The 132,523-nt window shown below is 51.5% G+C and overlaps 5 protein-coding genes, 1 long non-coding RNA gene and 1 other non-coding gene across 21 annotated transcripts; 4 read left to right on the top strand and 3 right to left on the bottom strand.

Annotated features, from left to right (window-relative positions):
• Nucleotides 1-3,407: 3,407 nt before the first annotated feature.
• On the bottom strand, nucleotides 3,408-9,052 carry KLF8 (Kruppel like factor 8). Of its 5 annotated transcripts, XM_048319281.1 has the most exons (6): nucleotides 6,633-6,883; nucleotides 5,921-6,094; nucleotides 5,548-5,743; nucleotides 4,838-4,964; nucleotides 4,600-4,733; nucleotides 3,408-4,408 (listed from the first exon to the last, which is right to left on the bottom strand). In XM_048319281.1, exons 1-6 carry the CDS (start codon nucleotides 6,699-6,701, stop codon nucleotides 4,227-4,229), a joined length of 882 nt encoding a protein of 293 aa, XP_048175238.1. In that variant the 5' UTR covers nucleotides 6,702-6,883; the 3' UTR covers nucleotides 3,408-4,226. The 5 variants fall into 5 exon arrangements, with proteins under 5 accessions (XP_048175238.1, XP_048175235.1, XP_048175236.1 ...); XM_048319278.1 differs by lacking the exon at nucleotides 6,633-6,883 and adding an exon at nucleotides 9,014-9,052 and having other exon boundaries at nucleotides 5,548-6,094; XM_048319279.1 differs by lacking the exon at nucleotides 6,633-6,883 and adding an exon at nucleotides 7,032-7,095 and having other exon boundaries at nucleotides 5,548-6,094.
• A 3,456-nt stretch (nucleotides 9,053-12,508) lies between these two features.
• Nucleotides 12,509-25,324, bottom strand: LOC125333323 (ras-related GTP-binding protein A). 3 transcript variants are annotated; one of them, XM_048319184.1, is made up of 10 exons: nucleotides 25,120-25,318; nucleotides 24,658-24,691; nucleotides 21,276-21,375; nucleotides 20,224-20,290; nucleotides 19,145-19,367; nucleotides 18,424-18,519; nucleotides 17,546-17,668; nucleotides 15,111-15,202; nucleotides 14,171-14,286; nucleotides 12,509-12,983 (listed from the first exon to the last, which is right to left on the bottom strand). In XM_048319184.1, the coding sequence occupies exons 2-10, from the start codon at nucleotides 24,682-24,684 to the stop codon at nucleotides 12,886-12,888; spliced, it is 942 nt and encodes a 313-aa protein (XP_048175141.1). In that variant the 5' UTR covers nucleotides 24,685-24,691; nucleotides 25,120-25,318; the 3' UTR covers nucleotides 12,509-12,885. The 3 variants fall into 3 exon arrangements, with proteins under 3 accessions (XP_048175141.1, XP_048175142.1, XP_048175143.1); XM_048319185.1 differs by lacking the exons at nucleotides 24,658-24,691; nucleotides 25,120-25,318 and adding an exon at nucleotides 24,190-24,289; XM_048319186.1 differs by lacking the exons at nucleotides 12,509-12,983; nucleotides 14,171-14,286; nucleotides 15,111-15,202 and adding an exon at nucleotides 16,450-16,745 and having other exon boundaries at nucleotides 25,120-25,324.
• Nucleotides 25,325-25,737: 413 nt separating this feature from the next.
• On the top strand, nucleotides 25,738-25,809 carry TRNAE-UUC. The gene has a single exon. It is a non-coding gene; the product is annotated as a tRNA-Glu (tRNA).
• A 28,057-nt stretch (nucleotides 25,810-53,866) lies between these two features.
• C14H8orf48 (chromosome 14 C8orf48 homolog) lies at nucleotides 53,867-71,872 on the bottom strand. Of its 6 annotated transcripts, none has more exons than XR_007206748.1 (8): nucleotides 71,838-71,872; nucleotides 70,642-70,885; nucleotides 69,648-69,791; nucleotides 63,903-64,120; nucleotides 62,262-62,414; nucleotides 60,964-61,219; nucleotides 56,575-56,639; nucleotides 53,867-54,461 (listed from the first exon to the last, which is right to left on the bottom strand). XR_007206748.1 is itself a non-coding variant. In XM_048318659.1 (8 exons), the coding sequence occupies exons 2-7, from the start codon at nucleotides 70,874-70,876 to the stop codon at nucleotides 56,608-56,610; spliced, it is 909 nt and encodes a 302-aa protein (XP_048174616.1). In that variant the 5' UTR covers nucleotides 70,877-70,885; nucleotides 71,838-71,872; the 3' UTR covers nucleotides 53,867-54,461; nucleotides 56,575-56,607. The 6 variants fall into 6 exon arrangements, 5 of the variants coding, with proteins under 5 accessions (XP_048174616.1, XP_048174618.1, XP_048174619.1 ...); XM_048318659.1 differs by having other exon boundaries at nucleotides 61,093-61,219; XM_048318661.1 differs by lacking the exon at nucleotides 53,867-54,461 and adding an exon at nucleotides 54,468-54,694 and having other exon boundaries at nucleotides 61,093-61,219.
• An 81-nt stretch (nucleotides 71,873-71,953) lies between these two features.
• On the top strand, nucleotides 71,954-72,703 carry LOC125332982. The gene is made up of 3 exons (XR_007206706.1): nucleotides 71,954-72,227; nucleotides 72,315-72,424; nucleotides 72,533-72,703. It is a non-coding gene; the product is annotated as an uncharacterized LOC125332982 (long non-coding RNA).
• Nucleotides 72,704-101,307: 28,604 nt separating this feature from the next.
• On the top strand, nucleotides 101,308-119,154 carry MTMR8 (myotubularin related protein 8). Of its 3 annotated transcripts, XM_048318837.1 has the most exons (15): nucleotides 102,359-102,430; nucleotides 103,954-104,076; nucleotides 104,970-105,132; nucleotides 106,816-106,973; nucleotides 108,569-108,697; nucleotides 109,925-110,034; nucleotides 111,354-111,426; nucleotides 111,775-111,907; nucleotides 113,419-113,528; nucleotides 114,435-114,560; nucleotides 116,050-116,099; nucleotides 116,664-116,864; nucleotides 117,272-117,400; nucleotides 118,217-118,343; nucleotides 118,853-119,154. In XM_048318837.1, exons 1-15 carry the CDS (start codon nucleotides 102,407-102,409, stop codon nucleotides 119,078-119,080), a joined length of 1,884 nt encoding a protein of 627 aa, XP_048174794.1. In that variant the 5' UTR covers nucleotides 102,359-102,406; the 3' UTR covers nucleotides 119,081-119,154. The 3 variants fall into 3 exon arrangements, with proteins under 3 accessions (XP_048174795.1, XP_048174794.1, XP_048174796.1); XM_048318838.1 differs by lacking the exons at nucleotides 102,359-102,430; nucleotides 111,354-111,426 and adding an exon at nucleotides 101,308-101,370 and having other exon boundaries at nucleotides 109,925-110,059; XM_048318839.1 differs by lacking the exon at nucleotides 111,354-111,426 and having other exon boundaries at nucleotides 109,925-110,059.
• ASB12 (ankyrin repeat and SOCS box containing 12) lies at nucleotides 119,146-131,607 on the top strand. 2 transcript variants are annotated; one of them, XM_048318841.1, is made up of 3 exons: nucleotides 119,146-125,790; nucleotides 129,716-130,561; nucleotides 131,236-131,607. In XM_048318841.1, exons 2-3 carry the CDS (start codon nucleotides 129,751-129,753, stop codon nucleotides 131,367-131,369), a joined length of 945 nt encoding a protein of 314 aa, XP_048174798.1. In that variant the 5' UTR covers nucleotides 119,146-125,790; nucleotides 129,716-129,750; the 3' UTR covers nucleotides 131,370-131,607. The 2 variants fall into 2 exon arrangements, with proteins under 2 accessions (XP_048174798.1, XP_048174797.1); XM_048318840.1 differs by lacking the exon at nucleotides 119,146-125,790 and adding an exon at nucleotides 127,797-127,963.
• The last annotated feature ends 916 nt before the right edge of the window (nucleotides 131,608-132,523 follow it).

Raw genomic sequence — 132,523 nt, 5'->3', positions numbered from 1 at the left:
CCTGGGGAGAGGTTGGCACCTGCTGCCTGTGCAGCAGGACCTCGGCATCTCCAGCTGCAGGGTGATGCCCACACACCGATGCCCCCTTTGTCACGGGTACTTGACACAGGACCCTGTGTGACCCCCAAACCTCTGCAGCTCCTCCTGAGATCTGGGGGCTGCCCCCCTCTATTCCCACTGCCCAACCTGGCCTGTGCCAACAGTCCCTGCTGAGGGAAAGGGGGATGCTGAGCTCCAGCTCTGCAAAAGGTGTCCCAAAGGCAGGAAAAAAAGGGGTGGAATTGGAGCCAGACAGAGCACGGGGGTCCCACAAAAGGGGGTGGTTTGAGGCATCTGACATCTCCCGCTGGGACAGAGTGTGGGGATGGAGAGGGAATGGCCAACAGCTCCTCCACGGGGGCCATCACCCCCCTGCCCCTGTCCTTGCCACGGCTCCCAGATTTTGCCCACGGGCACTGGGAGGGGCAGGGCACCGGGAGCACACGAGGGGCAACGGGCGGGAGGCTGAAGAGCCTGAGGCAGCTGCTGGCTGAAGTCCAGGTGAGGAGTCAAGGAGCCTCCAGGTGAGGAGTCAAGGAGCCTCCAAGTGAGGAGTCAAGGAGCCTCCAGGCGAGGGCAAACTCAGGAATAAAAACAACCGGGGACAGGAGAGAAGGGGCAGCAGTCCCGAATCCATTGCTCGCCGTCCCGTGCCGGCGGGGCTCCTGCCGCGGGCACGGCTCGGCCCCGGCGCTCCCGCAGTCCCTGCCCCGCCCCGCAGGAGCGCCGGAGATGGATGGATGGAGGCAGGGAGGCAGGGAGGGAGGCGCTCCCGGCTCCCGGCGCGGCCCAGCCCAGCCCGGCGGGCACCGCTCACATCATGACGTGCCGCCGGCGGTGCAGGGCCAGGTGGTCGGAGCGGGAGAAGCTGCGGTCGCAGTCCGAGCAGCGGAAGGGTTTGATGCCCGTGTGCTTGCGGAAGTGCCGGGTGAGCTCGTCCGAGCGGGCGAACTTCCAGGTGCAGCCTTCCCACGTGCATTTGTAGGGCTTCTCGCCTGTGCCGGGGAGCACCGAGGGGTCAGCGCTGCCACGGCGGCCCCCACGCGCCCAGGGAAATTCCCAAAGAACGGGAATCCCCCGGCTCCTCCTCCAGCCCTCGCCCAGCGCGGGCCGCTGGCGCCACCGGGTGCCCGAGCGCGGCCAGCGGGGCGCAGCAGCGCGGCCCGGCGGCGTTTGGGGTGCGAGGGGCGACTGCAGCACCCCCGGAACCTGCCCCAGCCGCCCCCCCGGGGGTCCCAGCCCCGCACACGGGCCCCGGGGCGCTGGGGGTGGGGAGGAGGAGGGGGAGCCCCAGCAGGGCCGCCCCACAACCCGACTGGGGGATGGGCGGCCGGAGGGTGCCCCCGAGCATGGCTTTGGCTACCAGCACCCCCAAAATGGCGAGCACAGAGCCCAAGTGCCCCGAAGTACCGCTCTGAACCCTGACAGAGGGTGACAGCACCCCCAAAGAGCACCCTGTCCCCCCGAAAGGCACCTCCCAAGAGCCCCCCATTCCCCCAGAGGAAACTCCCTGGCCCTGACACACGGTGCCAGCACCCTGCGCCCCCCAGGGACCCCCAGTTTCTGATACACGGTGCCAGCACCCCCAATGACACCCCTGAAGGTGCCACAGGTACGTGCAGGAGAGCTCCAGGGGTGTGAGGCAGTCCTGGGGGTGACAAGGAGCTGCTTTGGGCAGGGGGTCCCCTGCACCAGGTACCCCAAGCGTGCCCCGGGACGCAGCGCGGGGTGCGGTGGATTTGGGGGTCCCGGTTGTCCCCCGGTTGTGTCGCGGTGCCGCGGGTGGGGCCGGGCCCTTTAAGAAGCTCCACCCCCAGCCGAGCCCAGGTGGAGCCGCAGGGCCCCTCAAAAGGTGACAGAATTCCCAAATCCTCCAAAAGTTTCATTTTTCATTTCTGTAAGGAGTATTTATATCTTTTCTTGTTTTCTCTCTGGAATAGGACATCTTTCATGCAAAATCCCCAAGAAGCTTCAACTGAAGAATTTAGAGTTTTTCCTTAGTATTCCTTTGAGTCCTGCATCCGGGTTGTTCATGAGGATGTTGAAGAGAACTGGGATAAGGCTGGAGCCATGTGAAACCCCACTAATGACAGGTGCCAGGCTGATGTCACCCCAGTCCCTGTCACACTCTGTGCCTGACCCATGAGCCAGTTGCTCGCCCATCCCATGATGTGTTTATCCAGCTGTGCCCTGGACAGTTTGTCCAGAAGGATCCTGGGAGAGACAGCATCAAAGGCTTTGCTGAAGTCCAAAAAAATTCCGTTTCCTGGTTTCCCTTGATCAGCTGTAGAGGGAAATCGGGCTGGACAAGCAGGACTTTCCCCTCACGGAGCTGTGCTGGCTGTGACCAATGACTGTGTTGTCCTCCCGATGTTTTTCAATACTTCCCAGAACGTTTTCCATGATTTTAGTGGCCACTGAAGTGAGACTGACAGGCCTGTGAGTTCCAGGGTCCTCCTTCTTGCCCTTCTGGAAAAATCAGGACAAATTTCACCAGTTTCCAGCCAGCTGGGATCTCTCAGATTCCCAAGACCTCACAAAATTATCAAGAGAGGCTTTATGATGGCATCAGCAGCTCTTGGAGAATTCTCGGATGAATCCCACCAGGTCCCATAGGGGTTTGCAGGGATCCAGCTGGAGCAGCAGAGCCCACACAAGTTCAGGGAGCTGACCATCGTTGCAGTCCTGCTCGTCCAGCTCAGGGCACTGGGACCCCCTTGGTCCACGCTCTGCGTTGAAGGTGGAGGCACAGAATGCCCTGAAGAGCTCTGCCTTGTCCCTGTCCCCTTTGGGAGGTGACATCCTCATCCTGAACGGGTCAATCCATGGTATTTCTACACTGCCTCTTGCCATTAATAGATCTGAGCAAACACTGCCCACCCGGCAGCTTCCCAGCCCCTCTGCCCCAGGCCTGCAGCTCGGGTGGGGTGGCTGGGGCCAAGTGCAGGTCCCACTTCACCTGTGGCCAACCAGACTCTCCCTCAGGCCGTGGTGGTCAGGGACCACCTCAGGCCGGGGACAAGCTCTGCCCATGGCACATCCTGGCTGAGGAAAAGCTCCTTCCCAAGCAGCTGAGAGTTGTTTTCAGGGGCCACAGGCCCCTGAAGTGCCCCCACAGACCCTCCTCGCACCAGTTCCCCCATGCCCACACAGCCAGGGCAAAAGCACCAGCTCAGAGGGAGTCTGGGAAGCTCCTCCTCCCAACCAGCCCCTGCAGGGACTGCCCTGAGCATGGGGATGGTCATTGTCCCCATCACCCTTCCCACCATCCGACAGCTCCGAGCATCCAACCCCAAATCCTGACACCCTCCCAGCAACCAGGAGGGTTGCCCGGGGTGGGAGATGGAAGAAACACTCCACAAAAACCATTATTAAAAAGCAAAGCGTGTGGCCACAGCCGCTGGTTTAACTTAGAAACACTTCAAGTGGCCCAGAGTCTTCCAAAAAACCCGAGAGCTGCTGGCCCTCATCCCTCCCCCCCCACCCTGTCCCACCCCCTCGTAGAATTCCATAAAATAAAAGTTCCATGTTCCACAAAGTTTCCCTTTTTGTGGTGGTGATGGTCTTGTTTGTGGGTCACTGTTGGGTTGGGTTTACCCCGCTTCTTGATTCCTCCTTTCCTCCTGGCTCTCCGTGCCCCCAGCACTTCCCATGAATCCCAGCACGTGCTGAGGGGCACACAGAGAGGTGACGTCCCTTCTCCCGCTGGGACAGAGTGTGGGGATGGAGAGGGAATGGCCAACAGCTCCTCCACGGGGGCCATCACCCCCTGCCCCTGTCCTTGCCACGGCTCCCAGATTTTGCCCACGGGCACTGGGAGGGGCAGGGCACCGGGAGCACACGAGGGGCAACGGGCAGGAGGCTGAAGAGCCTGAGGCAGCTGCTGGCTGAAGTCCAGGTGAGGAGTCAAGGAGCCTCCAGGTGAGGAGTCAAGGAGCCTCCAGGCGAGGGCAAACCCAGGAATAAAAACAACCGGGGACAGGAGAGAAGGGGCAGCAGTCCCGAATCCATTGCTCGCCGTCCCGTGCCGGCGGGGCTCCTGCCGCGGGCACGGCTCGGCCCCGGCGCTCCCGCAGTCCCTGCCCCGCCCCGCAGGAGCGCCGGGGATGGATGGATGGAGGCAGGGAGGCAGGGAGGGAGGCGCTCCCGGCTCCCGGCGCGGCCCAGCCCAGCCCGGCGGGCACCGCTCACATCATGACGTGCCGCCGGCGGTGCAGGGCCAGGTGGTCGGAGCGGGAGAAGCTGCGGTCGCAGTCCGAGCAGCGGAAGGGTTTGATGCCCGTGTGCTTGCGGAAGTGCCGGGTGAGCTCGTCCGAGCGGGCGAACTTCCAGGTGCAGCCTTCCCACGTGCATTTGTAGGGCTTCTCGCCTGTGCCGGGGAGCACCGAGGGGTCAGCGCTGCAACAACGAGCCCCCACACCCCGCCCAGAAATTCCAAAAGGGGAATCCCTTGGTACCTCCACCCAGCAGTCCCAAAGGGCCGCCCCTCTGCCCAGGGACACAGCACCATTGCTCCCCCAGCCCAGCTCCCCCACCCAGGGACACCAATGCCACCCCTACCTGTGTGTATCCTCCGGTGGGCTTTGAGGTGGGAGCTTTTGGTGTAGACCTTATTGCAGCCCTCGAAGTCGCACTGGTGGATGCGCCGCTTCTTCAGGTCCGGGGAATCGGCTCTGGGCCCCCGTGCTGCTGGCCTGCCGGGAGCAGGGAGAGCTGGAGTCATGACCCTGGAGCCCACGGAGCCGCTGGGGGGCTCAGGGGATAAAGGGTGGGGAGGCACAGGCAGGAGGGGACTCACTCTCTCTGCAGGTCCTGGAAAGGCGCTGGGCCGCTCTCGGAGGCGCTGTCCTCGCTGTCACTGTTCATGTCCATGGGGTACACGGAGCTGGGGTCCATTTTCACTGGAGGGGTCCGGGAAAGGAAAGCTTTGGGGCACAAAGAGGGAAGGGATGAGCACAGCACAGAGACGTCCCCCGAAACACCCACTGCACATCAGGGGGTCAGCCTTCCCCCTGCTCCTGCAGCGCTCTGAGCGCTGCCTGTTCTTCCAGAGAATCCAATCCAACTGGGCAGATGGAGAACCCCCAAAGGGAGGAAACAACTTGGGGGGCATCACTTTTGGCTGCCTGCTCCTGCCCAGAGCAGAGCAGATGCAGGCCCCCCACCCTGGATAAGGTGGGAAGCTGGGAATGTCCTGGGAAAGGGGATTGTGGGGGGCACAGGGAGCAGCTGAGCTGAAACCAGAGCTGCTGGCAGCAGGCAGCCAGTGGGAAGGGCAGGGCAGGCTGCCAGCAGCAGGATGGGTGGAGGACAGGCAGTGCCATGCCCTGCGTGTCCCTGCCCTCCCCATGTCCCCTGGGGGGCACAGGCTGGGGGCTGAGGGGCTTTGTATGAAAGTGGCATGTGGTGGTGGCAGGGACACTCCACAGGGAGAAATGAGATTCCTTTCAAGGCAGGACAGATACCCCCCACTCCCCAAATTGCAGGGTTCCCCCCCGGTGCCCTTACCAGACCCAGCGTTCTTGCCATCCCCCCCGATGAGGGGCACGGTAATGGCGGTGACGCCGTCCGTGGGCACGGTGGTGTAGACGACGGGGAGCGACTGCACCACCACGGGGATGGTCTGCAGGTTGCCCATCTTGCTGGGCAGGTTGACGGAGGGGATGGTGTGGATGACATGGAGGATCTGCTGCCCGCTGCTGCCCTGCGTGGAGGCCAGGATGGAGCCGGGTGAGAGGACAGCCGGGATGGCCGAGGTGGAGCTGAGGCCGGAGGGCGGGACGGACACGGTGGTGGGAGCGGGAAGCGGGGGAGCCACCAGCATGGGGGAAGACTGGACCGAGGTGGGGGGTGGAGGCGGCGGGGCCGAGGCCGGAGCCACCTTAGATTTGTTGAGGGAGAGATCGACGGGTTCAGCCTGGGGCTGGCTGCAGTCGCTGGCCAGCAGCTCCTCGGGGGGCTCCGTCTTGATGTCAGCCAGCAGCACCGGGGGGTCGAGGGGGCCCTCAGCCAGCAGCGCCGACGAGCTCATGGCGAGCGTCGCCTTCCCCTGGCCCTGCAAGAGACCCGCAGCCCGTGAGGAGCCAGGGAAACTGAGGCACGGGGCGGGGGCGAAGAAGTTTTTTTAACGGGCTCTCACTAACCAACCGACCGGGGCGGTGCCTCGGGGCGGCTCCGGCGGGGCGTGGGGCCACCCGGGGGTCGCCGGGCCGGGCATGGCGGGGCCCGCCCGTGCCCTGAGGCGGGGCCGGGCCCGCCCGTCCCTCACGGACCCGCCCAGGCCCTCACGGACCCGCCCAGGCCCTCACGGACCCGCCCAGGCCCTCACGGACCCGCCCGGCCCCTCACGGACCCGCCCGGCCCCTCACGGCGGCCGCGGCGCGCGCCGAGGGCGGGAACCGCCGGCCCCGCCCCCCCCGCCCGCGCTCGCCTTTGTGCCGGCCCGGCCCCGCCCCCCGCGGGCGGGGCGTGGCGGGGGCGTGTCCCGCGCGCGGGGCGGTGGCGGCCCCGCCCCGCTCCTTCCCCCCGCGCCTTAAAGGGGCCGCGCCCCCCCCCCCCCCCCGGCCCGCGCCCCCCCTCCCGGGGTCACTCACGCACTGACCCGCGGGGCTCCCACGCGCGTCCGCCGGGCTCGCAGCTACCCCCGCCGCCCGCAGCACCATCTCCCGGGCCGCGCCGGCCGAGGTGCGAAGGGCCCCCTCGGCTCCACCTGGGATCGGCCGCGGGTGGAGCTTCTTAAAGGGCCCGGCCCGGCCCTCGCGGGAGGCACCGGGCACGGCCCCACCCGCGGCACCCCCAGCGCTGCGCACACGCGGGACCGCGACACAACCGGGGGACAACCGGGACCCCCGCCTCCACCGCACCCCGCGCTGTGTCCCGGGGCACGCATGGGGGTGCCCGGCACGGAGGACCCCCTGCCCAAAGCAGCTCCTCGTCACCCCCCCGCGCTACCCCGCGGCCCCCCGACCCTGCCCCGGGCCTCCCGCACGTACCTGCCCACGCAGGGACCGTCCCCGCCCGCGGAGCCCCCACGCACCGGCCTCGCGCGGCGGCCCCGCCCCGCCACACCCAGCGCCGCGCCCCGCGCACACGGCCCGGCCCCGCCCGGGGGGGGGCGGCGGCTACAGCTCACCCCCGGCACGGAACCGAGCCCCCGGCACCGGCACAGGGCCCCCCCGGCACCGGCACGAAGCCGCGAATTCACCGTCCCCAAAAAGCCGGACCCCCCCCAAAGCACCTCCACACTCAAGGCAGGGACCCCCCGCGAATCTCCCCCCCCACACACACAGCCAGGGACCCCCCCAAGCACACGCACAGAGCCACGGAACCCCCGAACACGGCCCCCCACGTATTACCCAGACACAGCCGAGAGCCCCCCTAAACGCGCCCCAAAAAGAGCCAGAGACATCCCTCCCCAGAACCCACCTGTTCACCTGGGGACCCCCCAACACACAGAGCCGCGGACCCCCTCCAAACACACGTTTCACCCCAAAACAGAGACAGAGACCCCCCACCCCCAGTAGCCACATATTCAGCTGGGGACCCCCCCCCAAACACACACACGCAGCCAGGGATCCCCCCAAACACTCCCATAATCAGCCAAGGACCCCCAAAACACCCCCGTCACACACTCACAAGCTACCAGCACCTCCAAAACACCCCCAGCCTCAGGCAGGGACCCCCATAGAACCCCTCCCCCCAAATCCAGGGACCTCCAAAGCACCCCCCCAACAAGGAGAGACGCCCCTCCAACACCCCACGCTCAGCCAGGGACCCCTCCAACACATCCCCAGGTACCCAAAACACCCCGTCCAGCCACAGCCCCCCCCCAAAAACACACCAGGAGACACCCCCAGGCAGACACACAACAGCCCCCCGCACCTGGGCACCTCAACATGTCCCCCCAGACCCCCCAGGACCAGCCCCCCACACCCGGGGGGTCCCCACAAACAGACTCATTGAGGGGGGGGGCACAAAGGGGCACCCCGTCCTCCCCTGAGGGACCCTGCTCAACCCAAATTTGGGGGTCCCTTGCACCCCAAAGCCCCGCGGGGGTGGGGGGTGCGGGATGGGGCAGCCGAGTGGGCGGGGGGGGGGCTCGTTACCCCCCAAATTCCACCATTGCTGACCCCCCCCCCCCCTTCATGGGTGAACTGAATTCCTCCGTCCTCAGCCTGGCGCACCCCGAACCCAGCCAGGCGTGGGGATTAGGGGCTCGGGGGGGGGGGCCCCTTCAAACCCACATATCTGGGGGTGCTGTAACCCCCCCCCAAATACTTTATGTCCCCAACTCCCCGGGAATAATTAGTGCCCCCCCTTTTTAGCCCTAAACAGCTTAAGGAGGGATTTCGGGTGACCTTGGGCAAGGGGGGGGGGAGCGTGGGAAAACGCCTTCCACAACCCCCTCCCCCCCGCTTTGTCCCCTACGTGTCCCCACCGCCCTCCCCCCCCCCCCCCCCCGCGTGTCCCCCACCCGTGGGCGTGGGGGGGTCACACCCCGCCGCCGCCGCCACACCCCCCCGTGGAATTTCCTCCGCGCTCCACCCTCCGCCAGCGGCCGCTCGGGACACGGCGGGGGGGCGCACGGAGGGAATACAGAGGGGGGGGATCCCCTCTCGGGGTGGGGGGGGCTCGAGCCCAAGCAGGGTCTGGCCCTTTAAGAGCAAAGGGCGTGGGAGGGGGAGGGAAGGGCGGGGCCGCCGCCCGGTGTGACCTCCCAGCCGCGGGGGGGCGCCCTGCCCGGAAGCGCGCGCGGCGCATGGAGGGGGGACACCCCACGCGCGACCCCCGCGTGAGGGGGCGAGGGGGGAGGGGAGGCCTGAGGGGGCCGCGGGGGGGGGGGGGGGCGGGACCCTCCCCCTCCTTTTCCCTCCCCTCCCCTCCCCCCCGCCGGACCCCGCGCTACCACCCCCCCCCCCCCCCGCCCCCCTCAGCCCCCACGCGGGCCCCCCCCCGCGCCCCCGGCCCCACGCACCGTCCCCCGCGCCTCCTCCGAGCGCATCCCCGGCCGCCGCCGCCGCTGCCCCCGGGGCGGTGCCGGGTGGGGCGGGGTGGGGCCCCCCACGGGCGGGGAGGGGCCGCGTGGGGCGGAGCTCCCCTCCCCCACCCTCTTTTTTTTGGGGTGGGGGTGCCCCGCCCTTTGAGGTGACATCATCGGCAGCCAATGCGCGGCTCCCCTCGCATCCGGCGTTGCCATGGGAACGCGCAGGATTTGGGGGAGGGGAGGTGAACCCCAACTTGTTCCCACCACCCCCCCACGGAGGGCACCCCAAAATCGGGGTGGGGGGTGCTGCTGGAGGGCTCAGACCTGGGGAACTCGTGGCAGTGATGGGGGGAGCAGAGACACCCCCCCCCCCCCCCGTTTGGGGTCCTGTGTCCCCCTGCTCCCATGAGGGGGGGGGGGAGAATCCCCCTGCACCCCCATCCACAGGGACTTGGAGCATCCCCAAATCCGAGCACCCACGGGTGTCCTGGGGGGCACTGCCTGAACCCCCCACCCAGTCTCTGCCTCCCGAGCCCCCCCACCACACAGGTAAGGCCCCCAAATACGTGGGGTACCCGCTTTGTACCGCCAGTGGGGTCTCCTGGGGTGTCGGGGTCCTGGCAGGGTTGGGGGAGCCCCTCCAAGGGGCTGCAGCCACCGGGTGGTCTGGGGGTCCCCTGGCCCCTTCCGGGGGGGGTTGCGGGGGTCTCAGGGAGCCCCTGGCTGGGGTGGAGCTGCCAGGGGGAATCCACCCCCCTGCTCACCCCCCGCTCTCTGGACCCCACTGGTTTTCCAGCTTCTTGTCCCAAGGAGACCTGGCTGCTCCCAGCACTGTGTCCCCAACCTTGAGGTCTCCCCAGGTCCTCACCCTGCTCTGAGTTTTCCAGGGGCAGGCCCAGGCTGGGTTAATCACCCCATAACCCCCCAAAATGCAGGACACCCCCCCCCCAGCCCTGACCCAGCTCATCCCCAGGGATGGGATATCCTGGGGGTGGGGACTCACAACCAGGCGTCCCCTACTCACGATGTCCCTGCCAGGGGTGACTCAAGCCGGTCACGGCCACCAAGGTGGTGACCTTGGCTGAGGAGGAGAAGCTGCAGCTGCTCCAGGCACACACAGAGCTCACCCAGGGATGAGGAGGGCACCCCCTTGACCCCCTACTTCTGCCAAGCCACCATGCCTCACCGGGACCAAACCGACCCTTTTTTGGCAAAAACCCCTTCCCCTCCTCAGGAAACACCCCGGGAGGCAGCAGGATGAGCTCAGGTAGGGACCAACCTCCCCTGGGGAGCTTTTGGGGGATGAGTGGGCCCCGCACCCAAAGGGGCCCCCACCCCAATGTCACCGAGCTGAAGGACCAGCTGCAGGCCCTGGTGACCTCCCCAAAAACACAGAAGAAAAGGGGGAGCGGGGCAGGGGGTCCCCCAAGGTCCCTTCTCCACTCTCCCTGGCAGCTGCTCATCCCCCAGGATGGATTTGGGCAGGAGGGGTTGGACCCTGGGCAGGGAATGGTGCGGATGCTCCTCATGAGGTGCCCACAACTCAGCGGTGACAGTTCAGGGTGACTTTGGCGAATCCATGACCCCCTGGATGCATTGGAGGAGCTGGTTCCAGCTGGAGAGCAGCGTGTGGTCACCACAGCCCTGGGTCCACCCCCCCCAGCAGCTCCTGGGGACAATTCTGTGCCACTAAGGAGGGAAAACAAGTGGGAGCATCCCCAGGGAGACCCTACAGAGCTCATCCTGGGGGAAACAGCCTGGAGCTGACCCCAGCGGAGCCATCCATGCTCCAACACAAGAAAGAAATGGTCAAAAAACCTGGAATTAGCTCCAAGACGACCCCAGGGAGCACAGCCTGCCCCAGGGAACTCATCCCAGACCCCACAGCAGCTCCGAGGGGAAAGGAACAGGGCCAAGGGGGGATTTATTCAGGATCTCAGTGACACATGGCATCGAGTTTCTCCTCATTCCAAGGTCAAGTGCTGAAGGAAAAGGCCAGATCACAGCCACCTCGTCCAGGTTTGGGATGATGTTTGTGTGAGAAACATCTGGAGCAGACATCAATTTATTTTTTTGTTTTCTGATGGCAAGAGCTGCCAGAGAAAGTGGGGAGAGTCTTCCAGAAGGTGGAATGAGGGTGCTGAGCCTGATCTCCCAAACCTCCCTGCTTGGAATGGAAGGAGCCAGTGCAGTCACCAACCCCAGGCTCCCAAAAATGCCTGGGATGTGCTTTGGGAAGGGAGAAAGGACACAGCACAGTGCTATGGGAGCAGGCAGGGCAGGTGGCCTGACACAGCCCCCGTGTTTGTCACAGGCTGTCACTCAATGAGCACCTTGGCCACAGCAAAAGGACAAGGCTGATTCCCGAAGAGCCCCCAAATCCGTGCACTTCGGGAAAAGGGATTTGAAGCAGGAGAACGGCAGAACTTCACCCCAACCCCCCCACCGGGTCACTGCCCTGGGAGGCTCCGGCCAGGCCGGGATTTGGCTCCTGGCAGCTCCACCCCGCTCGTCCCTCCCAGCCCCTCGTCACCTGCCCCCCACCCCACGTTCCCTTTTGACATCATCCCACTTCCACTGCAGTTTGATCCCTAAGGAAACCCACTGGCACCTCGGCGTCACCATGGCAATGAGGCAGCGTTCCCACTGTCCTTCCTCCCCGCACCTCCGGCGGGAACAGCTCCCAGCAGAAGGGGCCTCAGTCTCCTGGAATTGCGACCAGGAGGCCTCTCCTGCTCTCCTGAAGCCTTTCCCTGTGGGAGGGGATATTCCAAAGGCTTCAACAGCCGGATCATCCTCTTGCTCCGAGGGCAGGATTGAGTGTGGGAAGCTGTGACATTCCCAGCAGGGTCTGCCCTGATCCCAGCCTGATCCCAACCATGGGGCAGCTCCACGGGGGAACCGAGGTTGTGTCGGGGCTCGTTCCACGATTCCCACTCCAGGTATTCCACACCTGCATCCCAGCGAGCACAAACTCCGCCACGTGCCCAGCCCATTCACAGCTCTCCAGAGGCTCCTGGTGGGAACAGCTCCTCTCCCACGGGGATGATTCCCATTGGAACTCTCCCAGGCCGAGGCACGGCAGCTGCCGGGTGGGCGGTGCGAGACGCGGGTGTTGAATTCCAGGAGGATGGAGCAGGGCTGGGAGCTTTTGTGCAGAGCCCCCTGGTTCTCCAGCCCTTTTAGCTTCCCGTTCTCACTCCCTGGACTCGCCCCGGTGGATTTCTCCCCTCCCAGTGGGTGTGTGGGCAGGGATACACAGAAGAGCCAGGCACGGAGCACCACACCCTTTTTTACAGAGTAACTTGATGCAGCAAGAGAGAAAAAAGGGAGGGAGATGCTGCCAAGCGATTCCCAGTGAAACTCTGGAATGGCTTTCAGCCAAATCCCCCCAAAAAACACGAAGGGAGCCATGCAGCTCCTACAGCTCTGCTTCCCAAAGCTGCCCCGGGATCTGGGAGAAAGCAAACCCACTTTGCAAAGCTCTTGGATCTGAAATCCCTGGTAGCAAAAATTTATTTCCATGACCGAAGACGAGGAGAAATTTATAAACTTATTCTAGCAACCATCCAAGGAAACAGTAAATATCCCATCACCCGGCAGCCACACATCCACGAGGGCTCTGCCACAGCCCTGCAGGGCACACATCACCTGTCCTGCCTCCTTCCCGACCCCTCCCGTGCCAGGGAATTCCGGGAAGTGGATCCAGCCGACCTCCAGCTCTAGTGTCCAACGTGATGAGGAGAAAAAACAAGCAGCACACTCATTTCAAAGCCCAACAAAGACACGGACAGTGTTAGATTCTCCTAAAAAGAAGTAGTCCCGATCCGTTCTTTCTCCCCCCAAAGCCCCAGTGCCTGGGATCAGCGCATGAGCAGGCTGTGCTTTGGTCCATCCACCCTCTCCAGCTTCTCAAAGTGTTTCCTGGCGTTCCGGATGTTGATCAGAGTGGCCGCGGAAGCTGCGACGGAAAAGGGACAGGGGAGATAAAAAGAAGTTAAAACGGGTGAGGATCACCACGTCCTCAGGGCTGCCTGTCTGCAAGGCCTGGGTGTGCCCTGCTGCTCCCCAGCCAGGCAAAATCCAGAGTGGGAGGGGCTGGCCAAAATTTAGTGGGCGAAGGTCTCGGAAAAATTTAATGGGGGATGGTCTGGGCAAGGTTTAATGTGAAATGCTCTGGGTAAAATTTAATGAGGGAAGACCTGGGCAAAATTTGATCTGGGATGGCCTGGGCAAAATTTAATGTAGGAAGGTCTGGGTAAAATTTGACCTGGGATAGTCTGGGCAAGATTTAATGTGGGATGGTCAGGGCTGTTGGCTGATCCCAGGAAAAAAGGAAAAGCCTCTCCCAGGGAGAACTGCTCATCCCACAGCTGCTCCCCAGCCCAGCAATGCCTCACTACCAGGGATCCCACACTGTCCCAAATTCCCTAAGTGAGGAGGGCAGAGCAACCACAGCAGCAGGCCCGAGGAGTCCTGGGCAGTGCCCCTGGAGCCCCTCAGCTCCCAGCAGGAATTCCAAGAGCTGCGTAAACAGGGAACTGCTCCCAGGGGCTGCGGGCTGGCACTGCTGCAGCTCCTCCTTGGGATAAATAGATGCTGCTAAAATTAGAGCCTGTCCACTAGAGACAGCCCAGGCAGCCAGAGCAACACCCAGACATGAGCCAGCCCTGCTTCCTCCCCAAAAATCACCGGGGCTGCCAGCTCCCAACTGCCCAAAATAGGTTTTAGGCACGACCTGCTCAGCCAGGTCTGCTTTGGTGGTTTCCTGGGACAGCAGCAGCAGCTCAGCTGTGCCACCACCTCTGCAGGGTCCTGCTCACCTCAATCCCTCTCTCTTCATTACAATCAGTTCTGTAATTAACAACTCAATTTCCAACAGTTTAAACTGGACTAATTTCACCTTTTTAAAGGTTTTTCTTGGGTTTTTTTTGTCCCAAACTGGTTTCTCTTGGCTCTGACATGACCACCATCACATGACCTCCCCACCCTGCTCGCACTCAATCCCTCTCTCTTAATTAAAATCACTTCTGAAATTAACAACTCATTTCCCAACGGTTTAAACTGGACTAATTTCACCTTTTTTTGATTTTTTTCTTTGTGGGTTTTTGGGATTGGTTTTGGCCCAAACAGGTTTCTCTGACTTACGTATGGAGGGGTCTGACATGACCACCATCACATATGTGTTGGATGTGAAGATGTCAATGAAAGCAGCAAAGTTGGAGTTCCTGACCTCCATGCTCTGGAAAGAAGCTGCCAGCTTACTGAAAAACAAGGAAATCAAAGGGAAAAAAAACAGTGAATGAAGAGCTTTTGTGCCCACATGGCCAAAATATCCCTGATCCGAGCTGCTGGGAACATGGAGGAGCTGGAATTCCCACTTGGCAAGGTGTGGTTACAGCAGGGCTTTGGCTGGGCTTGGTTTTAGAGACAAAATTCCTCAGTTTTGGGCCAAAATGAGAACAATATCAGCTGATTTGTGCATTGAATGAAGGAAATTCCAGACACAACCCCACTGACCAGGCCTGCTCCCCGTGGATACCAGGGCTCAGCCATTCCCAGCTGGACACTCTGGATGAGCAGCAGAAATAAGCGTAAAATGGGAATATCTGGAAACATCTGGACATCTCTAAACCACCCAGAAACTTCTCCATCCTCTCCAGCTCCACACAGCCCCAGTGTTAACCTGACTGTGGAGCCTGGGGGCTGTGCAAAGCCAAGCTTCCCACTTTTCCACTGGAAATAGGGATAACAGTGTCTGCAAACCCCGTCCTCCCCAGCCAGCCCTCAGGGACAGGGCTGGAGCAGAGCTCTCCAGCTGACATTCCCAGGTTCCAAGATCAGTTCAGCCCTAGAATTCTTCTGCCTTGATCTAGGAGAAGGAGGGCTGGAATAAAACAGCACCAAAGCTCTCCCACCATCAGCAAAGGGGGAAGTTAATGAAAGAATTAACATTTAATGATTTGTGTTGCAGCAATTCCACCCTGGCATTCCAGCTGCTGAAGAGTCAAACTGGGATTCTCTGGAGAGCCCTCTGGAAAAAGCTGGGATAGCCCTGATCTCCCCAGCGCTGATGAGAGCAGCTCACCTGCAGCTCAGCTTGAACTGTTTGATGATGTTGCTGATCTTCTCAAACCTGTGCACGTCCCGCTGCTCCTTGCACTGATAGTGGGAAATCACCTGCAGAAGGGGCACAGCCAGTCAGGGATCCCAGCACAGCCTTCCCAACAGCAGTTCTGGGAATGGCTGGGCACCAGGGCAGGGATTCCCTTTTTTGGCTGATTGGATCTTGGGAAGTGTTTACAGCAGTTCTTGCGGGGCTCTCGTGGAGAAAGGAGACTCAGTGACAGGATCAGCACACAAAGATCTGCCAGGTGACACCACTGTCCCCCTGAGGGCTGAGAGCTCCACCTCAGCAGCCATTTAATCTTGATCCAAAAACAGGTGGATACAGGGAAAAAAGGCATCCATCACCTCAGGAATGGGCCAAGTGCTGGGACAGCTTTTCCCTCCTAAGGTGCTGCTGGGACATTGCCCATCCTGCCCAGGCAGTGATCCCAAAGCCAAATCAAGCTGATCCTCCCTAAGAAAAGCAGCTCAAAGGCAGCTAGGTCCTTAGGAATTCCCTCTCCACGACTCCAGTCAGAGCAGAGGGAGCTCAGAGCAGTTCTCTCCTCTCCCTCCCCCCGAGATCCAGCAGCCAGGAGCGGCCCTGAGTGCCTGGATGCCAACACCCAGAGAATCTGAAGGTTTTTAGGAATCCTTGAGAACATCTCCAGAAACATTTCCACCGTGCTGGTGGCCCCAGCCCTTCCCTCCTCAGCCATGTCCAGTGAGAGCTGCGTTTCCTGCACCAACAGCTCCATCCCCACTGCAAACCTAACAGGAATCTCTTAAAAACCTCAGGCCAGCTGCTTTGAACTCTTCAGAATCCCAAAATCAGCTCCCACTGGATGTGTCCGGAGCCCTGGCACAGGGATGTGAAGCTCTGCTCTACCCAGGGAATCACATCTAACAGGTTTTTTAGGTTTCTTTTTCCCTTAACCACCTTAAACCCATCACTTTTAAACTTGCCCAATTATTCCCACAAGCACAGCTTTAGCCACATCCAAGGCTTGCAATTCCCAGTGTTCGATTTCCTTCCTGAACTTCCCAGATGAGGTTTTTTCACTACAATTTCAACATAATTTTGGAATGAGGTTTTCAGAGGAACATTTCCCAAAGAGAGTCACACAGGGAGATTTCCCTTCAAGAGAAGAGAATCCTGGGAATGTTTAAATATATGAAAAAAAGGGAGGAGTTTTTGAAGGAGTCACCACTGCACTTAAATTAAGCACAGAATTTTTGTAGCAACAGAATTTTTGTAGCAAAGATCATCCTTTTTCAGTTAAAAATGTCCTTGTAACAATCACACTGTCACACACCCCAAGGTGGAACTGTTTATTATCTCCAGAAGGTCAAAAAGCAGAACTTGCCAGGCATGGCAAGTGTTTGTTTCTGATAGTTGAAGGAGGAAGAAAAGTCGTGGCTCCTTTCCCAAATTCCCTCCATCATTTCCAAATCACCAGCAAGGAAAACACTCAGAAAAATTCAAATATTTCCTTCAGCTCAGCAGGAGTTTGGTGCCAAGTGTGAAGAGCCCAGCCCAGAAATCAGGAATATGGACAAGCACCAGGGGTGGTTTTATCCAGCACCTTTGCAGAGGGATTGGGAGCACAATACCCTGGAAAAGCATCACAATCCCATGGCTGATCCTCTATCCCTGCTCTGGATTTGCAGAACATCAAAAATCCAAAGAAATCAGGTGCAGCTCAAATGCCCCAGCAGGAGGAAGTGGAGAGGTTTGGTTTTGAAGCTACAAAAGGTTCCTGCCCTGCACAGAGAGGGATTCTCGGAGCAGTCCCACCACAATGGGGACATGAAACACAACCAGAGCCTGGAGGAGGAAACCCCAACCAAACCTCAGCTCAGCTGCTGCAGGGGGGGATTTTGGGATGGTCCCATGAGCCACGGGGTCCCAGCAGCTGCTTTCAGTGTCCCAAGGGCTGGATCAGGGCATTCTGCACCTCCCAACTTCCGTGGAATCCCACAGTGGGTTGGGGTGGAAGGACCTCAAAGCTCACCCAGGTCCAACCCTGAGACCTTCCACTGTCCCAGGCTGCTCCCAGCCCCAATGTCCAGCCTGGCCTTGGGCACTGCCAGGGATCCAGGGGCAGCCCCAGCTGCTCTGGGCACCCTGTGCCAGGGCCTGCCCACCCTCCCAGGGAACAATTCCTGCCCAATCTCCCATCCAGCCCTGCCCTCTGGCACTGGGAAGCCATTCCCTGGCTCCTGTCCCTCCATGCCTTGGCCCCAGTCCCTCTGCAGCTCTCCTGGAGCCACTTTAGGCCCTGGCAGGGGCTCTGAGCTCTCCCTGGAACCTTCCCTTCTCCAGGTGAACATTCCCAGCTCTCCCAGCCTGGCTCCAGAGTAGAGGGGAGGGAAAGGGAGGCTCCATCCAGGGAATCCATCCCAGGAACTCACCAGGAACGTGGCTCTCTCAAACAGCAGCACCTCGTCTGCCTCGATGATCTGAGCAAAGTTCCTCAGGTTCATCTCGAGCTGCTGCACGTTGGGGATCAGCTGATAGACAATGCTGGACCAGGCCTGCACGTGGAGACACAGAAAGGTCCCATTGACTCTTCCCTCCTCAGCCCCTCCTGATAAACATGCTCCCAAAGGGATTTTTGGCACTTCTGGCTGGCGACAGCCTGGGCAAGGCTGAGAAGCTTCTCCCCCCTCTGTGCCCAGGTCCCAGAGGGAGCCCAGAGCTGAGGAGACTCTTCCCTGCCTCAGGTTCTGCTCCACCAGGCAGAGAAACCCCAGTGCTGCTGAACAGGCTTAAATCATCCCTGGTTTTAGTTGGGAATGCTTCTGTCTCCTCCCGCTCGAGTTTCCAGAGAGTTTTAATCCTGAGCAAGGTCAGGGCGCAGATGGACACTTGGCAGCTCATCCCTGATCCAAACAAAGTTCCACCTTATCCCAACAGGCCAGGAACAAGCCCAGCAGGGACTGGGAGTGCTGGGATCAACATCTGCCCTCACCCAGACTCGGAGTTTCCAAGCTCAGCCTCCCCTCCCTGCCCAGCTGCTGCCCCAGGCGTGGAGCAGTGCACAAGCTCATCCTTCCCGAGAGCCAGGGGATATTTGGGATGCCTGTCTGCCAAGTTCCTGATAGCTACCACACACTCCTGACTTTTTTATATTAATTGATTAAACCCAGGATTAATTTGGGTTTAATTTACACCCTCCAGAAGAAGCTGAACGTGGCCAATCACTGACAGACCAGCAGCAGCTACAGGGATCCTCCTCCTGCTCCTGTTCCAAGTGGGAAGGCAGGTCTGGAGAGGAAGCTGCACCAACCTTGTAGAGTGTCTCATCCCAGATGGAAGTTCTAAAACAAACGCATTCCAAGGGCCGGGAAAGGCGCTTCAAGTCTTCCTCACGCTCCTTAAAAATCTGGGAAACAAAGAGAGTTTGGGGTTGAGTGTAAATATTCCTGCCTGTGCTGTGGTTGTAGGAACTCAGCATTTTCCCACCTCCCTGTGACCTTTCAAAAGGCACCAAACACCTCTGAAAGGTTGATCCCCAGCTCTCCCAGGATGTTCAAGGGCTTAAGAGGATTTCTGGAAAGGCAGAGCAGGATCAATCCACAGAAACCATCTCCTGATTAACTGGGGAAGTGTCACCTCTTGGATTTCGGGGGCGTTTTAGCACAAAGCCTGGGCTGGACTGAAAGAAGCAGCTGAGCTGAAAACAACTGTCACTGTCACCCCCATCCAAACTGTGAGCAGGGGGCTGAAGCAGCTGGATTCCCTCCAGTTCTGCTCCCTCCCGGAGCCAAGGTGTGCTGGGAGCTCTGGAAGCAGGCAGGGAAGGCTTTTTTTTATCCCTAAAAACCATCACTGCTGTTCTCCACTGGATTCTGGGATGCCACACTTTAAAAAAAGGCAGGAGAAGCTCTGAAAACATCTGAGAAAGCTTTCGAGGAACAGCCCTGAGGGGCTGCCTTTGAAGCGTGACCCACATGGCACAGGGGATGCTCCGTGTGGGAGCATTTCCATGGCAACTCCCAGCTCCTCACCAGATCCCGCTGGTCCTCCTGCACCAAGTCCATCTTGTGCACCAGGCAGAAGATCTTGGCATCGGGGGAGTTCTGGAGAATGGCCTCCAGGCAGGACTGGTAGTAGTGCATGTCCTTCTCCAGCTCCCTGCTCTCCACGTCGAACACGTAGATCAGCACCTCCACGTTGCGGAAGATGTTGTCCCTCTGGCTGGTGAAGTAGTTCTCCATGAAGGTGTCCTGGCTGAGGGAGCAGGGCAGGAAAACAGGGAGACACCCGTTAGAGCCCGTGAGGTTTTTTCACTACAGTTTAGACACAATTTCAGGATGAGGTTTTCAGAGGAACATTTCCCAAAGAGAGTCCGACCGGGAGATTTCCCTTCAAGAGAAGAGAGTCCTGGGAATGTTTAACGAGATGAAAAAAAAAAAAGGGAGGAGTTTTTGAAGGAGTCACTATTGCACTTAAATCGAGCACAGAATTTTTGTAGCAAAGATCATCTTTAGAGCAGCTCTTGCCTGGCACGCTGGGTTTGTGGGAAACTCCTCCTGCCGGGAAGGCAAGGCTGGGATTTGGAGCTGCACTCAGGAGGCCAGGCTGGACCTGCATCCCCTGAGCATTCCCAAGGAAAGCTGGATGCTCCTGGAAAGCATCAGCCCCCCAATGAAGCTGAAGCTTCCCTCGTGTCCTGCTGCTCCTGGCCCCAGGCTGGCTTTAGGAGCTGTTTGTGAAACCCCACAGCAACAGGTGAAATGTGACCTAAAGCATCAGCTCAGCCTTAAATCCCAGGATTTAAAGCTCCTTTAACTCTGCCTGAATACGGCTGAGATGATCCAGAGGCCATGGAGCTGAGGAGGGGACAGCATTCCTTGAAAAAAGTTGCTTCCAAGAGCCATGGGATCAACGTCCAGCGTGGCCTCTCTGCACAAATCCCACCTGGATGGAGCTGGAGATGAGCAATTCCAGCACCTCAGGACAGCAGGAGAAGGGGCTTTCCCTGGCACACCTCGTCCCTGGGGGAGGAGAATCCACTCTGTTCCATCCCTGATTCCCCACAGCCTCCCCCAGAGGTTGGAAAAGGACAGGAATCATCAGTACCTACCCTCCGCAGTCCCACAGGTTCAGCACCAGGTTTCCCAGGAATCTGACATGGGAATGCTCCACATCAACTGCAAAGAGACAGCAGGAGTTCACAGACTGCACCATACACCTGGGGCAGAGCTCGGGCAGCCAAAAATCATGGAAATTAGCAGAAAATCATGGAATGGTTCGGGCTGGAAGGGATTAAAGCCTTCATTCCAGCCCAGACATGGGCAAGGACACTTTCCACTATTCCAGGGTGCTCCAAGCCCTGTCCAGCCTGGCCTTGGATGGGCCATTCCTCACAAAGCAGCCCCAGTTTGTAAATCCCACCAAAACAGCATTTCCCAGAGGAATTCAGAGCCCATTGCTCTCCTTGGGAAGCACAATTCCCCTTCAAGCACACATTCCCTGATCCCAGGGATATTGAGGGATGACTCTGCAGGGCTTTAAGCCCTCCTTAACAAAAAAAACCAGGAATACAGGGAATGCAAACTTCAGGAAGAGACCAAATTTATGGCAAAGAGGAAATTTACACCAATCCCTGACACTAAATCCTCACAGACCCTTCCCAGCGAGAAGCACCAGATCCCAACAACTCCTCCCCCTCTTCCAGAGGAATCCCTTCTTGCTCTTTCCCAACAAAGGCTTTGGAAAGGGAAAAAGGAAAGGCTCTCATTAAGCCCAGTGCATCATCCTGCCAAAACCACGGGGGCACTGCAGGATCCCTGTGCTGGAGACCCCTGGATACAGCAGGAGTGTTCCACCAGCACAGAGGAGGCTGACAGATTTAGCTGCACCAAAGGCTGCTCCCTGATCCCCCCCAAAAAAAGGAGTTAAGGATAAAAGTTGAACAATAAAGCAGCGAAGTCCATCCCAGTGCTGCCTTTCCCTTCTCTCCACTTCCTGCCTGTCCCTGGCTGATCCCGGGAGTGAAGCTCCCACTGAGGTGTGGCAGCTGGGAGGACCTGCAGGGCCACACCCGACCCAGGGATCGCTGCAGGGAACAGCCCCGCCCCTCTAATGAGAGGGTTGGAGCCCTGGGATCTGGGAATTCAGCCGGGAATTCCTTACTCGTGGCTCCCAGGCGCCGCGTGTCCCGGGCGATGTAGTTGGCAAAGATAATGGATCTCATGCTGGTCTTCCCAGACCCACTTTTACCCATCAGCAGCACCTGCAGAGAGGGAAAGAAGGAAAAATGAGCTCTCACAGAGCACCGAGTCCTTCCCAGCTCCCTCGAGCTGACATCTGACTGCCAAAGCTACTAAGCACAGGACTGGCACATTCCAGCTGGGAATGCACCAGGAGAGAGGCAAAGAGGAGCAGGTGGGAAGCAGGAGACACGTCCCAACCCTGCTGTCCATGGTCACTGGGCCCTGGTCATCCCAACCCCTGCTGTCCATGGTCACTGGGCCCTGGTCATCCCAACCCCTGCTGTCCATGGTCACTGGGCCCTGGTCATCCCAACCCCTGCTGTCCATGGTCACTGGGCCATGGTCATCCCAACCCCTGCTGTCCATGGTCACTGGGCCCTGGTCATCCCAACTCCTGCTGTCCATGGTCACTGGGCCATGGTCATCCCAACCCCTGCTGTCCATGGTCACTGGGCCCTGGTCATCCCAACTCCTGCTGTCCATGGTCACTGGGCCCTGGTCATCCCGTCCCCCTGCTGTCCATGGTCACTGGGCCCTGGTCATCCCAACCCCTGCTGTCCATGGTCACTGGGCCCTGGTCATCCCGTCCCCCTGCTGTCCATGGTCACTGGGCCGTGGTCATCCCAACACCTGCTGTCCATGGTCACTGGGCCCTGGTCATCCCAATCCCTGCTGTCCATGGTCAGTGGGTCATGGTCATCCCGTCCCCCTGCTGTCCATGGTCACTGGGCCCTGGTCATCCCGTCCCCCTGCTGTCCATGGTCACTGGGCCCTGGTCATCCCAACCCCTGCTGTCCATGGTCACTGGGCCCTGGTCATCCCAACCCCTGCTGTCCATGGTCACTGGGCCATGGTCATCCCAACCCCTGCTGTCCATGGTCACTGGGCCCTGGTCATCCCAACCCCTGCTGTCCATGGTCAGTGGGTCATGGTCATCCCAACCCCTGCTGTCCATGGTCACTGGGCCCTGGTCATCCCAACTCCTGCTGTCCATGGTCACTGGGCCGTGGTCATCCCGTCCCCCTGCTGTCCATGGTCACTGGGCCCTGGTCATCCCAACTCCTGCTGTCCATGGTCACTGGGCCCTGGTCATCCCAACCCCTGCTGTCCATGGTCACTGGGCCCTGGTCATCCCAACCCCTGCTGTCCATGGTCAGTGGGTCATGGTCATCCCAACCCCTGCTGTCCATGGTCACTGGGCCCTGGTCATCCCAACTCCTGCTGTCCATGGTCACTGGGCCCTGGTCATCCCAACCCCTGCTGTCCATGGTCACTGGGCCCTGGTCATCCCAACCCCTGCTGTCCATGGTCACTGGGCCCTGGTCATCCCAACCCCTGCTGTCCATGGTCAGTGGGTCATGGTCATCCCAACCCCTGCTGTCCATGGTCACTGGGCCATGGTCATCCCAACTCCTGCTGTCCATGGTCACTGGGCCCTGGTCATCCCAACCCCTGCTGTCCATGGTCACTGGGCCATGGTCATCCCAACCCCTGCTGTCCATGGTCACTGGGCCATGGTCATCCCAACCCCTGCTGTCCATGGTCAGTGGGTCATGGTCATCCCAACCCCTGCTGTCCATGGTCACTGGGCCATGGTCATCCCGTCCCCCTGCTGTCCATGGTCACTGGGCCCTGGTCATCCCGTCCCCCTGCTGTCCATAGTCAGATTGAACACTCTTCCCAAAAAACATGGACAAGACTTGGGAAGATCAGGAGCGGCCTCCCCATTCCCAGCTGCTCCCACCTGATGGCTCTGGTGGCACAAAGGGCTTTAAGGATGAGCAGCGGCTTTGTCTCAACCCTTGCAGACCAGAAACAACCCCTCACCCCCTGGTTTTCCACCCCAAACACTCTCTCCTCACCACAGGGTGGTTTGGGTTGGGAGGGACCTTAAAGATCTAATCCTGCTCTTCCCACAACTTGCTTGGTTTTCTTTTCCCCAAATGCCAGGGACATTTCCAGTTCCAGGTGCCAGAAGACCAGAAGGAAAGGGAAAAGCAGATGAGACAGCCCAGGTCAGGGTCCCCAGAGCAGGGGAGACTCTTCATGGCTCCAGTGACTCCTCCCCAGAGGAGACACTTGGCTCCATGGTGTCCCATCCCTGCAGACCTCAGGGGAAAGGAGAGGCAGCCAAAACGGAGAGGGAATGCTGGGGGTTGGGATGAGGAGAGACAGTCACACCAGAGACAGTCACACCAGGCAAGGCTCTTTACATTGTGATCTAAAAATAAAAATTAAACAAAACAAACCCATCAGTGGCAGCCAGCACAGCCTTGCTCACAAAACCCAGCTGTTAAACAAGTCCCAGCTACAAAGCCAAATCCAGCTTTCGGCAGCAGCCAAAATGAGTCTCCCATCCAGGAGGGATTTCAGGAGAACAGGCGCCTGCCCAGCCTCCCACCCTCACCCTGTGACAGCAGAGAGGAGCTGCCACAGCCTCGGGACAACACCAAGGCAGAATTCCCCGATCCTGCTTGCTCAGGTCATTCCTGCAGCAGCTCCGGGCTGGGAGCGCCCTGGCCAGAGGGAAGCTGCCCACAGGTTCCAGGGTTTGGCAACAAAATCCTGTTCCTGGCTGTTTCACATCCAGGCAGGCAGGAGAGGCCACCCCAGAAGGTGCCGTGCCCTGTCCTGTCCTGTCCCCTGAGCTGATCCCAGAGAACAGCCAAGCTCTTATTTCACAGCACCAGCACAAAATCCCAGGCAGAAACTCGATCCCACTCTGAGGCACGGCCCAAACCAGCCCCAATTCCCACAGTTTGGGCTGCAGAGGCCCTGCAGAGGGGTGAGACAGCAGCACCGAGGGCCAGGCAGGGAACCCAATCCCACCTCACCATGGAAGGGCAGCCAGATATTCCTTTAAAAGCTCTGGATACGCTCCTGCTGGGATACACCCACCCCTGCGATTCCCAGAGCTGCTGCTGTGTTAAATGTCATCCTCCCGGGAGCCCTGAGCGAATGCGGGGCTCCTGGGACACCTCGGGAGGGTGGCCCAGGGACAGGGACGGGCTTGGAGCAGATCCTCCTCCCTGAGCAGGGCATTTGCAGAGCGTTTCGCAGAGGGTTTTGCAACAGCCCCGGCAGCGCCCGGGGAACAGCAACTGCCGGGGAAGGCTCTGCACGAACCCAGCCCACGCCCAGGCCAGGATCAAACCCGGTTTTAACGCCGGGCACTTTCAGCAGAGGATGCAGCGCTGCCTCCGAGAGGCACCGGAGCCCCAGCCCGAGGGACGAATACAACAAACGGTGTTCATGGATGGGGATGGGGAAGGAAAGCACAGGATCCTCCTTCCCGTCCTTACCTTTTTCTTCATGGCTGTGCTTGGCATCACACACCTGCCGAGAGAAACCCACCTTGGATCGCTGCTTTCCTCCCAATCCCAATCCCAATCCCGCCCCCGGCACTGGGGAAGCTCTGACACAGCCCCAGCTCCCCTCCCCCTGCTCCGGGCCATGGGGAACTCCCGCTGCGGCCGGGAAACCTCCGGCGTTCCCGAAATCACCCGGCCCGGGCGGGATCGCTGCGGCCGTGCCGGGAGTCCCCGCGCAGCCCCTTCCCCCGGGATGGCTCCGCAGCCCCCTTTCCTCTGGATTCCCCGCAGCCCCTTCTCCCGGGATGTCCTTCCGTTCTCCCGGGATTCCCCGGTATGGCCCCGAAACCCTTTTCCGGGGACGCTCCGCAGCCCCTTCCCCGCGATCCCCCCGGGATGCTCCGCAGCCGCCCCCGGCCCCCGCGCCCCCCGGGCCGGGCCGCGCCCCGGTACCTCCGGCGGCGATGGGCGGCTCGGGGCCGGCTGGGGGGCGATGCCGGTGGGACCCCCGGTACGTCCGGCGGCGCGGGGGACGCTGCCGGTGCGACCCCGGTGGCTCGGGGAGGCTCGGGGGGGTGATGCCGATGTGAGCCCCGGCAGGCCGGGCGGCTCGGGACGGTCGGGGGGCGCTGCCGGCGCGGCTCGGGGGCGGGTGGCGGTGCCCCGGCCTGGCGGGGCAGGGGGGCGGCGGCGCGGGCCTGTCCCGGGCCTGTGGCGGTGCCCCCGTCCCGCCCCCCGCGCTCACGGGACCCAGCGCTCCGCCGCCGGTCACGTGAGCGCGCGCGCCCCGCCCGCCGCGCGCGCCCGCGCGCGTCCCCCGCCGTCACGTGATGCGGGCGCGGGGCGGCTGAAGCCCCCGGCCGCCATCTTGGATGAGGGCACGGCCTTTCTGGCAGGGCGGGGGCGTTTATGGCCGGGGTCCCGGTGAGTCCCGGGTATTCCCGGTGGCTCCCGGTGTTTCCCGGTGGCTCCCGCGGGACGGCGGAGCGGGGCCCGACGGAGCCACCGCGGGGATCAGCGGGGCGGGGCGGAAGCATTTTGAGGTGCGCGGGCAGTGCTGCTTTCAGCGCCTCCCATATGGTCTAGCGGTTAGGATTCCTGGTTTTCACCCAGGCGGCCCGGGTTCGACTCCCGGTATGGGAAGCTTCCGTTTTTCCTCCCGGATAGGTTCCCCGCCTTCATTTCTAGTTTTTCCGCACATTCTCCCTCAGAACTCCTCAGGGCCCTGTTTTTTTTGCATCTCTGTGGTACAATTTCTCGGCGCCAGGAGCCTCCTGAAGCCGTAGGAAACACTTTGCCACTGCAAACGCAGCCTCCCACCTGTTTGAACGCTCAAGTACATTGGAGCACAGAGCCCCCAGCTAATTACCATGCTGTTAATCGGCTTCTTCTCTAAGGCAAGCAAGAAAATTCACGCTTGTGTCCCACGGTGTGTTTTAAACCGCCCTGACTTGCTCAAGGCAAATTGGATTGTGCTGCAACTCCAGCAGCAAAAATCTGAAGATCCGTACATAGAATCCATATATAAGATACAGATTTATAAACGTGTGGAGCTCATTGCTGAAGGGATTCCTGGGAGCTCTCCCAAACCTGTGGGACTCTGAGATCTGCTGGGGTTTCCTGGTGCCAGATATCCTGGGAGCTCCTCGGAGCCAGAGCCACCAGCTCGGGTGTCCCCTCCCAGAGCCATCGATCGCCTCCTGTGTCCCCTTAGAGCCATCATCTCTGGGTCCCTCCAGAGCTTTGTCACCCTGGGTGTCCCCCCTGAGTCCCATCACCGCTCTCAGAGCTTTGTCACCTCACGTGTCCCCCCTCAGAGTCTTGTCACCCCCTTCCAGAGCTCGGGCACCTCACGTATCCCCTCCATCCCTTGGCATCCGGCACGTTTCAGCTCCAAGGGAATTCCAGCCTGGCAGACCTTGAGCTATTTAATGGGTGGGAATGGCAGTGCTTGTCCCACAGGATTCCAGGTTTTCAAGCTTTTTTTCCCCTCATTCCTTAAGGATTTTAAAGCCAACATGGACATAAAAATGGGTTTAGATTTCTCCTTTAAAAACTGGGAAAGATGTGGGGAAAACACCCAGCCCCCCTTCCTTTTTGTATTTGATTTTTACAAATGTTTTCTCTTTGTATCTCAAACATCAGCATTCCTCGTCAGAGCCTGAACCCCAAACTGCAGACTTTTGTCTGACTCTGGGTATGTTCATTTTATATTCATGCAAAACACATCCCAGGAGCAGCTGTGACAGTGACTTTGTGTCCCCTAAAACTGTGCCAAGGTCCATGAGAATTTGGAGCCATTTCACCTCTTTGTTCCTCTTGCTGAACTCTCAGATATCCCAATTAAACAGAAAAAAAATGCAAAGTCTAATTAGCTGTGAAGGGGGAAGAGAATAAAATGGTTTTTTCTCTCCCACCCCCCTTCCTTCTGGACCTCTCCTCTATTTTTAAAGCAGATTTTGGAAGAAAATGGTACAAAGTCAGAATATTCTGATAAAATTCATCTAATTCCCTGATGTTCTTGTAGGAGAGCAACTTGTCTCCAGTTTTGGAACTCAGTTTATAACTGAGCTGCACAATGACAACATTCAGTTGCTGCCAGCAGCTGCTCTGAGCTGTCCTTGTTCAGCAAGAGCCCTCTGCTCACAGATCCTCTACACTCAAGTTGTTCAATTTTGAAGTTTTATTTGGCCAAATTTTCACTTAACAACCCAAAAGCTGTAAAAAGTGCAGCTCGGGGGCTGTGCAGAGATAACCCCACGCTCCAGGAGTGAAATGCAACCCCTGAACGAGCACTGAGCACTCCAAACTCTTTGTTTTTATGACTGTGGCAGACCACAAAGAGCTAAGAGAGGTGGAGCTCCACGCTTCCCTTGACACACTGCCGTGGATTTGGGATTTAGGGCTGTTTGCACAGAGATAAAAAGATAAAGGCTTTCCCACCATCTTTAGCAGCAGCACAGGAAATCAGGCAGGAAGATTTGCTCACTCCCAAAAATATCCAGACTTTCCTAATTCAGCCCACAAGACAAAAATAGCTTCATCACCAGGTACTGTTTAATTGGCTTCAGTACTGCAGCCACTGCACTGAAACAAACCAGTGACCCTACAGAATCATCACTGTCAAGGAGCAAAAGGCCCAAACTGAGCTGCCAACACTCAAAGACCAAACATTTTGTGTACAAAAAGCAGCCTGGGGTTTGCTGCTCTCTGATAAAAGTTGTACTCAGGGCTCAGCAGACGCCAAGACTGTTGGGATTCCCTAGGAATATGTGGATGTCTCAGAGCTGTGCAGGGAGCTCAGGCTGACAGAAACTCCTCTGCTGCTCCACAGTCTCTGTAATCCCCTTTGCAGCCGTTTCGTGTCTCGTCTGCGGTAATTCCAAATGAGCGAGCAGCGTGTGCAGGGAAAAAGGAGGAAACCAGGGAATGATCAGAGGTGTCTGCACAGGAGGGAGCCTTGTCAGGGGGATCCTCCAGCTGCAGACGGAGATTCCCCTTCTATTCCCAGCTCTGCTCGGAAAGCCGGGCACGCCTTTGCTGTCCGTCTCCCCAGCTCTGCTCAGCCCTAACCATCCTTGTTTCCTACAACATTCCTGTCTTATCTCCCGCTTTGAAGGCTACAGAATCCTTTTGAAAAGCTGTCAGGATTCCACAGGACAAGCGGAGCTTGCACGCAGAGCTACTATTGAGCTTGTCGAGCTCTGCACGCCAACCGGGAGTGTCTGGTTTAACCCTCAGCGTGCATTCAGCACAATATTCACCCCGACTCAGGAGCAGGGCTGGAGATTCCTGCTCTCCATCCTGGCATGTGGGGGGAGTGTGACAGCAGCTGTCGGCCAGCAGCAGAACACGGCTCCAGCGATGCGGGGAAGCTCCTCCACGGATAAATCACAGCCTGGAGCAGCTCCTTCTCTTGACCACCTCCAACTCTTCCTTTGGAGAGGATGTGGGACAGGGTTTCTGCCCTTCTCCTGCTGCCTCCAGCTCCAGGACACGGACAGGATCGCAGCCGCCTCTCCCACATCCCTCAACCAGATCCAGCCTGGAACACTCACCCGGCACGAGCACAGCGCCAGCCTCTTCCACGGGGTGTCCCTCAACGGAGATTTTTCACCCACAACCGGAGACTCTTTCCTTTGACCCTCCTAAAGGCCACCAAAGACACCGCGTGGCCCCCGGGACCCCCCCGGCCCAAGTCCCGACCCCAAAAGCGCTCCCGGTTCCCGCGGCTCCTCTGCCCGGACCGAGGCCCCCTCACAGCCCCTGGGACGTCACCGCCGCGCCGCCGCCTGCCCTTGGTCGCTTCTGGCCCCGCGCCTGCGCACTGCGCGCCCGGAGCAGCGCTGCTCCCGCCGCTCCCGGTGCTCCCCGTGCCCGCGGTGTTCCCGCTGCTCCCGCCGCTCCCGGTGCTCCCCGTGCCCGCGGTGTTCCCGCTGCTCCCGCCGCTCCCCGTGCCCGCGGTGTTCCCGCTGCTCCTGCCGCTCCCCGTGCCCGCGGTGTTCCCGCTGCTCCCGCTGCTCCCCGTGCCCGCGGTGTTCCCGCTGCTCCCGCCGCTCCCGGTGCCCGCGGTGTTCCCGCTGCTCCCGCCGCTCCCGGTGCTCCCCGTGTTCCCGGTGCTCCCCGTGTTCCCGCTGCTCCCGCCGCTCCAGCTGCTCCCCGTGCCCGCGGTGTTCCCGCTGCTCCCGCCGCTCCAGCTGCTCCCCGTGCCCGCGCTGTTCCCGCTGCTCCCGCTGCTCCCGGTGCTCCCCGTGCCCGCGGTGTTCCCGCTGCTCCCGCCGCTCCCGGTGCTCCCCGTGCCCGTGCTGTTCCCGCTGCTCCCGCCGCTCCCGGTGCCCGCGGTGTTCCCGCTGCTCCCGGTGCTCCCCGTGCCCACGGTGTTCCCGGTGCTCCCCGTGCCCGCGCTGTTCCCGCCGCTCCCGGTGCTCCCCGTGCCCGCGGTATTCCCGCTGCTCCCGCCGCTCCCGGTGCCCGCGGTGTTCCCGCTGCTCCCGGTGCTCCCCGTGCCCACGGTGTTCCCGGTGCTCCCCGTGCCCGCGCTGTTCCCGCCGCTCCCGGTGCTCCCCGTGCCCGCGGTATTCCCGCTGCTCCCGCCGCTCCCGGTGCTCCCCGTGCCCGCGCTGTTCCCGCTGCTCCCGGTGCTCCCCGTGCCCGCGGTGTTCCCGCTGCTCCCGCCGCTCCCGGTGCTCCCCGTGCCCGCGGTGTTCCCGCTGCTCCCGCCGCTCCCGGTGCCCGCGGTGTTCCCGCTGCTCCTGCCGCTCCCCGTGCCCGCGGTGTTCCCGCTGCTCCCGCCGCTCCCGATGCTCCCGGTGCCCGCGGTGTTCCCGCTGCTCCCGCCGCTCCCGCTGCTCCCCGTGCCCGCGGTGTTCCCGCTGCTCCCGCCGCTCCCGGTGCTCCCCGTGCCCGCGGTGTTCCCGCTGCTCCCGCTGCTCCCCGTGCCCGCGGTGTTCCCGCTGCTCCCGCCGCTCCCGCTGCTCCCCGTGCCCGCGGTGTTCCCGCTGCTCCCGCCGCTCCCGCTGCTCCCCGTGCCCGCGGTGTTCCCGCTGCTCCCGCCGCTCCCGGTGCTCCCCGTGCCCGCGGTGTTCCCGCTGCTCCCGCCGCTCCCGGTGCTCCCCGTGCCCGCGGTGTTCCCGCTGCTCCCGCCGCTTCCGCTCGGGCAGCGCAGCCCCTCCGTGTCTGAGGCGGCGCGGCAGCTCCTGCAGAGCTTCTTCCTTCTGCTGCCCGCGCTCATTCCCGGCTTGGAAAAATCCCTTCCCGGAGCCAGCGACCTCCTCCCCGGCCTGATCCCTGCTGCTTTTCCCGGAGACAGGAACGGAAATTGTCCATTTTTGCCGTTCACTGCTGGTTCACTGGTTTTTAGTGAAAAAACCCCTTTTTCCGTGAGTCCCCAGGTGCTGCAGCGCTGGTTGTGTCCAATCCCACAGCCCAGAGCAGAGCAGTGGGACAGAGCTGAGGCAGGAACGCCCCGGAACATCCCAGGGCTGATTTAGTCTGGATTTTTTCCTCCTCCTGGAGGAGTTTCTGGGGGTATCAAGGGTCCCCTAAACTGCCTCCCTGCTCCATTATTTGATCCAGTTCATTTGGGATCACTCAGAAAATCCTGTTCCCCTCATGTCACCTGGCACCATTTGTTATCCTTGGTTCCATCTCTAGAGCAAACAGAAACTTCTAATTTAATTTAAATGAGATTCTATAACGTTTAAGCATCAATTTTTACCACCTGCTCTTCCCTTTTCCTCTTCCTCACTTTTTTCTTTCCCTCTTTTTTCTTTCTTTTTATTCTCATTTTTCTTTCTTCTTTCTATTTTTCTTTCTGTCTCTTTTTCTGTTTTTATTTTTGGGTTTAATTTTATTTTTATGTCTAATTTTTCCTTCCCTTTCCCTTTCTCTTTCCCACCTCTTTCTTTCCCTTCACATTCCCTTTCTCTTTCTCTTTTCCATCTCTTTCTTTCCCTGATTCCTGAATTTTTTTTTTCCCCAGAATATTCATCCCAAGCCACGTGCACACGCTGCAGATGTGAAGTGTATTTTTACTGCCAGCAAGCACCTGGGAATAAAAAAACCTCAGCCCCAAAGCTTGATGTCTAAACAGCAACACAGAAGTTCTAAAACAGCTGTCGAGAGAAACAAAACACAGCAAAAACAAAGCAGAAAGGGAGCAAAAACTTGTCACGCTGGCCATGTTTCTGAGGGTGACAGGTTCTGCCGTGCTGGGAATGCAGCACCAAACACAAAAATCCTACTGCAGCTCCTGGATCCCACAGCAGGAAGGACATGGAGAGTCCCAGTGGGAATCAGGGATGCAGGACCCGGCTGTGCTGCCATCCCTCCCTCAGGAATAGCCAGGTTTAGCTCATTCTGTCTGCCCAGAGAGGGGGGATTTGCTCCTGGATCCCCTGGAATGTTCCAGGCCAGGCTGGACACTGGGGCTGGGAGCAGCCCGGGACAGTGGGAGGTGTCCCTGCCCGTGGCAGCGCTGGCACTGGATGAGCTTTAAGGTCCTTCCAAGCCCAAATCGTTCTGTGAGTCTTAGAGCCCTGAAATTCTCATGACAGAGGTGGAACTGCAAGAGCTTAAGGTCCCTTCCCAAAAAAACCCCCATTGCACGGCTCTGCAGCTTCTGGAGCCCTGGGTCCATGGAAATGCAGTTTCAGAGGAGCTCCGAGGAAATGGTGTTTTGGGGAGAGCAGAGTGGCTGGAACAGAGGAACAGGATCGGTCTCCTCGAGCAAGCCCTTGTGTCTCAGGGAGCGGGATCGGCTCGCTCCTAACGCACCTGGTGACTCCCAGAGCGGGGGATGGAAATGCAGCCCTGGTCCGAAAGAAACCCTGCCCGGGAAGGCGGGCTGGGATTGTGAGCTGGCTGCGGGAGCTCGCTGCTAAAGGCGATCTTTTGGCTGTACAGGTGCGCCTTTGGCTCTGTGCGAAGCACCCGGCCGTAGCGCCCTTTGTGCTGCTGTCTCCTGATTTCCTTAAACTTCTATTAAACGGTCCCTTTTCTTCAACTTTCCTTCAAATTCTAGAGTGAAGCTCGGTTTGGCAGCTGCGCGTGCGCGGATCAGTGCGCATGCGCGGGCGGGGACGCATCACAAATAGTCCCTCCTGGCGGATCACTCCGCGTGGGGACGCATCACCGCTGATCCCTCCGCGGACAGAGCCACATCACAAATAGTCCCCACTGGCGGATCACTCCGCCTGCGCATGCGCATTACCGCTGACTCCTCCGCGCGCAGGATCGCATCACAAATAGTCCCTCTGGCGGATCCCTCCGCGGGCGGGCGCCATTACCGCTAATACAAGGATTTATAAATTCAAAAGAACTCGTTAATACAGAAGAAAGCAAGTACGCTTCATGCTGGGTGGGAAACAGAGTCTAAGGGGATAAGAATTTTAAAGTTGTCCGAGACCCAAGGAAAGGAGCAAAGGGCAAACAAGAAAGAGAAGGGCTGGGAGCCCCTGGCAGCATCGCCCCCTCCATTCCCGGCTGCCTCGCCCCAAGTCCAGGCTCCTGTGGCGCCGCTCGCAGCTGCAGCGCCGCTCCCGGAGCCCGAGGTCCCGCCTGTGCCGGCTCTCAGGCACCGCCCGCGGCTCCACCGCTTGTCCCGGCGGCGGCGGCTCCGCCGGTAGCCCCGCTGTTCCCGCCGCCCCCTCCAGCCCCTGCGGCTCCAGCGGTAGCCCAGCCCGCCGCTTTCGGTGTCCCTGTGCCCGTCCCCAGCCCGGCTCTCCGCTCCACAGCTCCCAGCCCGCCGCTTTCGGTGTCCCTGTGCCCGGCCCCAGCCCGGCTCTCCGCTCCACAGCTCCCAGCCCGCCGCTTTCGGTGTCCCTGTGCCCGGCCCCAGCCCGGCTCTCCGCTCCACACCAGCCCAGCCCGCCGCTTTCGGTGTCCCTGTGCCCGGCCCCAGCCCGGCTCTCCGCTCCACAGCTCCCAGCCCGCCGCTTTCGGTGTCCCTGTGCCCGTCCCTAGCCCGGCTCTCCGCTCCTCAGCTCCCAGCCCGCCGCTTTCGGTGTCTCTGTGCCCGGCCCCAGCCCGGCTTTCCGCTCCACACCAGCCCAGCCCGCCGCTTTCGGTGTCCCTGTGCCCGTCCCTAGCCCGGCTCTCCGCTCCTCAGCTCCCAGCCCGCCGCTTTCGGTGTCCCTGTGCCCGGCCCCAGCCCGGCTCTCCGCTCCACACCAGCCCAGCCCGCCGCTTTTGGGGCCCGCCCCGGCCCCGCTCCCGCTGTCCGCGGCCGTTCCAGCAGCCCCTGCCCCCCTGCGTTCTCTGCCGCGGCTCCATTGAACCCGGCTTCGGCCCCGCGGGCCGCGCTGGGCCCGCCGGCAGCTCGGCCTCCTGTTGCCGTGGCTGCTGCGGACCCGTGCAGAGGCTCCACGCCAGCCTCTGGTACCGGCCCCAAGAGCTGGTGCCCGTGGCGGTGCCGGCAGCAGCCTCCGCCTTTGCTCCCCCGCTCCTGGAGGAATCGGCCTCCGAGAGGATTCCCACCTCCTACCCCCCCTCCCTCCCTCGCCTGCACCGTTCCCCTGGCAGCGACCGCTGCTGCTGCTCCTCTGAAAGGAGAAGCAAAACGCCAAAGTTCCATCTCGAGGAACGAGCCCTTGCAGAAGGAAATAATATCTGGAGACGGTTCTTCCAGATGTGTCCAAGGAAAAAGAATGTCAGGGTAGGCTTTAGTTGATGGGGGGACTATGCACACTGGAAGATTTAGCACACAAGAAGGGAAATACATCTACTGATTCAAGTTATGCTTTTGGAGGGGTGCACGCCTTTGGGAAAATCTGGGAAGAAAGGGGATTGCTTGGTTCAGAGGGAAAGGGGCTGATGCATGGGGGACTTGTTTTGGAGGTTTTAGAGGCATTGGAAGTGCCTGAAGAGAGAGCTGTGGTACATAGGGGGGGACAGCGGGGGGGAAGGCCTCAGAGATGGGAGGAGGGACTTTGGCAGATCGGGGGGCTGAGGATGCTGCAGAGAATGGGATAAAAAGGGTTGTGTTAATTTTGACCTCAAAGAGCGAAAAATTGGAGACTCCAAAATTCAGTGAAACAGAGGAAAAAGAATGAAGTAAGAATTCATCCCATTACTGGACATGCTGGCTGAGTTAAATGTAAATGTCTAGACTGATAAAATATTGCTATTGTAGTTCACAGAAACGACACTCTCCCTGTAAGAGATAGAAGGTCAGTAATGGAACTTTTACATGGTGGGTCCCCGAGAAATCATCTCTGTATTGGACTCAGGAAAAAACAAAGGAAAAGAATTGTAAGTACAGTAATAAGGTCAAACTCTTTCAATGCAATGATACAAACAAAAATCCTTATTTTGGGATCCCAGACATTTCAGAATTTTGGGAAAATATAAACCAACAAAAATTTCATTACTGGAAGGCATCAGATGGCCTATTTTGGATATGTGGAAAAAGGGCATAGGCAAAGCTCCCCTCTTGGTGGAAAGGGAGTTGTACCCTGGGAATCATACACCCAGGATTCTTTCTTTTACCCGAGCCAGATGGAGATCAACTAGGAATACCAGTGTCTGAGGATCTGAAAAGGAATAAAAGAGAATTGATTGGAGGATCTCAAAAATGGAGAGATGAGGAATGGCCTGCTGAGTGCATAATTGAAACATACGGGCCAGCCACCTGGGCACAAGATGGGAGTTGGGGTATGGAACCCCAATTTACATGCTGAATTGGATTATAAGACTCCAAGCAGCTGTAGAAATAATAACGAACCCAACTGGTCAGGCATTGGAATTACTAGCTAGCCAACAGAGCCAAACAAGAGCTGCGGTGTACCAGAATAGGTTGGCTTTAGACTATCTATTGGCTGAAGAAGGAGGAGTTTGTAGAAAATTTAATACATCAGATTGTTGTTTGAAGATAGATGACCATGGGGATGCCATCCTAGATCTAGCCAAAAATATCAGAAAAATAGCCCATGTACCGGTCCAAAAGTGGGAATCCGCACTAAAACTTAGCTGGTGGGATAATGTACTGGGAATAGAATGGTGGAAGAAGCGAGGCTTCTTCCTTTTATGTGCCACTGCAGCCTTGATATTTCTCCCTTGCCTGATCCCCTGTTTTATTCGATTAATGTCTATTATGGTCCAAGGCATGCAAATAGTACCAATGCCCGTGGAACCAAAATTGGCTACATCTGGAACGGCACAAAAGATCGTGGTGTTAAAGAAGCAAAATGATATCAAAGACCCCTTTGAAGAAGCAAGATTAATTTTTGAAAAAAATGAGCAAATAATAAAGGCTAGAAAACAACAAGGGATACTGCTCAAGCCAAATGATCTGTAAAAAAAGGAGAAGGGAGGTATTGTTATGAATGTACTGTGGTATTGGCTTTTCACATGTTCCATCATTGTGAGGAATGGATTGTGATGTTGGTTTTTTCATGGTCCTTAATGTGAGAAAAGCTTTGCCTGGGTTCTGTAATGTAATGCTGTAGAATGTCTGCAGTTTGGGTGCTCAGTTTGGGAAGGATGCGGGGGCTCTTCACATTCCTGGAAAATCTTGTCAGAAGAAAAGAACCCGAAAGCAGACGGAATGGAGCCAAGGAAAAAGATAAGACTGATAAGATGATGCTCAGCAACTCCAAAGAATTAATGAATGATGCATGATGGTGATGAATAAAAATAAGCGATGTACTTTTAAAGCCGATCTTTTGGCTGTACAGGTGCGCCTTTGGCTCTGTGCGAAGCACCCGGCCGTAGCGCCCTTTGCGCTGCTGTCTCCTGATTTCCTTAAACTTTGATTAAACGGTCCCTTTTCTTCAACTTTCCTTCAAATTCTAGAGTGAAGCTCGTTTTGGCAGCTGCGCGTGCGCGGATCAGTGCGCGTGCGCAGATGGCCGGGGGTGCGCGGATCAGTGCGCATGCGCGGGCGGGGACGCATCACAAATAGTCCCTCCTGGAGGATCCCTCCGCGGGCAGGACCACATCACAAATAGTCCCCACTGGCGGATCACTCCGCCTGCGCATGCGCATAGCCGCTGATCCCTCCGCGGGCGGGCCGCCTCACAGCTGATCGCTCTGTTCTGAACGGGATTGTGATGTTGGCTTTTTGCACGTTCCATCATTGTTAGGAATGGATTGTGATGTTGGTTTTTTCATGGTCCTTAATGGGAGAAAAGCTTTGCCTGGGTTCGGTAATGTAATGCTGTAGAATGTCTGCAGTTTGGGTGCTCAGTTTGGGAAGGATGGGGGGGGGGGGGTCTTCACATTCCTGGAAAATCTTATCCGAAGAAAAGAACCCGAAAGCAGACGGAATGGAGCCAAGGAAAAAGATAAGACTGATAAGATGATACTCAGCAACTCCAAAGAATTAATGAATGATGCATGATGGTGATGAATAAAAATAAGCAATGTACTTTTAAAGCCGATCTTTTGGCTGTACAGGTGCGCCTTAGGCTCTCTGTGAAGCACCCGGCCGTAGCGCCCTTTGTGCTGCTGTCTCCTGATTGTCCCTTTTCTTAAACTTTCCTTCAAATTTTACAAAGAGTGAACCTCGTTTTTCACATTGGGCACTGATGCCTTAGGTTTTAACTTTTATATTTTTCAAATCCTGCACTGCCTGGTGTGTAACTCTGAAATTCCTTGGAGCCTGTTCACTTCTGCTCTCTCGTGCCAGGCAGACACAACAAAGCCTCTCCAGACCTGCTCTGCAAGGACACCTAGACCGTCCTAGGCCCAAAAAGTATAAACCAAAAGCCTCTAAAGGGGGGCAAGCTGAGGGGAATTACATCATTAACTGAAGCTTTAATTGGAGAATGAACCCTGCTGTGCAAATGAACCCAACCTATAAAAGTGTGAAGAACTCGTGCCCTGCCGTCCACCTTGGGGCCCATCTGGGCAGTGGCCTCTGGCTGCCCAGGGGTACCTTTGAAGGCCTTTCAAATAAATCCCTGCCTTATTCCCTTACTCCTGTCCAGTTTCTGTGTCTAGGAGGCCTCCTCAGGCATCAGCACAGCTCCAGCCCTGCCAGCGGCGCCGGGGGCAGCAGCAGTGGGATCCCAGCGTGTTCCTTCACCGTTCCCAACATCCACCGGCAGCCCCCAGCCCCTGCCTCTTCCCCAGGGGGAAAACTCCACACTAATTCCACTTCGTGCCTGGAAAGGAGGCAAAACAGGGGAAATATTGGGAAGAACTTGTGCTGGAATGCTGCTGGCAGAGCCTGACTCCATCAGAGCCTTTCCTGATCGCTTCCAAATCCGTGTGGGGGTTCTTTGTGAGCCCCCCTGGAAGGGCACGGCTCAGGTGCCAGCCCTTCCCAAGAACAGCTCTTTCCTTGGATATTTGTGCCCACAGATCACCCCAAGGCAGCACAGGCACAAGGGACCTTCCAACCCTCATCCCTCTTTATTTCCTTTCCCTCCAGCCGCAGTTCCTGTCTCAGGGTGTGGGACAGCCCCAAGGCTGCTGCAGCAGTCAGGATCGACTCCCTGGATCCCTGTTCCAAAGGAATAGGGAGAGGAAACGTCCCCATTGCTCCAAGGGAGAAGGGAGTGTCTAGAAGGGAATGGCTGAGGTGTTTGTGACAGGTAGGGGAGCAGAGCTCCCCCAGTTCCCATCCCATTCCAGTAAAAGTTGTTGCAGCGATGTCACCATCGTGGATGTGAGGGTGAAGCTGGGGATGCTTCCAGGGTATCTTATCATGGAATCATGGAATGGTTTGGGTCGGAAGGGACCTTAAAGCCCATCCAGTGCCACCCCTGCCATGGCAGGGACACCTCCCACTGTCCCAGGCTGCTCCAAGCCCCAATGTCCAGCCTGGCCTTGGGCACTGCCAGGGATCCAGGGGCAGCCCCAGCTGCTCTGGGCACCCTGTGCCAGGGCCTGCCCACCCTCCCAGGGAACAATTCCTTCCCAATCTCCCATCCAGCCCTGCCCTCTGGCACTGGGAAGCCATTCCCTGTGTCCTGTCCCTCCATGCCTTGTCCCCAGTCCCTCTGCAGCTCTCCTGGAGCCCCTTTAGGCCCTGGAAGGTTTCATCAGAGATGATGAGGAAGACAAACTTTTAACCCCACAGATTCAGCAAGACAACCAGTGCTGGGTACTGGGCAAAACATTCCTCCTTGGCTCTTCCCACTCCTCATCAGCCTGTATTGCCCTGCCTGGAGAAGCTCTTTGGCCGCTGATGGCCCGTTATTAAATGGGAGATTCATTAAAAACCCTACAGCATCAGTCATTGATTTCCAGGCCTTGCTGCAGTGTCAGATCTCCTGCTCCTCCTTGGGGAGTCAAACCTTGCTCTTGCTTTTGTGTCAAGATTCGGAGATTAAAAGAAAAGAATCACTTTTCATTTACACTCCGAGTGAATGCAACAGAAGGACTCTCAGATAACAATTTCCTTAACTAAAGAGATGGATTAAAACCTCATTTGTTTCGAGGTAAATAATGAAGCCCCACAAGTTCCTATTTACCAGCCCCGCTCCCTGCAGCCCAACATGCACTGCCCATATTAATGATCATCCTCCAATGCTCGTGGTTTGCCCTTATTCAGCCCCACAGGGCTCTCAGGGCTCCCCCCTGGCCCAAACACGAGGGGCAGAGCCCAGTTCACCCAGTCCTGCTCCCCAGTTCTGCCAGTGGAGCTCAGCCTGACCCTCAGCCCCACGCTGAGCTCGGAGCTGGCAACTGGAGACCCCCAATTTGTATTTAGGAAGAACATCAGAGAGAGAAGCCATGGAGTTACTGCAGGACCACTGACAGCAGAGCCACCAAACAGCTCCCAGCAAACGTTTACACTTTGCTCCAGAAAACAGAGCGGGGGGAGCAGTGGGAGGAGAGCAGCGGGCCAGGAAGGCTGACATTTGTGTGAATCCCTGCCTCCAGCCCCGCAGTCCCTAACCCTGCCGCGTTCCAAAGTCCATCCCTTGTTTTAGCACACCAGCTGCTCCTCCCGCAGAGCCCTGACAGCAGCAGCGCCCGAACGCCGCCGCCTGGAGCCCGCCCAGCTTCACTCCAAACCAAGGCTCTGCACCTCACACGCGACGCTGCAGCTCCAAAGGGCCCCACGGAGAAGGCTCCGGCAGATATCCCAGAGGTCAGAAATTCCAGGATTGAGGTGCAGTCCTAGCTGGAATCTCCAGTGCCACCTCCACTCACCTGCTGTTTTTCCTGCAGGACCTTTGCCTGGCTCGGTGGAGAGGGTGGAGGATTCTAAATTAATGAGCAGCAATCCCATCTCGGTTTTCTCTCGTTGTTCAGCCCATTTCTGGTGCCTTCCCCCCTCGGGGCTTCCTCGGAAACAGCTGAACAGCTCCCTGATTGAATGTTTTGGTGCACAACAAGATCATTTCCTCTCTACCTAGTTTAACCCACTTTGCTTAACCAAACTCAGGTTCTTCTCTGAGCACACGTTGTTAATTTATTCCTGGTTTTTCTAAGGCTCACATTACAAATTAATTTTTGATTAACTTATTGTCCCAGTTTTATCTCGACAGAGCTGGTGAGAAAATGATCAGAAAGTTGCTGTATTGTGAAAGCGCTCGTTAATTTGGGATATCCAGTTTGGCCTCAGCAGGAATGGGGACAGCAGGGCAGAGGAAGAGACACTGGGAATGAGAGCTGAGGCAGAAGGGATGAGGATCTTTTGGCTTGGGATGAGAGAGCAGAGATGGATGCATAGGAAAGGGGAGAACGCGGGGGTTTGGGTGTCACAGAATCCCAGAATGGGTTGGCTTGGAAGGACCTTAAAGCTCCTCCAATCCCTCCCTGCCGTGGCCAGGGACAACAGGGAATAAAAGGAAACTCCAGAAATGACAGGGCTGGTGCTGGCAGGGATCTATCCTGGATTCCTCAGGGCCATCTCAAAGAACATTTCATCTTCTCCAGCAGCCCTGACCTTTGCAGTCCAGTGCCGTAAAACAAGACCTGGCTGTCCTACCTGCACCATATCCCACATTTCCGGAACGTTCATCCTCTAATCCGAGCTTTTTCCAGGAGATTTTTGATGTGGCAAAGGAGACACATCAGCTCTCCAGCCACCGGCACTAGGGATTTGTGTAGATGTGCACAGAAGGAGCTGACCTCAGGGCAAAATCCAGATTTATATTTCTGTTGTGGTGCTGAATTTATTCCTCCCGCAGCAGCCACGGAACCAGGAGCGTTTCAAGGCCAGCAGCAAAAGTGGCTGTCCAGGAGCCAAGGTTGTTAATGCAGCCCCAGCTCCTCACTCCGGTCACTCCCAGCTGCTTTGACACACACAGAGGGGAGAGGAATCCAGGAAATCTGCCCCAAAAGGGAATTTCCTCTTTCCACGTGCTGAGCTACAGTCCCAGGCCACAACCAAAGCCACTGCAGACACTTCTGGGCGCTCCCATTCCCACAGGGACACCGGCACCTTCCTGTTACAGCGGGGACACTGTAACACGATGCGCCAAACAAGGAGTCCCGTGGAAAATAAATACATATGGACGGATTCTTGCTAGATGTTTCAGAGATGTTTATTTCTCCAGCCGCACGGCCGGGCTGTGCCGAGGAGCCCTCACAGTCCGGGCTGTGCCAAGGGTCCCTCACAGTCCGGGCTGTGCCGAGGGTCCCTCACAGTCCGGGCTGTGCCGAGGAGCCCTCACAGTCCGGGCTGTGCCAAGGGTCCCTCACAGTCCGGGCTGTGCCGAGGAGCCCTCACAGTCCGGGCTGTGCCGAGGGTCCCTCACAGTCCGGGCTGTGCCGAGGATCCCTCACAGTCCGGGCTGTGCCGAGGAGCCCTCACAGTCCGGGCTGTGCCGAGAGTCCCTCACAGTCCGGGCTGTGCCGAGGGTCCCTCACAGTCCGGGCTGTGCCGAGGGTCCCTCACAGTCCCGGCTGTGCCGAGGGTCCCTCACAGTCCCGGCTGTGCCGAGGAGCCCTCACAGTCCGGGCTGTGCCGAGGGTCCCTCACAGTCCCGGCTGTGCCGAGGAGCCCTCACAGTCCGGGCTGTGCCGAGGGTCCCTCACAGTCCGGGCTGTGCCGAGGGTCCCTCACAGTCCCGGCTGTGCCGAGGGTCCCTCACAGTCCGGGCTGTGCCGAGGAGCCCTCACAGTCCGGGCTGTGCCGAGGAGCCCTCACAGTCCCGGCTGTGCCGAGGGTCCCTCACAGTCCGGGCTGTGCCAAGGGTCCCTCACAGTCCCGGCTGTGCCGAGGGTCCCTCACAGTCCGGGCTGTGCCGAGGAGCCCTCACAGTCCCGGCTGTGCCGAGGAGCCCTCACAGTCCGGGCTGTGCCGAGGGTCCCTCACAGTCCGGGCTGTGCCGAGGGTCCCTCACAGTCCCGGCTGTGCCGAGGAGCCCTCACAGTCCGGGCTGTGCCGAGGGTCCCTCACAGTCCGGGCTGTGCCGAGGGTCCCTCACAGTCCGGGCTGTGCCGAGGGTCCCTCACAGTCCGGGCTGTGCCGAGGAGCCCTCACAGTCCGGGCTGTGCCGAGGGTCCCTCACAGTCCCGGCTGTGCCGAGGAGCCCTCACAGTCCGGGCTGTGCCGAGGGTCCCTCACAGTCCCGGCTGTGCCGAGGGTCCCTCACAGTCCGGGCTGTGCCGAGGAGCCCTCACAGTCCCGGCTGTGCCGAGGAGCCCTCACAGTCCCGGCTGTGCCGAGGAGCCCTCACAGTCCCGGCTGTGCCGAGGAGCCCTCACAGTCCCGGCTGTGCCGAGGAGCCCTCACAGTCCCGGCTGTGCCGAGGAGCCCTCACAGTCCGGGCTATGCCGAGGGTCCCTCACAGTCCGGGCTGTGCCAAGGGTCCCTCACAGTCCCGGCTGTGCCGAGGAGCCCTCACAGTCCGGGCTGTGCCGAGGAGCCCTCACAGTCCGGGCTGTGCCGAGGGTCCCTCACAGTCCCGGCTGTGCCGAGGGTCCCTCACAGTCCCGGCTGTGCCGAGGAGCCCTCACAGTCCGGGCTGTGCCAAGGGTCCCTCACAGTCCGGGCTGTGCCAAGGGTCCCTCACAGTCCGGGCTGTGCCGAGGAGCCCTCACAGTCCGGGCTGTGCCGAGGAGCCCTCACAGTCCGGGCTGTGCCGAGGGTCCCTCACAGTCCGGGCTCAGGCTCCTTCCTCCGCAGGGAGCACGGAGCAGACAATGGGAGCGAGGCAGAGCAGGAGCTGGGTAAACCCGGTGCCTCCCTCAGGGCCCCTCGCCCGGGGCTCCATGGCCGGGGAAAGGGACGTCGACACCGTCCCAGAAATCCTTCAAGGCTTTGTTATAAACATAGATTATAATATTGGCTTCTCGCAAAGTATAAAGGTAGATATTATATAATGTTAGAAATGCTTTTTTGCTGTGTGGATGGAGTTTTCTCTCTTTTTAGCAAGAATGTTAGCAAGTGTGAGCAAGTAAGATAACCTCCAAGCGAGCAGAGGATGAGGCCCGAGAAGCTGCTGATCAACACTTTGTCCAGGGAACAAAAGGGCCCAAAGGCTGCTCTGCCCGGAGAACGGGCGGCCAGGAGGGTCCGAGAGCCGCTATCACCGCTCTGCCCGGGGGGCAAAGAGGCCCAAAGCTGCAATCAGCCCTGACTGTCTGGAGAATTAAGAGATCCACCCTACCATCGACTCTTACCTAGCGGGCCCAACTCCAAGAATCAAGAGAAATAAAACCACAAGGCCGAAGACTACGCATGCTCTAAAAAGGCGAAACCAAGGAGTGGCCATGCAGAACAGCTCCGGGAAAAGTTTTAATATGAATAGAGAACAGACAGTAAAAATGGTATAAAAAGGACTCACCTCGGGCATCAGATGTGCTCTTGGCAGAGCGCCAAGGCACCCGGCCGTTATCCCTTTGCTTTATTTTATGTGTCTCTTATTGTCTTTATATTAAACCCTTTAAATTCTCACAGGAGAGTGAACCTCGTTTTTCACAGCTTCCAGCCTCAGAGCACACCTGCAGCAAGGAATTCCATGGCGGAATTCCATGCCCTGTGCAGCAGCTGTTCTGTGCGTTAGTATTAGCTGTAACTCCTTCAGTTCCTCTGGGAGTGCTCCTTACTCTCCCAAATGCAGGTTAATTAGGGATTTCTGACTTCCTCCCTCAGGGTGATGTATTTTCTGTGCTCCTACCACAGGCTCCTCGCCTGCCTTCTTCCCGGAATAAGGAATTCAGGAGCTGCCAGTCTTCCTCAGGAGCCATCTCAGAGACAGGGGAGCAGCCTGAGGATTCCAACCACGCCTCGGAAGCCTCAGGCCTCATTCCACATTGCCCGATGAGGCTGGATGGAATTAAAATCAGTGAGACTGACAGATCAGCAGTGCTGGCTAAGCCGGTTGTGCACGACGAGCTCACCCAGGGACAGACTCTTCACTGATTTTTTTTTATTAAGTCGATTTTACCTCTCCTAATAAAGCCAAGCATTCCGCTTCGGGTGGAAGGGAAGAGCAGCCCCACACAAACTTCCTGCATGATGAGCTTTCATTTCAGTCTGTTTGCCTCCAAATTTTGCTCTCCCCCTGCAGTCAACATTTATAACTTTATCCAGTGAGGAGGAGTTGGATGGCCTGGTGTTGATGGGAAAATTCGCTTTTAATGATTCTGGTTTTAGTGCCTCCCTGCTCAGCTGGGATTGGGAAAAGCCACATTCCCTATTCCCTGCTCCAAGGGAAGATGGGGACCCAGTAAAGGCGATGAATCTCTGCATGGGGAGAGCACCTTGACAACAGCGTGGACATGGAAAAAATCCCATTTCCCTGGGAATGATCTCCTTGTGTCACCCACCTGCAGCCAGGGACATCTTCCACTATCCCACGGTGCTCCAGCGTGGCCTTGGACACCTCCAGGCATCCAGGGGCAGCTTCTCTGGGAATTCTATTCCAGGGCCTCACAGCCAGGAATCACCTTCCTAAAGTCCTACTGCAGTCAGGTACTTCCTGAAGCACTGATTTCCTGGGAATTGGAAGTTTTCCTGGAGGAGACACTGTCAACACTGTGTCAACACTGTCCCTGTCCCTGGTCAACAGCCCCCTGAGTGCCACAATCTTCAAATTATTGATACAATTCCCGACCTGTTGCAAGCCTTAAAATAGAGGAGATTGAGGAAGTGGCGAATCTGATAAGTGTGAGGAATGTGAGTGGATTAGTCACGGTGGATTAGGAGCAAGCATTTGAAGAAAAGCTTAAATGTAGCATAAAAATATATTAGAACCTTTTCAGACGTTCCTTATGAGCTCAGCTCCTTGGCAAAGTGTTGGGGAGAGTGAAATGGAATAAAACCAGAGGAAAAACTCCCCTTGCACCAATGCAAACGGGGAGGGATTTGCATTCCCAGGCCTTTGCATATGGATATGGATGCATTTATATAAATATGCATTCAGACACACACGTTATATATAGATTTTTTCAGTTGACATCAGACACTTCAGCAAGCAGCAGGGTATAAAAATATGAAGGGAAAGTTTTATGAAATGCAGGAGACTGAAAAGTTCAGCCAGCAAGGAAGAAATACAAACTATAAACTGGGGCTGAGATATAAACAAGGGGGAACAAGGGCTTTGCCAGGTTTGTTCCGACCGGGCAATGCAGAGATTGTCACAAAATAACCCCAAATACCTGGAGCTGCTGCGCAGAGGGATGGATCCTCCCTGTGCTGAAATCCAGGCCTCTGCACAGCCCAAAGGGAAGTTCCACACCAAGCTCAGTCTCCAGGTACCGACGCCCAGGTTCTCCTGGGGAAACCTCCCGTTCTCCCTGCGGCAGGCACAGGGCGGTGCTGGCTGTGTTGTAGCCGAGATGCAAAGAGCTTTCTCTGCCCCCACGAAGAACCAGCTGTGGCTGAATTCTCCCTGCAGCAGGAGCAGCTGCGCTCCCTGGTTCCTCTGGGACAGGCCCAGGTTCCCCCTTTGCTGGGGAAAGAAAAGCAAGGACTGGGAAGTTCTGCCCCAGCCAGGACTGCACTGCACTCTGAGGGACTGGGCTTTGCCTCTCGCTGCGCTCCGATGTGAGGGTTGTTTTCCTGGTGTGAAATCCTCCCTTACATCGTCTCTAATCCAGAGGCTTCATTAAGAAGTTGCCAAGAGTCAACATTTTGACTGTTTCAGCCTTTAAGTGCCAAGGCTGGGTGATTTTCTGCAAGCTGAAGGAAGGGAAGTCCCTCTGTAGGCAGCTGCCACTTGTTCCATGGCTGCTCGGGCGGTTTTTGGCTGCAGCAGACACCCTGCCCTGGGTTTTTATCCTCCCTGGACACATCAGCCCTCTTGGCTTCCTTGGGGCAGCTGCCCTGGGGGCCAGGGCCTTCCATCAGGTGTGCTGCTTTAGGATGGAGCTGCTGTGGGGCAGGATGGAGTTTCCTTTGGACAGAAAACTCCTGGCAGCAGAGGAAGGAGCCAGCCCACTTTCCAAAGCTCATTTCTGTCTCAAAGTGTGGACATGAGGAAGGTGGCAGAGGGTGGGATGTGACTTCAGCGCAGATGGAAATGCACAAGAACAGTTGCTTAGCACCTATAAAAGTCAGGCCCACTCCTTCACAAGAAGTGTGTGTATTTAGGGATCCGCACTTCGGAATCCACGCTCGAATTTTGGCCTCTGAATAACCTAAACCCATCACAGCTTTTTTGGAGTGTGTGGTGATTAAATAAACAACGATATTAAAAGTCACACGGATCCTGCTGCAGCAAGCAGGGGACAGCTTTTGTGTTACCTGTGCTCGGGAGCTTCCCCAGCCATAAAGGAATGAGAAAGAGCAGGGAAAGGTGCTGTGGAAACCCAATTCCTCGAGGATTCCTCAGCCAGTGGGACAACAGGGATCAGGCAGCAGCCTCCAGCCTTTGTCTGAGCAGGAGATGCAAATGAAAGATTGGAGACAGAGGCAAATATTCCACCTGGACTGCTGGATGTGGATGCTTTGGGATGGGGCTGCAGCATCCGTTTCTCTGGGGCTGATCAATACAACACAGCAGGACACAGAGAGGAATGGGAAAAGAAAAGGCTGTAGAAACCTCGACAGGACGAATGTGCTCAAAAAGCACTCGGAAGCTGAAAACATTTCTTTCACATCCCACTCTATTTCGTACTTGATTAGGAAAACTCACCTGATAAAAGGAGAGCGAAATTACCCCGCTTAATGGCACAGATAAGGGAAGGAAGCAGCAGCACTGAATTCCCATCAGCGTCCCTGCCTTTGTCTCAGGCTGTTCTCCCTGCCTGGCTGCGCTCTCACTATCGCTGCTGCCGGCCGTGACTAACTCGGCTTTTCTGCCGGTGACCTGATTCTGCACTGACACGCTCCTCCCAGCTGGGTGAAGCTCCCCATGTGATCCATTCTTCCCCCTAAATAAAGTTGACAAATTCGCCGGGGCTCAGATGGTGCTGCCGAGGGGGTGTGGAGCGGTTCCACCCTCGCTGCAGCTGCGGCACCACCGCGCTCCCGGCCAGCGCCGCCGGCTCCGGGGCCACCGCGGGCCACCGGCCGGGCTCGGGGCGCCCTGCCCGGGCTGCCAGCCCCAGACAGCCCCCGGTGTCCGGGGAGGAGGTGGCCGGAGCAGGTGAGTGCTGCGGCGGCTCCTTTGTGCGGAGCCGCGGGCGCGCTGCAAGTGCGGGAGGGAGGGAGGGGGCAGCTCCGAGATGGACCCAGCCCCAGCCCTGCGCCCTTCCCGCTGTGCGCAGGGCACGGTGCCCCTGCCCGCCGTGCGCCCCTTCCCGCAGGGATGCCCCTCTGGAGCTGCTTCCCGGCACGGCCGCTGTGCCCGGCGCGGCGGCGATCGCCCGGCACGGGCAGCGCCTGCGGCAGAGCCCGGGGCTGCTCCGCTGCATCCCGGCCCCGCAGTCCCCGCGGGCGACACGGCGCTGGGGCTGGCACCGGCGGGCAGGGCTGGCACGGCACGGAACCAGCGTTCAGGCTGGCACGGCACAGCACCGTGATCCCCGTGTGCAAGGCTGGCACGGCACAGCACGGTACCAGCGTGCGGGGTTGGCACGGCACAGCACCGGGCAGCGTGGTACCAATGTGCCGGCTGGATGGCACGGCTCGGCACGGTCCCGGCACGGCTGGCACGGCACTGAGCAGCACGGTACCTGCCTGGCACGGCACAGCACGGCACCAGCGTTCAGTGATACGGTGGTACCCGGGGTGTGAGGCTGGCACGGCACCGTGCCAGGCAGCGTGGGACCGGTGTGCAGGCTGGCACGGCACAGTATCAGCGTTCAGGCTGGCTCGGCACTGGTGTGCAGGCTGGCACGGCACCAGGACAGCCATGTGCCGGGCTGGCACAGCACGGTACCAGCCTGCCGGACTGGCACGGTCCCTGACAGGCTCCAGGGCTGCTCTGCCCACCCCGCTGCCCCCAGCCCGGCCCGAGGCCACTCGTGGTCCTCTCTGGGGGTCCTGCTCTCGTCCCAGCTGTGACCCTCCTGCCCCGGGTGCCAGAGCTTCCCGCACCCCGCCCTTCCCAAGGAGCTGCATCCCCCTGCTCCCAGCAAAGCTGTGCCGGGCACCCCGGGACGTACCTGCCCCTCCTCTCCCGTCCTCCTCTCCATCCCCGGCGCTCCAGGGATCCCTGACCCTTCCCATTCTCCCACACCTGCACCCCAAACTTGTCCCGCTGCCGTGCCTGCAGCTGAACCCCTCGGGGCGCCCTTATCCCCTCCCAACCCCAGCAGTGCCATCCCTAACACACCCACTGATCCCACAGCGCTTTTCCCGTTTGGAATGGGATTGGAAGCTCAAAGGAAAGTCAGTGCTGTGAGCACTGAATGCTCCAAGTCTTCATTCCCTCCTTCAGCCTCGGCGCTGGGACCAGTTCACTGCACACCAGTTCAGCTCCCTGGGCTGCAGATGGAGAGAGGAGGGAAGGGTGCTCCTGCTCACCTACAACTCTCAAATCCCACAGAAACTATTCCCAGTCTGTGCTGTGGGAAATGTGATTTTATTCCAGAAATGAACAGACAAAGTAGCTGCCTCTAAACTGACACTCATCACTCCCCCTCCCAGCCCCTGCTCCCTCCCACCCTTTAACTTCTTCTTTTCCTGCACAATTTAAAGGTGAAATTCATTGAGTAGTGAATTTATTGCAGTCCTAGACTGAGCCTGTTCATCAAGAGCAGGAGAGTTTTATTTTGGAAGGAGATGGATGAAAACTGGAATGTTCAAACCATCTTTTGCTCTTTGCAATATTAAAAAAAACTCCAAATCTATCCCTGCAGGAGTTTCAGTCAGATTTTAGATCCAAGAGAAAGGCTGCAGTGTCCCAGCTGTAATGGCTTTCCTTGCTCGTGGTAGGGCAGGAGAAAATGGGAAAGGACAGATTAAATAGGGAGGGGGACACAAAACCAGACCTAATTTGTTCATCCCTTCACAATTAGGCCAGAATTAGAACCCTCCTCTGCCTGCACACAAAATGGGAATTTAACAAAAAGGCCATTGATTGGCTTAAAATTATATTTAATGAGGGTTCTTAGGTTTGGGCTTTTCATTTGAGTTCAGCTCTAAACAGCTCTCAGTTTTCATTTCCCCTCTAATTCAACAATTAATCGTCCACCTGTACCTGCTCTGTTTGTTCTGGCTCCAAAAATCCTGTAACTTTGGGGCAAATTGAGCCTAAAAACAGCAAATAGGGGAAAAAAATCACTGAGCAATTTAAGCTCAGTGTAGATTTGGGCACTGCTCACTCCAGGATTTGTGTTTTCACAGAATAACAGCTAAAATATGGACCAAGGGAAAACTCCCAGGCTGCCTCTGTACCACAGGATGGAACTGCCCCTGATTCTGGAGGGGAAGAACAGCCTAAAAAATGAGTCTGAACTAAATCAGCAATGAGTGAACCACAAAATATCATTTCTAAGGGACAGAGAATCCCCATTTTGCAGGGTGTTCTCTTTAGCTGCTGATGGAAGCCTGCTCCTGTAGCAGGAGTGGCTCGTCAGGAAAATCCACCCTCCAAAAAGAGGAGCAGTGGTGCTGCTTTGAGAAAAACAACCTCAACAGAGCTTTCAAAAGGCAGCGAAGCCTCTTTGGAAGGGAACACCAGGAAGGAACGTGCTCAGAGAACAGCACCTGGACACAGCACTGTTCTCCACGCTTAAAAGGGAAGAAATCCAGACCCCTTCCTAGATAGAAATTATTATTATTATTGTTATTATTATTATTGTTGTTATTATTGTTATTGCTGTTATTCCTGTGAAAGGAATAAGCCCCAGTGTCTCCTCCTCATAGGTTTGTGCCAGCTTGGACAAGCCTCATCCTCCCACCTCTGGGGAGCATTTCATGGAGATTTAAAGCTCCCCTAAAAACGGCATCCAAAGATTCCAGTGGTCAGGATAATAAACTTCCCTCACACCACTCCTGCGAGGATTCCAATGCTCAGGATAATAAGCTTTCCTCACATTTCCTGGACAAGAAGGCTAAAATATCTGCCACAGGTACCTTGCAGTGACTGGTTTAGGGAGGGAAACCATCAGGTGTTCAGTCTGTACACGGCCTAGGTGCAGTTTGTTCCTGGGAACAGGAGCCATTCCAGAAGGACTTGGACTTTGCACAGAGCAAAGCTCAGATTTGCCAAAACAGGCAGTGCCAGGGAGGCTGTGATCACACCTCAAAAGCTGCTGCTGTTTATCAAATCACACTCAGGCTAAATTAACACATTAAACTAGCAGAGGTCACCAATAAAATCAGTGGGATGGAAATCAGCTTCAGAGAGAGCCTAAAGCCAGACACGGCTGTGGCTTCAATTAATCTGCACTTAGGGGTTACTCAATTAAAATAAAAACCAGAATTAGCCTCGCGTGGGTCCTCTGTAAACAGAGTGCCCAGGAAAGCAGCACCTTCCATTTATGGCCCTGCTGAGCACAGCCCTGCCCACAGCAGCTCCTCTGGATCCCAGAAATGTCCTGAGCAGTGGCACAGCCTGCAACTTCCACCTCAGTCATGGAAGTTTTGCTCAGGATCTTCCGAGGGGGAGGGAAGATGGGATCAGGTTCTGCTCTACAATTACCTGGTTTTGTCCTACACAAACCATCCCTCAAAGTTATCTGAGCCCAGGGCAGCTCCCAGGAGAAACGGGATCCCACCAGATATTGATCTTTTTATAGGAACATAACTTTCCACTGGCTCAGGGATCTGGCCAGTGCTGGAATGAGTGATCCCAAAACTCCCAGCCTTTTTCTCTTCTTGCATAAGACAACTTCAGGAATAGTGCAGACAGAACACTCTGAACGACAACTGAGAGCAGAGATTTCGTGTTCACTGGGATAAAAGCAGGGCTAGAGTTTTGTAAACTTAATTAAAAGATTAATTGGCTTGCTCCAACCTTTCCCTAAGGTGCCAGTTCCAGCACTGGGTGTAATCACAAGGGGTTTATGCAAATGGCGTTTCTAGGGGTGGAAAAAATCAAATACAAATCTTGTTTCCTCCTTGGAGATTAACAATAGAGAAGAAGGAGGGATGAAGAGGTTTAATGTGAGGACCTTGCAGGTAAATCTGAGGTGTTTAACACCTGCAAACCTGGTGCCACTACAAAAAAAGTGTATGGGAACAACACACACCCCGAAGGATACAGAACCTCCCAGGAATGAAACTGAGCAGCACTCGGGAGACGTGAAACCTGCAGATTTCCAAAAGTTCTTTAAGCATCCAAAAAGAAATACCTAAATATTTATGGGTTATTTTCAGTACTCTTAAATCCCCATCCTTTGTTCACAGATGAGTTTAGAGAAGAGGCAGCAAGGCGAAAACATCTCACAGTGTGTTTTTCAAAGCCTTCTCCCATTCCTTCCTCTCCTTTCCTCCTCCTTGTCCCTCTTCCTCTGCTCCCACTCCCACTGTGCCTTTTATCTGCAGCACAAGTGTTGGAGTTGATGTCTCGCTCCCCAGCTCTGGAGGAGGAGGAGAAAGAGCCATTTCTGTATCAGGTCTAAGCATAAGGGACACCTTTCACACAAGTGTTTTCACATCAAAAAGATGCAAACGGAGAGAGAGGAGCTGCATTCTTCCCCAATGCAATTAAAATGGAAGAGGCAATTTGAAAGGCAGCAGAGACATTTATGAGAAAGCTGAAGGCAAAATGAAAGCAAGCCTGAAACTATGTTTAAAAAATCAATATATATTTAGGGTCACATAAATGCTGGGAGTAATTCAACAGTGGGAAATGCACGGTGAATGGAGGGATGGGGGCATGAGACACACAAAGACAGAACCCAAGGTTCTCCTGCTCCTGCAGGAGAAATCAAAGAGATTTTTTCTATCAACTCACAAGGAGCAGGTTTGTATTTCAGGGCAGTCACCTTTCCTTTGGAAAGCTGGTTTTGTGCTCCTTTGAGAGCAGGGCTGTTCCTTTTCCTCACTGCTGCTGGGTTTATGTCCTTATCAGCCATTCTTTATCAACCCCACCAGGAAGCCCGAATTATCCCACAGGTCAGGGATGTGCAACCAGCTTCCCACTGGAACAAGGGAGCTGCAGCAGCTCAGGTGTGAGTCCTGCCCTTCATCCTTCCAGCAAAGCTGGAGATTCCAGACATTCACTAAACTCAGTCCTTCCTTAGAAATAAAAAAACAGTTATCCTAAGAGTATAAAAGCCCCAAACCGAATCCAATAAACCAAAACTCTGATCTCCCACACGGTATTTTGACTTTTTCATTTGGTTTTTTTTAAGGAATACAATGCAAATCATCATTTCAGTCTTGAATGTAACACTGATAACATCATTATTACCACGGCTGGCAAGGTTTGCCCTCATAAAAGGGAGGACTCTCAGGGAAATCAAAAAGCTGTTGATGAACATTCTTATCTCTCTTCAGTAATTCAGTATTTGACAGATGCCAATAACCTGAATTAATCTTGAGACACTTTGGGATTTTTTTAACTGTCATTTGCCTTGTTCCTCTCATATAAATTGCATCCAACCCTCTCTTACTTTCCACCCTCAAAAACTATAAAAAAAACCTTCAAAAATCTTTTTCTCTCTGAGGTTCTCCGAGGTCAAACTTGGAGAACAAAGGGAAGATGATGCCTGTCCTAAGGATATTACAAATCTAGGAGCAGATTTTGTCCTCCCCATCTTGTACTGAGTTGTACTTTACTTTATAGGTTGGTAAAAAAGACAAAGGAACATGAGCCAGGGTAGGAAAGTCCATCCCAAGGCAAGGACGTGCTCCACCAAGAGCCTGAGCTTACCTAAGTACTGGAGTAAAACACTATTATTTCATTAAAAGCTTTAAAAATTAATTCAACTTCCAGATATTCTAATGTGCTTGCACGAGAAGTTTATTCTAACAAATCTCCAGGTTTTAAAAAATCTCATTATTTTTATCAATACTTGAATCTTTCTAATATATTTTAATGGGAATTAAATGTGCCCAGACCTGAGATCCTGACTGAAATGTTTGCAACGCTCAGGCCAGAGCCACCGAAGACTTATGACTCACACAAACCCAAGCAAACAACATCAGCTTCATTTATTCTCTGCTGTTGGAATTCACTTAAAGCATGGGCAAGGAAAAGGGGTTTTGGGGGATTTTAATGGACAGTGTTCCCCTGAGGATGTGTTGCCAGTGAGATTCCAGCAGATGGGATGGGAGCTGTGTGTGATCATTCCAAGGCCTGAACCTCACCAGGCTCCTCTCGGCTTCTCCAGCCTGGAGAGGCCCCTCTGGAGCACACCCACCACTGCTGTCCCTGCCTGCTTCCTTTCCACGCTGGAATTGTGTCACGAGCAACTCCTTCACCCCAGCAGCCCTTCTGCACCACCCCTCACATCCACACCCGCCCACGCCGATTCCCAGGAAAGAGCTTCTCCCTGGCAGCTCCCCTGGCACCGCTCCTGGCGGCGCAGACCGAGCTGGGGCCTCCAGCCATGGCTGCCAGCTCTTGAGGTTTCTCTCACCCTTTGCTCTCTGATCTGGTTCCCCAGTCCATCCCTGAGCAGCAGCAAGGAGCATTCCTTGCCCTCAGGAAGCAGTGCTGGCACTGCCATGTCACCCATGGGTTTGGTCACAGTCACTCAAGAGTTCACAGCACAGCCAACAGCAGAACCCTCAGAGGTTGTTTCGAAGGGATTTGCCCATAAAAGCAGTTTCCTTCCCCAAAACGCAGCTGAAGCACAAGCAGAGCATTGCAGATTTAAGATTTTAAAGCATTCCTGGTTTGGTTTTGAAAGTCCACCTCCCTGAACTGATGGGGGAGTTACAAACAACATCCCTGCACCTTCCTGGAGCAGCACAGAACCAGCTGCATTCTGACTGTATCTTTTGTTTTCTTCTCCCCACAGGAGCCTGACAGCTGTCGATACAGATGAGATGAGATCCAGGTTAAGGCAAGTATGACAGGATCCCATTTCTCTCAGTGCTGAGACATTCCCCCCTCCTGGACTTCCACGTGGGAGGTGGACACTGAGCTGCTCCATAAATCAGAGGGGCATTTCTCAGCCTCTCAAGTGCTTTTGTTGCAGTTTCTTTCTTTAGGCTGCTTGAGAAGGATGTTGAATACATGGCTGAGGAGCACTAAAATATTCTGTTGCCATCCCCTCCTGATGCATGGCTTGCCAGCAGTGCCACTTGTAGGCATTCATCAAAGGTGCCTTGGTCCCTGATGTGAAATGAGCCTTCAATCAGCTCTCCCTCAACTACAGCAGAATCTGAGTTCTAAACTTCCTTGAAAATCCCCATTTCTCTCTCACTCCGTGAACATATTGTTCCAAACTGGCAGGAACTGTTATTTACATCTTTTAGCATCAACAGAATGCTGAGCTATATAAACAGTGGTTATTACTAATCAGAACGTGCTGCTAATTAGTAAAAGAGACCCTCAGCTCTCTGTGAGCCTGAGTGGGACAAACTTTATTTCTATAAAGAGGATGAACTGCATCCTCTCACAGAGCATCTCCAAACAATGAGGCTCCAAGATCTCTGAAACCTCATTTTGGCCTCCAAGCATTGTGGAGGGGGTTTGGAGCAAGCTGAAATAAATTATCTGAAATAAATAGCCCCGAACATACTTCCAGCTCCTCGAAGGAACATACCCCGGGGCCAAATCCTCCTGTCCTGGCTGGAAGCAGGAGTCAAGAGCAGAGCAGCCTTGTTCCTCAGGTTTAACTCCAAAATGGGATTTGGATCAGGGGAGGGAATGGCAGAGCAGCTTTGGACCTCAGAACTGCTCAGAGGAGTGAATTTTTTAGGCTTTGTCACACACAGCACATATCAAAGACAAACGACTTAAAAGTCTTTGAAATTCCATCAGAACTGTGGAAGGGTGGGGGGGTTAAATTCTGGTTTACAGCTCAGTGCCTGGAGGGGAGCTCACCTCTCAAATAATCCGGCGTGGTTTTTCACCCAGGCTCTTTCTGCAGATCCCGGATTTGCCATCAGTGAGGAAACCTCCTCAATTCCCAGGCCCTTTCTCCAGATCCCAGACCTGCAATCAGCGAGGACACCCCCTCAGTTCCAGTATAATGAGGACTAAAACCCCAAATTCAAACCCTCTCCAGACAAGCCCAGTCTGAGAGCAGAGAGGGGGAATGAAACCCCTTCTTAACATGAGAGCTCCTGTTTGCAGCTGATTTTGTTAATGTTGGGTGATGTTACCAAAACCAAGCCTGCCCAAGGTCACAAACCAGGCCTTTGATTTCACTTTCTTCTGGGAATATTCTGGGAAAGAAAAAAAGAGTCTTTCACTGAGACAATTCCTAAGATAGAAAGCACACTTGTTGCAGTGCTTGTTTTGCATTCAGCCCCAGGACAAGCTCCGCCACCACTGGAAAATTGATTGGATTTTCTCCAATTATCTCTTGCAGAAAACAAGGAATCCCAAACTGGCAGCTGGCTGAGCCTTCCCTGCCCCTTGATGAAGAAAGCAACACATTCCTGACCTTAACACCTGGGATAAAGGTGACCTGTGCTGGAAGCTTTGTGCAACACGCTGCTGTTCCTGCACTCCCTGCCTTCCAACCCCACTCCTGAGCGTCCCCTATGCCTGCGGAACCCAAGGGGAAAGCTGGGTGACAAGGAAGTCCTAGTTCTGCTTCTCCAGGGATTTTGAGAACAGCTCCTGAGTCCCAATGAGGCCCAAGTTCAAGGAGGCTCCTGGAGCTGCACTTTTGGCCTCAGCAGACTATGAGAACTTTGCTGATCTGAACTCCACCAGGGACACTGAGAGTGAGCAGCTGGAGGGGTCCCTCTCGTCCACCATCGCCCTGATCATCGTGCTGGTCATCATTTTCTCCTTGATAATGACATCCCTCATCACCTACTGCTTTCACAAGTGGAAACTCAGAGGGAAAAGACTGCAGAAAGCACAAGAGGAGTATCAGAGAGACCAAGAAAAGAGCATTTGCCAAAGCACACCTGGACTTGTTTCATAAAAAAAGAAAACCAGGATCCAGCACGAAGTACTTTTGAATTACCTGGAAATGAAAATCATGAAAGAACTGCAACTATGAAATTTCCAAGCAAATACATCCTTGTTTTATCTCATTTCTAAAAGTTGTTAGCAGTTTGGAGATTTCCTACAGCTTTATTATACATATATATATATTTATACACTTAGTCTCACTTGTGCTAAGTAAAACCAATGCAATGATGTATTTTTAATCTCTTCTGTCATTTTAATCCTCACTGGGCAAACCGTGGCAGTGCCTGCTCCCTGTGAGGGTGGGCAGGCCCTGGCACAGGGTGCCCAGGGAAGCTGTGGCTGCCCCTGGATCCCTGGCAGTGTCCAAGGCCAGGCTGGACATTGGGGCTTGGAGCAGCCTGGGACAGTGGGAGGTGTCCCTGCCCACGGCAGGGGTGGAATGGGATGAGTTTTTAGCTCCTTTCCAACCCTAACCCCAATTTTCTGTGTATTACTGAACCAGTAAATTTAAATCTGTTGCTTTCCCTCTTTCAAAAACCCACTGGAAGGTAAAGAGGCAGATTTGGGGTGACACCAACCAGCCCAGCTGATCCAAACCAGGGGAGCTGTGCTGCACTGATCCCAGCAGGGCCTGAAGGTGTTGAGATGCACTTGGGCTTGGGAGTGAAGGAGCTCCCAGATGGTGCTGCCAGGCTGTTCCTGAAGAACCGCTCGTGTCTTCAGCAGCAGCTCCTCGTGGGGCCGAGCCTGACATTTCAATGTTTCCTTCACACAAGGCTTGGTGCTGAGAGCTGCTCGTGGCCTTCCCACCACAAGTGGATTGAGGACATCCAGCATTAACTCAAATTCCCAAGGGAAGAGACAGCCCAACCCTCTTTTTTTAATGAGGCATCCAATCCTTTTTACACCACCCATACCACGGTGTGTTTCTATTTTCATAGCCTGTCCTGTGATGTCACAGAGAAATGACAGATTTATTGTGAGTAACGTATCTAAGTAATCTTTTCTAACCAAGTGATGGATGTAATATTAATAAATGTCATTGTTTTATAAAGTAGAAACCCTGTGAAGTTGCCACCAAGCCCCCTGCTCAAGTATACAGCTTGCTTGCAATTACCAGTACTGCTGTATGTATTTTTAAACAAGCTATAATACTGTGATGATGCTGTAAACTTACCTCTGTAGGCAAAAAATGTTCTATTTCCAAATGTCAGGATGAAGGATGTAAATGTTCTGAAAGTGCTATCAACAAAAAAAAAAAAAAAAAGGAGAGGAAAAAAAAAGGAATTTTCACAGAATATTCAAAAGGATTCTGTTACATGCTACAAATCTATTTTACAAGGGTATTTATGGATCAGACAGCCTAGTCTGTGAGAACAGTACTATTTTATTACAGAATAAAGAAATGAATAAATAAGCAGTGAATATCCATGCCCAGAAGCTGGAAAATGGTTTTGGGTTGTTTTTTTTTTAAGTACCCTGATCAATTCTTTAGGTAATCTGGAAGATGGAGGGCCCTGACAGAAGGAATCCACTCCCCCTCATCTCCCATCCACATCCTGCTGCTGTCAGTGCTGCCAAAGATCTTCAAAATCAGTTGTGGAGGAAAAAAAAGAACAATTAGTTGCATGAAAACAATGCAAATGCGCTGTTTATAGCATTAATAGCTGTTTTGCCATCATTTAAACACAGTAGATCCAGAGCAGCAGCCCCGGGGCAGGCAGGGCTGATCTGCACACACCCAGCGCCTCCCTCAGGGGCCACAATCAAAAGTCACTCTCTGAAAATCACATCCCGCGGTAATAAAATTACAGCCTGAGGAACGCAAGGAGGTTTGAAAATGCTTGAAAAATGCAGAGCTGGGAGCACTGCAGCTCTTGCTGGAGGATATGTGGATGGCTTGAGGGAACTGCACTCAGTTCAGGGTTTTGCTGAGAGCTGGGTGAGCTCCAGCTCCACAGGGGAACGTGAGCCTTTCCAGCAGCAAAACCTCATCCTTGGTGCCACCAGCTGAAAATATTTGTCAAGTTCCCCAATATAAATCAATGGGTTCAGCTCCTCTTCTTGGAACCTCAGCAAATGGGCTCTGGTAAAAAATAAAATTAAAACAAATATCTGAGTCTCATCACACAGCAGCCCCATGAGGGGAATTTCTGAGGAGGCACTGAGGGACCCCAGGGGAGCCTGGAGCATTTCAGATTTTAGTGTAACTTCAGAGAAAAGGTCCAAGATTAATGGAAAGAGGCCACAAAGATGCTCTGAGGGCTGGAGCACCTCTCCCATCAGGAAAAACTGAGAGGTGGGAGTGTTCATCTGGAGAAGAGAAGGCTCCAGGGAAACATTCCTGCACTTGAAGGGGACCTACAAGAAAAACGGAGCAAAGCTCTCAGCAGGCCCTGTGCCCTCAGGACAGGGTAATGGTTTACCTGCAGGAGGGTTGGTTTAGGGTTTTTACATGAAGGTTTTTACACTGAGGGTGGGGAGGCCCTGGCACAGGGTGCCCAGAGAAGCTGTGGCCACCCCTGGATCCCTGGCAGTGTCCAAGGCCAGGTTGGACAGGGCTTGGAGCAGGCTGGAATAGTGGGAGGTGTCCCTGCCCAGGGCAGGGGTGGGTTAGGTGGAAGGAAGGAAGACCTTTGGAAGGTCTCTTCACACTCAAACTCTTCTATGATCCTACACTGGACCAGTGGGACCACAACAGATTTCCTCAGTAGCTGGAAATACTAACTCAAATATCCCAGAATCGTGGAATGGTTTGGGCTGGAAGGGACCTTGAAGCTCATCCAGTGCCACCCTCTTGGCACCTCCCACCAGAACAGATAATTTTTGAATGTTTATCTTTGTTCCCAGCTCATATCCAGGAAGTTCATGACACTAAAACTTCATTCCCACTCAGAGCTGTGCTAGCAGCCTGTTGGGATTGACAGGGAAGTTTATCCCAGAGACACAAATTCCCACAGCCTAAGAGATGGATGGAAAGGGTATTTTTTATAGAGAAAGCTAGAGCAAATGAACCTTACAGTGCTGCAGTCCATGGGAAACTGATTTTAATGATAATCTTAGGAATTTAAGTTTATCCAAAGGGGGTCAGTTATAAAATCCAACATCCCAAAAGTGGCTATCAGCATACACAGAGCATAAACCAACTGAGATGGGAGAAACCCTCTCTGCTAGCACAGAGTTCAGAGCAATGATCTCCACAACAGCAGCAATCATTCAGAAGATTAAATCATGCAGCCCTGGGTGGCATGAAAGCCACAAAGCCAAAGCTGCAGAGCACTTTGAAGAGGCAGAGTGATTTGTTTCACAGCCACAGCTGCTTTTCCATAGGAATCCCTCTTGAGCCACCCTGCTCCTTTTATGCCCCAGCAAGCACAAACCAGGCAGCAGATGAATCAATATTCCTTGATCAGAGTTTTGGGGGTTCTTTGGATCAAAAGAAAAATCTGCTGCTGGAAGGGGAAAAAGGAAGAGACATCACCCACCCTCTCTCCCACATCCTCCCTGTCAAGAGTTTTGGATCTCCAGCCTCAAAAACTGCAGGATTAGGAAATAAATTATTTAGGGGCTCGGATCATTCATTCCATTGCGTATCTCTAAGAGCTGCTAAAGAAAAACACTCAGATCTCAGAGTCAGTGGTGATGAAAGAACAAAACAACTGTAGTGAGCAGCAGGAAAACGCATCCAACAGCCATCAGCAAAATCTGCTTTGATTTTCCTGAGGAGTTACCCGAGTTCTCTTTGTAACATTTATGCAAACAAACAAGAGCTGTGCAGGCACTGTGTGCGAGCAGGATGCTGTTCCACAGACAAACACAACGCAAGTAACTCCCAGTTCAGGATTTACAGGAAGGCTTGACAGCAGCTGCAAAGAAACGTTTCAGGAGCTCTAGAAAGCTTCTATGTTCTGAAAGCAAAAGTATCAACGTGTACAGATTATTTTTTAAGGAGTCCTGGAAGTCACTTCTTGTGGGTCTGTAAGGGCTGAAATCTGTGCTACAAAATGACATTTTCAAAGGGTTCAGTTCCTGATCACCTCTTGTACACCTGACAGCCTTTACAAGGCTCCATGTGGAATTGTGAGTGCCTTTCCCAGTGTTTGCAGATCGCAGAGACTTCCCAAGGCTCAGAGAACCAGGGAGTGAAGACCAAAATAAGGAACAGAGGTGGAGCACCCATAAAGAGACTGGAAGGGAGGAGATTTAAAGGATTTAAACATTTCTAAGGATTCCAGAGCAACAGGAAGGAACAAGCAGAGTTTATTTTTTATCCAGGTGCTCTGCAGGGACAGCTCAAAAGGGAATGTTTTTAGGGGAATATTTTTGATGGAGTATCAGAGCTGTTTGCAAGAAACCAGAACCAGCATTGGGCTGGGCTGGGTTTCCACCAGGGGCTTGACCCACTCAGTATCAGCTCCCAGGGAAATCACTCCCAGCAGATTTTTAAGCAGCAGAAGGCAGAGCTTTGCTAACACTTCTGTTTATATCCCAGCATTTCCCTCCAGGTTTTCCACTGGTTCGTGGGAAGTGAGGACAAGAGGCCAAATAGCCCCTGAGGACTCTTATAAACAACAGAGTGCACGAGGAGGGAACAGGCCCACGGGTAGGAAACACAAACCCCACTTCAGCAGTGAGTGCTCTTGTCCCAAAATGGGGGAAGAAAATGCAACGGGGAGATTTAATCCTCTCTGCTTTGTCACAAAAATACAGTGTGGGTTCATAGATAGGGATATTCCTCCAAGATTTCCACGGGGATCTGAATGCCCAGAAATGAGGAGACGGGAGGCTGAGGAGAGTCAGTCCCTTCAGGACTGAGCCAAGGCCACAAGGCCACGGCTAGAGCACAGGGCTGAGCCCTCGCTGTCAGCTCTGATCACAGAGGGGTGTAGAGGTGCCCACAGAGCACCACCAGCCTTTGGAGGCCACAGTGAAGATAATTTCAGAGATTTCCGGCATAATTCCATTTTAGTTGGATGTGTACTGAACCCCAGATCCAGTCTTTGAACAACAGTGGCTTTGTCATCTTGAAAAACTACAGAAAATTACAACAAATTCTCAAGTATTTTCTTATAGTTCTTATTCCAGTTTTAAACTCTGTTGGTTTTTTCTCCTAGGCACCTATCCTGTATAGATTCCATGATTAATTTATTAGCATTTCTCATCCTCTTGGCATCCCCAGTCCTGCTGATTAATTTCTCTTACAGCCTCATTGTTTCTCTTCTATAAATACTGCATTTCATTTTACTGCTTTCTATAGTTAACTTTGCTTTTTCTCCACCACCTGGGGCTCTCACTTTCAATTTACCACGAGACAGTGGGCAAAGACTGAGCTGAAATGCAGTAATTACACCTCCCTGCCCTGGAAAACCGAGTGATTTATTTTCCTTATGGATGGAAGCAGCTAGGAGCTGCTCTGCAATCCCACAGCAATCCCACAAAAAACAATACTTATGGCTTGCCAGATTAATAATGGAAACTGTTGGCTTCTGGAATTTGAAAAACCTATGGAGATGGATTACAATATATTGCAGCATTTGCACTGAGGAAGGAGAAAGGGTTGACTCACACCCCACACAGGCAGATCTGGTTCCACCTGCAGGAATATTAAACCAGCACCCAATCCATCACTGCCAGAGCAGCTCAGATCCATAATCACTGGAATTCTAGCCCACAGGAGGCTCTCCCAGTTCTTTACCCACTGGAGTGATGGTTACTTTCAGGCTTTCCATTTCCTGACCCTTCAGCCTTTGCCACAAGTCCCAGGGATCCTCTGAAGGTTTGGGAAAGCTTCTGAGTGCTTCTCCTAGAAGTGTGAGCGTGTCCTGAAACAGAAAGGAAACATGGAATTACTCAGGTTTGCATTCCTGCCATTTCTCACGGCCTGTATCACACACCCAGTCCCTCAAACCCAGCCAGGTGGGCAGCACTCACCCACACAGTTTGGTGGATTTGAAAGGATTCTGTTTAGGAACTCTGTCAAACAGCATGGCCCATAAAGCAGGATTCCTCCCTAAGGAGGCACAGGGAAAAACAGCTGGCCTTTCAGGGAAGCAGGGGGGAGAAGTGGGAAAAAGTGAAGCCTCACTTGAGACTAAAATTCTCAAATTTTAGGTATGGAGGTGAAGAAGTCAAAACTTTGGAGACTGGAATTATTAGGGGAAAAAAAGGAATGTGTGGTACAGCACAAACTCCCACCCTGCTCATCAACATGGAAAGAGATCTGGGGGCTTCAGGAAAGCACCTGCCTTCAGTGGGACCCCCTTCCAAGAAGGAGAGAAGAGCTCTTCCTTCAGGAAGACCATCCTGAGGAACAGCCACAGCTGACCCAAGGAATTCTGCACATTTCACTGCCCGCCCAGCTGCTCCAGAGGCACTTCCTAACAACAAAGCTTCGATCTTTGGGACACTGGCACAGACAGACAGGAATTCCAAGAAGAAATCTCAGTGTATCCCAAAGGCCTCAGCCTCCATCACACATTGCAGTGCCCTATTCCAAGATTCCTATGGCAAAGGATGAGCAAGGAAGCCCAGTGTGGGCACAGTTACCTCCTGCCACATCATTTCATTTGCCATTTCGTCTTGGACAGCCCAGCAGAAAACAAAGTGAGGAGAAATAATCAAAAAGGACCCAAAACCAATTCCAGGAGGTTCTGGGAATGACCTTCAGCTTCCATAAATCAGGCAGCTCAAATGACTTGAGGAGAATGTTGGTGCCGAGCTTTTTATTAATGGCATAGGACCCAAATTCTATTTTGGTTTGCACTGATCTCACTGCCATAAATCAGGGGGAATCTGCCTTAGACATTCTTTAGTTACAGCACCTATAAAATGGAGCATGAATTTTTTTAAACAACATTTGCTTACTCTGCAGTAAAAGTGTTCTTCCAGTTTCTCTTGGATCAAAGCACCTTCCAGCAGAGTCTTTTTTCTCCTGAGAAAGGCAACCTTGGCCAGCTCTGCTTCCTTCTGCTGGCAGTCAGGACACGCTGAAGCCTCGTGGATTTGAGCTTCTGCCACCTGGAAGAGGAGACTTTGATGCCATGAGCAATGTCTGGCCTATTAAGGTGGTAACTTTGAGAGCAATCAATAAAAATATACATAGAGGCACTGGCTAAAGCCAAAAATTGGCTTTTTAGGCAGTAGTAAAATAATTCATAGTCATAATTCCATCATCTATAACTGTTCCTATGGTGGCAGTGTGTGCAAGGCCTTAGACACCAACCAGAGGGGTTATGATTTTAAATTCTATTTATACATTTTATAAATAAATTAAGAGGCAAATAAACTCTGGAGCAATTAGTTCAAACATGCAGCTCTGAGCCAGAATCCAACCCAGATTCTGCAGCTCTGAGCCAGAATCCGACCCAGGTTGCAGCTCTGCTTGTGAGATGAACAGTGCTACTCAGTGATGCCTAGGGTAGTTTATCCACCATGAAATCTTAAGCTTATTTAACAGCATTACACAAATCCCAGGGTTTGTGCTTTTATGAAATATCAATGGTTTTATCTGATTTAATTGACACAGATTCCACCTGGCTCCATAAACACAGTGAACTGCTATACAAGCAGGGGAATCAACCCTAGAAAGTCCCATCCCAGGCCTCTCTGTCCCCTCTTCCCTGACTTGTCTGTATAAAAATGTTGTTGTGTGGAGCTACAGACAGAACCACGCAGACAGAGAGGTTCAGGTTCCTTTTCTTAGGGAATGTATTCCCACAATGTCAGACAAATAAAGAGGAAATAAAAATTCCACAAAATTTGGAAGCTGGGTTAACACCAATAGAAATTAAAAGTGCAGATGGCTGAAATGTCAAAATGATTTTAAAAGACAGGAAGCCTGAAATAATTATCACACCAGAACTGACTTTAAAGTATTATTTTTAGTGGCAGGGCTGAGGGGAGGAGCTGGGGCACAAAACCCATCCCGTGGTGGGAAAAAACCACCGGGCTGGTGACAAAAAATGAGATTTGAATTGGGTAAAGATGAGACAGATGCTTCTTAATCAGGGACTGAGGTCAGCAAGATTTTATTGGAACTGTTTTTATTAATATTATCTAATGCCTGAGAAAGCTGGGAGCATGGGGAGGTGTTGCCTTTGGAATTCTTCTAATCCCAGAGTCACAAAGACTTCACAAAAAATAATACGCAGAATAATTTGATAAATAGCTGATGCAAACATAACCAGAGAAAAAGGCTTTTTCCTTCAGCTGATCCAGGGCTTCTCGTGGACTGCAATAACTGATGACCCCAGCCTTGCTCAAGCACACAGATCAGGATTTTATCACCAGGCAATATTTTATGATGATTATTTGCTAGCAACAGTTCTACAGTGGTGTCTAAGAAATGAGAAAGATAAATCTTGGGACATCAACCCAAAACATCTCTCAGAGTCCTGAGCCTGGCATCAGTAAGGTCTGCCTGACTTGATCCTGATATTATGGCTTTTTTTCTCCAGTGGTTCTCCCAGAATTTAGGGAAGAATCTCCCTTTCTGTCCCTCAGTACCTGTTTCACAGCCTCCCTGGTGTTTTCCAGCAGGATCCTGTTCATCAGCCGGGCAGGAACAGCACAGGAATCTCCTGTCTCAGCTCTCCTTGCTGGGACTCCACACTGCAGCTTCCTGCACTTCCCACTCCCTGCCTGCTCCTGGTGCATCCCGCTGATCTTCCTGGTGCAAAAAGACCTGAGAGCATCCAGCTCTCCATGGGATAATTCGGGAATTCCTGCCAGGCAGAAATCAACAGGACAAGAGCATCAGCTGCTTCGTCAGGGAAAGAAGAGCTGCTGCTCTTTATCTGTGTGACCTCGTGTTATCCAAGGAAAACCCAAACCCAGGGTCAGGCCCTGCCTGCAGCAACAGCAGAGCAGAATTTAAATACAAATGTGGATGGCAACTGTAGCAACTGGCACAATAAATGGCTCTAAAATAGGCTCCAAAGTTGGGAGGAAATAAAAAGACAAAAGGTTAATGGTACAGGATAAATAGATTAGCAAAGGCAGCAGTTAAATACTATGACATTAAATAAACTGACTGCCAATAATATAGATTTAGCATCTCCTTACCTGAAACTGCAACTTGCTAAGCCAAAATTAATTAATATTTCAAGAGAGCTCTTCATCAATACTCTAAGGAGCAATTTGTAAGAAAAATTAGAGGCAGTGTCCACTGAAGTCACTCTGGAAACACTTCCAATATATTCCACAACCTACAGTAGGGAATTTTTTTGGAGGAAATGCAATTACATTAGAAAACACTTTTCCTCTAAAGCTTCAACAATCATTGCCTAAATTCTTTATAAGATCTTGTTTAAAAAATATCGTTCCCGCTTTCATCTTCTCTTATCCTTCCCAGTGGCACGTAAAAATAAATAAAATAGAGATTAGACTTCAGATGGGCAGGTTAGGATGGATTTACAACTTCATTCAGGGCTTCTGGGGAGATTTTCCAGAGGCTTAGAGCACAATCAATGCAGTATTTCATGGGCATGAGCACAGGATGGGGCTGTGTGAGGCGGGAGACACCACAGCCCTCGAGGTGTCAATGCCCAAAGTCAGGCAGGGGATGACTCCAGAGGAGTGGCCAGTTTAACTCCAAGGATTCACACACGAATTCCTGCTGGGAGGTTGGATTGTATCATTTAAACAAGCCCTCCACATTGGCTGTTTTTTCAGGATTAAATTCAGTTTCCAGACAGGCACTGCCAGTACCTTGGCATTCCAGTCCCGTGGGATATCTTGGCATGATCACAACACCAATCCTTAAAATATTGAACAATGTGACTATAACACTTCCTCTAAATTCCCTGTGATTAGTTTAGTCCCAAAGACACAAGATACAGTTGTGGAAATCTGCAAAGAAAACTGAGCACCTCTTCAGAAATCCAATGTTGATGAAGGACAAGGGGATCCATAATTAAAACTAAGCAAAGCAGGAATTTTGTGGCTTCATGAACAACGTGGAAAATGTGTTTAAGTGCAACTACTACAGCTCAGAAGTGAGCATCACAGAGCAATTTACTCCTCCTAAGGAGATGATGTATCAAAATGATTAAAAGCAAAGACGTGGTGACAATTTATAGACAGATAAATAAGAATTAGCATTACCTTAAAATGCAATTTAATTTAAAAAAAAAAAAAATCTGGGGGAGCATCATAAATATCTGAGTGGAAACCACCATTTCAGTCATCAGGTGATTTTCCTTACAATTTCAGTGTAGAATCCTGTAAAAAAAGTGGAAATCATGTGCCACTACTGGGTTTAATCACACTAATAAAATATTCCTGGCAGGTTCATTTATGCTGAACATAGAATGAATAAAAAGATTAAAAAGTTACCATTGTGAGGGGGGGAAAAAACCCAGAACAAAAGCATTTGAGTACACAAAGGCAGAAGTAAAACACATCAGGTCCACTGAGCGTTTAGTGACAGTTTAATACCAGCCTGATTAATTCACTTAACGCTCTTCTGACATCCACAAGTGCAATTTTATTAAGAATTGGTTTCTAATAATGCATAAATCCTGTGCTGCCACACACCCACCCATCTGCACCTCCAGACTTCAGAAGAAACACTGGCAAAGGGAACAGCAATTTTTAAACCTCACTGCACGACTCAGTGCTGGAGTTACTTTTTCATGTTAATTCACGTAACAGGAAGCTCAGAAAGAATATAAATTAGGGATCAAGGACTAGAATTTCATGGAAACAAGCCCAAAAAATGGTGAGAAAAGTTTGTCTTTTAACTGAAGTATTTACACATTCAGATTTCCCCCAGGTGTGGGAGGTTCACCTGTCCAGGCGGTCTCAGCTCTTGCTTTGGTTGGATTTATTCCATGTCTCTCAAATTCCCTCTTTTCCATGTGTGATGCAGACATGCTGGAAGGCTCCTGCTCCATCTGTGGTGGCAGAGCTGAAGGTCAGTGCAGGGCATCCCTGCCAGTGCCAATGACTGCTCCAGAAGGACATTTTCTGCTCTTTGGTTGCTCCAAACCCAGCGTTGCCTCTCTTCGTTGGGGAGGAGAGAGGCAGAACAGGTGACAAGAGCAGCCCAAGTGAAGCAGCACAGGCATCGATCAGAGCCACGTCTCGCCCAGAGGAAGGTCACAAAACATGGAATATTCAGGAAGTAAAGCCCCACAAAGTGCACCAAGAAGCTGCTGTGATTCCAGAAGCCCAGGAGAGAGAAGCTAATCCCCATGTCTACATCCCAAACCCTGCTGAGGGGTTGTAACTCAGTGACCTACGGAGGTTTTGCTGTCTGTGTGCAACTCCAGCCTTAAGTGTGACATTTGAAATCCATGAGGGAGTAAAATAGGAAAGTCTTTATGAGTTTCCTTTTCCTTCGATGTCTTTGATTTAATATGAAAATTGGCAGGCATTTTGTTGTTATTATTCTCTGCTAATACTCTATTTTAAGAAGATAAAAAGTAAAAAGAGGTAACTGTGAAAGGCAATAATCAATAACTGCTCTTCAGTAAGGTTTTACCTCTGCAGCTCCAGATAACATCTTCATAATTAATTGATGATAATAAATTGATTTTACAGTTCAGATGAACACGCTGACAGCCTGACCAGCAAAGAGCATGAGAAAGATCCCTGCACGTCACACAGGAGTGAGAGAAACAGGCTGAAATGTCAGGCTGTTTATCACAAACAGGAATTTAAAGTGAGTAAAACTCCTCCAGCACAGTGAATCATCACACAGACACACAATGACCTGGGTTGGAAGGACCTTAAAGCCCATCCAGTGCCACCCCTGCCCTGGGCAGGGACACCTCCCACTGTCCCAGGCTGCTCCAAGCCCCAATGTCCAGCCTGGCCTTGGGCACTGCCAGGGATCCAGGGGCAGCCCCAGCTGCTCTGGGCACCCTGTGCCAGGGCCTCCCAGCCTCCCAATTACAATTGGGAACAATCACAGCAGCAGTGCAGTGCTAACAGTGCAGGAAGATGAACAGGCAAAGCATTTAATGGAGACACATTACAAAGGTGAGAGGCACGTTGTGAACACAGCACCAGCCAGGGGGTTAAAGAGCCCCACCTGAATTTTCAGATACATCCAAGCTGAAGAACTGCCATTTCCTGAGTACATTTTAAAGATGACTAACATGGAATAATCTCTGTGGAACTGAGAATTTATAGTCATGGCTGTGATGTATTTGCCTAATAACAGCTCGTGCTACCACACTGGGGTGGAGGGACAAAGACAACTATGATGACAATTTCTCCCTTCTCCTGAGGCCAGCATCTTTTTCTTCTTTCAGCCCACAAAGAAAACCATGAAAAATAAAAATGACGCTCCAGAGTGTTCCCATAGGCACAGAACCTTTTGCTCCCCCATCACATTTAACCCTATTAGCAGTCAGATGAGAGAGAAAGTCTTGAGGCAATAAAACAAACCCTGATTCAGAATAGCCTGTGTGCTCAGTGCACACAATTCACTGAGCTGAGTGTTCTGAGGGGACCCACTGTGCAGCAATCCAGTTCTAGGTCAGCTCATCTACTGCATTTAAAAAAAAAAAAAAAAGTATCTCCAACTTGCTAAAACAAGACAAGATTTTGCTAAAACAATACAAGATTTGGGCGGTACCAAGTGCTGAATGATTAAACCCAAGAGAAGCATTTTTATGTATCAGAAGACAAAAGTTGCTGTGCTTATTTTATGATCATATTCAGCAATAAAAAATGCAATGCATGGCTAATTATGATTGATCTGGGGTTAACATGGCTGGGTTTGCATCAAAGAAAGATAAGCATGAACCGTATTTTGTGCTCTTCATATTGATCACTGGAAGCACCAATGTAGCTGAGAAGGGCTGGGCTGTGACAGCGACAGGAAAAGCAGGAGACAAGCCAGGTCTGCTACATCAGCTCAAGATAATGGAACAGAACTTGCTGCTCAAGCCTCAGGGACCACTGACTCTCCCTGCCACCAACATCCATCACCCAAAGGCAGAGCATTCCCTGGTGCACCACTACGAGAATCTGACAGTGATTCTATGAATAAAATCCTCCGAGTGCAACTTTCAAGGGAGAACCCTGTGGAGATGGCAAACATCCTCACCCTTCAGCTGTGGTTCATCATTGATTCAGTGCCTCTGAACTCATCAGGTCCCTTTCAATTTCTCCAGGAATCAGTCACAGGATTCTGATGTATTTTAGGAAGGTTATCTTGGAGGAGCAGGCCAGGAGAAGCCTCCCTACTATAGATGAGCTGCTCCACACAAGCTGCCTTCCACTGAACTGCAGCAACAGAGAAATGCAGGAGATGAGTCAGGAACCCACAACATTGACTCACCACTGTGGGGAAGGAGCTCTGCAATTCAGAGCAGCCTAGAAGTGACCTCAGCTCCTGCTTTTCTAGGACAGATGGGTGCTTTGAGGATGCCTGTACACAAATTCCATGCCATTAAGTGCCCAGGCAGGAGGATCTCCTGGTTAATCAGTCTTACAGTGACCCACAGAACTCCAAGTTTGCTCACTTCCCATGAACATGCAGATTGAGGAAGATTCCCCGTCTGCTCCCATTATTTTTTGCTCAATTACAGCTTTCTTGCTCTTTTTTCTTAATTAAAAATAGCATCTCTGACCCACTTTTTGACAGACTTTAGCAGGGCTTGCATCCCACCATCTGCTCTCACAGTTCCTTGCATAACCAGTACATGGAAATGGATCCTTTCCTTCCTCCTTTCCCTTCTCCTCCTCCTCCCTACACTCCATCATTATTTGGTTAAAGATGCTCCATTGTTCCTGCCAAAATTGGTGCCCTGCTGCCTCCCTCAGCTTGGGAAAGGGACTAAAACAGGGCAAACAAGTAAGTCAATAATCAACACAGTTGATTAACAAGAGGGGGAAAACCATTTCACACAATACATTCTGAAGTCATGTTTATTTTGGAGGGGAAAATCCCCAAATTTCTTAATACCTGTACAGCTGGAGAGAAAAAACCTGAACAGTCCAGTAAAAATGTGAGGATTACAGTTAAATTTAAAATGTGGGGACATTTTTCAGTGTACTTTCCCAGGTTTTGTGGTAGTGCATCACGAGGATAATGTCACTACATGGGCAGATATGGGATATGGGAGACAAACTGCTCTCCAAGAAAGCATAGAAGAGAAACTTTGTACTTAATTACCTGGCTAATTAAGCCAGGCTAATCAGCTGGCTTAACAGCCTGTGTATAAAATTTAAGTCAAGTTTACATCCCCTTCCAAAAGAAGGAATTATAACTTGTGCTGAAGTTACCACACTCACCAGCAGGAGTTCTGACGACAGATTTGTCTGGCTGAATCCCAGTGTCTTTATTTTTCAGATCAACCCATTTTCCCATGGCATCAATCCATTTCCCTATGGCAGCTCTTTCCACAGCTGCAGAATCCACCGCCTCAGACTCCCCCTCTGCAAGGAAAAAAGGTAACTTGGAACACACATTGTGAGGAAAGCGAAGTGGGAGGCAAATAATCCTCCACTTGAATGTGCCAGTTCTCCCTGCTGAGGGAGAAGAAACCCTGAGCCACAGGAATACACAGATGAAGCCAGGGATTTCAGCTTCTGTCCCACAGAATACCTCACACTGCTCATTTCTAATCACCCCTGAACCACGGTATGGGATTCCCTGAGAAAATGAGAGCTGCTGGCACATTCAATTTGATCTGAAATGCCAACTTAACCCCCTGTGCCTCCTCCCTGCTGCAGCCCCATCACTGATTTCCAGCCCTTCGTTTGTGGCTGCTCAAGTGCTTTCAGGAGCTCTCTCAGGATCTTGGTCCAAAGGGAAAATAATGTGGCACAGAGAGAATAAAAATTCTGTATCAGCTCCCTGCTCTCCAGTTTGATGGTCCTTGTGGGTCCCTTCCACTTCTGAATATTCTGAACTCCAGTTCTGCAGGAACTGAGGAAACCACAAAGATGTGAAAAGACAAAAAACTTCAGAGGCCTGAGAAGCCACTGAAAGCAAGATGAAAATGAATGGTCCCAGTTTGAAGGAGCACCTGACTTCCGTACTCTGTTTTAGGGGACTTTAAGGTTTTTAAGGTGCCAACAGAATTTCAGCATCACAAGATTACTAAGGAAGCATTTCCATGGCCAAGTCCTTCCCGTGGAGGTGTCTGAAGCATGGATCTGCTCAGCACTTTGCACAGCAAGGACATTCCATGCAATTTTCACCTTTATTTTTGCTGTTTGAAGGCCCCCCTGCAGCGATTGAAGCTGTGAAACACAGGCCTCAAACAGAGAGAGCTCTGCATACCAGCATGGCTTTGGCCATGTGATGATGTGCTTTCCAACGCCTCTGACACAGCTGACCCCTCCAAATCCTCTGTGGAACACCACGATCCAGGTGCTTCGCTCTCCTCTTCCTCCTCCTCCTCGCTGAAGGACTCAAAGGTGTCTCCTGAATAGTCCAAAGCAGAGCTGCTGTGACTCTGGCTCAACTCCAGCCCCTTTCCACGGCTCCCAGAGCTCTCTGCCAGGGCAGTCGCCATGGGGCAGCTCTGCAAATGAAAACAAAAATAAAGTCAGCTTCACAGGGAGGACGAGTGGGTTAATTACAGCAACATGGGATATACAGAGGGCTGTTACAGTCAGATCACACCTGATTTAACACCCACAACAGGTGGGTAAAATCTCAACTCAACTGTGATCAAGCCAAAGCACTGACTGGAGCAGCACACGTTCAGATCCACGGGGTAAAGGCACAGTAACAATTAGCACTGAGCATTAGCCATGAATTCTGAGCAGCATTCCTTTCAAATCTGCACTGGATTACAGTAATGCTTGGATAAAATTATTCATTTTAAAAAAATAAAATGCAAATCTTCCCGTTCTATTATTAAGAAGAAACTTACAGGAAAGATGAGGTAGGACTATTTACAAGAGCAGGTAGTGACAGGACAAGGGGGAACGAGTAGAAATAGAGTATGGTTAGATGAGATAGTGGGAAGAAACCTCCCACTGTCCCAGGCTGCTCCAAGCCCCAATGTCCAGCCTGGCCTTGGATTACAGGGATCCAGGGGCAGCCCCAGCTGCTCTGGGCACCCTGTGCCAGGGCCTGCCCACCCTCCCAGGCAACAATTCCTGCCCAATCTCCCATCCAGCCCTGCCCTCTGGCAGTGGGAAGCCATTCCCTGGCTCCTGTCCCTCCATGCCTTGGCCCCAGTCCCTCTCCAGCTCTCCTGGAGCCCCTTTAGGCCCTGCAAGGAGCTCTGAGGTGTCCCTGTGTCCTTCCCTTCTCCAGCTGAGCACCCCCAGCTCTCCCAGCCTGGCTCCAGAGGGGCTCCAGCCCTGCAGCAGCTCCATACCCGGTAACTCCCCGCAGCCAGGCCCGTGCCCGCCCCTCACGGGCTCCGGGAGCTGCTCTGCCCTTCACTCGCTCCCCACAGCCCTCAGGGACAGGCTCTAGGAGGTGTTTTTCCCTCCGCTCGGCCCCACGATCTCACTCTTTACCCCGGCCCGGCTCCCCCGGGCGGGAAGGGGCGGCCCCGGCGCTGAGGGCGGAGCGGGGCGGGGAGGCCGGGCCGGCCGCGGCTGAGGCGGAAAATCCTGCCCCGAAATAGCCCCGGGTTTATGGGATTGTCGTTGTGCCCCGCATGGAGCCCCAGTTATGTCCCGCATCGATTCCCAGGTGTAGCCCCCCTGGCTTTGAAAAGGACACGGAGGAGCTGGAGCGTGTCCAGCGATTTGTGAAAGGGCTGGGGAAGATGTGTGAGAACGGCTGGGGGAGCTGGGTTTGTTTAATCCCGAGGAAGATGAGAGCAAAGATACAGCAAAAACACTGCTTAAAGGGCTGGCTGGGGGTGTTACACTGACTTCTGTTAAAAACGTTTCAAGCTACAGGTCAGCTACAGCTCTGCTTTGCCGTAAGGACAGAAAAGTCAGGAGAAACACTAGGTGGTTTTTAAAAATGACTTCTTTTACCTTTAGGAGAGTGTATTACGTTTAAGAAGATGAACACAGATGGCCTTGGATGTGACACTTCATGGAAATAAGATGCAAAAAGTATTCCAGGGCATGAAATCTTCCCATCTTTTCAGGTACAATTTCCATAGGTTATACCATGATAAAAGCAGCTCTTCTGTATCCTGGGGTCTTGCTTTAAAATTGCTATTTCAGGTTAGCCACCACCACTTTTTTCCTTTCAGCGAAGCCTTTTTCAGCAAGAAAAGCTGATTCTTCAGTCCTGGGATGCAGAGTGTGTTGTCTGTCACTGGGGTTTTATCCTCATGCTGAGTTTGGACTGCCTGGCCAAAGGACAGAGATCTTGTCTTCTCTCACATTTGGTGAAGTGCAGCTCAAGTGATCCTGGAACAGAGGAACTCTGTGCTGATCTATGCATTTAATATAAAGAAGGATTAGTCAGCATGAGATGGGTGCAGGAGAGTAATAAATGCATTGATGCAGTGGAGTGTAAAGCAGAGTGGAATACACAGCTCTGCCTACACATTGTACCAGTTTTAGGATTCAGTTGTTTGCTGAATGGGCTGCTTGGGGCTGGCCCTTTTCCTCTGGTTTGCTGCAAGAAATTAAAATAATTTACATGGGATCAACATTTCTTTTACCTTTTCTGTGCACACAAACGAGAGCAGTGATCAGAGAGGTGTGTGAGTGGAAGGGGAATTATCCCACTGCAGGAGGTGGGAGTCAGCTGAATGCCAGGAGCCCTGGCTGCCAACCCCATGGAGGCAGGAATCCGGAATTATGGAATTATGGAATTATGTGCAGTTTAGATCAGCCAAACCTGCCTTGTGTCCTAAACCTCTCCAGCCCAGAGGTTCACCTTGCATTGGCTGCTTTCCTTGTCAGGAAGATAACACAGCAAACCATCTCTCCAGCAGCCAGGCTGAGGGAGATGAGCATCTGGAAGGGTCTAGAAGATAACGTCAGAGATTTCATGCTCTGGGTTATAAACCGTGGGGAAACAGGGCTGGGAGAAACATTACCTTTTCTTTAAAATTCTAATCATCATGCACAGAGAATAACACAGAATAACTGAGAATAACACTGATCCCCACAGCTCCCACTAAATGCTTTGATTATTTATCATTGCCCATTTTTTATGGAAACAGTTGACATTAGATTATTAGTGACCTGGGTGGTATTTGATCTTTTTTTTCCCTGGAGGTTAAAGACTTTGTAGTTTCCTGTTCCAGGTCCTTTTTAAAATTCATTTTAGAGCGTGAAAAATATATTGTTCCATCAAGTTTATTTCTCTGACATTTATTCAGTGCAGAGTGTGATCCTAATATTAAAGGTTTTTGATTTGAAGCCCAGGATACAGACAAGGCTTTTCAGTGGTCTTCCCTAAAACAGGATGTTTCATCCCTGCTCCCCTGCTGGTGCCTGGGAAGTTAATATGTTGGAACAGCATAATTATTTGAAGGAGTATTTGTTTTTCAAGGATTTGGGGGTGATATTAGATGGCTCAGCCCGGTTGTGTCACAAGGTATTAAGGTTTCTGCCCGCTAATGTCATGGAGCTGGGCCTCTATAGAGCCATAAATAATATTGTGTGAGAGCCAGTGACAGACTTTTACTCCAGCTCAACTCTTTATCATATGTTATATTAAATTTAAACACAATTGTTGAATTCCTTGGTGTGGGCAAATGCTTTTTGATGTCTCCTTCTATTAAAGTTGTAACATCCCTTTTAGCCAGAGGGCTGCATGGAACTCCTGCTTGCTAGGTGTGTTTCTCAAATAATCAGCCTCTCATTAATGATGCCAGCAGAATTAATTGGGCTGTCACCACGAGGTTGGGTATCCAGTTGGGAATTATGGGGTGAGGCCAGTGGAATTAAGCTGATGGTGGGGAAAGTTCATGGGGCTCAATAATGAGATGCTCATAGGCATTGTTCTGTAGGAAAAGGCAGTTTGAGGCTGGAGCATTTTTTTTAACTCTGCAAATATGAAGAATGAATGCAAGAACTCTTAGGAAATTTGAAAGCATTTGTTGACAATTTAAGATACAGTCAAGGTTTTCCTCTTTATCAGCACAGAAAGTACTGCCAAGGAGCCCCCAGACACCATAAATCATCCAGGAGAGTGGAGAGGCTGGAAAGATTACAAAGGAAATGCTCTGGGGCAGGCAGCATGCTAGGAAGTCATTGTTTAGGGCCTGCTGTATTTAAAATGGTCATTTCAGCTGCCATTAACTCCCATCTCTAATTAGAAAATGGATTGATCTTTGCCTAAAGTTGCTGGAGACTGGCAGGTGTCCCTGGCAGATCAGAGCTCTGCATCCAAATGAGATAGGGAACGTGTCCACTGAGGTTCAGACAGGAAAAAAAGCATTAAAAATCCATATTTGTAGGCAGCTGTTGTTAATTTTCCTTTGGGTTTGGTGTAGGAAACAACATTCCGGTCAGCAAGGCCACGCTCTGCCTTCCTGATTTTCCTTGTGCCTTCAGCTGGATAAATATCCTTCCTCACCTTGTCCTAAGGAGGTGGTAAAGAGCAAATTTTTCCCTTCGTCCTTTGGTGCCTTTCAGTGCAGACTGCAGATTTCCCTGCGAGTCCTCTCTTCTTACGGTAGCAGGAATTTCAATAACCCGATGGGAAAACATCTGAAAATGCAATAAAGTTCCATTAGGCAGCATTATCCAATATCCATTCACAGGGATAGATCTCCATTTATATGGAAGCATCCAGATCCTCACCAGACACTGAATTTCTAAATCACACCTTCCCCAACAGCCTTAATCTTTTGTGTCTGAATAAATCAGTGCTGCTTTACAGCAGCAGCCTGGGAAAATCCCCAGATCCTCCTGCTGCTGGGGACACACAGAGGGGCTGCTTTCTAGCTCAGTTTGGTTCCTTGTGTGCAGGTTTGCATCAGTTCTTTTTAACTTTCCCCCATGAAGAGTTATTGTTGTTTTTCCAAGGAATATTGTATTCCCACGGATGGACAACCTGCACATGACATTAATTCATGGGAAAGAGGAGAATCGGAAACCCATCGAGTTGAGGCTTGAGATTTCCTTCATTTTCCTCTCTCCCTTTATTATTTTTGCTTAATGATCTCCCTGTGGCCTATCCTGCTGAATTCACGGTGTGTTGCTGTGGGAAGAGCTTCCAAAGGGATCAGCAAAGGCACCCCGTGCTCTTGGCAGATCAATACTGGACTTATTTATCCATCTGCTTTGGTAATAAGTTGACTCTTTTGGGAATCTTTCAGGATTGACTTCGAACTGATGAGTTATTTTGACAGCTCAGCAAATGCTTTAATTTAGAAATTGCAGCTTTTCATACTCCCACTGTGTTTAACCCATCATGGTATAAAACCCCAGAATTTATTTGTTCCTCAGCCAATTTGTTGCAGTTTTGAAGTGCCCCACACATGCTGCGGGTCATATTAGCAAGCATTTTCTGTTTTCCTTTCCAGTCCTTTGCTAGTGGAATATTATTTCTACTGCAGAAGGTGGATTGATTTTGTAGTTCAGAGGACCTTTATAATCTGTTCTGAGCTTAAGCTCATTTCTCATGGCCCTGGAGGAAGGAACATCAATGTTGCTCTGAGCATTTCCCCTCTGGGAAGGAGGTGAGTTGTTTTAGGTGACTGTAGTTTTGGGGGAGAAAACTTCTCACTTCATTTTCTGGGACTGTTTGGTAACTCAGAAAACGAGCATTAATTTGAAGTTGGGCAACCAGTTTTGTGTGTAGGTATTTGAGGACTCCAGTGTCCTAATCTAAGGCAGATCTTCTCAATAAATGTAGCCCCTATAATCTTAAGCAGTGATTTTACCTGTGGGCCAGACAAACCCCTTGGTGCTTTCTGGAACATTCCTCAGGTGTCTGTGCAGAGTAATGCTGCAGCTACTGAGTAAACCTCTGGTTATGAACAGAATAACTGTTAAATTGTTAACTCTCAACTCCCATTAATAGAATGGCCTTCAGGTGTCAATTTTGGTCCCAAATAATTTTGGGCTTTTAAGAGTTCCTGTTAGACTTATGAACATGCATATGCCTAAAATGTCCTTAAAAGCCAATTAAGGGTACATATGGGAACACAATTTATACTGACTCATATAATTTTGAAGAACATTTAAAACATTGATTATTCTCCAAAGACAGGTAAAATAAGGATTGGTGCTGGGAAATCAAAAGCACAACGAGCAAATGACTCCTGTAAGGTCAGACAGAGTGACAGCCTGGATTCGCATCGTGGCACTTCTTGCTGTGACAGATGCACCTTGTTATTCATTACCTTTCTCATTATTAACCTTTGATAATGTAAAATTGTCTAATTGCTTGTGTTATCCTTTGGAGTGAATCACCTCTCCGTGGCATCCTCAAGATGAGAACTTCACAAGTCCTGTGCTTTTCCCCCAAGGTTCCTAAGCTCACTGGTGGATATTTATGAAATAATTGGGCTCCATTTGAGTTGCTGAACCACCCACAGAGGGAGAGGATTGACAGGAGGAAGCTGCCACTGAGTTTGGCAGGCAGGTGAAATGCTGCCATGCCCAGGAGATCCCCAGAGTGTGGGGATGAAAGGGGATTTCAGAGTGCAGAGCCTCACAAACTCTGTCAGACCCAGTTATCGTCTCCTTGTGGGAACCACAGAGATCCCTCCTCTCTGCTTGAGATGCCTGGGCACAGCCACGCTCATAATCCTTTCCATCTGATGTCATATTGCTCTTTGCTGGCAGAGCTGGGAGAGGGAGGGCTCTCCAGAAGGAAAAAGGAAGGAAATCAAGCCCAGGCTTTTTGGGTTTGAGACATTCAGCTGAGCTCCTGCTCCGCTTGGGGCCGTGCAGGGAGAGCAGAGGCTGATTCCTCCTGACTCCATCCATAGGCACAGGATTTCCTGATCTCTGTGTTCCCAGCCTTCCTCTCTGAGAGCTGCCAGCCCAGATCCACATCCACAAGTGCCACTGGACCTTCTCGAGCTGTTTATTGAATTTCTGGAAGTATCAGAAAAGCGTTAAACCGACAGACTTGGCTCAGCCCAGGCGTGGACCCTGGAGTAAATCCTCCTATCCCATGCCAGGAGACCAAGGCTCCAGCAGAAAAGGAACTTGATGATCTGATTCTAATTAGTTTCTTGATTTAATGGCAGTAATTTTACTTTCATGATGGTTGCCATTGCCCCAGCTAGCAGGAATAATAGGCTTGGTTTCCTCAAAGGCTCATTTATGATGCAACCTCTGTTGAATCTTAAGCAATAACAAGCAGAAGCCCATAGTTACTTCAAAATTATGGGATTTAGATGGTTAAAAATGTCATGTTCTCTCACCTGAGGTTGTTGACTGGGAATTGGCAGTGGAAGAAAACGAACAATCATAAAATTAAAATATAGTTGGAGTTGACTCCATTTCCTTCTAAGATGATCTTTTTGTTTCCTTGCTGATTTAAACACCTGCAAGTTAAAGTCCCCATAAAACCAGAAATGGGCAAACTGAATTTTTAAGGCAATTAAACAGCATGGGATGTGATGTGTTTACACCAGTATAAAGCCAGAATGACTCCACAGCAGATAATTAAAAACAGGGGAAACAAATGGACTGATCTTAATGACCTAATAGGGGAAGTGTCATTAAAGTAACATTCAGTTTTGGTTACCTGAACCAAAAATGCTGTCAAAAATTACACCTGAGCTGCAGAGCTATCAAAACTTGTAGCCTCAGTTGTTTTCCTTTCTAACTTGTAAAAATTTCGCTCTCCACAGCTGGATTAGACTTGGATTAGGGATCTTCACTTCCCCCCCTCCGTGATTTGCACAATCCATGGATGGATTCAGCTGGGGACAGTTGTCTGAAGGTTTTGCCTGCTTTGAGCTCCCTGTCAAGCTTCATTCCCTCCATTAAGGGTATATCTACCTCCCCCTGCCTTTGTCCTGCATTACATGGAATTTCCCATTATTATTTCTTGCACCGATTTACCTTTCTGAATTCTTCAAACTCAGGAATGCTTACAGCTCTGAGGCCTTGAGCTTTCCAATTCCTCATTCACAGAACACCTGCTGACTCCTGTGATAACTCAAAAGCCTCTGCTGGATTGTTCCTGAATTTTGAAAAGCAGAATACATTTACAGTATACCCTTAACTCTCCTTTCTTCTTCTCTTAGTTATGAATAATAATACTCCAGACTCGGATCCACTGCATACTTATTTACATGCTAAGGTGTATCCATATGTGTAGTGCCTTGGGAACAGCTGATTAAAGGAAAGCCAAATTGATTCAATGTTACATTTTCTGTTCATGAAATATTTGAAGTATAGAATGTTTGAATATTTAATTGTTCATTAAATATCTGAAGTAAAATACTTGTAAAGAACATATGAAGATGCATTTTGATGAAGGTTGTAATGGAAATATGTAAATGGAGAAAACATACACTGGAATGTGCTGATTGTTTTAATTTAAAAATGAAGTGTGAAGATGTATTTCTATTCTGTCAGGAACTGGTGCTCAAATGTTCTGGAAGCCTCACAGATCCTGAGCACGTTCCCATCATGTACAGCCACAGATACACAGAATTAGTGGAGTGAAGAGCTGCTCTGTTTGCAGAGCTCTGTGACAAGCAGCCCCAGTGTCTCCAACAACGGATTACCCTAAAGTACAGACAGAAACACGGCAAAGAACAAATCACAGAGCAGAGAGTGAGATATGAAAGCCATAATTCAGCCCCCAAGCTGACAGAGCTGGATGAGCCAGTGAAGCTGTGGCACCATTAGCATGGAACAGGAGCTGCTCTGGGTGGTTAAATGCATTCTACCCCAACAAAACTGCTTGTCCTTACAGCAGGGCCTCATCACTGGGGGCCCTGGCAGCAGCAGGGAGCATCAAACACTGGCCTTGTGTCTAAAAACTCAGAAGTCCAGATAAAGTGACCTTGATCTAGGCTGGGAGAATCCCAGGAGTTGCAGGAGTTTTATTAAAACTTAAAAGCGAGGCTGCTGTTTAAACTTTATTCTCTTCCCTCCCCAAATAAAGGAAATATTGACAAAATCTGTGGCTGGCTGGGCCAGCTGGGGGCACCTCCGTGGAGTGCTGCCTTGCTGGCTCTTCATTATTCATTTTGCATGTTTGTTATTGAAGAGGAAGAATTACAGGTGTCTTGAGAGCCATCTGTGTTCATCTTTGGGATAAAAGACACCGTCCTAATGGCAAAAAAAGTCATTTAAAAATTACCCACTTGGCTTTTCTGTTCTGATGGCAAAGCAGAGTTGGAGCTGAGCTGGAGCATGTGATGTTTTTAACAGAAGTTACTGAAACACTCCCTGGCCAGCCCTTTAACCAATGTTTTTGCAATGATTTCTGATTTTTGATGTAAGGCTTGTGTAACAGGCATGGCTTGGCGTGGGAGGCCTGGCAAGGAAAGCTCCTGGTGTTCCTATTTAGAATCTGCTTTGCTGTCCCCTAACCCCAGCCACAGACAGAGCTGATGGCCTGGGCTGGGCATTGGTCACAAACCCCGTGCAGTGCCAGTAAAATGTTCAGTATTCTGGTTTGATGAGGCTCAGGGGGTGCCTGTGCTTGGGCCACTGAGACAAAACTGATACAGGAGCAAAGACGTTGTGTCAGGCTGTTCCTGGGCCAGTCCTAGGGCTAAAATAGGCAGCTTAGGTCTCAGGAGCATAAGGAGATTAGTGTCCAAGTGTAAGGTCGGGAATAGCAGCACATCCCTGATTTGCCGAGCTATGGATTGGGCTGGGGAGGTGAAGGGAATTTCCCCAGTTCAAGGAAAGTTTGTAACAAAATGTGATTTATGATGCTCCTCACCCTGTCCTCTGCTGACAGGGCATCTCTCCATCATTTATCGTTTTTCCATGGGCAGAAATTCCATGTTTGAAAGCCAGAATGGGTTCTGATCTGTCTTTTACAGCCTGCCAAAATAAACCCCCAGATCCAAACAACCCCACATCAACCCTCCCATCTTCTCAATGATGAAGTCATTGAACAGTTCTCATGTTCACATTTTAATGCTGAGGCTTGAATCCATGTGTATTTATTAACGACAACATACTAACAACAGTTTTAATTGGAAGCACCCCTTCTAAAGGCAGAGCACTTCTGATGTGAAGGAAACCAAGGATATCAGAGTGCTTCCAAAGCTGTCAGCATCCTGCTTCCCACCAGGAGAGTTAAATTCCATTACATAAAACCTATTGCTGTGCTTCTCCCCGAGCTTCATCTCTGCCTGTCTCCAGCTGGATGCTCAGAGGAGTTGCTGGGTAATTTACTCAGTCAAATGTGCATTTAAGGCTTCAATTGCTTCTTTGAGGTAGAGCCCCCTCATTCTGCATTTCACAGAGAAACAATAGAGAACTGAAGAGGTAAAATTTAGTGCTTAAAAATGTGCTTTGCAGTCCTGGTTAACCCTCAGATTGTCCACATCTCTGTAATCCTTTACATTTACAGAAACGTGGTAGAGTTAATGAGTGTCATGATATTTTTTGTCATCCTTCCCAAGAAACTTTGTCTTCCAGGAGAACCTGAAGCACCAGCAGTGCTGTCAGCCATGTGGAGCCCAGTCTGCCTCTGGATTTTTTTATGGATGTATCATAATGCAGCCAGGATTCTGCTCAGCCACCTGAAAACGTTCAGCAAGATCAGCTTCAACATTTGTTTTCTCTCTCTTGATTCATGAAAGGAGAAATCCTGCCCTGGCTGCCTCGGATGGATGATGACTGTGCAGGGATGAGATGCTCCAGAGCATTGTTATCACAGTGAAATATGGGGGTTTTGGTGGTGGTAGGAATTACTTTTATTTATGTAGCAGAACCCCCTAAGAATGTGAGGCTGTTTGTTGTATCAGCTGTGCTCGCCATGAAGAAACAATTCTGTGCTCCCTGTGATAAACCTGAAGCCATTGTTTTAAAAGATGGGCTGGGCCTGCATTTCAGAGGGGGAGAATCCACTGGGGAATTTTAATTGCTCAGACATTGAGGAGAGATAAAAAAGGTCGTGGTTGTGTTTTACAGCACATTTTGCTTTCCTTGCTTGAGATTTTTCATCCTGATGATAGAAGCTTCCTTTTGAAGCAAAATTTCTCTCTTCCCCAATGTATCCACTTGGGAGATTTCAGCCTCTGGGCTGCTTGATAATGGGATTGCAGATGTTTGCTTTTTTAAACAGATTACTGAGGTGGCTGAATGCTAGTTTGAGATTTAACAGTTGTTATTAGGCCTCATCTTCCTGCAGGTCTGTGATGGGAATTTCAGTTTAATCACTGCAACTTCGAGTTATGAAGTTCAGCTAAAATAACTATTTGCAATTATGTGGCTGGAGCCTCCTGAGAGAGCTAAAACTCACCTCAGACTGGGATTCAGTAAACAAATTTCTCGGCCCTTCCCTTTCCTTTCCTTCCAGGATCCTTCTCTACAGGAGCTCAGGTGCTTTAACACCTCTCTTGCTCAGGAAAGGTGTCCAAGGCCAGGTTGGACAGGGCTTGGAGCAACCTGGGATAGTGGGAAGTGTCCCTGTTGTGGAGACAGCCAGGAAACACAGAGCATTTCACTCTGGGAGACCTTCAGGAGCCCTTAGCAAGGGATTTACAATTATTTTACTTTAAAATGTGACTTGGTTAAACTTCCTGGATGGTTATCCCCGCTCACCTGAATGGGGAAAATTCAGAAAAAATTCAGCTTCTTTGATGGAAGCTGTGGTGGATTCCCCCCATTTCCCTCTCTGCTCACTGTAATGTGTTTTGCTCATTCCTTTTGGGATCTGAAGGAAACTCTGCCTGTTGGAGCAGGTTCCACCTGAGCAGAATGAGAAATGCTTGCAAAGCGCTCAGTGACTGCCCCACACCTGGAATTAACACCTCTGGAGAACGAGACTGAGCAACACCCTCAGCCTCAATAAAACTCAAGGCCATTTTCTCCACATAACAGTGAAAAGTGAGGAGCACTCCCTGCTGCCCCGTGGAAAATGGGACGTTCTTTAAGTGTGGGAAGGAGTGGTGTGCACCATGTGTCCTTCAGGCTCCAGCTCTGCAAATCCACCAGCATTTCAGATGAACTCTGGAGCTTTGCCACATTTGCATTCCTGCACACGCACCTTGTACCTGAATGCTGAAATCTCTCCTGTTGCCACAGCAAGCAGAGCACCAGGGAGCAGAGGCCCCACTTAGAACAGATTGAATTCCAGCCACAAAGGAGCATCCGTGGGATTTTTCTTGCTCTGTTTCTTCAAACCCCAGAGTACAACTAAAACTTCAATTACTGAGGCAAAGAGCTTGGGGAGTTTCAAATAAGAATTAGACAATTATCTGACTAAGAATGGGCGAGATAAAAAGATAAGGGCTTATAAATTCCTCACCAGGATCCAAGGAAAGCAGAAATCCCACAAGCACTGGCACAGTGCTCTCCTGCAGCGCTGACTTTGGGGGTACCTCTGGGCTGCTAAGAAGAGATGGTTTAAACAGCCCTTGTTTTTCAGGTTTTCCTCTTTCTGACGCCAGTGTGGATGCCTTGAACACCAAGTCTGAGCTTCAATGATAGAGAAAGAGGAGATTTCAGAGGAGAATGCTGTTATCTGTTAGGCACAGCAGATTCTGTCTGGTGTGTGGCAGGGGAGATGCTGCTCAGCCTCCTCCCCTTCCCTTGGCAGCTCCTCCAGAGGGCCTTTCCTCTTCCTGAATACACCTGGATACATTTTCCCATGTACCAGCGCCCTATTTCCACTTCTCCTGTGTAAATTACAGCGTGCATGGTGGCACAAGTTCATGACATTGAACTTTATCAACAAAAAGTTCATAAGAAAAGGAAAATGCCTGGATCACTGAGGTACAGCTCTGAATGGATCCTGCTAATACCAATCCTGGATCCTGGATTCATCCAGCTTAGGGAGCCAGGGCTGCTGGAATCTCTCCTCAGTTCTGCCAGGTGGCCTTAGAAGAGGTAAAAAGGGAAAGAGGCGAAAAGCCTTGACTAATTTTGCTTGGTTTACCAAGGGAGCTTGCCTTTTACTCAGCACTTCAAAACATCCTGACTTCAGTTCAGTAAAAGCTCTTTAAATTGCTCTGGGTTTGTTTTCTGCTGGCCCAGGGTGGATTGGTCAGTGCTCTACATGAACTCAGCGCAAAAGAAAAGGAGCAGAGCAGGAATATTGTGGAGACCCAGTTCTGTGCCACTGAAACCTGGTTAAAGCCATGCTTTAAACCAGTTCGGGTAAATCTGTCCTAAAACATCTGGACAAACACATTTTGGGTTCTCTCAGCTCAATCAGGAACCAATTGAAGCTAAAGGTAATTAAAACCCTTGTTCAAGGCACATGAGAAGTCAGATGGACACCTTTTCTCGAGCCTTGTCACCACCTTCGGAGGGCTACAGCTGCTCCTTCATCTTTTCAACCCTTAACTCTCCTTTCTTCCTAAATCCGGAGGGAATACACTGAGAAAATTCCCATCACCCGTGTCATTCCCGCGGCTTGAGGAGCACGGAGGGTAAATCAGGTGTTAATGAGAGGCGGAGGGGATGGGATGGGGCAGCACTGGGCAAACAAAGCCAGTCCCGGGACAGGGGGTGCCAAACGGGCTCTCAGCCCCTGCTGGGCGCTCCTGCTCCGGCTCCAGCCGGGAAAAGCAGTTCAGGGGAAAGGGATTCAGCATGAACACATCCCATCCGCCTAAAGATGTGCCAAACTCGGGAGCAGGGCCCGTTTGGGGTGGTTTGGTTTGGTTTTGGTGGTTTGGGGTTTTTTTGAGGGGGTTGTTTTATTTGTTTGGTGGGAGGGTTTGGGGTTTTGGGGGTTTTGGGGGTTTTTGGGTTTTTTTTTCCTTTTTTTTGGTTGGGGTTTGTTTTCTTTTATTTTTGTCTGTGATTTTGGGGGATATTTTTTCCCTCAGTTTTCCAGTGAGGAGATAGCCAGAGGAAGATGTGCTGCCTTCATCTGCTAATCCTCACCAGATAGCAGTTAAAGGAGCACTCACCAAACATTCAACTTTTCCGTTCCTCACTTCTGCTCAACTCTTTCCCTTTTCATTCCTTAGGGTTACACCTCTTGGCCCTGCTCTGGTTTCTTAATTAAATTCAAAGCTTATCCTGCAGCTGCCTCCTGGAGAATTTTCCATTTCTGTTGCAGCTACAGGAGGCTTTTGTACACCGCAGACCTGGGTTTAAGTGTCAGCTCAGGGATTCCTTTACCCTTCTAGTTCAGGAAGTCTAAAGCAGATAATAATCAGGTTTTAGCAGAGCAGAGAGCAGCTGATAAACCCACAAATTCTCAATTTCTACTGCCCGAGTATAAAATAGATCTTCCCAACACCATAAATGAGATGGGAGTTGTTGTATTTCCCAGAACAAAAAAAAAAAAATCAGGAAAGATTTTATCCACTTTGTCCCTTTGTCTCTGAAGTGACACGAGGTTTTCCCATGATGGGCTGTCAAAGTTGGACATCGAACAAGATAAATCCTTCCCTCAGCTACAGATTTCCTTCAGCCAACTGCAAACAAATTACTTCATTAAAGGGAATTATTTTCGATGTGCTTTCAGCAATCCCAGTTTAAAACCAGACTTGAAAGCCCAGCAGTCCAGGGGCACTCATCCATAAATCCCAGAGACCTTCCCCTGACTGTAAAAAACACTTTGAGGTTCCAGCTGCTATTTTTCTGGAAACCTTATTATTTTTCAAGGGTAAAATAAGTGCCCCATGTGAGTCAGTATTTTGGGGAAGCTCTTCTTTTTAGGCTATTCTGTTTTCCTGGTTATATTTTTAGAGGAACTGGCCAAGGAAATGCAAGGCACTGCTCTGGGTCAGCTAAAATCTGTGAAATTCCTGATCCACCCCCTGAAAGAGCCAGGAATTATCAAATATATGACTTTTTCCCTACAAATGAGGCCACTTGGATGTAATATGAGCACGACCGTAGGACTTTCTTTTCTCCACAACCCTGATGTAACATTCTGATGCAAAATAAATCAGTGTAAGGTCATATTTGTTTATCCAGAGTCTGTGAATCCCAGAGAATTACAGGAGACATTTCCAAACTTTTTGTTTTTCCAATCTGCTGTTGGAGAGGCAGCACTAGAAGGGGAAAGCTCCAGTATTTCCTTCTATACAGACAAGATTTTTTTTGGCCTCTGCTCCTACTGGTGACACCTGTGGAGTCCTTTTAACAACCCAATCCCTCAGGATTCCGAGCTGGCAGGAGCTGTTAAAACACTCCAGCAGTGACTTGTGGATTTTGACAATTTCTTCCCATCAGTGTCCCGCTGGGAAGGACATGGCTGCAGCCAGGAGCTTCTCCTCAGGAAAACTGCCTGGAATCTCACTTTGTTCTTCCCTCACCCTTTAATTCTTCAGCCATTTGGAGTGTCCAGTTATGGAAAGAAAGGAAAAAAAACCCCACTAAACCACTGGAAGAGAGGAAGCAACACATTTGTTGTTTATTATCTTCATGTGGCATCCGTACTAAATTACATTTTAGTGAGATCAGGGATGAAAGTTGCTCCTTTAGCAGCACTGAGAGTCCGTGAGGGGCAGGGCAGCGTTTCACCATCAATTTACTGCTGGCAGCGAGCTGTTAAATCCAGTGCTCCTGTGCTTTACAGCTGCACAGTTAAAAACCCCACCGAGGCACTGCCCTGCCCCGAGCAGTGACAGCCGCAGAAACTGATCCCAAATCCTCTGAAGTGTCCCCAGAACATGGCATGGCAGCGTGAAAGGACCAGGGTGTTATAAATAAAGTATGTCATTCGTGCTATTATAAAACTGGAATGTAATCAGACCCTACAGAGACGGAGTTTCAAAATCCCTGCACCAGCCTGGCCGAGAGAAAAATTTCACAACACTAAAAGTATTTCTTTCACAATAAGTGAGGATTCCACCTAGGTGGGGTTGGATCTTATCACCAGGACATTTGCACCATGACGACTTGATCACCACACTCTGATATCTACATCGCATCTGATAAGGAATCGGACATTCCGGGAACTAAAAATAACTGTTCCAGGAACCAGAAATGGCCCATCCATCATCAGAGATGGCCCTTCCATCACCAGAAATGGCCCACTCATCACCCAGGATGGACAATTCATCAGACCCAGGAAAGGCTTTGCGCAACCCAACTCTGGGACAAGAAAACTTCATGAATACGAGAAGAATAGAATTATTTTGGACTCTACTCAAAAACTGTATAAGAATGGACCAGTCGAAGCAGCAGTCGTGAACTTGGGAGGTCTGGTGAGATAGAGATCAGATCCATGTGTTCACCCAGCTCCGACCCCGGGCTCAGGGCTGCTTTTCTCGATCGCGGCTTTTGAAACCGATATTTCGGTCGCATAATAAATGTTATTTCTTTATAAATTTTGATTGGGCAATTTTGTTTATCTTAAGGGGATGCTGGGGCTCATTTTTACAGCTTCAGTCAGTCCTTGAGCAGGTGTGCAGGCCTCAGAGTCTCGCATTAAAAGAATCCAAGTTAAAAAGCCCAAGAAGCGACTGTAAGTTCTAAAATGGCACCTTCAGAGCTGTAAAAAAAGCCAAAATTGAGGCTAAAATTGCTGCCGAACTGGAAGTCTTCTGTTCAGTCCCAAAGAACTCGTTAGAAGGATGAGGGAGGATCTGGCTGAGTGAGGCACCCTCAGACGTGAACTGCTGGCAGCAGCCGCGGGTCAGCCGGTATTACCGCAGGCCTGGGCCCTAGGGTGCATCACCGTGTCCCGCAGCCATAGGGAGGAGGAGGAGAGAATTGTGCAGCAAGATTGATCTATTTAATTATTTTACAAACTCTTTTATGCACTTTTTTCTTCATAGTCGAATTGGACAAAGAATCAGCCCCCCCTTGGGGTGATTGGCTAAAATCCTAAAACATTCATTGTCAAAATATTTTTCTACTATACCATAAACAAGACTTTTCAAGGCTGCAGGTGTTTGGTTGTTTGCATACTCTGCTACCTCTTCTGTGAGAGAGAAAAGTCTTTCATGGACTTAGAAAATAGCAGGAAAACCCTTGCTAGCAGCATTTTTGTATCTCCAACCCGGTGCCACCCCAACGCGGGCAGCGCTGGCCCTGTGCCCACGGGTTGTTCCTTTGACAAAAAGAGGAGCCCCGAGGGCGGCGTGGTCAGTGGGGATCCTGTGCCATCCATGAGTTAAACACCGTGGTTCAGGGAACAAAGTGTCTGTTTAAGGATCTCCAGAAGTTTCATCTACACAGGAAAATCTGAAGATATTCCAAAGAAGCCCCTGGCAGCACAGGAGTGGTGGTGAGCTGGTCAGCTTTGAACTAAAACCAAACCCAGACCATTTGGGATCTTTCACAGTTCTCTTCCAAGCCCAAGTGCTGCTGTATTCCCAGGATCCTTGTCTGGAGGCTCCTTTGAAGACCCCAAAACATGGAATGTACACAAAAGCTGGGCCCACATGATTTTTTTAGGAGTATTGCCAATGATCGTTAAGGGAAGCTGTCCAGTGATGCCAAATTTAGAAAGATTTGCACAAAATGATCTCATTTCTGGTGGTTTTTGGTTTAATATTTGGTAACAGCTCATGCACTTCTGCTTTATTAACTACTCTGTAGGTTCAGTTGAGCCATAATTCAACCTGCTTGAGACACCAGTTGCTCATCACCTCCTGTGCATCATTTTTAATGGGCTTTTTGGCAATCCTCATTAAAGAGATCCCTGGATTCAGAATGGTTAAATGTTTGGAAGCAGAGACACATTGGGATGTGCCTTTGTCCTGCTGTAAGGCTGGCTGCCTGGTGGGACCTGATCCTGCAAATCGCTGGGAATGATTCAGGAAATCCTGAGCAGCCCCGGAGGATTTGCAGGCAGCCAGGGGTGAGTGATGTGGTGTCAAATCACTGAAGTGATGCTGCAAGTCCAAAGCTCCGGCTGCCTTCAGGTGAATTCTGGTTCCCTCACACACCCAAGCTCAGCTCTCTGAGCCCAGACTAAAAGCCAGCTTTCATTATTAGTTGTTGTGGGGAAAAGCAGCCTCAGCCAGGCTCCACCAAGTGCTCAGAACCGGGCAGAGTTCAGAGGAAAATGGACCTCAGTGAAGATAACAGGATGCAATTATGCCTCCCATTTTCCAGGTTAAAGGAGTTTAAAGCCTCCAGCTCAGGCAGGGATTCAAATGCAGGAGATTCCTGAAGGTGAATTCCATTAACCCTTCGCTGCCTGCCCTGGCTGATTCCCTCTCCCTGCATACACAACAATGTGGATTATTTTCCCTCCATGGGATTACCCAGCCTCACTTTGCAGGGATAAAATCCTGGAAACTAAATGGAGAGTTCCTGTTCAGGGCATGCATTGTGAGTGTGTTTGGGTAGGATTGTGAGAGGTTTCTGTGTGTGTTTCAGGGAGCATTTTTTCCCCATTTTGAAATATTTCGCCTTTATTTTGCCATGGACTGTTGTGTGCTGCAATGTCCATTTAACCACTGCAGGAGCAGATGTATAATTGAGTGTAAAATTGTATAAAATCACATTGAATTGTGTAAAATCATGTATCCTTACATAACTTGGGACTCTTGAGTTCTGGCAGGATCAAAAGGGCTGCATGGATATATTTGGCCTACGATTTGGTGAAATCAGGAATAATTTTCCCAGTTTTTTCCTGACTCCTTCTGTTCTGTCACTCTCAGCTTTCTTAGGCTTTCAGCTGCCAGGGTGGCACTTTGCAGGCTTGTCCTCTGCCAGCTTTGGGGAGGTTTTGAACCAAAGTGACCCAGCCTGATTTGCATGAGAGAACAGTGATGGTTTCATAATTAACAACAACCTTGGTACCTTTGCCAGTACCCCTGCAGCCAAAACAGCTGGAGCTTGGAATTTACCCGTTGCCATGGAAACAGCCCTTAGAGAGAAATCTTTTTTCCATGTGAGGATTGTTTCTCTTATTTAGGGAAATGCACATTCGCCCCTGTCAATTTTATGTAGGCAGGAAGGCGATTAAAAATTCCTGTTCTTCTCCAAGCACAAACTGGAAACTTCCTGATGTGCAGCTGCTCTGCCTTCCCTGCAGGACCAGGGGCTGGAATCAGGAATTTACAGTGGAACTGCGGAGTGCAGAGAGGCTCAAAGGTGAGGAGAGAATCAGCCCTGGCTAAGCAGGGAACGGGGAATGAGCTGGAGGTGGGGGGCTCATCCTGAGCAAAGAGAAGGGGACAGAGGTGGCTCAAATCCATGGATTTAACCCCACCAGGGGTTCCTCTGCTCCCTGCTGGGCTCTTCCCAAAGGCTGCCCAGCCCAGGGGCCTCTCCTAAGGAGCCCCACACCTCTCGCAGGTGGTGGCTGGAAAAGGAGACGGCGGAGCCGATGCAGAGGGAGATTTCCCCGGGGGGGGTTGGGAATGGTTGTTCAGCCTCAATTCTCTGCGTTGTTCAGACACTATAAACCTGGTTTTCAAGAGGTGGCTTCATTGGAGCTGCTGGAACTCTGTGTGAGGACCAGGTGAGCTCTGCCTGTGCTGGAAATTAACTAATTGTTAATGAATTGTTCTAATTAATTGTAAGCCATGCCCACTTTTAGCCAGCAGCAGTTAAGTTTCTTCCCAAGCTCCTATTGTCACATTGATCATTAAATCTGCTAAAACTAACCCTGCCAAGCTTCAATGAACAGAACCAAAGGGACGTGAAGGTTGGACATCTGGGATATTAAATTTGTGACCCTTCAAGGATGTTGGAATAACCATAAGGTACAGGAGATTGAGGCCTGGAAAGTTGGAAATTCCTTGTCTGAGCAAAAGATGACAAAAGGACTGAAAAATGTGACCCAGCTTAGCATGAAGAGAGAAGAATCAATAACCAACAGAGGATAGAATACTGATTAATGGAGAGAATTATGTGACTTGGAACCAATGAACATTCATTTCCTTGCTAGAAATATAGAAATGAAAAAGTTTTGTATCAGGGTCTGTGAGGAGGCTGGAACTTTGTCAGCCACACACAAACGCAGGCCAAGAATAAAGTAAAGCCTGACCTGCAGTCAGTAAAAAAGACATCTAAAGTTAGAGCAAGTCTTCTTTTTCTCAGTGTTTTCAGAGGATTTTGGTAACATGGAAAGCTCAGGGGAACTCCATTCATGGAAAGCTCTGGCCCAGGTGGTGCTGAACACTGCAGGTGGAACCAAAAATCAAACCCAGCAAGAGCTGAATCAAACCTTTGCTGCCAGATCATCTTTGGACTTCAAACAAGGCTGGAAATGTTCTTTAGTTAGGCAGCTGTAAGTTTTTCTTTCCTTTTTTGAGATGCAGCTGCTCCAGAATTTAAAGGATTAGAAGCCCGAAACGCTGCAAATCTCCCAGGAAAACTTGCTCTTAAAATCTCCGGCTCTGAACTGGCCGAGTCTCCGACCCTTGGGCTCTTATTATTTTCTGTTGGATTTTCCTGCAGCAGGTGTTGCTCAGCTGAGTGTCAAACACTGCTGCCACAGCTTGGATTTACAGCTGAAGTCAAGGCTCTGACAAGGACCGTGACAGCTCAAACTGTGCTGAACTCCAGCTCTCTGCAGCGTTGGGACTCTCCAGAGCATGGCTGGGGGTGTGTTAGGCTGGGGAAGAGCAAATTAATTTGTATTTCTGTGGGTGCATTCCCTGTCAGACAGGAGAGCTGTGCAAGGTGCTGTAAAATAACCCAGGAATGATTTCCTGTGGGGAGCTGTGCCATGGAACAGTGGCACATGGATCAGCTCAGTGGGAGCTGCAGCTGCCAGCACAGCAGAGGTGCCTTGGAGGAGGATCTGGGAGTCCTGACAGGCACCTTCGCTCAATCAGGGCAATGGAAAGTGCAGAAAAACCCAATTTCACTGAAGCTTTAACAAGCTGGAGGCTTTCCTTGGGCTGGCAGGGAACTGCAATGACCATCCTCAGAGCAAAAGGTGAAGAGCAATCATGAAGATTTTGGAAACTGGTTGAGGAAAAGGCCGTGGAGATGCTGGAAATAAAGAAAAGAAACTTATGCTTGATGGGGAAAAGTCAGCAGGGAAGACTCGGGGGGGGAGCAGACAGAACCGGGTTATATTTATCAAGGTGACAACCATAACAATATGTTGGAAGTCTGGCAGTGCTGCTCCTAAGAACACTTGAAACACTGAAAATCAAGACAAGAAAATTACCAGCTAATTTCATGCAGGAACACAACCTTCACAGTTATATTAAGAAAAGAAGATGGGATAACAGAGGAGCTTTGCTGAATGGCTTTTCTTTTTAAACAAGGAACGAGGTGATGCCACAAAGGGAGATTTGGAGCCCCAGAGCTGCACGACAGACACACAGAAAATAGGCAAAGCAGCAGAGAGCAGTTCTGAATAAAACTCTCAGTGTGCAATCACCAGTGGGGATGGCTCAGGTGCTAAACCATGAAACTGGGCCTTGAGGGGCTGCAGACCCCTCCCTCCAGACTGTTTATCATGGTTTCTCCCAAAACAAAGTGCTGGCAAACCCTGGGAATGTGGATGTTGTTCCACATTCCAGCTCCACCACCCAGGCTGGAATAAAAGCAGGAGGAACCCCTGGAACACCACAGGGATCAAATCTTTTCCTGATGCCACTCTCTCCTTTTCCCACAAAGTTCAACCAGGGATGAATTTGGATCTGGAGATCTAAAATGTCCTGACAAGACCCGCATGAACACAAAGCAATGAGCAGGGGAAGGAAAAGCAGCTGGGAAGTCACTGAACCACAAGCTCTGGCATGTCCAGTAAAACTGAGCACATGGAATTTAGGCAAAGGGAAATATTTAAGACAAAGAGTTCACCAAACTGTGCCCACAAATACTGTGAGAAATTTAGAAAAGTTCAGTTCACTTGGTGCTTTGTACTGTATTTTTATTTTTGCTCCACGGCCTTTAAAATAAGAGCCTCTCTGATTGATTCTGAGTAGAAAAGAAAGCAAAATGGCCACATTTCATTATATTCCTCTGCCCAGGGAACAACAGAAAATGTTGGAAAACCAAAGTGTCCTTCCTGCCCTGTTTATTACCAAGAAATTCAGAGCATGGGTATTTCAGGATACTTGATCAGAAGCAAACCTCAGCCTCTTACCTCTTTCAGCTTGGCCATTATTACCTATAAGTGATGTTTTAATTTTCATCTAAAGCCAAGAAAAGTGTTTTATTCTTCCCAGCTGGCCCCAGAGATAAGGGACTGAATCAGCAAAGACGAAGTCATTGAACAGTTCTCCTGTGTTACTTTATTCCCCTGCTCAAAGCCCTTCTCCTCTTCCCACTGATCTCTGATAGAATGCAGAGTAATCAGCAAAGAAGGGGAGGGATTAAGCGTGGCTTTGAAGTCTATCCCATGTTCTGGGCTGTGGCCCTTCCCTCTCCAGCCCTCTGAGGGGTGTCTGTCCTGAAGGGTTAACTCAGATTCCATCAGGGATAACTCCTGGAATTGGAATTTGCACTTTCACCAGGATATGTGTCTGATTTCACCCTGCCCAGGGAGGCTTTACCATGCTCTGAACAGATATCAGACTTTTTTGGTTTCCAGGATCTGGCCAAGACCCAGCACAAGCCCGAGGACAGGTCCAGGACAGATTCAAGCAGTGACTTCAGGGCCAAAAGAAACTCCTCTCAAGGAAGCCAACCCTGCCCTTGTGGCTGAGCAGTAAAATCCTCCCTGGGAACCTTCTGACACCAGAGTGTGCCAGGCACTGGGAAACACCGATTTCAGAGATCCCAGTGCTCCTGAGCACAGGGGAATACACAGAGATGAGAAAATTGGCTTTTATTTTTAGCTCCCTCCTTGGAAGGGGAGATGTTGGACCTTGGCAGAGCTCAGGAGAGCTGGACACCAAGCCCCAGCACTGGCACAGAGGTTTTCCAGGGGAGCAGCCAGCTCCAGCCCCATTTCCCATCTGTATCCATGCTCCAAGGCGGTGGGAAGGGATCCACCTCCAGGTATTTTCAGAGTGCACAGCTTGTAAAGCACCTCTCTGTATTCTTAACCAACATCAACACCAAGAGTCTTGTAAGGCCTTTCTCAGAACCATGGCATTATTTAGGCTGGAAAAGCCCTTCCAGACCGTGGAGTCTGAGTGTTCCCCCAGCACTGCCAAGCCCAGAACAAACCCCTGTCCCCAGGCAAAGGGAAAACTGAAAGGGCAGTTCCTCATCTGAAATAAAACATTTCAACCTGATTAATTGTCAGCTGAAGGTTTGGCCTAAAATCTTTCATTTCTTTGACAGAGAAGATAAAAATAACTAGTTCTTTTCTGTTCGTGTATTTTCACCTGTCCCAGCAATGGCAAATTTACTCCCTTTTCCTCCTATCAGCTCCCTAGAAAGACCAAGGCCAGAAACCACCAGGCTGGAGCTCATTTTGCCTTGCCTGATACCAACATGGGGATGACAGGAACTTCAACTACAAACCCAGAAGTGAAATTCCCTTGTTTTCAGATCCTGTTCCCACTGAAACATCCCCTGACAGCAGCAAGATTGCACATTGGAAATGAAGGGCAGTGTTTGGTCTGCAGATCTTTAATTGCCAAAGTGTGGGCTGAGCATGGACAAATATCCATGGGGTGAGTCCATGCGTGCTGGGATAGGGATTTGCTGATAACGGAGCTGGAACTCTGGCATGAGATTTTATTTCCCCATTTATTTTACAGAGTCCCTTTGCACAGCAGAGCTCCCCTTTGGTGCTGTAACAAATCCCTGAGCTCTGCTGGAATGTCAGGCAGGAATCAGCTGCAGCAGTGACAGGCTGGGGGGACAGGGACAGGGACAGGGAGCCATGGCAGAGACAGCAGAACTGCAGGACTGACGAGGCAGCCCTCGTGCGCTCGGGGGAGGAAGATGTGATACAGGAATTAGCCTGAACCTCAGCTGGCTGACATTTCCCAGTTGCAGAAGTGTCACTGGGGTGATTGGCACCGTCCCCACAGGAGGATGGTGCCAGGAAGGGCTGATGATGTGTCAGGAGCCCTGGCACTGGACTGAGGCTGTGGCGAGGCTGGGGTGAGTCTGCAGAGCTGTGTGGGCAGTTGGTGCCCTGCTGTGGTGCAGAGAGCTCTGAGCACGCTCTGGGAGCACGGCTGGCATTCCTGGCACCACCAGCAGCTGTGGCAAACCTGGGCTCTGCCAGCTGCTCCTTAGCTCAGGCACTGAAACTGAACTCAGAGAGTCACAGAATCATCTGGGATGGAAAAACCCTCTGAGAACATCAAGTCCAACATCCCCCAGCACTGCCACGTCCCCACACGCCACATCCACACACCTTTTAAATCCTCCAGGGGTGGGGACTCCACCACTGCCCTGGGCAGCTGTGCCAGGGCTGGACAGCCCTTTCCATGAAGGAACTTTCCCTGATAGCCAATCTAATCCTCTCCTGGTGCAACCTGAGGGCGTTTCCCCTTGTGCTGTCAGTTGTTACTTGGGACAAAGGACTGAGCCCACGTCACGGCTTCCCGGAACAGCTCCAGGAGCCTCTGGAGATGTGGCTCCCCCAGGATCAGGGAGCTGGTGCTCTGTGCACATCCCTCCCTGGCCATGGCAGAGGAGAGGTGGTTCAAGAAAGGAAAATCCTCATAAAATCCAAATAACTTCAAACCAAGGAGACGTGGCAGAACATCCTCCCCGTTCCCTGGGGCGCTTTGCTCCTGCTCTGGTGGTGATGGATGAGGTTTGAGTCACACAGGGACTGGGAGAAGTCACTGCTTGTCACGAGCTCCCCAGCCAAGGTTTTTTTGTTTATTGACTCCCAAATTGCTATCAAAGCTTGGTTCTTGGTGAAGCCACTGCTGTCCCAGCTGAAGGGCTCTGTGATGGCCTTGGAGAGGGGGGTGCCAACTCACCCTCACCCTGGGTCACATTAAACTGTCCCTAGGACACACTGATGGATGGCTGGGCTGGCTTTTTAAGGCTTGATATTCTTCCTCTCTGTCTTTAAATTGCTCTGGTTTGAGTCTTGCAGCCAAAACCAACCAATAAAATCCACAAATGCGCATGTTAGAAAATAAAGGAATAATAGGAGAGCACAAGGAGAGTGAGGAATTGTTCACACTAAAGGCAGTAATAGATTTCCTGAAGGGGATACCAGCTTTAGGGCTGTGAGGTCCAACAGCACAGCTCATCTTGTGGCAACTTTCCTTCCTCATGCATTTCCCAGACTTTAATGTTGGTAATTATTATACTTCCATTAATTGACCCTGTCAGCAGCGAGCAGAGATGGCATGGAAGTTCTGGGATGGTATTCCTGGGAAATGGAACCTAACAAAGCACTCTGCTCCTCTGGAACAGGCAGACATCGCTCATGGGCATCTGACTGTGGAAAGATCAGGGAGCCCTCTGGATCCGGGATGAGCGGGCTGACCTTGGAGACAGCAGGAAAAACACCCACACTCAGTTTGCCTTCCCTGGAAGCTGCCACTGTCCCCATGGATAAAGCCAGCAAAGGTTTCACCAGAGCGTGTTGGATATTTCTGTGTAAGTACAAAGTCACCTTGGTGCCCTTTGTCACTCGGAGTCTGAGCCCTCCACACGCAGCTGGTGACGAACACCCTGCACTTGTCCCTCTGTCCCCCCGCGTGCTCCCTCGACACTGGGCTGACTCAGCCCAGCCATGTGCACTGGATGAGCACAATTTCACAATAAAATAATCAGTCACTTCTCAAAAAGGGGCAAATTTACTCAGCCACTTGGAAGAAAAAAGGGAAACACAGCCTAAAATTCCTTTTGTTTACAGTGGGAAGTGAAGCATGAGTAAGATGATTAGAACTGTAATTAAACAAGAGAGTCAAACCCACAGATTGGCACAACATGGAGAAGGAGGCTCTTGGAGAGACAGCATCCTGAATCCTGAAGTATTTTTCCCACTGCAAGCCCCAGGGACACCTCTCCTTAATTTGCTGTCTAACAAAAAGCTCTGCCCAAAAGCCCTTCTGTTTACCTAGGAATAAAAGCTGGGCCTGAGGAAAAGGCCAAGCCAATCTTCTCAGTAAAATATCCTGCACACAGAGAGCATGCAGAGATCCTGAAATCTGAGCTTCATTACAAAGGGGAAAAAACAATTTCCTAAGCATGGCAGGGGAAAAGCCCAGAGGAGAGTCTGTCTGCAGCCAAGTAAAGCTGGAGCCTGGCTCCAATCCTGAATTCTGTCCCTCTCTGGCGCTTGCCAAACACCAGCTCAGCTCTGCAGATGCCGTGAACATCCTCAAACCATGTTGCGTTTCAGTCCCATCCCTGCTCTCCTTCCTGGATGATGCAGTTCTTGGCATGTTTTCCACAGCTTTCCCAAGCCCACATCCGAATTCCCTGGGATAGGTTTCAATGGCTTGCTGGGAGGCAGATAATCCACTCTTTGTCACTAGGGATTGATGCCTGTCTCAAAAAAAAGAACAACTCCACTGCATCAAAGAAAAGCAGTTAGGAATAAATTTGCCACTGCTAACAAGCTTGACTGGGTCAGAGAACAAAGAGTTTAAGACCCTGGAACATGTTTGGATTGCAGAGGAAATTCCATTCAGTCTTGGGAATGCCCTGGATCCCTTGTGGTTTGTAGTTCAGGTCTCGCACTGGAGGAAGAGCAGACCCTTAACAGGGCACCTGCTCTGCTCTGAAGCTGCTTCAACACGATCTGGGGTTTTTTTGAGGTGTCAGTGGCAGACAGAAGACACCAAATTCAGCACAGTGCCAAGGGGAAGACAATTATTCCCAGCTCTGTCATTGGCTCACTCATCCATGCAGGGCTTAAATCCAACTGGGAGCCCAGTGTGCAATGGGAGCTGGTAAAAAAGAGCTCCAGGAGACAACTTTGCCACTTGGCAGCGGGGTGAGGAGAGCAGCTCCGTGTCCTGGGGGATCCGGGAGGGCTGGAGACTGACGGGCTCTGTTCTGCAGCAGTGACAGACGCTGCACTGCCCGAGCTGCAGAGATTTGTCTGGAACTGTAAACACATCTGGCCTTGCCCAGCCCTCCCTCCCACTCCCAATCCATGAATGCTCATGCCAGGCAGTTCTCAGGAAGCTGTCTCGTTGGAAAAGGCAGATTTATGTCTGTTTGCTCAGGTTTAGACAGCAAGGAGAATTTCTGTGAGTGTGCCTTGGGATGTTCAGGAAGCTGCTTCCATTCAGGGGGTGCAAACCACGCCACTGAATTCTAAGACTGTTAAAAACAAGAAGTGCAGCTCAAAATGCAAGACCATAAACAAGAAGAATCTTGTAGAATAATTTTGAAACTGAGGATCTTCACAACCTGCTCCTGGCAGCTCACTGTAAAAGAGAAGGAAGCTCTCTGTGTGAGCTGTTTGTTCATACATTCAGTTCAGCCCCGAGAGCGACAGTGAAACTCTGTGTTCTTCCCTTCTTGGACTCTGCTGGAAGTGGACATCAGTGTCAGGTGATTCCATCACACTCACTAAGATGACATTTTATTTTCTTGCCATTAAAACCATCCAGCCACAGCAACTGCAAAGGGAAAAAACCAAACTCTACCAAAACTTTGCTTCCCTCACAGCTCCTCAGTGATTTTCCACCTCTGCAAGTGCTGCTTTAATTAATGAAATCTCCTGCCTGGGAGCAGGGTGGGGGGCCTGTCCCAGAACCCCAGCACAGCGAGCAGGTCATCAATCCAAAGCAAAGCAACACAACCCGGGAGGCTAAAAATACCCAGGACACCTGATTGCTCCACCTGATTGGAGGGAATTGAGAGGAGGAGAGGGCCCTGCAGGATGAGTGCTCCGGGCTGGTGCGATCGCAGCCTCCTGCCTGGTGGAAAACCTCTGGAAGGGAGAGCAGGGGCTGGAATTTTGAGGTATTGCAGCAGGATCAGACCAGAGACAGCACCTGTGGGACTCCTTCAGCAGCACAAGGGATGAGCTGATTGCATTTGGTCCTGCAGATCCCTGGATGTCCCATGGCATGGAAGTACAACATCAACAACCACTGCACCGCCCCAGACCCATGGCACTAAAATCATCACTGCCCAGGGATGTCAGCAGGAAAAGGTGGAAGGAACAGCACAGATTTGTATCACGAGCTACTTTCAAAACCTCCACTTGCATAATTCCAGCTCTGTCAGCACAAGCTGTGATAATAATCACGGAATCCCAGTCTGGTTGGGGTTGGGAGGGACCTTAAAGCTCACCCAAGCCCCTGCTGTGGGCAGGGACTCCTTCCCTAGCCCAGGTTACCCAGGGATGTGCAACTCCTCACACAAGGACCCTGACACCACCTCAGGGAGCAAAACTCACTTAAAAATCCCTTGAGGATAAGGATGGTTCCAAGGGTTAAAGTCTGCAGGAGCCCCTGCCCAGCTTTGCTTTCATTCCTCTCAACAGCCTCATATTCCCCAAATTAAGCTCCTTGTATATTTTTCCTCTCTGGGAAGATACTTCACAATCATTTTGTGACAGTCAAAACTCTAAAACATGGGCAGGATCTGTTCTCCCTGAGGCTCTTTTTGAGACAGCTCTTTCTTGACTATCACTCAAGTGAGGAACACAAACTGCGAAGGCCAAATTCCCGCTGATGTTTCAGCTGGCCTTGGCACCCCGTGCACATTCCTTGTGCTCTCTGCTTCCCAAATGACAGGAGCCAGTGTTTGGGCAGGCGCTGGGGGTGGGATTGTATCTAAACTCATCATCTCAGGGTATTTTTGGCAGCATTCTCTTGATAACACTTGTAGACAAGGCTCTGCAACAGCCCCTCTGGCACTCGGTGTGGGTGTCTGCTAATGCCCCCTCCCACCCTTCTCACAGTAAAAATAGCACAATAAATTGTTCTTTTCTCAAACATCACCCCTCAAAATGTCATTTTCATCCGCATCACACAAGATTTCACTGCTTTGTCGATAGGGATTTATTGTGTTAGATTTCATCTGCCTGTTAAACACTTCCTAAGTGGGGAGTGAGTAATAAAAATGAGATTACAGGAATTGCTTGGTGGGGAACAGACCAGACCTACAATTTAGCTCACTTTTTCCTGCAAGCTGAGGAACTTCAAACTGATCTGCAAATTGCAAAATAAATTTAGAAAATCACTTTTCTGTCAGTACAAAGCCCGTCCAGCATGAGGGCAAATGGCAGAATCAAAGTCAATGTAAGGAACTCAGAGCAAGATCAAAAGACTTACAAATTCCTGTAGTACAGGGGAAATTCTGGAATAAATGTGACTTCAAATGACAGCAAAAATGTGTATCCTGAAGATGCTGTGAGCTGTACCCAATAGTTCAGTCAAGGATGGGGCAGTGCCTTGCTGGCTTTGTACAGGACACTCCCTGCGCTGTGCCAATTCTGTCATCCATCCATCCATCCATCCATCCATCCATCCCTCATCCATCCCTCCCTCCATCCCTCCCTCCATCCCTCCCTCCATCCATCCCTCCCTCCATCCCGCCATCCATCCATCCATCCATCCATCCCTCCCTCCATCCATCCATCCATCCCTCCATCCCTCCATCCATCCATCCCTCCATCCATCCATCCATCCCTCCCTCCATCCATCCATCCATCCATCCCTCCATCCCTCCATCCATCCATCCCTCCATCCATCCATCCATCCATCCCTCCATCCATCCATCCATCCATCCATGCATCCATGCATCCATCCATCCCTCCATCCATCCATCCCTCCATCCATCCATCCCTCCATCCCTCCATCCATCCATCCCTCCATCCATCATCCATCCATCCATCCAACAAAAGCAGCTGGAGGACAGGAATAGCCCCTTTTAAGTCATGCTCATCTCTGATCTGGGTGGGTTTTTATGAGTTCACCTTCTTCAAATATATTCAAAATGCATTTTCCAAGCTCGACACCATGGCCTCGTTCTCTGTTTATTTTCTTCTGACACCTCCCTTTGCCTCATGTCCTCAGGCTCGGTAAATACAGATTTCAGACAGAAGATGGGCACAACCCATCTGTGACTTGGGAAAAGCTCTCTGGAAGAATTCAGCTCTCTTTATTCCTTGAGATTCCTGCTCAGACTGATCCCTGTGGCACCATAGTTTGGGAGGAAGCTGTGAGGGTGGTAGTGCCTGGCTGAGCAATGCAACTGTTCCTCCAGCTCTTCTCATCTCCACATCCTTATTCCTTCCCTCATTTTTTATTTCTGCCTTGAGTTTTCGCACTTTCCTTTGGGAAGAGGAGGAAGCAGCATTGCTATTCCACAGGTACATATTGTGCAGTGCTGGAAAGTCCCCTCAGTTATCCCCACCCCGTTTATTATTAACCTTATAAACCATCCCCATCCTTCTGCAAACCCCAGGAGAAGCTACCGGGAGAAAAACGACTTTGGATCACGTGGAGCACAAACACAAAGCCTTAATTAACGAGCGCTGCCCCCACTAATTGCAGAGGAGGGGCTTGTGCTGCTCCACACCGGGAATTACAGGGAATTACAGCCCGTGTGCCTCCTCTTTCCTTGATCGGAGGCTGTGTGGGTTTGTACGAGTGGTAGAAATTAGAGAGTATGGAATAACACCCATGGAAGGTGTCCCTGCCCATGGCAGGGGTTGGAACTGGATGAGCTTTAATGTCCCTTCCAACCCGAACCAGGCTGGGATTCTGATTATGTTATAATTTGTAGCTGTCGATTCTCAGGCTGGGCACAAGATCACCAATAATTAAAACAGGTAAATTTTCAGGTCCGATACAAGATCACCAACAATTAAAACCTGTACATTCTGAGGCTCCTGAAGGGAATTTCTCGGCAATTCAAGGTTTGCGTTGGAACACGCAAACCTTGGGTGTCTGCTAATGCCCCCTCCCACCCTTCTCACAGTAAAAATAGCACAATAAATTGTTCTTTTCTCAAACATCTCCCTCCAAAATGCCATTTTCATCCGCTGGGATGTCATCCGCTTCCCCTGGGAAGCTGCTGCCCTTGGGGCTGTGAGACACCAACACTCATTGCAGCAGTGAACAGCAATTCCAGCAGCTCCCCGGGATCCGGGCTGGGCATCCAGCATCGTGCTTGGAATTTAAAATACACGGCAAACAGGACGAACAGGTGTTACTAGCTGTGGGAAGTGTGACAAGTATGAACGTGATAAATGTGCCTCCAGCCCCTTTCTCGAGGGGAGGATGCCGTCAGCCTGCTGCCCATCGAGACGGCACACCTGATGGCCACACACTTTGAGGGGAAAAAGGAGGTTTTTTCCTGAAATATTTCCTGAGAGCTTCGCCGGTGCTGGGAGGGGAAAAGACACGGGGAGGCAGTGGGACCACAGCAGGACGGGGCAGAGGAGGATGGAGTGGAGGATGAAGAGGCTCCATCCTGCGGAGGATGAGGGGGCTCCCAGCGCTCTCCGGGCGCATCCCGGGGGCTCCGGGCTCATCCCGAGGGCTCCGGGCACACCCCGAGGGCTCCGGGCACACCCCGAGGGCTCCGGGCTCATCCCGGGGGCTCCGGGCACACCCCGAGGGCTCCGGGCTCATCCCGGGGGCTCCGGGCACACCCCGAAGGCTCCGGGCACACCCCGAGGGCTCCGGGCTCATCCCGGGGGCTCCGGGCACACCCCGAAGGCTCCGGGCACACCCCGAGGGCTCCGGGCACACCCCGAAGGCTCCGGGCACACCCCGAGGGCTCCGGGCTCATCCCGGGGGCTCCGGGCTCATCCCGAGGGCTCCGGGCTCATCCCGGGGGCTCCGGGCTCATCCCGAGGGCTCCGGGCTCATCCCGGGGGCTCCGGGCACACCCCGAGGGCTCCGGGCTCATCCCGGGGGCTCCAGGCACAGCCCGAAGGCTCCGAGCTCATCCCGGGGGCTCCGGGCATACCCCGAGGGCTCCGGGCTCATCCCGGGGGCTCCGGGCACATCCCGAGGGCTCCGGGCACACCCCGAGGGCTCCGGGCGCATCCCGGGGGCTCCGGGCTCATCCCGAGGGCTCCGGACACATCCCGAGGGCTCCGGGCACATCCCGGGGGCTCCGGGCACATCCCGGGGGCTCCGGGCTCATCCCGAGGGCTCCGGGCACACCCCGAGGGCTCCGGGCACATCCCGGGGGCTCCGGGCACATCCCGAGGGCTCCGGGCTCATGCCGGGCGCTGCCCTCAGCGCTGCCCTCAGCCAAGATGGCGGCGGCGCGCGGCTCTCGCGAGGCGGGCGGGCCGGGCCGGGCCGGGCCGGGGCGGGGCGCGCGGCCCCTCATGGCGGCGGGGCGGGCGCTGGCGGCGGGGCCGGGCGGCCATGGAGCACATCAGCACCCCGAAGGTAACCCCGCCCGGGGCTCCGGCCCGCTCCGCTCCGCTCCCCACCGCCGGCTGCCTTTGCTCCCCCGCCGCGGAACGGCCCTTGCGCCCTCAGGGCTGCGGGTGGGGGGAGGTCACAGCCGCGGTCCCAAGGTGTTGGTGGCTCCGGCGCTTTGTGGGGAGGGGGGTTCAGTGGAGGGGCTGATGCCGAGGTGGTTTGGGGATGATTCCGGAATGTTTCCTTCCTTGCAAAGCGTGGAGGTTCCTCTCAGTCCCGATGAGTGAGTCAAAATGTGCTTTTTTTTCCCATTGAATTAAGTCAAACAGGAGCTCTGGGAATGCTATGCTGGAAGGAATTGCATTTATTCAGGCAGCAGTTGATAATTTAATTTTACCCTTTAGTGCAAGAATGGTTATTGCTGTTCGTTTTATTTTCTAGGACATTAGTTTGGGGATGCTCCTTACCCCCTGCCCTGCAGTGTTCTGCTGGTCCTGCATGTCTCTAGTGCCCTGAAAAGGGCAATATTATATTTAATGGTTATACCTGCTGAAAAACATGACCTGCTAAGAGGACACTGAGCCCAAGCCTCTGCTCTCCAAGTTTATTTCCTGAGATTTTCCATGATTTACTTGAGACCAGCATAAGGAACCTCACACATTCAATACCCAGAACTAATCTATCATCTACTGCTAAAACATTTGTTTTCGTTGTCCATCCAATTATTTTTTCCCATTATTCCTTCTTAATGGCGAAAGAAAAATTCCATCTGTGTTCATTAGGCAGCAAATAGGCCAGGAGAAAATCAATCCAGAGTTGTAACATATTTTATTATGTCTGCACTGATGTTTTTTGAAGCTGTTTTTTATTAATTAGCTTGGTGTGGTTTATGAAATGCACTTGGAGGCCAGGAAGTGAGCTACAAGAAGTAGCTACTAACAGGGAATGAGCAGTGGGAAGTCAGACTGGAGAGGGCTGTTCCTTTCAGAGCAACATGTTGATCACCCTGAGCACAGACAAATCTTTCCTTTGCAGTTCTTTGTCTTGTTACTTCTGCAGCCTTGCACAGTGACAAACTGGGATCATCTTGGCTACAAATCCAGTAATCCTGTTAGGATTTGCTGGTGCTGAGCCATGGCTGTTTGCTTAACCTTTATGGCTTTAATTCATGGAGAAATAATTTGAGTTCATGGTGTAAAGCTGACTCGTTGTTGCAGGGGGGACTTAAATTCTTGTCTTTTTCTGACTTGCTTCATGAGCTGTGTATTAGAAGTTGAATGGATGGAGTTCAACAGGTGCTTAGGTAGTTCTTCCATCAAAGCTGGACTTGGAGGAATTTCTGCATGGAAAGGGTGGTCAGGCCTTGGAAGGGGCTGCCAGGGAGGTTTGGAGTCCCCATCCCTGGAGGTGTCTGAGGAACAGCTGGACATGGGCTGGGTGACAAGGTGGGAATTGGGCACAGGCTGCACTCGATGATCCCGGAGGACTTTTCCAACCACAGCAGTTCTGGGATTCTGAAGTGTTTTCATCCTGTGTTCCTGCTGCAGGTTGAAAACGTGAAGTTGCTGGATCGCTACGCCAACAGGAAGGCAGCGACCGGGACCTTGTACCTGACAGCCACGCACCTGATCTACGTGGATGCCTCTGCTGAAGTCAGGAAGGAAACATGGGTATGGTGGGGTGGAAACACACCTGGAAGGGTTGCTTCAGATCACAGAATGGGTTGGATGGGGAGGGACTTGAAGGATCATCCCATTCCACCCCTGCCACGGGCAGGGACACCTTTCACTGTCCCAGGTTGCTCCAACCTGGCCTCGGACATTTCTAGGGATGGGGCAGCCACAGCTTCTCTGGGAAATCTGTGCCAGGGCCTGCCCACCCTCCCAGGGAGCAGTTCCTTCCCGATATCCTGTCGATCCTTGCCCTCTGGCAGTGGGAAGCTATTCCCCCCTGTGTCCTGGAACATAATGTTCTCATTTCCAGAATAAACAGGTTTGGGAATTCCGAAGCTGTAGTGGTCTTTTATGGCATTTTGATACCAAAGGCTTCCCCGAAGCAGCTGCTTGGAAAGGAAATGAGCACAGTGGTGATGTGACCTGATAGAGTTCACTCATGGAATTAGTGTCAGTTCAAGGAATGTAAAAAACTTGTGTAATTTCCTGTCTCAAACTCAATATACAAAACCACTAAACATGAATTTGCAGCTTTTAGAAGTGCAGAATTAGCACTGAAACAAGCCTATTTTATTAATGTTAAGGTGAAAGGGGAGTGACAGAGTTTATTTCATATGGGGGTGCAAGGAAAGCAAAGTGCACCTGGTAAACTGAGCTGCACATCTGCCTCTGAAAGTAATTTATGTAGGTCTGTGTTTTTTCAGTCCTGCTTTAGTTCCCTGGGCTTTGGGTGCAGTTTATGTTTGATAAATATCACAAATAAACTCATTTTCTGCTGCTCCTTAGCTGCAGGAAGCACAAATAGCTGATTGTATTACAAAGGTTTCAGATCTGCTCGTACTGCTCACAGCTTTATCAGTGACAACTGGTGTTTGTTCCCTGTTCTCCAGATCCTGCATCACCACATCTCCAGCGTGGAGAAGCTGCCCCTGACCACGGCCGGGTACCCCCTGCTCATCCACTGCAAGAACTTCCACGTGGCTCACTTTGTCATTGGGCAGGAGCGGGACTGCCACGACGTGTTCACCTCCCTGCTCAAGCTCTCCCAGCCAGGTACTGGGGATGGCAGTCTGGCCTGGGAAGCTTTGGAATGCTCTGAGCCGAGCCCTGGGAGAGCTGTGCAAAGTTCATATCCCAGACCCGGCCGCTGTCAGTCACTTGTGTCACCCAGCTGTTGGCTGTGTGCAGTTCTGCCCTTTCCAGCTGATCCAGGCATTCACAGAATTCCAGAATCCCACAAATCGGCATCTTTGCTGCTTCCAGCAGCACGTTTGGGCTGCTCTGCAGTGTTTGCTCAGTTGTGAAAGCCTGTGCTTCACCCTGCCCTGACTCAGAGTCACCCTTAGAGTGTGAGCCAGACACCCTCAAAAGCCCGTGCTCTCTTCTAGCTCCAGCTTTTTGTTCCAGTGTGGATGAATTTTCAGGCTCTTCTTGCAGGACAGCATTCCACTGAGTTCCCACCTGGCTTCTGCCTGTGGCAGCCTTCGGTTTTGGGGTGCTAGAACCAGTATTTGGAGTTGTGTTATTAAAAGGATGTCATTTGTAATTGCAAATGGTGTCGCCAGGCTGAGGGAGGGGAATTAATGGCACCAGGCAGCTTCTTGCTGGCCTTCACACAGGACTGGGCTGGAAATCCTGTAGGAGAAACGGGGTTTGCTGAGTTTGGATTTGATTTTAATTTATATTAAGGCTTGTGTCTATTCCCAGCATCCCTCTTGTGCTCTTTGGAGTTTTCTTAGTTCTGAAGTTCTCCCTCTGATGCTGTAGCTGGCAGGTTTGTGGTGTTACATTTAAAAGCTGTCACTGCTCTTTGAGGTTTTAAAAATTAGAGGTTTGGGTAGTGCCTGAAGCGTGGGAGGTGTTACTGCAGGGGCTCACGCCAGTTTTCTTTGTTCTCTATTTAACTGTGTAAATGCTGTGGCTCTTTCTTTTCTTCTGCTTCTGGATTTTAGCAGTGCTTTTTGTTTGTTTGTTTGAAGATGTCTGTGAGTGTGCTCCCTTCGTGGATTTTTGGCAGAGCACATCATTACTGATGATTTGCACAGGTGTGATGGAGAGCTCTGGGTTACCTGCCCAGTAACCAGCTGCTTTATCAGCCTCTGACAGGTTTCCTTGTGTGTCTGGAGTTGCCTTGGGAATCAGCTGAACGAGTTATTGGTTGGATTTGCATTTTGTGAAGAGAGGGAAGGAGATTGGGATGGTAAATGGGCATTTGTCAGAGCCAGCCTGAAGCCTTTGTTGGGCTGACAGCAATATTCCACACATCCCTAAAGGCTTCCAGTCTCAGAATTTCTGGGTGAGCAATGGCCTTACAGGTGTGCAGGAGCTGTTGTATGAACTCTCCACAGAAAACAGATCTTTTCATCCATGTTTTAATGTGAGGGTTAATGGTTATGATATAAATCTCATCTAACATTGCTTACTGCAGTGAATTCAGGAGAAAATCAATGGTTTAGGAGAAATTACTTCTTCCAACCTAAACACTAAAACACTTCGTTAGAATTAATGTATCTCCCTGCATTTGGGAGCTGAGTATTGGAAATTCCTTAGGATTCCAGGATGAATTGTCAGCACTTGGTACTACCCCAGCCAAAACCCTATAAACATGAGGTTAAGAAGTTTTAAATATCTCCAGCACTCCTCTGTAGCACTCAGTTACTGATTTCCAGAAGTTTTGGGCTCTCTGGATGTCTTTGCATCTCTAACTTGTTGATTTTTTTTCCTTCTCCTTCCCAGTGAAACCCGAAGAACTTTATGCTTTCTCTTACAATCCTAAAATGTCCAAAGAGAACCGGGAAATGGGATGGAAACTGATTGATTTGAAACTAGATTACCAGCGCATGGGAATTCCCAACGACTACTGGGAAGTAACGGATATTAATAAGGACTATGAGGTAATTCCTGCCCAAAGGAGCCACTTACTGCACTATCTCCTTGTTGTTATTAATGACAGCTCTGCTGCTGCCTCTGGGGAGTGAGGAGCTCACTCGGTTTGAGTCAAAGCACATCATCTTGATGTGGAGTTGCAGATAATGATGCTCCAGGAGAGCTGCAGAGTCACCTTGTTGTGCTTTGATCCCCCTGGCAAGGGACCAGAGCCTTGTTTTCCTGCAGAAATGTCAAACCATCTGTTGGGCAAAGCCTCAAGTACCCTGAGCTGCTTTTGGTATTTCCAAAGCCTGTCCCACCTGGCTGGTGACAGATGTGGAGGAGAGAAGGAAATGGCAGCAGTTTGGATGGGTGGGGAATGAGGCAGAGTGGAGAGGGACTAGGGAAGGAAGGAAGGAAAAAACAGCAGTGGAAAACAGACCTTTTTTTGCTTTCTCAGTTGGATCTTCTGCTATCTAAGGGCTCTCTGTCATTTCAGTCTGAAGTGCCTGCTGCTGTTATTTTCCCTGAAAGGCCAACTTGCATCTAAACAACATTAAACAAAAGCATTTGTCAGCAAGCTTGTTCAAAATCCTGCTCTGCTTTATTTCCCTTTTTATTTCCTCTGGGGCTGTGTACAGTCAGACCTGGCTGGTAAAAAGCCAGAACAAGAGACTACAAGGAAGACACCAACATATTCACAATCCTGAATCCCTTCCCCTGCCTCTCCACTCCCTTCCCCTGGTAGCTTTCTTCACTTTAAGCTTTGGGTTGAAGAGATACAAGCTTGTGCTGTCAGAGGTGACTTCCAGTTTTACCTGCCTGTGCCTGTGGAGGCCTGAATTGAGATCTGGTGTGAGAGGTGCTGTTTCCAGTAGCTGCTGAGGGCACCTGGACATGGCCATCTCAAATCATTAATCACTCTGAGGCTTTGCTTGCTGCAGTGGAACTCCCCAGTGCTTTAGAATTTCCTCAGGGTTTCCAGCCTGTGTTTTAAAATTGTCAAGCCTGATGTAAAGCCAGGCTTGGAGAGCAGCTTATCTGTGAAGTCCATGCTGCAAAGGCTGTGCTTGTTTGAGGTGAAGGGATGAAGCTGCTCTCTGAGGATTCCACCTGAGTGCTGGAAGTGCCTTTCAGGTTGCATTAAGATTTAGAGAGAACTTTTAAAGTATAGTTGTTCTTATTTTCTCTTTTTGTGGAAAGGAATTCTTGGCTGTGAGGCTGCTGAGGCCCTGGCACAGGGTGCCCAGAGCAGCTGGGGCTGCCCCTGGATCCCTGGCAGTGTCCAAGGCCAGGCTGGACATTGGGGCTGGGAGCAGCCTGGGACAGTGGGAGGTGTCCCTGCCATGGCAGGGGTGGGATGGGATGGGCTTTAAGGTCCCTTCCAACCCAAACCATTCTGTGAATCTAAATTAGAAACTTCCATCACATTTCTGGATTTAAAGATCTTCCTTTTACTCTGCATTGTGCAGTCCAGTTTTTAGGTTCGGCTGCAGAGTTGATTGTTTCCCTGCATTATTTTTCTGAATACCTCATAACCTAATCAGCTAGAGATGAATTTTTCATGAATTTTGAAGTGCTCAGTAGCAACATCTGGGTTTTTTTCTCTCTTCTCCCTCAGGTTTGCAGCACGTACCCTCCTGAAATTGTGGTGCCTCGAGCTGCCACCAAGGCAGTGGTGATGGGAAGTTCAAGGTTCAGGAGCCGAGGGCGGATTCCGGTGCTTTCTTACTTATATAAGGAAAACAATGTTAGTGCTTCTCTGCCTGCTGCCTTGGGGGGAAGGAAGGGTTCCCCTTTTTGTCCAGTTCCCCTCTAATGAAAGGAAAGAATAAGATAATTATTAGATTTGAGGCCTTTGAGAACTGTGCTTCTCTTAATGGCTTTCGTTCTGAGTCACAGAATGAGCTTGGAATGCATCCAGAGCCCTGCAAAAAGCACACACTTTCCAAGCTTCCTGTTGGGAATTTTTTTCTTAATCAGTTTTCAGCAATCCCTTCTGATGTGGGGTTTTTTAATCTCCTGTTTAGCTATACTGAATAATGTTTTATCAAGTTATATGTTGACTTGGCTGGATTTTCTTAATATTGAAGAGGAGGAACCACCCTGAAATAAATCCCCACTAGCTCAGAATAAGTGAAGGTTTCATTTTTTTTTTTCCACTGAAGACCAGAATGTAAATTTGTAACTTTGCTGTCTCAGCAGTGTTTTAGATGCTGATGTCAGGAAAATTCTGTCCCAGCCAAATTGTTGTTTTCCTGAGGAAGCGTGCCTTGACCTGGGCACTGCCTGGAGTTGTGCTGGAAACTAATGAAATTTCCTTAAAATGTACCCAGTGCTGCTCTGAGTGTGCAACGGTGACAACTGATAAGGAAAACTCAAAAGAATGGTTTGGAAATAGAAACCAAATGGAACACATGAGGAATTGCTGCCTTCCAGTACCTTCAGGAGGCTCATGGAAAGGAAGGAGAGGGACTTTTATATGGCCACAGTGACAGGACAAGTGGGAATGGTTTTCAGCTGTCAGAGGGCAGGATCAGATGGGATATTGGGAAGGAATTGTTCCCTGGGAGGGTGGGCAGGCCCTGGCACAGGGTGCCCAGAGCAGCTGGGGCTGCCCCTGGATCCAAGGCCAGATTGGAGCACCCTGGGATAGTGGAGGGTGTCCCTGCCCATGGCAGAGGGGGGAATGTGACATTTTGAAGGTCCCTTCCACCGAACCATTCTGGCATTCCATGAACTGCTGACATTTGGGGCAGTGACCCTCAGGCAGAGCAGTTTGAGCCTCCTCAGCCTCACCACTTCCAGTTTCCCAAAGTTCTCGCTTTGTGGAATGGCCCGGTAGTGTTCCTGCGTCTCCACCTCAGCAGCAGCTTTTCAGAAAGAGCCCACAGGACAATGAAGCTGCGACCCCAGAGGGGTTTGGGGTGGGAGCAGGGGCTGTGGGAGCAGGGGTGATGCTGTGTGTGTGTTGCAGGCCGCCCTGTGCCGCTGCAGCCAGCCCCTGGCCGGGTTCAGCGCGCGCTGCCTGGAGGACGAGCAGATGCTCCAGGCCATCCGAGAGGCCAACCCCGGCAGCCCCTTCATGTATGTTGTAGACACAAGGCCAAAGGTACCTCCATGGGCTTGGGGCTGCTTTTAAATCTCTTGTCTGAATGAGCAGTGGTGTTTCCAGTTCATTCTGTCACAGTTCTGGGGCGGTCCTGCAGCGGGAGTGTGGGATCAGGCTCCCGGGTCAGGGTATACAGCTGGAATGTGAAGTGCTCCTAAGGACCCTGCCCTCCTGGAGTATCCTGGGTTGAGGTTTGTGCTCAGGATGACCTGATGGAACTGGTTGGGACAGTGAAGCATTTTCCTGCAGAGCCCTAAAGGATAAAGGAGAGAACTGGAAGTGGAGTTGGAGAGAAGCCTCAGGATTCAGTTCCACGAGGCTGAAGTGCTTTTGTTGGCAGATCTGGGAGGAAGTGGGACTGGGGAAAGCAATCCCTCCCTTTTTTTTTTTTCCTTTTAAAAATAACACTCATGATGTTCTCATGATGGAGTTTAATACAACTCAAGTTTGGGGCTAGAACTTGAGAGCTGAGGGGTTTATGTGAGAGGAAATATTTGCAAAATGAAATTTTTAATGACTGTCATCTTGGGGATCTGAGTTTAGAAAGCAATTCCAATGGTTCTCTTATAAGGATATGGATTAGGAGTGCTGGTGTAAGCCAATTAGAACACAAGAGTTTTCATAGCACACAATTATTTAAATGCAAAGATTTAAATTGCTCTGAGTATTTAAAAATAGAGCTTTCTGAGAACCTGCTTCACTGTTCAGATATTGCAGTTATTTTATACAAACTACAAATTTAGTTAAACTATGGCAAGGGCAAGAAAGCAGAAGTTTTTTTGGGGAAAATAGGGAATGTTTCACATCTTGTCCCAGTGTGTATCTTGGCTTTTAGTGTGACATTTCCTAGAGATCCCCTGTTCTGTAATGTGCATTTATAGCAGGCACTGCGTGTTCTTTTGGCACAGCCAGCTTGCAGTGGCAGAGATGTGCCACCCAAACCCATCACTGGTGGCAATTTTGTGCTAAAGCATTTGGTGACAAGGGGAGAATTTATAACTGGTGACACTTCTCCTTCTAACCCAAGCTGTCCCACTCTGGCAGAACTGAAGTACTGGGGTTATTTTACAGTTCTAAACGTGTCTGTACCATATCTGACTCTTCTCTCCTCTTGCAAAATCTGCCCAAATTGATTAGGGGGGGTTGAGCTGCTCTATTTTCTGCCCCACCAAAGATGTCCTGGTAGCTCTCGAACTGGTCTGGGAGATTGTTAGAGCAGCTGGCTTCTTTTCTACTTCTTTCCTGCAGTTGCTGTTCTTTGTGCTCAACTTGAATGTTTCTATGTTTCCCTCAGGTGGCTTTATTTCCTCTGTGCATGTATGTCTGTGAAAAGCTTGGGAATTCTCTTGCTATTTCTGTACCACCATGTATGTATGTCCCTGTTAAAAATGGCTTTCCTAGTTCTGCTTCCTTGTGCCTCTCTCTGAATTTCCTTAGGTAGCTTCACAGTTAGGGCAGGCTCAATGTCTCTGATGACAGCAGAAATTGGGGGTTGATACTGCCCTAAGTAGGGTCTTAATGAGCCTCTGACTAATGAACTGCAGTAATTTTCATGAAACAGCTGCAAGAACTGTCTGGGAGGTGGGGAAGTACAGCTGAGTAACAGTTTTGTCCAGTACATTTTCTGGGAGATTTTAAAAAAAGGACTTGCAAAGCAGCCTCTCTGAACTGTGTGGTGATTTTCTCTTTTCTTTCCTGTCTCTTGAATTTGCCAGTTGAATGCCATGGCCAACAGAGCTGCTGGGAAGGGCTATGAGAATGAAGATAATTATGAAAACATTCGTTTTAAGTTCATTGGCATAGAGAACATCCATGTGATGAGGAGCAGCCTGCAGAAACTGCTGGAAGGTGGGTACAACCCTGGGAGGGGTTTGTCTTTCTTACCCCTCCTGGACAGAACCTCCTGCTGAATATCCAGAAGTTCCATGCACAATTGTGCTGTGAGGGAAGCAAAGTCAGCATCTTGCTTTGTTTGCTACATTCAAGTGGCTGAAAGTACCAATGCTGTTGAAAGGCTTGACATTTTATTTGTTCTTGTTTTTATTGTGGTTCAAAAATAGCAACTAATACTAAAAACATTCCTTAATGAATGTGCCAAATTAATAGAAAAAGGTTAGAGAAACATTACATTTTACAGCTAAGACAGTCTCATGGTTGCTTCTTGACTTACTGAGAGAAAACCAACAGAGGTTGTTCAGAAATACTTTTGGGGGTTTGCCATATTTGGAGTATTAGCAGTATTTCTGATTTGAAATACGATTTTGGCATGATCTTCCAAAGACTTGAATCTCATACATACATTGTTCTAACTTTTCATTCATTTCTGATTTCTTTGAACCAAACTTCTTTAAAATGTATTAACTGAATGTTTTAATACCTAAATATATTAAAATGCAGAGTAATTAAGCTCATTGTGATCATAGGGAAGAATGCAAAGCAGGGCAAAAGAATCACCTGAGCCATTGGGATTAAGGGTGGAATGAGGCCTAGAGTTTCACTAAGGGAATTTTGGAGAAGTTCCATAAAGGTGATGGCAGAGCTCTGCTCCCTGGTTTCCAGCACTGCTGCCATCCTTGTGCTGCCATTCCTTGTGGAATGGGGCAGAGGGGATGCTGCAAATCCTTCTGCTTGGTGCCTGTGCTTCGTTTTCTACAATGCCATTCCAGCGCAGTCATCCAGAGTAGGAGTTTAATATTTTAGTAACCACCATAATACTCCTCTTGTTTCCACATAGTTGGGTAATTGATGCTCCCAGGTGGCCCTGCAGGATCCATGGTGACCTTGGACAAAAATGGGGCTGTTCACAGCTCTGAGTCCTCAACTGGCTCTTCCTGGCAGAGTGATTTTGTGGTGGGAGAAGAGGCAGAATAAATACTTGTTTTTGCTCCCATGTTCTTCTCCAGCAGTGATAAAATCTCATTCACTGGGGTGCTCTGAACTTTATTACTCTCAGTATTTTCTGTGCTGGGTTTCATTAGAGCAGCTGAGTTGCCTTCAAGGTTAGACTTGTTATTTCTGTCTCTAAATTAGAGAGAGAAATAACTTCAAATCTTTGTGGAGTGAGTGAGTGGTTGTAAATGTGATGGGGATTTAGAGCGAAGTAACAGCTCACTGCTGGAAAAAACACAGCTGAATAAATAATGAGTTACCCTTTAAACAAAGAGCAGAAGGAGATTTCCAGAGCCTCAAATTCTCACAAAACCAGCAGTTTTTTAATTATGAATTTTAGATATACAACCATGAGTGTGTCCTCAAGACAGGATATTGCTGCTAGCGCTTAAAACTTTCGGGGAGATAATGAGGAGGTGCAAGGGATGCTGCTCTGGGGTGCCAGCTGATTGCTGTGTGTTTGTTGCCAGTGTGTGAGATGAAGTCTCCCTCCATGAGCGATTTCCTGACGGGGCTGGAGAACTCGGGCTGGTTACGGCACATCAAGGCTGTGATGGATGCAGGTGTCTTTCTGGCCAAGGTAAAGCTGCTCTCCAGCTGCAGCTCGATTCACAAATGCCTCCTGGTGTGTTAGGGACTGCTGCAAGGCTGGGAAGGTGGCTCTGGGGAGAAAGTGGTGTTCAGGTTGGCCTCAGCTCTCTAAAAATGTTGGAGAACGTAAGTGGGTCATGCAGCTGCTGGGCCAATACAGGCCCTGTGTCCTGTATTGTAACTAGGCTTTACTAGAACTCATTTGAAACACATAAAATCACAAAATGTGAATAAATTACCTTTATAAACCTTTCTTTGTAGCAGTACAAACAACTCCTAACCCTGTGCTCGTTGTTCATCCACTGCTCTGCTTTAATCGAGGGATGATTTGGACCAGTTGGTTTTCTCTGGGCTTTGTGTGATGTACACACTGTAATTTTGATTATTCAACACAGTCCTCATTTCTGCAGAGCTGGTGGCTTTGGAGGTCAGGCAGAAGGAAGGAAGTCACTAAGGAGTAGTAAAGGGTGTGCAGGAAGTTTGTGGAGAGTGTAGTGAGTGGTAAATGTTGGTTTTCTCTCACAGTTTTGCCATGTCACAAGCAAGAAACTTTTGTGTTTCTCTCCTGCCCTAAGGGATGGGATGGGGGGGAAGTTGGGATCAACTCCTCTAATTTATCTGGAAGTTCTAATCCCTGGGTGTCCAACTATTATTCTTTACTCATCCACCAAATTTTTTCCTCAGAGGAAGAGCCTGGGAATCCTTGGCCTTCCAGAGATCACCAGGGCTCTTTTTTACCAGCCTGCTGCAGCACTTTGTTCTAGCTGGGGCTTCTCTGGATGGAATGGTGCATTCCCATGGGCCAGAGGAGAGATGACAAGCATTCCCCTGGGGTTTTGGGGCGATGCAGGTGAAGGACTGTGTTTCCCTGAGCTCTGTGCTGTGTCCCTGGCAGGCTGTGAGGGAGGAGAGGGTCAGCGTGCTGGTGCACTGCTCCGACGGCTGGGACCGCACGGCCCAGGTCTGCTCCCTGGCTGGCCTCCTCCTGGACCCCTTCTACAGGACCTTCAAAGGCTTCATGGTAAGGACTGCAATTCCAGTGCAATTCCAGTGCAATTCCAGTGCAATTCCAGTGCAATTCCAGTGCAAACAGGCCCTGCTGAAAGTGGCTCAGGCCATTTCCTGGGCCGAGCAGTGGTGACCTATATAAAGCAGCTTTGGTTCTGTAAGGAGCTGTAATTGCTGTGAACAGCCCGGCAGCAGCTGATTGACAATTCCCAAATCCTTGTATCCTGCAACGTCTACATGGGAGCCACTAATGAGAGATTTCAGCTCTGGCAGCAATCCACCAAAAAGTGGTGGAGGAGTTTGTCCTGAAGGTCTCTCATCTGCTGGGATTTGAAATTGGGTGGCCTTGGTCCTGTCCCCTGTCCATCAGTCGAATCTGCGTCATTTCACTTTAATTTGGCTGTTTGCTTCTAGTGCAGACTTTTTCTTCATTTGCAGCCATCCCTGCATGAATTCAGGGCAGTCTGTGATGTTTCTTTCCAGTCATCTCTTGTTAAATACCTGAAGAGCTGCTCTGTCTCAGGAGAGTTCCTTGAAAGAATCCCTGAAATCAGAACAATGCAGATTTTGCCTCTTCCAGTGCCAGGACTGTTTCCTTGCATCCCATGCTGGTTTTATTGTTTCTATTTTTGTTTCTGGATTATACTGCAGCCTCTTAACGGTTAAAATTCCATCAGCACATGAAACATCTGCCTGGGCTTTGTCTCTGAACCAGGATTTATCTTAGGAGCAGTGACACAGACACATCCTTGTCTGTCCTCTGAGACAATGGTTTGTAGGCACAACCCGCCTGACAGGGTTGTTCCTAAATGAATTTATTGGCAAGGCAAGGAATGGAAAAATTCAAGAAGCAATATAAATGAACTTTTCTAAGAACTCTTGTGGGTTTCTGCCTTCCTTCTCTTAATCTGGATGATGATAGCAGGAATTATCTTTAGCTATGATCCAGCAAAGTGATAATGGATGCAGCTTCAGTCATGTGAGACATCTGTAAGGAAAACACTGCTTCCTTATAGTTTTCTATAACTACAGGCATCTATTTAAAAGAAAAAATACCATGTAGTTGTTCTGATTTCATCCTGAGCTCCTTATTACACAGCTGTACTTCATATATTTCTTTTTGTCTGTTAAACATTTGTTGAACTCCAGTTGCTGATTTATTTTGCTGAATATCACAGTACTCTTTCCCAAATTAAATAGCACAGTGTAATATTAAGCTGTTAATTCTTTGAGCTCAATATATTTGTATATTATGATTTTAACAACATGGAAACTCCCTCAAAATGGTACTTTGGAAATGAGTTCTGATTCCAGCAGTGCCATTGCCTTGGTAACTGGATAATCTATAAATCACAATTCCTGTTTCCATTGATTTCTGGGGATATATTTATAGCAATAGGGTCAGCAGGTTGTCTGCTTTTTAGGCTTTAACATCAAAGGCTTCATTTTGCTTTTTTAACCAAAGTAATGCTCTTTTCTTAATCCCTGTTTTGAACCTGCAGGTCCTGATAGAAAAGGAGTGGATTGCAATGGGCCACAAGTTCTCACACAGGTGAGAGGGGCACATTCCCCTGGGGGCAGTGAAACCAAAACAGTGTCTGCACGTTTAGGGGATCCCATGGAAAATTGAAAAGGAGAAAACATTTGGAAAATATTTGCATTGCAAGTCAGTATCTGCTAAGGCTGTTCTTTCATCGCGGTGTTTTTATTGCTTTACAAAATCATTGTATGAATTCTGGGTGTTTTCCCACCTGCAAAATTGTATTGTTTGAGGAGTGCTGATCATGGAATCACAGAATCATGAAGGTTGGAGAAGACTTCCAAGATCATAAAGCTCAACCATCAACCAGCACCAACCCATGTCCCCAAGTGCCACATCCACACATCTCTTGGACACTTCCAGGGATGCTGGGCCCTCTCTGGGCAGCCTGTCCCGTGCAGAATACTCCAGCAAGGCCTGTTAATTCTGCAGCCATCTCCTGGAAGAAGATCTCAGCCACTTTGTCAGGACTTCCCCAAGTTCAAAGCATAAACTTGACCTGGAAGAAAACTTCTGGCGAGGGGCCCTTTTGTGGTGGGTGGCAGAGGATTTACCCTGGTTTTTGCGCCTCTCTAGGTGTGGCCACCTGGATGGGGACCCCAAAGAGGTGTCCCCTGTGTTCACCCAGTTTGTGGAGTGTGTGTGGCAGCTGATGCAGCAGTTCCCCTGCTCCTTTGAGTTCAACGAGCGCTTCCTGCTCGAGATCCATGACCACGTTTATTCCTGCCAGTTTGGCAACTTCCTGGGCACCTGCCACAAGGAGCGGGAGGAACTCAGGTGAGCTGGGAGTCTGGAGCCACCAGGCCACAAATCCCTTGGAATATCTCAAAAAGGGGCTGGATGGGTGTGTTTTATGGAATTGGAGATTGTAAAACATAACCATCTCTCAAGACAATGTTCCCCTTAACCAGTGTGAGAAAAGAATGTGAATTACATCCCAAAAGAATGTGAATTATATCTCAGAAAAGATGTTTTAGTTTGGATCACAGTAATAACTTGCAGATATCCCTTCTGGACAGGAGAGTGTCCCTTTTAATTCCTCAGTGATGTATCCTCATGAAATCAGTCATAGCCATCATAAAAATAATTCTCAGCTCCCTTAATCTAATTCTCCTCCCAACATCTGCAGTTACTAATCCACTTGCTGCTTTTTTTAGTGATCAGATGTTCTTTGTACTTGCCAGAATCTTTGAGAAGACCCATTCTCTGTGGCCTTTCCTCTTACAGAGGAAGCAGGAGTTGAGAAATCCTTTGTACAGAGGGTTTACAGCTTACAAAGAGCTTCAACCAAACACTCTACCTTTCAGTTTCCAGTAAGTTGCTCAGTTAAGAAGGGGAAGGAGGGGGACGTTTCTTTCATTGTAATGCAGATTGATAACTCAGGTTAAATCAAATAAATTTGCTCTGATTAGCTTGGTTTATTTTACCTTTCCCCTCCATTCCTCAGGCATAAACGACGAGGAGCAGTGCCAAGATTAAATAAATTCAGGCGCTGTAATTTAAAATAGTATTTTTAATTTGGTGTTGAGAAAGATGGTGGGGAAAGGCAAGGAAAAGCAGAACTTCAGAGAGAAGCACACACACCCCCTGACTGCTTGCTCTGTCACATTAAACCTTTCCAAAAGTTCCTCTTTTCCTCCTTTTTAATGTATGTTAAGAAGTGTTTCAAGCAGGGATTTCGGTGCCCACTCCAGGGTTTTTCCCAGAGCAGGCTCGGGTTGCCAGGTCTGTTTTATTGCCCAGGGTGTCACAACAGATCTGGGAAGTTTTGCTTTGTTTGTGCCTCACTCCTGGGCCCTGCAGAGAGAGAGGGGGATGAAAATGTGATTTTAAGTGCTTTGTGTGCAAATAAAAGTTGGGAGGTTGGGCAAACCAAGGACTGGAAGATAAACTGCCCAAGCTTCCAGTAAATCTGCTATAAAAAAAAAAAAGTATTTTCATCCTATTCTAATATTTACTGCTGGGTTTTTTAACTTTCAGAAAAGTTGCCCATTGCTACTGAATTTTGTAGTCTGGGGTTGTGGCAGGTTTTAAAATCAATTACCGATCTCAATTTATTAAAAATATTAAGCAGCATCTATTTGTTGGCAATAATGCACAACTGATTCTCATTTTTCCCCGTTTCTGAGGTTCTGGTGTGGGATGTACAATCGCTTTGACAAGGGCATGCACCCGAAGCAGTGTGTGCTGGACCAGCTGCTGAGCTGCATCAGCCAGAAGGTGACACTGGAGGACAACGCATCCGAGCTGGAAAACGTGAGGCACAAAGGGCTTCAAATCCCCTGGTGGGTTTGGAAAGTGGAACTGGGATTAAACTGGGACACTGAGGAGTTGTTGCAACCAGCTGGGTAAAAATGAGGGGTTCAGTGACAAAGCTCTGTGTTAAAAACCCCAAAACAGCCTCCAACAAATCAAAATACAGTATCTAAAATACACCAGTGAGAAGAATATCGGTGTCCTTTGCTAGGGTAATGTGAATGCTGAAAACTTCAGCTTTATTAATGAAACACTGATGTTTGTGTCAGACATGGGAGGATTTGTGTCCAGGTATTCCTGATGTTTGTGTCAGCCATTTGAGGATCTGTGTCCAGCTATTCCTGATGCTTATATTGGACATGGCAGGATCTGTGTCCAGGCACTTCAGTGCTGGATTGGAGAGCTGGAAAAGAGGCACTGCCACAGGGCTGCTGTGTTGACACCTGGCTTTTGGCCACCTCTGGCATCTGGGTATTAATTCTTTGTTTTATGCCTTTTTATCTGTGCAGAAACTCCCTTTCCTCGACGGCCCCTTGCCCAGTGAAGGCTGCTCCTCACCCAAGGCAGGACCTGCTGCTGCCAAAGCCCCAACTCCTTCTCAGGACTGTGGAGAGGGAGCAGCCCCTGTGCTGAGCAATGGCCCCTCCCTGGGCCACCAGAAGCACAAGGAGAGCCCAGCCCAGCCCCGGGATCTCGGAGCCTCCACAGGGGATGGGCAGGCTCAGCACCAGGGATGAGCTCTGGGAGCTGCTGGGTGAAGCTCTGGGGAGCTGCTGCAGCCCCCATTTGCAGCTGTGTGAGTAGGGGTGTGCAGGGCTGGGGGAGCAGCTGCTGTGGGGCACAGCTCCTGCAGCTCAGGTGATGCAGAGCTGCCAGGAGGCTGCCTGGCATTCCTGAGAACTTGGCTTTCAGTGGGAACACGTGTATTTCTGAGGGTCTGGGCTGCCTGCCAGCACTGGTGCTTGAGGCTGGAAGAAATCCTGGCCAGTTCTGTGAGGAGCTGGGCAGTGTTTGTAACTGCAGGAGGAAGGATGCAAATCCCTCTGTTCTCAGTGGTGGTCCAAGGTCATCTTAAAACGAGAAAAAATTTCAGTCTGTCTTCAAATGATAAAAAAAACCCCCAACCTTTCTTAGCTGTGAATGAATCTCTGCATGGACCCTTGCCTTGTAGCAGAACTGATTCATGTTTTGTTTCCTATGCATATTTGTTACACAAAACCAAACCCCCTGTGCCTTTTCTGAGACAGTGTCAGTGTCCAGCCAGGCCATTGCTGTTTTTGTGTTGGAGTTTGGAGTGTGGTGTTGGCTCCTGCCTGTAGTCAGTGTTTTTGAGGAGGTTTTCTCCTGCTGCAGCTTCTCCAGGGTTTTTGCTGATGCCCTGAGTTCAGTAGCTTCTTTCCAAGCTGACTTCTTGAAGAATCAGCTTTTATGGACCTCCTTCATTGCCAGGAGTGCAGCAAGCCACAGAGGCAGCCTGGAACTCATGGATTTAGGATTAGAAATGAGGAAAGACAGGAGAACGTTTATGTGGAATTTTTCTCTCTTATTTTATGGTCTTGATTAAACTGAAGCAAGAGAGTAGCTGTTCCAAGCTGGAATCATTGATGAGACAGAAATTACAAATGGGCTGTATTCTGTTATTGAAATGGGGCCCAAAATTATGAAATCACTTGCTGGGTGATTCGAGGGAATGTCCAAATTCCTGGAACATTAGGGATGTTTTGTCTGTCTCGTGAACAGTATCTCTCATGGCAATGAACTTGGGAAGAAACAGAAGAAACAAGCACTTCAATCCCCAGGAACTGGGTGTCACAAATGAGTGTTTGAAGGTCACCCAAAGAATCCTTGGGAGAGGCATCAGCAGAAGCAGGTTTGATATCAAAAAGTGTGACCAAATTCATTGGCAAGGTTCACTCTGTTACTTATTAAATGGTTAAAGCACACAGAGAAAAGCTGAAATAGAAAATCAAGCAATCTAAAATCAATCAGTGTGGAGGCTGGGGATGGAAAGGAATGAGGGAGATCCTCCTGTTGAGTCACAAGGCTCAGAGTGGACCAACCTGCCAGACTGAGCCCTGGAATTACCAACAGGTCAGGCCTAAAGGGTTCCTAGAAACAGAGTGGCAGCACTTAAACTCAACAGCAGAGAATCAGCAGATAAGGAATTGAACAAAGGTTTTATGGAGAATTTCCTATAAGCACAACAGGAGCTCCCTTAGAGGCTGAGCTTACAAATCTAAAGTACTCCAGAATCCAGGAGGGCAGCATTCCCAGTGCTTTGGCTCTGGCACAGCCCCAAGGACCATGTCCAGGTGTATCCCTGGGAAAAATTCCCCTCAAGTTCCCTGTTTATAGAGTCCTAAGAGAGTTGGTTTTAGTCAGAGTCACTTTCCAGCCTGGCTGCAGTTTGGGTCAGTATCTTCCTTTGAAAGGTCAATAACAAAAGTGTTCCACTTGGGTTATTCAGGCAAGAAAAATCAGATTGCAGGGCTGTTGGTTAAAGCCAGGATTTGTTATCCAGCCCTGGGAGCAGCCAGTGTTCCTGATAAGCTCAGGGTGCTGCTTATCAAGGTCAGGGCCTGAGGACATTTCTGAGATCATGGTGTGGCCTTGGGGGCTTGGAAGATTCACCCCCCCAAGGAAAGCTGTGCCACAGTCCTTGTTCTGTGCTGAATTGCACAGAATCCCCCTGTGCAGCTCAGTTCAGGGTGCTGCTCTGCTCTCTTTTCAATCTGTTGTTTAAATTAGGTGCTGCCATTAAATTTTCCAATCGTTTTTTCTCTTTTATAAAAAATTTGGAAGCCAACTGAAAATATTTGAGCTTTCCCAATCTCCAGTAAAAGTTCGAAACATTCCAAAATGACACCAGGAAATGCCATAGCTGTGCTCATGTGCTTTTAACCCGTGGTGAAATCACTGGGTTAGTCCAGTGTCCAAAAACCAACCAAAACCTCCCTGAGTGGCTCGTTTTGGGTAAGAAAATACCTGTTCTATTAAGCACATCAAAGGCCCAAGGAAAAAGAGAGCACAGAGTTTCTCCACTGCCTGGAATGGCAAAGAGGAAGCTTTTTAATACTGAGGGTTTGTCAGACTTAAATAGAGTTGTTGTTGAGGAAGGAGTGGGAGCCACAAGAGGTGATGGATTAAAAATTAATTTCCTGATCACTTGGAATACTGACCCAGGTGTGAGTGATGGATCAGCCCTGTCTTGCCTTTCCAGGGAGTACTGGGCAACATCCATCCCCAAATTCTGTGAGAAAATGGGACATGAGGCCAGGACAGGCACTTTTTAGGACCAGTTATTCTGTGGATCATCAGTTCTTTTAATATTTCTAATACATTCCCTGATTTTCATTAGAGATACAGAACTGGAGAAGGTTTTGACTGACTACTGAAGGATTTAAAGATGCCATGGTTAATTCTTGTAGGAATCCAGCTTGCAGAAGGCTCCTGTAAATGTTCATGTGTTGCTTTGCCTTTGGAATTGCCAATGGAGGAGTTTAACAATCTTTCCTTGTTCCCAAAACTGATGTCTCCACAAAACTCCAGTGTTACTACAGGCGTGTACAACCACCACCAGCTTACTCAGACACTGCAGGTGGTGTAAGCTTGGAGTAACCTTGCTGCTTTTAACTCCAGTGGCAAAACAGAGCCAGAGCCAAAAATTAATGTCCTTTAAACCTCCTGGGTTTCATGTGTACAGGCTCAGGCAAAGGCTGCAGTGTGTTAAAAGTCTTTCATGCTGGTGCTGTAATTTAGGAGCTGGAAAAGATTCCAGGCTTTCCTCTCTTTCCATGAGCTCATGGATTGAAAACCAAGGAACAAGGAGCTTTTTGGTTTTGCTGGTGACTCTGGGCTGTTTGAAGAGCTAAAATGAGGAGCTGCTCAGAGCACTGCAGTGTGTCCTGAGCTCAGGTGGGATCTGCTTCCCAGAAAAGCCGTGTTCCCTGCTCCTGGAGCATCCTGCTGGCAGCAGGGCCCGGATCCTCTGCTCCCTGGAGGTGTGAAAGGAATGCAGAAGCTGTTACGTGGGAATCTGCTGCTGCTGCTGGGCAAAGTTACTGCAACTTCTTTATTCCTAGGGGAGCATCCCTGCTTTGTGAGGTCAGAAATCCTGCTTTCCTCTGGAGCACTGCAACTCCTTTCCATTTGGATTCCTGTGACTGGGAGAACTGGGAGGGAAGAGGGATCTGATCTGCTGCAGATGGGCTCTGCTTGTGTGAAACTCTCCCTTTTCTGGAGCTGCTCCTGCTTCTCCAGGATGTTCCATGGCTTCTCCAGGACATTCCATGGCTTCCTGCCTGTTCCCAGTGTCTCCTGTGCTGCAACCAGGTGTAACCTTGTAGTGGGCCGGTGCCTGTCATACTCAGAAGCTCAAGAGGGACTCGTGGAGCTTCATTTGAAATGGTTTTAATGCGAATTTCATTCTGTGGGTTATTAAATTGGGTTTTCTTTTGCAGTTGTCACCTGTGGGAGAGAAAATCCAATTGTTGCTGTTTGCTCTGCAGGGAAAAAGTGGGAACAATTGGGTTGTCCATAGTTTTAGTTCTCCATGGCCTCTTTAAGGGTGAGGAAAAGCAGTTTGGGAAAGCTTTTAGGTCTGATTTATTCCTGATCTGTTCCTGTGCTTAGTGATTGCCTTTCCAAGTTAATTCCTTGGAATAAAAATCCGCCTGCTCTGATCCAGAGCCACCCTGGCTGGGATGGAGGAGGAGATGGGTTTGGAGGGAGCTGGGAAGCTTCAGGAAGCTTCCCCAGTCCTGCAGAGTGGGATTTGTCAGGAGCTGAAGGTGCCCAGAGCTCCACAGGATCTGCAGGTGCAGCTGTGGGGCTCCAGGTGGGAATGTTGGTGTGGAGCAGCCCTGTGGCTGCTGTTTCCATCGCCTCTGGAAGCAGTGAGCCCTGGGAAGTGCTCCCAAAGCTGAGGCACCCTGGGAAAAGCATTGGAAATGGAAGAGCTCCTGTTCAGGCACTGCTGCCCTTCAGCTCCTGGCAGGCCTGGGCAGCCTCAGACCCCAAAGGAATTTCCTGGCTGGATAGTCAGGGGTGACCAGGAGAATTCCAAATGTGTTTTCCTCTGCTCCCCGTCCCCTCTGCTCTGTGCTCAGGGCTGGGGTTGTTTTTATAGGGACCTATCCTGGCTATTCCTGGTTTCCATCCATCCCTCACGCACATCCAGGCATTCTCTGGAGGAAGAACCTGCTCCAAGTGTCCTATTTATGTTTTAATTAGCAGTCCGCACTTGATTAATTAGCTGAGGAAGCAGGGGATGTTCAAGCCTGTGTTTGGGGCCAGGCAGGCAGGTGGGCCATTCGTTAGGGCAGGTTTGCTAATGACATTAATTAATGCGTCCTGCTGGGAGCTGCAGGAGCAGGGCAGCGCCAAGGGGTTGTTTTTCTCTCATTTCTCTGTATTTCCATCTAGTTCATGTAGCAGAAACTACTGGAGTAACTCAGCACTGGATCCCATCCTCCAGCTGGATTTTCCTTGTCATCCCCAAGCTGATCCTTGTAGGAATGTCCCTAAAACCGTGTGTAGTGCTGGCTGGGAATGTCCCTGTTGCTGTTTTTGTCTGTGTCACTGGTGAGGGACATTTGTGGGGGATGAAGCCCCGTTTGGAACGTGCCCCTGAGGGGCAGTTCAGTCCCTGCACTGCTTGAACCCTGTCTTGTCTAGAGGAGAATTGTGTCTGTTCTCTGTGTTTGTCCCACGGAGTCTCACTTGGATTGCAGGTATTTTTATTCCCTACACCAATAAACCCCTTGCCTTTTTAAAGGAACTGGCTGCTCTGTTTATTGGGAATTAACTCAGAAAAACTTGGAAAGGTGAAGTCAGTGAAAGGATATTAATTAATAAAGTGAGTCTGGAGCCACTTCCCCTCCACAGCACAGAAATGGGGTGATACCTTTGGTTTGGAGGGTGCAGGGTCTTAAAAACAACCCAAAAAGGCACATAACCAATGGAAAAAAAGGAATATAACTACGGGGGGAAAAAGGAATCTAACCCATGGAAAAAAGGAATCTAACCAATGGAACTCTGTTAAATCTTGGTGTCTTCTGCAAACTGTGCTGCTCTGGAAGGGGTTTTATGTAGATTTTCCGTTCTGTATTAAACCCAAGTATCTCCTCAGTGTTTCCTTGCTCCTGGAGAGCTGTCTGTCCCTCACTCACCTGGCCACAGCTGTCTCCAGGCTGGCTTCCAAAGCTTTCTGAGGAGCAACCAGAGCTTCTGGAAGGAGCTGAGTCCAACCTTTGTGAGTCCAGTGAAGAGGTTTTTTTCTGATGGGTTCAGAGTGAAGAACCCACAGCCCAACTGCTGATGGTGTCCTGGAAAAATCCTCCTTTATCCCATTCTTTTTCATCATGGATAGAGAGGTGTTAAATTTTTGAAGTGCAGACAAACTCAGCTGAGATGGGAAGATGCTCAGGAGGGAGATTCCAGGTACAAAACTTCCCTGTGAATGCTGGGAACAGACTCCAGACCCATTAGCCGGCCCCTGATGAAGATTTTCCACCTTAAAAATGGGTATTTTCTATGCTTGAAGGCAATAAAATGGGCCTGGCACTGGGGTATCCTCAGTCCCTGGGTGTTTCACAGGCTTCTTGCTAATTTTAAATGTTCTTAGTGCTGCCAGTGAAATCCTTCATTTACTCAATTAGACTCGCCTTGCATTTAATTGGATTATTAGCATTAACACTGGCTAGGATTGATAAAACTGCAATTTAATTTGGGGGGAATTTAGACAAAAGGTGTGGTACTTGGAGTTTCTCCTGCCTGCAAGCAGCTCATGGATTCCGGTGTTCTCCTGGAATTTGTGTTTTCCTTCCCTTTGGGGGCATGGAGAGGATGGGGGGATACAAAACCTTTCTCTCAACAACAGATCTTGGAGCTGTGGCAGAGAGGGAAGGGATCCAGTGTGAATGGAATTGATAAAAATCTATAAATAACCAAAAACCCCAGGGATGGACCTGCAGAGTTATGGGATGCTGCTCCTGGATCCCTGAAAGTGTCCCAGGCCAGGCTGGATGGGGCTTGGAGCAGCCTGGGATAGTGGGAGGTGTCCCTGCCCATGGCAGGGGGTGGGAGAGGAGGGATTTTAAGGTTCCTCCCAACCCACACCATCCTTTTATCCCGTTTTCCAAAAGGGAAGGGGCTCCCCGAAGGCAGTGGAAGCAGAGAGCTGAACTCCTGTGGGTTCCAATACTGCCAAAATTCCTCAAGGAATGACTCATGGAGGAGAAGAAACAGTGCTGGATTCCTCCTTCCTTCCTAAGCCCGTCTTTCGAGGGTTGATTCCCCAGACAAATTGGGAATTCCCATCAGCACGGCCCTGGGAGGGACGTGCGGTGCAGCCAAGGGATGCTGAGCTGCCGTCCCTGCCCTCTCCTGGGTGATTCCTGGATAACACCTGGATCCCGGTGCTGCTGGAGCCACTCCACGCTGCGTGGTGAGCAGGGAGAACCCCCAGGGCTGCGTTTTGGAATGCTGGGAGCAGATGGGATGGCACAGAGGGCAATTCCAGAGCGCAGAGCTGTGCTGGGGCAGTGACTCCCGGCCCAAAGGCAGGAGGCACAACAGCCCCACTCCCCAGATCTGCTTTCCCGACCTTGAGCACTGTTAGTAAATCCCTAATCCCTGCAAAATCATTTATTTGGGACTGTTTGGCTCGAAACTTTTAAGTGCTTACCACTGCTAAATCCACAAGCTCATTAGCTCCCTTCAGCTGCGTTAATAACGATAATCTCTTTAATGGAAGCAACTTTGGGCAGGATTTACCTTCCCAAAAAACCTCATTGACTGGCATTAAATACCTTTCTGCCCTCTAATTCTTCCCCAATTAACAGGGAGCTGATCAGGAGCTGCTTCCTCCAGAGCAGAGGCCGGGTCAGTCCCTGGCTCGGGCCCTGAGCTCAGGCAGAAGGTGGAAGCTTTTCCCGACTCCTCGTCCTTCCCTGGAGTTCGAAGCATTGGGAAGCTTATCCCAAACGGGTCAGGCTGGTCTGCCACCGCTCCCTGGGCTCCTGGTGGGGTTCATCTGGCTCTGCTGCTGGAAATGCCCCAACGGGATGTAAGGAACAGGCTCCTGCAGCGGGAGCTCTGGGAGCGTGTCTCTGTGGGATTCCAGCGGGGGGGTTCTCGGGTTCGTCTTGTTAGGACTGGGTTTAATCTGCTCCTCACCACAGAGCTGCTCTTGTTCCTAAGATCTTCCTTGGTTAACAACTAAGCAGCAGCAGCAACAACAAAAGAATAAGCAGTTTATCATTAATTTGCCATCCAAGGATTTCCCTTTCATCTCCAAGTTTCCTACATTTCACATTTTCTAACACTTCTGTTGTCTGCATTCCCTTTTTTCCCTTTGTAACACTCTTTCTTTTTAATGGCTGCTTTGATTTCTGTGTTTCGTGGAAGGGCTTTCCAGCCAGGCTTGGCTTTTGCAGCTGCAGCACCCCCGTTGTGGTCGCAGCTTCCTGACTCTCAGTGAAAATAACCCCGAACTCCCCACTCCTGCTCCAGGGTTCATCCACCTCCACCGTTCCATTCCTGCTGCTGCCTTTGGGGAACTGACCTTTGTGAAGCAATAATCTCTTTTTGACTGAATTTGGAGAGGGAAACTCTGAGCAAGTCAAAAGTCAAAACCCAATCAATATTGACCATTTTCCTGCATTCCAGGCTTTCCATGGGGATGCTCCAACCCAGGACTGTGCTGGTGACACAGGGACAGCACGTTTCACAGAGCACCCTGATCTCACTTCTCGCAGCAGTGGGGATTTTCCTGCTGGATGATTTGGGTCTCTGTTGTTATCTCTTACCGTGATAAGGCTGTCTCAAACCGCCAGCCCATTCCTGCTCCACCACTGAGGAGTTTGGAAAGGTTTAAAGGGAGCTAGATAAAATAGGATTGCACTTCCCAGCTGACAGCTTTTGATAAGGCCCTGGTGCTGCTCCCCACTCCTTTTGTTTGCCCTGGGAGGTTTCCTGCCTGCCTGGGTCCTGTTTAGCTCTGGGAAGCCTGGCTGTGGTTCCTCCTGGCAGGTGCAGCCGAGAGCTGCTCAGGGGGGAAATTCAGACCATCTTCAGCACCTTTTGTCCTTCTGGTGTTTAATAAATGATTTCAGAGGTTGCAAATGGCCATTTGTGTCACTCTGAAAAGGGGAAGGAGCGCAGGAGAGGGGTTGAGAGGGAATTTGAGTGCCTGGCAGCAGCCAAGGTGAGGTAGAGGCCGGTGCTGCCCTGGCAGGGACCCCAAACCGCCCCGTTCCCTGCGATTTCTGCGAGGAAACAGTGGAGAAAAAGCTTTGTGTGTGCCCAGAGGGGTCGAGCAGCCTCCAGCACCTGTCCCAGCCTCCCCCCACCCCTGTGCCCTCTCTATATTTACCCAGGGGGAGCTTTCCAAGAATGGAAGTAGTAAGATAAAACCCCAGAGGGGCTAAAATTAGCCCCGTCCCGGTCCCGCCATGGCATTTCAGCTGTGAGCTCCACAGCTCCGGCCCCACACAGCCCTGTCCATCCCAGCCCTGCCAGATCCTCTCCTTCACTCCTCATTTTTGGGTTAAACCACGGGAGGACTCCCCATGGGACCCCCCAGACCTCAGGGGCTCTGAGCATCCCCCACGCCCCAGGTAAGGCGGCAGCACCGGGACCTGGGCGGGCGAGGGAAGGGAACTGGGGCCCAGAGGGACAAATGTGTGCTCTGTGTGCTCTGTCACAGCCTCTTTTTGGGGCTCTGGAAGTGCCCAAGGCCAGGCTGGATGGAGCTTGGAGCAGCCTGGGACAGTGGAAGGTGTCCCCGCCCATGGCAGGCGTGGGATGAGATGAGCTTTAAGTTCTCTTCCAAGCCAAAAACCATTTCATGAACCCATGAATTTTGCTTTGGGCTCTTCTGGCTGAGGAACCTCCCTCAGGTCCCCACACAAGAGCTCAGGCCGACCAAGGAACCTCCCTTTGGAGATGCCATTTGTGTGTTCAGGAACTGTTACAGCTGCTCTTTCACTTTTCCACACCATTTCCTTGGGATATAACTGGGAACATAACTGTCTTTCGGACTCAAATCTGCAATAACCCCCCCACCCCCTTATCCATGTGGGTGGGGTGATCCCAAAGCTCATTAGCAGTGTCGAATGAAGAGCAGCAGCGTTAGAATTTCCCCATTTCTCTAGAACTGGGGCTGCCGTCAGCCGTGTCTCGGTTCCCCCGGCTGTGCTGGTGGCCGTGCCGGGGTCCCCCGGAGCTGGTGGCCGCGTCTCCGTGGCTGATGTGGGACGGGTCCCCCGTGGCTGCCCCGGCACCGACGGGCTCAGGTGCGGAACGAGGCCAATCGCTCCGTGCAGCTCCTCGGCTAATTAACTGTTTCCTTTGCTAATTAATTGCTCCGTGCAGCGCCTTGGCTCCTCCCCGGGCAGGTCAGACCCAGCTCTGCCTCCGCCGCCTCTCCCAAGGAAACCCGAGATGCCTCAGGGCTGCCGAGAAATTCCTCTGCCCATCCCGAGCGTTTCCAGCTGCTCAGGTGCCAGCCGGGACATCCCATCCCTGTCCCCGCTGTCCCTCGGCCCCTGAGGCCACATCCTGTGGCCAGAGCCCAGCAAAGCTGCCAGGGTTCAGTCCCACCCGGTGTGATCAGCTCGGCATTCCCAGCCTTCCTCCCCCCGAATCCCTCACTGGATCCATCCCTCACAAGGATGTGGAGCTGTTGGAGCCAGTCCAGAGGAGGCCCCGGAGCTGCTCCCAGGGCTGGAGCCCCTCTGGAGCCAGGGAACGTTCACCTGGAGAAGGGAAGGACACAGGGACACCTCAGAGCCCCTGGCAGGGCCTAAAGGGGCTCCAGGAGAGCTGGAGAGGGACTGGGGACAAGGCATGGAGGGACAGGACCCAGGGAATGGCTTCCCAGTGCCAGAGGGCAGGGCTGGATGGGAGATTGGGCAGGAATTGTTCCCTGGGAGGGTGGGCAGGGGCTGGCACAGGGTGCCCAGAGCAGCTGGGGCTGCCCCTGGATCCCTGGCAGTGCCCAAGGCCAGGCTGGACATTGGGGCTGGGAGCAGCCTGGGACAGTGGGAGGTGTCCCTGCCCAGGGCAGGGGTGGAATGGGATGGGCTTTAAGGTCCCTCCCAACCCAAACCATTCCAGGATTTTGGGATCATGATCCACGTACCCACTACAACACTGAGCTCCATTGTTCCCTCAGCCCTTTGCCCACGTGGATTCCCCCACTGTGGTGCCAGGGCCATGAGCACATCAGCAGCATCCTCATCCAATGTTCTTTGTCCATTTTTTGGAGAATCTTCCTTATGCTGGGTATAACCTTACACTAAAATGCAGCTGTTGGTGTCAGGGGCTGCTTCTAACCCAGGGGTTGTGCTGGTTTTGCTGTCCTGTAGATCTCTGCCCTCATCCTTTACCATGAAAACGGCACATGAAGCACAGACCCGACAAAATGAGCCTCATGGACATCAACAAAATGTTCTCCCTGCTGCAGCCCAGGGATGACGAGGAGGACAGCGGGGAGAGCGAGGAGCTGAGCCGGGCCGTGTGCGAGGACGATCACGAAACCCTGGACAGGCTCCTGTCCCAGGACAGGTACAAGAAGCTCATCAACCGCAGGAGCGGCTGGGGCGTCCCCAGCACCCCCCTGCGCCTGGCGGCCACCTGGGGCTGCGTGCGGAGCCTGCGGGTGCTGCTGGCCCACGGGGCCGAGGTGGACAGCCTGGACGTGAAGGCTCAGACCCCGCTCTTCGTGGCGGTCAGCAACGGGCACCGCGAGTGCGTGCGGGTGCTGCTGGAGGCCGGCGCCAGCCCCGTGGGCAGCGTCTACAACAACTGCTCGCCGCTGCTGCTGGCCGCCAGGGACGGCCACGTGGACATCCTGCGGCAGCTGCTGGAGCACGGCGCCGAGGCCAATGTCCAGGCCCGGCTGCCCGAGTGGGCGGCCAACTCGGTGGCCTGCTCGGGGCCCCTGTACCTGGCGGCCGCCTACGGGCACCTCGAGTGCTTCCGCCTGCTGCTGCTGCACGGCGCTGACCCCGACTACAACTGCACCGAGCAGGGCGTCCTGGCCCAGATCCGCGAGCCCAAGACCCTGCTGGAGACGTGCCTGAGGCACGGCTGCCACAGCGACTTCATCAGGCTGCTCATCGACTTCGGGGCCAACGTGTACCTGCCCAACCTTCCCCGGGACGGGGCGGCCCCGCGCAGCGAGGGGCTGGAGCTGCTGCTGCAGGCCAGAGGTGATGTGGCTGCGTGCCCCGGGATGGAATGGGCACAGCTTGGCTCTGATTCCCTCTCCCTCTGCTTCCCAAGAGCCCTACCCAGGTTTTCGTTCAGCCTCAGTTCCCCTTGCAGCATTGCTGGGCTGTGCGGGTCTGTGGCCATCCCAGCCCTGCTCTGGATCCCTGGAAGTGTCCCAGGCCAGGCTGGATGGGGCTTGGAGCATCCTGGGATAGTGGAAGGTCTCCTTGCTCGTGGAATAAGATGATCTTTAGGGTCCCTTCCAACCCAACTCATTCTGTGATTCCATGATTCCCACAGCCTGGGTTTCCACTCACTCATTGGGTTACAGGCTGCTTTTCACTCTTCCTCTCCTTTCTGCTGCTCAGTTTGGGCTCTCCTGTACTGCCCAAGTCTGAAATCCTGCACTTATTTCCATGTGGGGAAGAAATATTTCCTCGCCATGCCCAGCTCCTGTGGGGGCTTTTGCCCGAGTCCACAGCCACAGCCCCAGCCCCGAGGTTGAGTTTTCACAGGATCATGGAATGGTTTGGGTTGGAAGGGACCTTAAAGATCATTTAGTCCCAACCCTGTCTGGTTTGGTCAATCCATGTCCTTTCCTTTGGATAACACCGGGTTGGAGGGCAGCAGGGTTGTGTGTCTTGAAGGTGACCGTGTGACTTTCCTTCCACAGCTCATCCCAAATCCCTGCTGTCCCAATCCCGGCTGGCCATGAGGCGTCTCCTGAAGCAGCCTGGCCGCCCGGCTGCCCTCGGAGAGCTGGAGATCCCAACAGTCCTGGCCAAATACCTCCAGCACCAGCCGTGATTCCCAGCCTGCCCTCAGGGACACGACTCTGAGCACCCCAGTTAAAACCTGCTCCGACCCCTGGCAGCGAATCCCTGAGATCTGTGACACCGCTGGGAATTTGTGGTCACGAGTTCATTTTTGCTGGCGAGCTGTCTCCAGAAAGCGGTGCCTGTGTGGAAAGCTGGGAAGGGGGAGAGAACAGGACACCTCAGCTCCTGGTTTGGAGCAAAGTGAGGGTAAAGCAGGATTTGATTTCCCTGGGTTTGCCTCTTTACTCAGGGGTTTACACCTTTAGGTGGTGTTGCTTGGAGAATGGGCTGGGAAAGGGTGTGGAGGGCAGAGGGAGAGGAGCTTTTCCCTCATCCCTTCCTGGGGACAGGACCAGGCCCCCCCGGTGTCTGTGGGTTCCCTCATAGTGTGGCCTTGGCTGTCTCTGAACCCCCTTTCCCAGGGTGGCAGGCCCTGGCACAGGGAGCCCAGAGAAGCTCTGGCTGCCCCTGGACCCCTGGAAGTGTCCCAGGCCAAGTTGGAGCAGCCTGGGACAGTGGAAGGTGTCCCTGCCCATGGCAGGGGTGGCACTGGATGGGTTTTAAGGTCCCTCATGATTCCACAACTCCCAGAGAAGTTCCCAAGTGCCTCCTCCACGTGGGAGGGGCAGGATTGGGGCTGGCCCCAGCCGTGTGTGCCCACCCCAGCGGCAGCACAGGCAGGGGTTGGGAGGCATATCCAGAGTCCCAACATCCCCACTCATCTTCCTGTCCCAGCTCTGACCCTAAACATTGTCTTCTCACCTCAAAAGTGCTTCATGTCGTGGATGAGGGTCCTTTGGGATTGGGCAGGGTTGGGGGTTGAATTAAAAGTGTTCTATTATTGGTTTTAAAGTGTTGTGGCCTGTCTGGTGAGATGTCCCGTGTTTGGGAGAGCCCGGCAGCCCTGCCAGGATTGCTGGGAAGGGACTCAGGGAATCGCTGCAGATGGGGAATTTCAGCCTGGAGTGGGGCATCGCAGCATCACCTTTGGGTCCCTCCATCTCTCCCGCCTTGGACACTGGGATCACCCTCGCCGTGGGGGCTGGAGGTGCCTTCCTGCCTCTTCCCACAGCCAGGAGCTGATGGATAAATCCCACTGCTCCTCAGCAGCTCAGCGCCCACCCACAGGTGATGCTCTGGACC

This window comes from Corvus hawaiiensis, chromosome 14 (genome assembly GCF_020740725.1).
Source record: "Corvus hawaiiensis isolate bCorHaw1 chromosome 14, bCorHaw1.pri.cur, whole genome shotgun sequence".
Classification (NCBI taxonomy): Eukaryota; Metazoa; Chordata; class Aves; order Passeriformes; family Corvidae; genus Corvus; species Corvus hawaiiensis.
Note: the sequence above shows the minus strand (reverse complement) of the source record. Positions and strands in the feature narration are given on the sequence as shown.

Excerpts from the sequence above, each read along its gene's own strand:
- KLF8 (XM_048319277.1), bottom strand. The coding sequence starts at position 6,701 with ATGGTGCTGCGGGCGGCGGGGGTAGCTGCGAGCCCGGCGGACGCGCGT. Across the intron at positions 6,095-6,632 it reads GGAGCCCCGCGGGTCAGTGC|GGCCAGGGGAAGGCGACGCT; the intron begins GTGAGTGACCCC and ends GGTCTCTTGCAG. Across the intron at positions 4,409-4,599 it reads CCACCGGAGGATACACACAG|GCGAGAAGCCCTACAAATGC; the intron begins GTAGGGGTGGCA and ends TCCCCGGCACAG.
- LOC125333323 (XM_048319184.1), bottom strand. The coding sequence starts at position 24,684 with ATGCCAAGCACAGCCATGAAGAAAAAG. Across the intron at positions 20,291-21,275 it reads GCGGCGCCTGGGAGCCACGA|TTGATGTGGAGCATTCCCAT; the intron begins GTAAGGAATTCC and ends GTCTCTTTGCAG. Across the intron at positions 19,368-20,223 it reads AACCTGTGGGACTGCGGAGG|CCAGGACACCTTCATGGAGA; the intron begins GTAGGTACTGAT and ends CTGCTCCCTCAG.
- C14H8orf48 (XM_048318659.1), bottom strand. The coding sequence starts at position 70,876 with ATGGCGACTGCCCTGGCAGAGAGCTCTGGGAGCCGTGGAAAGGGGCTG. Across the intron at positions 62,415-63,902 it reads CCAGGGAGGCTGTGAAACAG|GTGGCAGAAGCTCAAATCCA; the intron begins GTACTGAGGGAC and ends CTCCTCTTCCAG. Across the intron at positions 56,640-61,092 it reads AGTAACCATCACTCCAGTGG|CACTTTCAGAACATTTACAT; the intron begins GTAAAGAACTGG and ends TTTTGTTGATAG.
- MTMR8 (XM_048318837.1), top strand. The coding sequence starts at position 102,407 with ATGGAGCACATCAGCACCCCGAAG. Across the intron at positions 117,401-118,216 it reads ACTCTACCTTTCAGTTTCCA|GTTCTGGTGTGGGATGTACA; the intron begins GTAAGTTGCTCA and ends CCCGTTTCTGAG. Across the intron at positions 118,344-118,852 it reads ACGCATCCGAGCTGGAAAAC|AAACTCCCTTTCCTCGACGG; the intron begins GTGAGGCACAAA and ends TTATCTGTGCAG.
- ASB12 (XM_048318841.1), top strand. The coding sequence starts at position 129,751 with ATGAAGCACAGACCCGACAAAATGAGCCTCATGGACATCAACAAAATG. Across the intron at positions 130,562-131,235 it reads GCTGCTGCTGCAGGCCAGAG|CTCATCCCAAATCCCTGCTG; the intron begins GTGATGTGGCTG and ends TTCCTTCCACAG.